At 40.6% G+C, this 144179-nt stretch overlaps 4 protein-coding genes across 12 annotated transcripts in view; 3 read left to right on the top strand and 1 right to left on the bottom strand.

Moving 5' to 3' along the window:
* The window catches only part of rufy3 (RUN and FYVE domain containing 3), a 30633-nt gene extending 164 nt beyond the window's left edge, over positions 1-30469 (top strand). Inside the window, exons 1-18 of one of the 5 annotated variants that reach the window (XM_012865303.3) lie at positions 1-370; positions 12737-12910; positions 13122-13239; positions 13328-13429; positions 14638-14761; positions 18182-18246; positions 21285-21350; positions 21463-21532; positions 21622-21711; positions 23002-23073; positions 23259-23426; positions 24482-24579; positions 25443-25562; positions 26273-26384; positions 26469-26539; positions 27551-27578; positions 29837-29914; positions 29988-30469. The exon at positions 1-370 is cut by the window's left edge and continues 164 nt beyond it. In XM_012865303.3, the coding sequence (XP_012720757.2) occupies positions 118-370; positions 12737-12910; positions 13122-13239; positions 13328-13429; positions 14638-14761; positions 18182-18246; positions 21285-21350; positions 21463-21532; positions 21622-21711; positions 23002-23073; positions 23259-23426; positions 24482-24579; positions 25443-25562; positions 26273-26384; positions 26469-26539; positions 27551-27578; positions 29837-29914; positions 29988-30131 (1953 nt within the window). In that variant the 5' untranslated portion in view covers positions 1-117 and the 3' untranslated portion in view covers positions 30132-30469. Of the gene's footprint in view, positions 371-4689; positions 5415-12736; positions 12911-13121; positions 13240-13327; positions 13430-14637; positions 14762-18181; positions 18247-21284; positions 21351-21462; positions 21533-21621; positions 21712-23001; positions 23074-23258; positions 23427-24481; positions 24580-24735; positions 25258-25442; positions 25563-26272; positions 26385-26468; positions 26540-27550; positions 27579-29581; positions 29810-29836; positions 29915-29987 lie in introns of those variants that run through there. The other 4 variants (XM_012865304.3, XM_036144371.1, XM_036144372.1 and 1 more) reach the window with 4 other exon arrangements.
* Positions 30470-32189: 1720 nt separating this feature from the next.
* grsf1 (G-rich RNA sequence binding factor 1) lies at positions 32190-45620 on the bottom strand. Its single transcript, XM_036144370.1, has 9 exons — positions 45230-45620; positions 43670-43811; positions 41575-41730; positions 39983-40111; positions 39540-39678; positions 38118-38245; positions 34268-34353; positions 34053-34188; positions 32190-32855 (listed from the first exon to the last, which is right to left on the bottom strand). Exons 1-9 carry the CDS (start codon positions 45467-45469, stop codon positions 32800-32802), a joined length of 1212 nt encoding a protein of 403 aa, XP_036000263.1. The 5' UTR covers positions 45470-45620; the 3' UTR covers positions 32190-32799.
* Positions 45621-52857: 7237 nt separating this feature from the next.
* Positions 52858-93728, top strand: mapk1 (mitogen-activated protein kinase 1). Of its 2 annotated transcripts, none has more exons than XM_012865311.3 (9): positions 52858-53294; positions 81297-81479; positions 84963-85152; positions 87069-87185; positions 87604-87718; positions 90031-90162; positions 90634-90743; positions 90828-90956; positions 92791-93728. In XM_012865311.3, exons 1-8 carry the CDS (start codon positions 53149-53151, stop codon positions 90942-90944), a joined length of 1110 nt encoding a protein of 369 aa, XP_012720765.1. In that variant the 5' UTR covers positions 52858-53148; the 3' UTR covers positions 90945-90956; positions 92791-93728. The 2 variants fall into 2 exon arrangements, with proteins under 2 accessions (XP_012720765.1, XP_021173615.1); XM_021317940.2 differs by having other exon boundaries at positions 90828-90966.
* An 8247-nt stretch (positions 93729-101975) lies between these two features.
* ypel1 (yippee-like 1) lies at positions 101976-133779 on the top strand. Of its 4 annotated transcripts, none has more exons than XM_036144366.1 (5): positions 101976-102712; positions 112434-112718; positions 128283-128326; positions 131208-131316; positions 133388-133779. In XM_036144366.1, exons 2-5 carry the CDS (start codon positions 112602-112604, stop codon positions 133475-133477), a joined length of 360 nt encoding a protein of 119 aa, XP_036000259.1. In that variant the 5' UTR covers positions 101976-102712; positions 112434-112601; the 3' UTR covers positions 133478-133779. The 4 variants fall into 4 exon arrangements, with proteins under 4 accessions (XP_036000259.1, XP_036000260.1, XP_036000262.1 ...); XM_036144367.1 differs by lacking the exon at positions 101976-102712 and adding an exon at positions 103242-103462; XM_036144369.1 differs by lacking the exon at positions 101976-102712 and adding an exon at positions 105556-105741.
* The last annotated feature ends 10400 nt before the right edge of the window (positions 133780-144179 follow it).

The following is a 144179-nucleotide window of genomic DNA, read 5'->3' as shown; positions in this document are numbered from 1 at the left end:
TGGACCGATAGGGCTGTGGGTGGTTTAGCGGAACGCCACGGGTGAACGAGTCCCCGCTGACCGCGGACAGGAGGCCAGCCGGCGGTCACATGAGGACGGTCTGACCGCGCGGAGAGGATGGCGGAGCGGGATCAGCCGGCGGAGGGTCTGCCTCCGCAGCCAGGCTCCGGGACGAACAGCCAGAACTCCTCGGATGAAAACGGACATGTTGACAGTCCCGACGACGACACGCTGTCCCCGACCTCCGTGATCTACTTCAAGGAAGCGCTGAGCTCCGCCACCGTGAAGGCGGGGAAGGCGGCAGCCGCGGCCGCGTCGCCGCTCCGACAGTTTGACTTCAGGATCGAGAGAATCGATTCAAAGCGAAGAAGTAAGTGCAGAGAAAGTTTACTAATACTTCACAGCGGGGCTGGTGGTAATCTGGGCTCCTCTACACGGGAATAATCTGCAATAATCTGCTGTTTGCTGGTCCCAAAATAAATAAAAATGACTCAACAACGCTCCTAAAACTGGAGATGAGTCACGAGGGGAAATCACGTCCAGTGAATTATTTATAGTGGATCCAAAACTGGACACGTTTCTGCAAAAAATGTCAACTGTTGAGAAAATGATGGCCATGATAAATCAATTTTAAGCCTTAATCCTCCTTTAATGTGACAAATATGTACGATTCAAATGAAAAGCTGTACTTACAACCCGTTCAAATTAATGGAGTAAAACATATACTAATAATAATAAATCGTAATCGCTCTTAAACTAACCCTGTGCTCGCCCACCTTGACAAAAAGGTTCATCCACAGAGCATGATGCTGCCACCACCATGTTTTCCAGGTCGGTGCTACTTCTGTAGCCTCGTGAGACCATCCTGATCTCGCGAGCTTTCAAGGTTTCACTCGCAGATCAGTCTGGATACTCTCCGTTAAAGAAGCCGTTCACCAAACGAACGTCCAATCAGCGGCGGGTTGAGGTGTGACGCAACGGGAAGCGCGTCAGTTCAGTCTAAACAACATGGCGGCTTCAGCCGATGAAACTAGCGTTAGCGTGGCTATCGAGCAAGTTTTATCGGAATTACAGAGTATTTCTTTGCTGAGCTAACGAGCCTTTACCTGCAGCAGCAAGAGTAGCTTGGCTTGTGGTTGTGTTTTCGTCGTCGCTCGTAACAGAGCGACGACGAATCTGATTGGTTTATTTGGCCCGTCTATCACCAACATAGGCCAATCAGCTAACCAGTATTTTCGCCCCTTCCTAAAATTACCTCAACGGAAGGTTTCCAGATGGATATGCGGAGCAAATCTATCTGGCGGAGTCAGGTAACTACTTCTGGGTCAAGCATGGCGATTAATGTTAATGCGGCTTAAATGTGATGCCTCATTTTATGTTTTTATTATATTATGTTTTTATGTTGTTACCTGTTTTTAAAATTGCATTGTTTTAATTCTTGTATGGCCTAGTGTTCAGCAATTTATTTGAAAGTGCTTTATAAATAAAGCTGTTATTATTAGTATTATTATTATTATTTGGAATCATGACTTAGGGCTGGACGATAATTCAATAACAAAATATATCGATCAATAGAAAAAAAAAGGGTCAATAAAGAGTTCAATAGAATTAGCGTTTTCCGTTTTGCATTCTAGCCTATCATAATATATTTAGGCTATAATGCAATATATAAGGTATATGAAATGTAAGTTAATATTGCAGTCATTACTTCCTCCCAACCTCTCCCTATGGGCGATGGGGCATTTTGTGCTGCTGCCCCACATCTGTGGAACGCCCTCCCTGACACCTTGAGGGCACCTCAATCCACTGAGTGTTTTTAAAAAAAAAAGCCTTAAAACATTTAGCAAAGCTTTTGGTCCCCTTTAGATGATTTTTTTTCTGTCTTCTAAAATAGCTTTTTAATTTTTTTGTTTTTCTTTTCTTTTTTACCTGTAGTACTTTGAGATCTTTTGATGGAAAGTGCAGTATAAATTAAATGTATTATTATTATTATTATTATTATTATTATTATTATTATTATTAATATTAATATTAATCAATCACAAACTCAAACCCAGGAACCAAGCTCCGCCCCTTTAAAGAGCACAAAGAGCGCGCTTTCTTTCATAAAAACTTGCAGTTTTGGTAAAAAGTTGGTTGAATAAAGGGTTGAATTCAGTGTTTGTCTGTATCTAAAAATAAGTCGCTAAACAACAGCGTACAATGTCCATGGCTGCACTTAAAATATATGATTTGAATTTGTTGATAATTATCGATAGCGATCAGTATTATTTGTTTTATCTATGTGTTTGTTTCCTATATTGTCCAGCCCTAGCGTGAATCAAAAGTTCCGCTTTAATTCTATTTTTTGGGGAGAGCTTTTAGTTAGATCTTGATGTTTTCTTGCAAAGAAAACATATTGTATTGCATATTGTAACCACGCTCCAGGCACACGGAGAAAGCAGCAGATTGCTGTCACATGTGGAACATAACGGGAACTTATTGGAGATCGCTGCATTCCCTCTGTGTTACCGTAGCCTTGGTCTTTAAAAAGGGTAACAAGGGAATCTTGTTTTTGGCATCGAGTCTGGATTTACTAACGATTGTCGTTCGTGCCGTAACAATAGACATAACACGCTGTTATGTGATCTTAACGTATCATTACCAGAGTTTTCAAATGATCACTTGCACACATTTTCCTACGCTTTGAGGTAGGGCTGTACTATTTTTTTTCCAAAAATCAAAATTGCGATTTAATTTGGACTTTTCTCTGCATTAAAAACAAGCAGCAAACGTGGCCTGTAGATAAAGATGTTTGTAAACAAGGACTGTTTAAAACAAGAGATTTGACTGTTTTTATTAATCAGAATATTAATATTCAAGAGCTTGTCGAGTTGAACATCAATCCTTGTTGAACATAAAGTGCAACCAACAAACAGGTCTATGTAATAAACTGATTGACCAGAACTTAATGCTGTGGTGAGATTCCTGAAAGCTTCTGGTAAAAAGTATGATTATATAAACTCTAAAGCAATTAATAAAACTAGATTATCTCACTGCTGCAACTGTCTTCCCTTCCATGTGGAGCAAACCCACTTTAAACATTTTACCGACACCTAAAAGTTTTATTCCATGAATTGTTAGAGATGCAGTTTTTCTCTGATCCAGTCTGATACCGATACCATGAGTCGATAACCGATACGCTCCGATACTTCAGCTGAACGAATAAGTGTGAAGTTATCAGGCTTGGAATAAACATTGTTAAAAAAATGTTTTTTTTTTTGTTTTTAAACCAGATAAATTCTGTTAATTTTTTACCTGCTCTACATTCATACGATTAACATTTTAAATTATTAGTCAGATTATTCGAAGGAAATTAATGTGAAACTCATTGTAGATCCAGAATTAAAAAAAGAGTTTTGCTTATTTGTCATATTAAAAGATGGTCTTCCAGTTTGCAAATTATTCTGAATAATTAAATTTGACTCTTTAACAATAATAACTGAACTGTTTTTGGTCTAGCAATATAAGAACAGTATTTGGGTCAGTTGTTCTTTGAAAACACTCGCTGTAATTAGCCAGTTTTCATAATTTCATAAAAGAAGTCTGAGTAATTAAATATCATCGGATAGATGTTACTATGAAGTTAAAGAGAATGTCAAAAGTGTGTTTATTAAAAGATGAATACTTGTTGTATGTAACATTTTCAATGTACGTTGTGTCAAACTCGAGGCCCGCGGGCCAAATCCGGCCCGTCAAGGCAATTTATAACGGCCCTCAAGAGCCAAAAACGGGCATATCATGTGTCATAAAGTGGAGGCATATATTAAAGTGATTTGTAGTAACAGCTAGGGCTGAACGATTTTGGAAAATAATCTAATTGCAATTTTTTATCTTAATATTGCGATTTAATGCGAAAACAAGTAAAACTAGATTATCTCACTGCTGCAGATCTCTTCCCTTCCATGTGGAGGCAAACCCACTTTAAACATTTTACCGACACCTAAAGGACGCGTCTGATTCCCTAATTGTTACAGAGCCAAAAATTGCAGACATCTGCAATTAGGAAATTACGTTTTTTAAAATCGCCATTATATTGAAAATGCGATTAATTGCTCAGCCCTAGTAACAGCATCCTGCCACTAATGTCGGTTTTCCCACAACACATTAAAACAACCCAGAAATGTAGAAAAAGAGAAAAAGTGATGCAGAATTTAAAGTGAAATTTGCCCTAATATCACCTTTTTTTGCAGATAAACTGTTCAAATGGGCCTAAGGTGCTACTTCTATGTTACTGTGAAATTTTCTCCATTTTTTTTTTATGTGAACTGGAATGACATTATACCAAAAGTGTCATCTATACAGGAGCAACCGTCCCTGTTTGATGATGTCATGATGTCACAGTGGCCCAATAAAGTCTTTAAGACGGACCGTCCTCTCATGGTAAAATCCAGACCGTGGTCACAGAGGAATCTGAAGCCGTCCTGATTTTACTCTTGTTGTAGAAACCTTCCATTAAAGCTGCCCCCCCCCGCCCTGCAGCCGGTCTCAGATAACGGGCGTCTGTTTCAGCTCAGAGGGATGCTGCTGCTGATGCTCGGCTGAATCATTAGCACTGCTTTGTTACTCCAGAGACCCCCCCCCCCCCTCCTCGTCTGCACGCATGCACCGTCTGCTCACGTGACGAGCGCGTCGCCGTTCCCAGCACCGCCGTCGGCCATCTTGGTCGACACCCACCTCGGTGGATTCACTGCGGAGCTCCGGCGGCCCAATCAGAGCGGGCCGGGCTGAGCGGACCGGAGGAGGCTGGGGTTTATTTCTCCTGGTGCCTTTTCACAGCATCGTGCTCCGCTGCGTTTTAAAGCCCCCGTCTGCACAGAAAGGCCGAGGAAGAGGAGGAGGAGGAGGAGGAGGAGGAGAGGGGAGCCCCGCGCTCACAACAGCAGCTCATTTCCTTCAGCCGAGTCAAGGAGGAGAGGAGGATGCAGACGTAAGGAGGAAGAGGAGCAGCACTCCCCCCCCACCTCCTCGACACCTGCTCACACCAGACCTCCTCGTGTTTTTTTGTCTCCTCTCTCTTGTGATTCGTTCTTCATCCTCTGATCTCCCGTTTCTCTCCTCCATCTTCAGCGCCTGGAACAAAAGGCCGCTTCGCCTCCTTTCTTTCTTTTCTTTTTCTTTTTTTTTTTTTGTTCTTGTTTTCTCCTCGGCGCTGTGGGCTTTTTTATTTGTCTTGCCTGCTGAAAGCTGAGTCATCATGTCTGATCTGACGCCTCAGAGCGAGACGCCCACCCCCACCACCGACAAGATCACCCAGGCCGCCCGCGAGACCATCTATCTCTGCAACTTTCGCGTCTCCGTCGACGGCGAGTGGCTCTGCCTGCGGGAGCTCAACGACATCTCGCTCACGCCGGACCCCGAGCCGGCCCACGAAGGTAAAGAGCCGTGGATGTTTGCGCCCCCCCCCCCCCCCATCAGGGCGTGGTGTTTGACAAAGAGCGGGGGCGCTGCGTGTTTTGTGCAGTTGGTGTCATGCTGTGTCATGCTGGGCTTCCTGAGCGTTACACAGCAGGATGACGCCACCTGTAAATATAAGCCAGCGACCGCCAACCAGGAAGTGAAGCTTTAGTCCCCAGACTTCATTATCCAGCATGAAAACAAAGCAGGATTAACGCCCTTAGGGGCCCTTAGGGGCCCATGGGCACCAAAGCTTACAGAGCCCCTGGCTTTAAAGGCAAACCTTTAATGTAAAATCTCCTACATGAAGATAAACGTCACCTTCATGAAGGACCAGAAAGCCGTACTGTCTGGTCTGATGCTCCTTAAAGTATTTAAGTCTCCATGAGAAATTGACCAATCAGGCTTTGACTGGCCAGTACCGATTTTTCTCTTTATTTTTTTCTTTTTTACAGGTTTTAAACGTTTCTTTCTGACCACTTCTGTGTACATTTTGTTTAAATTAAAAACACATTTTTAACAGCGATAATCAGGGCTGGACGATAATTCAATAACTATATATATCGATCGATAGACGTATATTGATGATAGAAAAAAAAGTTCAATAGAACAGTTTTCCTGCCTTTTACATTCTACCCTATCATATAGGTTAATATTACAGTCATCACATCCTCCCAACCAATCACAAACGCAGACCCAGAAGCTCCGCCCCCTTCATAGAGTTCAGAGAGCATGCATTCATTTTTTCTTTTTTAAAAACTTATAGTTTTGGTCAAAAGTTGGTTGAATAAAGAGCTGAGTTTGAATTCAGTGTTTGTGTTCTGTATCAGGTAGCCAGGGCTGCACTTAAAATACATGCTATCAATTTGTTGATAATTATTTATATCGATCAATATGATTTCTATTATATCGATATGTTTTATTTCTATATCGTCCAGCCCTAGTATCGATCGATAGACGTGTGGTTCAGTGGAAAATAAGGGTCAATAAAAAGTTCAATAGGACAGTTTTCCTTCTTTTAGCATTTTAGCCGATCATGTATGCTAATATTCATTACATCCTCCCAGCCAATCACAACGAAGACTCAGGAACGCTGCGCCAACAATCTCCGCCCCCTTCCAACAGTTCAGACAGCACACATTTTTATTTTTTTAAGACTTACAGTTTCGGTGAAAAGTTGTTAGACTAAAGAGTTTAGTTTGAATTCAGTGTCTTTTATTTAAAAAATAGGTCGCTAAGCAACAGCATAAAAAGGCCTGGGCTGCACTTAAAAATATATGTTTTGACCTTTTAAGAGGTCGATTAATATGATTTCTATTTTATCGACACGTTTGTTTTCTACATCCTCCAGGCCTAGAGATAATAAAACTGTTATTTTGAATCAAACAGGAAACAAAGGGAAGTTTATCCTCCCTTATGCGTCTTCAAAAGTCATCTAAATCTTTTCCCTCTAAACTCCAAATTAAAACGTGCATCAAAGAAAATGGTTAGTAATTTGCAGATTTTTCACTATTTGACTGGGCAGTAACAGTTCAGAGCCAATCAAGTTGGTCTGTTTTGATAAGTGGCCGATTGATTGGTGGACCAACATCAATAATTCACGCGTTTCTCTTAACGGGGGCGGTTCATTGGATGGCTTCAAGCACAGCTGTCCTCATTGGCGTCATCATTCAGCCTAAATGATCAGATCATTGTAACCTGATACAACAAACATGCCACAGAATGGGCCGTAAAATCACCAATAAATAAGATTAACTGAACTGTAATATTCAGAAACTGATACAGTTTAGATTCAACAGAGGTGCATTTTTTATGCTTTTATTTGGGATAGAAATTCTTAATACACTCAACAATACTATAACGTTACAGAGAAAAGGTGGGATAAAAAGACAATTTATGGGTTCTTGGTGTCAGCACAAAGACGGATGATTTTAAGTTGTAAAACTTCCAAACGCCTGTCTGTTTTTGTACAGAATCTGACTCTTCACACATCGTTAGCACAGTGTAAAAAAAAAAAAAAAACAGTGATTAACACGCAGTTCTTTTGTCCACGTGGGACATTTTACCGTACGGTGAGAAAAGTGGTCAAAAGTCAGGTCCTGTTTTATAACGAACAATACTAAGTAGGTCTGGGCGAAATAGCTTGAAAATAAAATCTACTTTTTTATTATACCAATTTTTTTTAAAACTTGCTTTTATGTCAAGCATATTGCAAGCTGTGAAACAACATGGCGGGTGCCATTGGAAAAAATGAAGAGGTTTGCTCTTTACAGTGAGCTTAGAACAGGCTTCACTTCACTTGTATAACTCAAAAATAACTTAAAAAGGTAAACGAATAACTTAAAAGTGCCTCGTATTATTGGTTAAAAAGTTAACTCTTTACAATATTTTGACGATATATTTTATTAAACATATATTCAGCATTGCTGCTGTTGTCTTTGTGGAAGCACAGTGAGTGCATTGGGAAAAGAAAATCCTGATTTTCCAAAAATTAAATCTTAAAAAATTGGATTATAAGGCACTTTAAATATATTTAAATATTTTCCCCATGTGTGTAATATCACTCCACGAACACAGTTGGGAGGACAGAGTAGCTGGACTACACTGCCCTGTTTCTAACATAAGGCCAAAATAAACTTTTATATTTAATTAACTTACTAGGTTTATTGTTGCTAGCGCGTACTCCAGGCTGCCTTTCATGAATGCACTTCTAGTTTAGACATTACAGTCAGGCAGTCTGGTAGACAGCTCAGGGGTCCTATCAGGTAATAACACAGTTTACCGTAATGCTCCTAATATCCATTAAGTGGAGCGGCTTTGTTGCTAACCAAAGTCATACTTACACATTTTAAAGTTTTCATCATCAGAAAAGAGAACTTAAATTGCTACTTTCCTTTTAGACTATATTTGTAGTTAAGGTCACTTTTAACCCGCCTGTTGCCATCAAATCATTGCAGATGGGATTTACTACTTTATTTTTCTCTTTAAACCGTTATTGTGCAGTGGAAAACCCACGGTAACACTGCATAGCTGCTAATTACTGCATTGTACAAACGCACTAAATCCTGGCACGTTTTTCTGATTACGCTAAAGCCATAAAATAGAAATAAATGGAGGGTGCCTATTAGACTTTTCAACATAATCAACATTTCTACATAATCGATGCTAGAAAAACTATTTAAGTATGTAACGCATATATAAGACACTCATTTGCCTCAAAATGTATCTAAATACATTTGTCCAAAGCTTCGCACTTCTTCCAGCATCAGCGCTGCAATGACAGACGCTCAGCCTCTCCACTCTGCCTCGGCTAATCCGTTTAAACATCACAGGCACGGATGTGGTCGACTTTTTAGCTTTAAAGGCATCAGAGGCTAATGTGGCCAATGATGGGACAAGTTCTGGTGGAACCGGGCCGAAACTGACAGAGCAGAAAAACATAGGAACCCGTAGGAACCTCAACAGAACCTGCTGCTGCTGATCACTGAAGAAAATATGATGCAACGTTACCAGAAAGACAGAAATAGTACAGGACTGCTGCTTATTACATCTGCAAGGATCAGATCCTTTTTTTAATGCGCCAGATCCATGTTTTGTTTTAAAACTAAATGTATTTTATTATAGAGTAGGGCCGTACGATAACAATAGAATAGATATCAATTGATAGACATGAGGTGTGATAGAAAAAAAAGTTCAATAGAAGATGACTTCCTTCTTTTTGCTTCTAGCCAATCATGTAGGTTAAAACTAGTCATTATATCCTCCCAGCCAATCACAAATCCAGACCCAGGAACGCTCCGTCATCAAGCTCCGCCCCCTTCATTGAGCACGCCTTTTTTCTTTCTTTTTTTAAAAACTTGCAGTTTTGGTATAAAGTAGGTTGAATAAAGGGTTGAGATAGGTAATGAAGCAATAGCATAAAAATAGCAGGGCTGCACTTAAAATATATGTTTTGAATTACTTGATAATTATCAATATCGATCAATAACATTTCTATTTTATCAATGTACTTTTTCTCTATATCGTCCAGCCCTGTTAATGAGTGATCCCTTATTTGTCCCTCAGTAGCAACATTTATTTATATCAGTAATATTTTTGCAGGTAAATAAAAACGCACCGTGGCACATTAAATATACGCAATTATAATAGAATAAATAAAATAACTATTACTAAACCAAAGGTACATGCTTCCATTATGCATATTAACGCTTAACTTATTAATGTTATCTGGGCTGTTTTTTCTTAAAAAAGTACACTTAAATTATATGAATTGTCCCTGTACTAATTGGTTTTGCCTCAATAAAAGAAGTCATCATCATCAGTCAATAAGATAATCATATTATTTAGCTTTTAATCAGAGTTCTGACTCTGTATTGGTCTTTTTTTTAACATTACTTGCATTTTTGTGGTGATTGTTGTTGTTTTTTCTCTCCTGAATACTTTTCAGGTAAGTGTAGGTAAGGTGTTTATTAATTCAGAGTCAGACGGTTGAAATCTGGAGAGATGTCACTTTCCTTGCTCCTGGATATTAAATCTGTGCCTTAAAACTTATTTAAAAGTCTGTTTTGCAGGTTTTTGTTTGGGGGGAAGGAGATTTTTAGATGTTTTAGTCCAAAGTAAATGAAATAACAAAGACAACCTTTAAATATTTGATTACACAAACAATTGTGACAGGACTGAATAACAATAAAATAGCACTAAAAGTCTTTTAGAGGAAAGTGCTGACATGAATAATTGATTCACAAAGGATGAAACCAGACAGAGGAACTCTGGCCAAACTGGTTTCCCTGTAATAAAGCTAAAGGTTGAAGCAGAAATGTATGCAGTCAAGTTAAAAACAAAAGAGTTACAGCCATTATTAATGCTGCTACAGTGGCAAATATTAATTATATTAAAGCTAAAAGAAAAGTGATCATATGTATTTATAGGTATTTAGATTTTGATGCCCAGTGATGGGCGTATGAAGGTCAGTGGGTTCTGAATCTGAATTTAAAATTATTCTCAGCTATAAACTATAGCTTTTTTAATTTTAACCAGAATCCTTACCTAGTCTCAATTATTTGGATGAAATGGTCAGTGTCTGCTAAAAATCAACTAAATGTTTATTATTGGACACCTAAACTTACAAATAGAACAGTTGCACAAATTTACTCATGTTTTAAGAAATAAAGAAAGATGGTTGGTGTGCAGAATAAAACGCCTCGTCATTGTGGCTTACAGACGTTTGCTAAACTTATAGCAAACGTCTCTAAGCCCCAGTGGGTGGAGGCAGATGAGCGTTCACACTGAGCCTGGTTCTGGTTCTGCTGGAGGTTCTCCTCCCTGTTAAAGGGGAGTTTTCCTCTCCACTGTCGCTTCATGCATGCTCAGTATGAGGGATTGCTGCAAAGCCATCAACAATGCAGACGACTGTCCACTGTGGCTCTACGCTCTTTCAGGAGGAGTGAATGCTGCTTGGAGAGACTTGATGCAACCTGCTGGGTTTCCTTAGAGAGGAAACTTTCTCACCAACCTGGAGGATCTGATGGAAGCTGACTTTGGAAAGAACCTTGAGATCATATGATGTTAATTGGTGCTATATAAATACAATTTTATTGAATCTCTGGAAGAATCTTTGTAAAGTAATCTTTGCTGCTCTTAAAGTTCAGCTAGCAAATCTTCTGTCAAATTACTCTGATAATGGCGTTTCAAACTGTAATCCTCAAACGTCTCTTTATGTTAACCGCACACTAAGGAAACAGCTTCGTGGTCGATTTCAGCAAATATTTGAAGGTCTGAGCCTTGTTAATTTCTTGAAATCTGTTCAATGATGTTTAGAATGCAGTATTTAGTCCACCTGTAACAAAGCGATATGATTTAAACTTGTAATACAAACTGAAGTAGGCCGGTCAAAGGTAGTCAGTGGGCCAGATGTGGCCCGCGGGCCGTAATGCCCGGTTTGCTCTGGTTATTTGTGCATTAAGAGCGTAGCTTATCTCTAGAAATATGTTTTGACTCTGGAGCCGTAGTCAGAGGCAGCATGAAATATTGTTAGTGACTCAGAACAGAGTAAACTGACTAGATTTAGTTTAGAAAGTAAGGACTAATGTATTTTTTTTTGTTTTTACAATGCTTCTTGATCTTTGGAACGCCCGTTTTTCCGTTTAATATGCGCCACATTTGCAAAGTTAAGCACTTGTGAGTTCAGCTACCGACTTGAACGAGTATTTGTGTCCATTAAAAACTCCATAAACCCTCTGGGCTTTTATTCATTTAGTCGTTTCTGACAAACCAAACATGTTATTCTGCTGTTTGTTGTTGTTTGGTTTTCTTCCTTGGAATTACACAATTGCTTGGTCCTCACAAACGAGGCACCTTTTAATGGAAACAAACGTTGGTTTCTGCACAATCTCAACTCATTTGTTATAAGATATTAAATAGATTCTACTGGACCTCTTCCAAAAACTGGCGAGACTAAAACTCAGAAATAGTGAAATATGTTGGAGATGTAATGGAAAGGTTGGAACTCTGGTGCTTATGCTATGTGAGTGTGAAAAAGCTAAAGACGTTTGGAACGCAATCATTTTATTTGTGAATAAGGTGCCCGGCACACATTTGGTCAAAAACTCGCTTTATGTTTGTTGGGATTACCATAAATAGTTTGGGGACGCCATAAATCTTGGTGTGACAACAGGGTGCAGGATAACTTTACGCCACTGGAAATCTCCCACTCAGTCCACTGTTAAGGAGTGGAAACAGGTTTTAAGTTGGATGGCTGAGTGGGTCACCTGTAGGGCGGCTGGGAGGGAAGATTTATTCAGTGAGGCTAATTTCTAGTTAAAATGCTGGACATGTAAGGATGTCTCCTCCTACCTTTATTTTTATTAGATACAGCTGCAGCATTGGTATAAAATGTAGACTTTCTAGGGTGTTTTTTTTGTTTTTTTGGCTTGTATTGTTTTGTGATCTATGTTATATGTTGTAGATCTGGCTTGTTCTCTGCATTGTTGCTGGATTGGATTTTTATTTTTTTTGTTTTTGTTTTCATGGTTATTTGTTTAAAAAAAAAACACAAGATGTATTTCTGATTGACGTAATTGTAACAAATTAATGTGTTCTTGTTTGTGTATGTCTGGCAAAAAACATCAATAAAAAATAAAGAAACGTTGGTTTCCAATGGTTTAAGGTTTTCTTGTCAAGAACTATTGATACAACAAAATAAGTAATCAACCAGAGGCAAGCCTGCTTACGCTTTGTGCTGAGTTTTTATCCTGTGTAATGTTATTAAAGAACAAATGTGTTGTTTCTTCCTCTCTTTAAGATCCCAAAGACCCGATCGCCATCGAAAGGCTCAACCTGATGAACATGGCCAAGCTGAGCATCAAAGGTCTGATCGAGTCGGCGCTCAACCTGGGACGCACGCTGGACTCCGACTACGCGCCGCTCCAGCAGTTCTTTGTTGTCATGGAGCACTGTCTTAAGCACGGACTAAAATGTAGGTGTCATCACATTTTCTGTATTCATGGGTATTCATCATAAGTCAGTCTGAAAATATAAAGCATGTAAAAATGTAGACTAGAGGTAGTTCTGATAAATGTTTCAAGCTTAGAACATTCTAGCGTTGTCGCCTTCATTGAGCTGCAGTTGCTATGACGAGGTTAATGGATGAAAAAACGACGTTCAATATTCCCCAAATCCATCCTCAGCTAAGAAGACGTTCCTGGGACAGAACAAGTCGTTCTGGGGGCCGCTGGAGCTCGTGGAGAAGTTGACTCCTGAGGCTGGAGAGATCACTGCCAGTGTGAAGGACCTGCCTGGGTTAAGGTGCGTTTCCTCACAGCTTCATCCAGGAAGACGTGATAAACGTGTTAAACGTCGGCGTTAAATCCTCCGTCTTTGTGTTCGACACCAGAACTCCTTTAGGGAGAGGCCGGGCCTGGTTACGCCTGGCCTTGATGCAGAAGAAGCTCTCTGACTACATGAAGACCATCATCAATAGAAAGGACCTGCTCAGGTACGTCTATATTCTCACACGCTGTGGACCTCTATCAGGAAATATGGCTACAATTAAAAAAATGGATTCATCGTTTAATCTTTGTTTTCCTTCACAACATGCAGACTTTCTGGTAACTGTGATCTTGATGACTTCTGGCCTTTTGAAGAACTTTTAGGACTTTTTTGTTTTAAGAGCTGATGAGAAGATTTCTGTTTTTGTTCCTATTTGGACCTTCCACCTACGTTTTTCTAGTTTATTAAATTTCTATTTTAAATCAGTGCATGTCTTTATTTCTCCTTTTTCATTCTCTTTGCTTGAAATTAGAGATTATCTGCTTAGCTGTGTTTCTTTCCTAGATGGAGCCACTAATGGAGCTACTGCTGCCATTACCCTTTTCCTTTATTATGTAGAAAGTACTCCTGGGTCAATGTGAGCTTCTGTGCTTTCTGTGTCTCTGCTCTGTCTTCTCTAAGCCCCAGTGGGTGGAGGCAGATGAGCGTTCACACTGAGCCTGGTTCTGGTTCTGCTGGAGGTTCTCCTCCCTGTTAAAGGGGAGTTTTCCTCTCCACTGTCGCTTCATGCATGCTCAGTATGAGGGATTGCTGCAAAGCCATCAACAATGCAGACGACTGTCCACTGTGGCTCTACGCTCTTTCAGGAGGAGTGAATGCTGCTTGGAGAGACTTGATGCAACCTGCTGGGTTTCCTTAGAGAGGAAACATTCAGGTGTTGTGTGAAAAATAAATTTAATAGAATTATTTTCTTAGACACTGTTTTGATTTTTTTGCTTACCTTTTATAAATAACGAGTTAATGAGTCAAGACCTCTCATCACCTCCACTTTCTGCGTCGATTTTCTTTAACTCCAGCTTGCATTTTCTTCTGCTGTTGCATTTGGGGCTAAAATTTAAATAAACTCTAAATTTTTCTCACACTGTTGAAATGAACAAAGATGAGAAATAAATGTTTGTTTGTCATCTTTTCCCGGTTTCCCCCTGCTGTTTGTTGGGTTCAGTAATTTTTGTCCTTCCTACCCCTGCCCTCTTGTCATGTTAGCAGTTTCTACCTCAACAGCAGTGAAATAAATCATTTTGGCTGTAAATGGAGGAATTATAGGGATAAAGCCTCCCCTGATAAAGCAGGTCTGTCTGGAAAAAGAAGAAGAAGAAGAAGAAGAAGAAGAAAATAAACCGTTCTTGAACCTGAGTTCTCTCTCCTCCCTTGCAGTGAGTTTTATGAGCCGAACGCTCTGATGATGGAGGAGGAGGGCGCCGTCATCGCCGGGCTGCTGGTCGGGCTCAACGTCATCGACGCCAATCTGTGCATGAAGGGCGAGGACTTGGACTCGCAGGTCGACGCGCTTTTCCACTTCGCCTTAAACTCAGTTAGAGTAAAACTGCTAAGGTTTAAACTCAAAATAACGCAGCAGGAGCTTTATTAAAGCTGATTGCCTCACGGTGGAGCTTCTAAAACACAACAAATGCTTTTTTATTTTATTTTTTTTATACTTTATCACTGGAGCTGCAGGTTTGAACCCTACAGCTGCTGAAGAAACTTATGAGCCGGCGTCACTTTTCACATTCAACACCTGATTGAGTTCTGGAGCCGGTTTCACTTCAGATTTCTGCAGAAACATTTCGTACAGTGAAGTGAAACTTTCTCCGGTATAAAGCTGTGGTTATTCTGGGGGCAATGCTGGCCGCAAAAACATAAAAAAAATGTTCACGCTTCCTCCCATCGTAGCTCTGGTTTCTGTCAACGTGTTTTTGGTGGAACGGCTCGTCGTCCAGGAGGACGGCAGGCTTTCCATGGCCTTCATGTAGTCTAGTGACTGTGTGGCCGGTGTAGGTACCAGATCGACTCGGGTCCTGCGTCTTCTGATGACGTCACTATACATTGTTGGTTTAACGTTTGCTCAATTGCGCAAAATATTGTAATTGGTCTGGACAACTTACTAAAGTAATTATAGCGGGGTGTAGGTTTTATTCGAGAGCGGGATTGCGGTTTGTAAACGGACAATTTTACGAAGAAAATCGCCATGGTCCCTGCGCCTCCTGATGACGTCACATTATGGCAACGCCACTCAAACAAACTACATTGAGCCGCGGTCTGCATTTGTAACGAATCAATTTTATTAAGTTAATTTAGCGGTTTCTTTTTTCTCAAAAGCTTGAACAAATATTCAAGCCAATTTACAAATAATTAATTAACAATTAACAAATATTTGACAATTGGCTCAATGTTTGGAAGAATATTGTTAACAAAAATGGAAGGGCTAGCCAGACTAATTTATCCAGCATATATCTTAAATGTACCAAATACCACAATAAAAATATAATCAAATTCATCACAATTTCATCTGGAATAATAAAAAAACATGTGATCAGAAAGAACAACATCAGTACAAAAAGGAGGAATGAACGTTATTGATTTTAAAGTGATGAATGCCATGATAAAATTAAATTTGGCTGCTGACTTTTATTAAAAATGAAATGAGTTTATGGTTTAGTTTCCCTTCAAAACTTAAAAAAAATTGGAGGAATTAAATTCCTCTAAGGTTGTAACTTTGATCCTGCAAAATTACCGATTAAATTGTCAGACTACCACACAAGTATTCCAAAATGATGTTAAAAGTTTTCATGCCTCGACTAATTTACAGGAAAATAACCGTAAATTAACAAAATAAAATTGATTTGTAACAAATGGAGACCGCGGGCGCATAATCTAGTTTGTTTGAGTTGAGTTGCCATATGTAGACGTCATCGGGAAGCACCCGAGCCAATCTGGCAGCCCGAGTCAATCTGGTACCTACACCGGTGGTGTCACCATCTAATGGAGTTAGCTTGGATTCCCATTAGCTGCCAAATTAATGACTGCTAGTCTTCCTAGGGTCCACACATCCAAGTCAAATATAAAACATGACAATTTAAAACAACGTTAACAATAAAGTAAATCCTAGGAGGTGGAAAATATGCAACTCAACGGTATCAGAAATAAAATACGGCTCAGTCAGTGAAGTCCCTCTGCAGTAGCTCTGTGGATTATATCTTCTTGAATTCTCCTCATGGTTCCAGTGAATTATTATATCCCTGTAACTCACTGTGGACTTCAGCTGGTTGCTTCTGGGTCGAGTGAGTTTCAATTCCTTTACCCATTTTAACCACAATATCTTCTATATGAGCTGCCCAAAACAAGTGAGTCTAAAATACCAACCTGTAATTAGATTAGCTTCAGTTGCACCTCGTTAACAGACGCTTAGTTAAGGTTTCATGTTTATTTTAGTTTCTTCCATGTATTTAATGCCAGTTTATTGGCCTTTAAAGGTACATAGCAACATTTGATCATGATGAAATAAAGTTATGGACACCAAGCCTCCATTCTGATAATGTTTTTAGGGTCCTTTTTGAGGCTAAATAGAACCTAGCGCCGGGCGCGATTAGCAGATATAAACGGATGTGGCGCCATCTAGCAACAGTATCGCAGGACTGTCACAATAATAAAATTAAATAATGACGGACCGAGCTTGACCCTCTGCAACGCCTCGCAGTAAAGCAGCAGCTCGGCGTGATGAAGACCAACGTTATTAATTAAATAAACCGATCTACAGCAGCTTTAAGAGCCTCATATCAGAACATTTACTCAGTCAGTCATCTCTGCGTCACATCTGAGCCTCGGCAGGTTTAGCGTCCGCTTCAGTGAACACCAACGATCAGACTGGATTCCCAGAGACATTCCAGGCTTTTCCCTTTTTGAATCATATATTTTTCTACGCTTGTTTCGCTGGATCTGGGACCTTTCTTCATTGTTTCGCCTGGAGATGCTAATAGCCGTTAGCCGCTTCCTAATTTAACACTTGCACGAGAATTTAACATTCATGTGCCACGGTTTGTTTAGCATCGTTTCCCTGCATTGTCGGCGCTGTTGTGAGTCTCTGTCTCTCTCCATCACACACAGACACATTGCAGCTAGCCGTAATAAAAGCTCCACGGTTGCAGTCAGAGCAAAACGAACAGAGCAGAGAGAACCCCGGTAAAAAGGAACAGCATTTACCGACTGCACTGCAGACAAGTTCCTGCTGGAATCGTCCCTTTCTCCAAACGCTGGCTTCTTCTTCCTCTGGTTTTGTCCCAAGTTAACGAAACACTGGAGCAAAATGTGACGTCCATACAAACAGTTGCAGGGGAGATTCGGTTGACGAGAGGCGGGCGTGGCTGACGTTAGCTTCCTTTCCACGACTGACTTAAATCAAGGAGGAGCACCAAAGTCTCGCGTGGTGGAGAGCGCCCTCTTGTGGGTTTTGCTGGTTTGTACCAAGAGCTCACACAAAATAACCAAGTCACTTTCACAGAGGCTCGTTTTAGCATTTAAAAAAGTCTGATTTCCAGGTAATGACTCCTTTTAATCCTGGAGTGAATTGGTCTGATGACAGATTCAGCTCAGATTTGTGAAACCCTTTACTGCAATAGTTAAAACAGAACCGAGGGCCCAAAAGGAGAACATCGTTCCTGCAGAGGCCATCACCATCCATTGATGATTATTTCCTGTTTTATTTTATTATCGACTCCAAATAAGATGTTGACTGTTGGAAAAAAACACTATATGTATGTTTAATTTGAGGGTTTAAAGCCAAAATCTTCCTTTTGATGAAATATAAACCTTGAGATAGTGAATGACGAAACTTAGAAAGAGAAGAGAAACTTTTTTGGTATCTGTTAATTGCTTCTTCTTCTTTAGATTTAGGAACTGAGGCTTATTTTCTTTACATGCACAGGTGGGCGTCATAGACTTCTCGATGTACCTGAAAGACGGAGGACACAGCAGCAAGAGTGCAGAGGGGTGAGTGATGCAACCTGACCCCAGGAATATAAGGGTTCTCCATGTGCGAGAACCTTTAGTACAAATTACCACCGTTTTCCTCTGTTGATGCAATAATAACACCAGAATTCAAAACTGAATTATTGTCATTTAAAACCGAAAAGCTACAATTATTCCTGCTGCTAATAAAGGGATTTATAGAACAGGAAGATTTTTGTTTTTTGGAGATATGTCTGATTTTGGTGGTTCTGTGTCCATATTATCCTGATAAAATTATAAACCAGTGACAAGTTTGTCTTCATTTAAAAAAAAAAAAAAAAAAGAGTCATATGATTGAGATCCTGGTCCTGTTTGAGCACCTGACCAGGTCCAAGTTTCAACGCTTTGACCCAAACTCTTACCCATGGATGAAATGTACTTGTTTAAATCTTTAGGAACCGCCAAACTGATTATAAAGTAGAAACACAGCAACGCCTCATCAACATGTACTGAGACGATGGAGGAACCCTCTGCTCCAACTCCTTCAGACTCCAGATTCCTTAGCCGCCCAGACTGTAAAAAGGGAACTCAAAGTTAGTCAAATGTTCTTGAAATGAGTGTATTTTCCCTTGATTTGAGCAGGTAAATAAGACTATTTCCCCATGGAATAAGATTTTTGCACCTAAAATTAGGACAACTCATCTCCGTCTTCTTATTTTAAGTGCAGTATATCTTATTTTAGGGGTAAAAATACTCATTCCATTAGTGGATCTTATTTACCTGCTAAAATCAAGGAAAAATGTACTAATTTCAAGAAATACTTTCTTACTTTTAGTTCCCTTTTTGCAGTGCAAACAGACAAGCCAAAGGTTTTATGATCAGAGGAGAGAAAGTCGTAATGGGGAATTCGTTAAACTGGTTTTAGCTTTCGCTCATCTGGCAGCAGAATCTAAACGTTCCCTCCAGGAGAGACAGGCCGACAAGCACATCCCCATTTACGTAACTTAACACAACAGGCAAGTTTTACAAGTAATGTGCACGGATAGATATTACCACAGCAGGAAACATTTATTACAAGATGTTGCATTAATATAGAAAAAACATTTAACAGCAACCCTCATAATGCCAAACTGATCAAGAGCTTCTGTTTCTGCAACTGCTGTGTTTTTCAGACTTTAAGTCGCACCAACACATGTCCTTTCAAGGTTCTTTCCAAAGTCAGCTTCCATCAGATCCTCCAGGTTGGTGAGAAAGTTTCCTCTCTAAGGAAACCCAGCAGGTTGCATCAAGTCTCTCCAAGCAGCATTCACTCCTCCTGAAAGAGCGTAGAGCCACAGTGGACAGTCGTCTGCATTGTTGATGGCTTTGCAGCAATCCCTCATACTGAGCATGCATGAAGCGACAGATGAGAGGAAAACTCCCCTTTAACAGGGAGGAGAACCTCCAGCAGAACCAGAACCAGGCTCAGTGTGAACGCTCATCTGCCTCCACCCACTGGGGCTTAGAGAAGACAGAGCAGAGACACAGAAAGCTCAGAAGCTCACATTGACCCAGGAGTACTTTCTATGTTAGAGAAGACAGAGCAGAGACACAGAAAGCACAGAAGCTCACATTGACCCAGGGGTACTTTCTATGGTAGATGGTAATAGAGGATGATCTGCCTCCCCTGATGATGTCACAGCTAACAGAATGCCAGACCAGGTGTACCTTCTAAGGAGAGAAAATGACAGAGAACAAAAAGTTAAAAGCTGAAATAACAACAAACAATGCAGATTGGAGAGCAGTAGGAGAACTCAGCAGAGAGAGAGAAATAGACCCTGATATCCTCCAGCAGCCTAAGCCTATAGCATCATAACTATAGAGGTAGCTCAGGGTAACATGAGCCACTCTGACTAGAAGCTTTGTCACAAAGGAAAGTTTTAAGATTAGTCTTAAAAGTAGACAGGTAGGCGCGTTTAACTCAGCCCGTCCGCTACGTCGGGACAGCAGCCACACCGAAGTGCTACAGGAGCCAACTGGTTTTCACTAACTTAGTGAGCCCTGTTGTGGCTGTAGACAGTGATGTTTACTCCTTGATTCATGCTGGTCAAGATGAATTACAATTTAAATTTGATATATAAGTTGCAGGATCGGCCAAACTATGGGGAAAAAGTGCGACTTATAGTCAGAGAAATACGGTCCTTGTTTAGCAGAGGCAGATTTCCTCTGTTTGCTGCTTAAAAGGAGATCCACAGGTCCACACAACTGTGTGAAAGGCAACATGCGCCGAAGGGGCGACACAAAAAGCATACCTCAGCCTTTAGGCATTCAAACTAAAGAACACCGTACCGACGGTCATGCACGGTGGGGGCAGCATCATGCTGAGGGTCCACTTCGCTGCCAGTTCGTTAGAAGACAACCTCCAAATTACTCAGCTTCAGCTTAAATCAGCAGCTGAATGGTTGAAACCTGGACTCAGCTGGTTATTCCTACAGGACGATGATCCCAAAACACATCAGAACGGGTTTAGGGAAGAAGAAAGTGGGATAACGGCTGGGATGTCCTTCCCAATGCCACAACTTTATCCCTGTCGGACATCCATGTACTAAAGAAACCTGCTAATTCAGAGGAGATCTACTAATTCTGCCAGGGGGATAGAGGCCAAAGCTGTTGGCTCCAAAAATATGTTGGAAATTAGACCAAATGTTAATTAGGTTGTGTGTACAAATATCTGGGCATGCATGTATAATGTAGGCCCTTTGTAGATGTGGGAAAACCCACAATAAATACTTTTTACAATTCATTGTTATTGTCAAAAGCCCATCATGAAGTATGTTAACTTCTGACCTTTACTGTAAATTTGTATTATCATAACCAGAATAATCATAACACTGATTCAGCACGTAAATTTAAACTCTTCTTATTTGTCTTAAAGGGACAGCGCAGAATTTATTTTAACAGGGTTCTGTTGTGAGGTTATGAGCAATCAATATCTAACTAGAAGATGCTAACTCTCTTAGCATTTTTTACTTTCATGACACCTACAGAAACCTTTTGATCAGTGTGAGGATAAATAAGTTTTTTTGTTGACTTCCTTCCAGCGACGGTCAGATCACCGCGATCCTCGATCAGAAGAATTACGTGGAGGAACTGAACAGACACTTGAGGTTCGCCTGGACGTCTCGTTGCTTCGCTCTAATGTCTAATTACTATTATTATTATTATATTATTACTGTCTGCCGAGCTTCACGACTCACACAGCTCTGTGTTTGTTTCCAGTGCATCAGTAAATAACCTCCAGGCCAAAGTAGACGCTTTGGAAAAGTCCAACACGAAGCTGACAGAAGAGGTGAGTCTTCTGCCTTCAGCTCCTGAGTGAAAGAAAAATCCGATGCTCTTCGTTTTTACGAACTTTCCGGTCCGTGTCTGTCGTTTCAGCTCGCTGTGGCGAACAACAGGATCATCACTTTACAAGAAGACGTGGAAAGAGTTAAAGAGGAGAGCTCGTATCAGCTGGACTCCAGGAAGGTGCACGATTCTTTTCCTCATAACCATAACGTTATTATTAGTGACGCGCCGGTCAGTCGGCCATTTTTCTTTGATCGGCTCTGATCCGATCAGATGTAGGACAAGTTCTAAAAAACTTTCTAGAACTCGTTATTAAATTCCTTCAAACTGCAAAATCCTTTTTATGTTGTTTTTTTCAATCTGCAAGCACGTCAACACAGCCTGCCCTTTGAATCGTTTACGTTTATTAAAGGTACATAGCCACGTAATATGCTTACAAAACAGACCGAAAACCGAAAAATAAAGTTATATCCACCAAGCCTCCATCCTGATAGTCTTTGTTTAGGCTAAATAGAATCCAGCGCCGGGCATCATTAAATATAAACAGACATGGCAACTTCTTCCGGCAGTATCGCAGAACTATCATTTGCTTAATTAATAAACCAGTATTAATAATTAATACCGGACAGAGTCTGATCCTCTGCAATGCCTCGCAGTAAAGCAGCAGCTCGGTGTGATCAATTAACCGTTATTAATTAAATAAACCGATCTAAGAGCCTGACATCAGAACATTTACTCACGTCAGTCAACTCTGCGTCACATCTGAGCCTCGGCAGGTTTAGCGTCTGCTTCAGTGAACACCAACGTTCAGACTGGATTCCCAGAGACATTCCAGACTTTTCTTCTTGGAATCATATATTTTTGCTTTTTTTTCACTAGATCTTGGACCTTTCTTCATAATTTTGCTGGGAGATGCTAATAGCCGTTAGCCGCTTCCTTGTTTTATCCCCTGCTGTGCATGCGCAGTGACGTACTTCTGTTTAAATCATAAATAAACATTAAAGGCTTTATTTACTAACAAGTTGAGCAACAACAAAGCATAAAACACCAAAATAACAACTAATACACCAGCAGGGCGTAATAATCTTTCATAAAAACTTTGTATGCAACCAGAGTGAGCTGCTGATGTATAAATAAATAAACGTGAAATAACGTGACTACGCACCTTTAAAGTCAGATGAAGGCTCGGCAGACATATAGGGAATAATCTCATAATGGCTAAATTTTTCATTAGATTAAAAACTGCGGGGGGGGGGGGGTAGTTTTAGCTTTCTATCACACTTAGCATCTTGCATTAAGTCTTAAAAGGAAAATAGGCCTTGATTTCTAAAAGCTCCTCCTGCTGCACTAGCCTGTTTTTAGCATTTATTGTCCTTCTGATTTGATTAATTTTAACTCCTGAATGCGTGAATTTATAAAGATTTTACGTCACAACACCTGGAAACTTAAACCGGTTCCCGTTTGCTCCAGGCGTCATCAGCGGACGGACAGGTGCTGGGTGAGACCCGGAAGCAGCTCAAAGAGGAAACTCAGCTTCGACTGGTGAGCGTCCGTTCGTCCTGCAGGATTTATTCCTCTGTAAACCTAAACCCAGCTTATATTTTATTCCTCTCTAATCCTGGACCCTGCTTATAAATCTTTTTCACCGTAACCTGCTCCTGGTGTTGGTCTCACGGCATAAACCTGCAGAAAATAGGGTTTCAGGGTGAAAGCTGGTCTGTGTGCAGGACGTGGAGCGAGAGCTGGAGGTGCAGATCGGGATGAAGCAGGAGATGGAGCTGTCCATGAAGATGCTGGAGAAGGACATCTGTGAGAAGCAGGACGCCCTGGTGGAGCTGCGGCAGCAGCTGGAAGACCTCCGTGCCATCAACCAACAGCTCAGCCACAAGTCACAGGTGAGCCGCCGCCGGGTTCTCCCACATGCACGGCAAAAGGGGAACTAACAGGAAGTACAATTTTCTTAAAATATGCGTATTTTTACTTGATTTAAGCAGCTAAATAAGACTATTTGCCAATGGAATGAGAATTTCTACCCCTAAGATGAGATAATTAGACTTCCTGCACTTGAAATCAGACGATGGAGATGACTGTTTGGCAAATAGTCTGATTTACCAGCTCAAATCAAAGAAAAAAGGATTTTACCTACTTTTAGTTCCCTTTTTGCAGTTTGTTACAGCTGCAGATCAGATCTGTGCAACAATCCGTCTTTATCTCAGCTTCACAATCACCGTCGGTCTGATGACCGTTCCTTTCCAAACAGCCATCACACAAAGGTCTGTGTATAATCCTCCAAATTCAGAATTAAATAAAAACCATGCAGATTAATATATTGATTAAAACGTAAAGATTGACCCCCTATAACCAATAAAATCTGCCATAAAATGCGACCTGGGGGCCTTTTGCAGCTCCTGCGCTGATTTTTGTCCAGACCTCAAATACAAAACCATTTTATTTATAAAGCACACTTAAAAAAATGTTTTTTAAATCCACGATGCTGTACAGTATTAAAACAGATTAAACCAAGACACAAAAAATGATAATAAAATAGAGCTTAAAACAACAAAAGCAGAATGTGTTTCATAACAGGGATTAAACTTGGTCATCCAAACTAAATGTGGATTTTTTTTTTTATAAACACAGATCAGGCATAACATTATGACCAGGCTAAGTTTGCAGGTCGGACGCTTTGTTTGAAGTAAAAAACATGGAATAAAAGTTTTGAAACGAATCTGAAAACGCTCAAACAGCGAAAGCAAGACGATCTGGGTCAGAACATCTCGTTGGACCTGCAGAGGTGAGAATGTGTTTCAAACGGTCCTGATGAGGAAACGGGGGGGGGGGGGAACAGGGAGGAAGTAGGCGTGGTTCGACCCGACAGCCGAGCTTTGAGATTAAAGGTTGTCCATCAGAGGAGGAAGAGGAGCTCATCTGACTGTCGGTTCTTCCTCAGAGCGCAGACGCCAGCTCCAAACAGAAGAGCGAGGCCATCGCTCGGCTGGAGGAGAAGATCAACCAGATGTCTGGGACCATAAAGCAGCTGGAGAACAGGTGAGGACGCTGTGGACGCGCACACCTGGATGCCTCAGAGATCGTTTACCTACTCAAGCGTCTTACTTCTCTCTCTCCATCTCCATTGTGTCTGTGTTTTTTATTTGAACTTATTTGTTTTATCCATTTCGTGCTGCTTTTCTGCCCCCGGCTCAGTGATAAAGGCTTGGTGAAGCAGGCCAGAACCCTGAGCGCCACGGCGGGGAAGCTGCTGCAGCAGTAGCTCCGCCCACAAACACGCAAGCCTGCCTAACATAGACATAACCAAACTAGGATGTTCCCTTTTCTGTACGACGCTCCGTTTGTTGTCGACCACTTAAAGCCCCGCGCCTTTCCTGCAGCGGCTCTCCCGCTTTGTTTTCTGGGACTGAACCGGCCCTCTTAGCCCCCCCCCCCCCCCGATTAGAAGCCTGGCTCCAGCAGGCGCGTATGCAGCGGTGATGATTTAGATCTGATGGACTGACGAGGAGAGCGTTGATCGTGGGGGGGGGGGCTGTTCTGGTATCCAGCAGGGTTGCTTTCATTCGACGAGCTGCATGCAAAGGGTCAAGGGTCAGCACAGGAGCGAGATGCCGTTAGAAAAAAGGCCGACATTGATTAATTTTGAACTGTGTGTGAACATTAACATTGCTGTAAACTGTAGTAATCACTAGGAAATAAAACTGTGAACAAAACGCAGCCTGCTTCATCCTCTTTGTTTTCCTCGTCTCCAGACCTTAGTTCTCTTCTTCCTGTCTGTCTGTCTGTCTGTCTGTCTGTCTGTCTCTCTTTTAATTTTAGCCTTAGTTTGCATCCACTCCTCGTTTTTTTTTTTTTTTCGTTTCACCGTGAGTTTGTTTTAACCCCGCTCACCCCACATCCAGATGCAAACAGGCCGAGAGGGAGCGGGATCTGGCTTTAGAGGCCAACCGGCTCTTCAAGCAGGACTTTGGGGACAAAATTGAGAGTCTGCAGGTGGAGGTGGAGCAGCTGCGCAGACAAAGGTGAATATCAGAGATTTAGGAATGCAAATTCAGTCGAGCATGAAGGTGTTGATTTTTTTTTTGTTTTTTGTTTTTTTGGAGCCTTTTTCCTCTGTCAGCATCAAACCCACACTGCAAAAACTGACCTAAAAATAAGTAAAATGTTCTTAAAATTAGTATTTGTGTCCTAGATTTGAGCAGGTAAATAATATTATCTGCCAATGGAGCAAGTATTTTGACCCCTAAAATAAGATAATTAGACTTCCTGCTCTTGAAATAAGATAATGGAGATGAATTGTTCCTATTTTAAGTGCAAAAATCTTATTCCATTGGCAGATCATCTTATTTACCAGCTCAAATCAAGGACAAATACACTAATTTTAAGAAAATTTTACCTATTTTTAGTTCTGTTTTTACAGTGCATATTAGAGAAACCCCTGAAAAAAATCTAACTTGTGCTCCCAGCTGTTCAGATAAATGCTAAAGAGTCCCAAATTACACATACATTTATGAGGCAATGTAAACATCTGACTGAAACAGTGTAAAGTTTACCGGTCTGAGCACTGGACCCTGAGGAAAACGTCCTTTAGATCTGAAGCTAAGCTAAGCTGCTCCCTTCAGGCTCCACAAACACAGTTTACTGGACTAAAATCTTTAAATTCTACATTCCTGTCATTAATAAACAAACGAATCAGTTTTTGCCTGTAGGCTGATCCTGTTTTCTGTTGCAGATCTGCTCTTGAGCAGGAGCTGAGGAGAGAACGGGAGCTGAAGCATCATGTCAGCGCCACAGCTTCTGCTTCTGCTCCGAGGAGGATCAAACATTCAGAGAGTCCTCCAAAGGTCGGCCTTAAACGCTAAGACCCCAGCAGGTGAGGCCAGACACCTGAGCTTTGTGTTTAGATCTGTTCTTCCCCCCAAAAACAGCGACTTTCAGAATCCACACCGACGGGAAGGGAGACGGACCAGGAGGAGAAAACCACTGCGAGCTCCAGTCTGTGAGTCTGATGCTGCTGGAGAGAAATTTGTTCCGTTATTGTTGCAGAAACACGCTTTTGTAAATGGAAATCCAGGAATTACATTTTCCTGACCAGAAAAAAAGGTTTTGAGTGTAACATCACATTTTATTTTCTAATTTAAATGTTTTCAAATTTCTCTTTTTCAGATTGAATTTTACGAGTTGCATTCTTTCCACATTTCGCCTTACAGAACACGTTCTCTGTAATTCTTGCTCTTGACGTGTCTTGGCTCCTCACGCCTCCAGGAGTGAAGAGAACGGCTCCATCCAGATACATTTTAATTATCTTTAATTATAGCTCCTGTTCCTTCATCTTTCATGGGATCAACAGTTAGAACTCTATCCTGGGGAGGAAAGGAGCTTTCTGACAGCCTTTAACGCCGCCGTCATTACGTGCAACGCTGCCAGTCAGATCCTCGACAGCCTTCTGAAAATGAACTGCAAAGGACGCAATCTCTTCTCTCCAGACATTTTCGTTGATTTCCATGAGGGGCTGTGCTGATATGTCATGTTACGCAAAGGATTGTGGGATACCTTAAGGGTTGTTGCACGGTTTCTAGGCTAAACTGGCCGTGAGAGGAAGCTTACAGGCTCCTTTTCCTACCTCCTTCCTTTTCCTACCTCCTTCCTTACTATTGGGACATCACTTATCATGGCGGCCGCTGACGCATTTCTGCTGTGACTAGAGACTCCTCGCTTTATGAGGATATTTAGATTGAGCCTCAATAATCTGGTAAACACAATTTGAAAAGAAATTGCAAAAAAACATTTAGAAAAAAAATCATCTGGGAGAAAAAAGTCTTTCTTTTTAAATAAAATCTGAGAAAACACCAAACCATTTTTTTATTAAGAAGTTTTCAAATTTCCATTTACAAAAAAGTGTTATTTGCAACAATAATGGAGCAAAATTCACTCCACATTATGTACAGACTTTGTTTTTAATATTGATTGAATGTATGATGACTTTCTCTGATATTTTGTTTTTTTTAAGGTCCTTGTCACATACTGAGGATGAGCAGGTGAGACGTTTATGAAATCTCCAGGAATCTAGTCAGGCCTGGTCCACGTAGCAGCACATCTGGGAAAAACAGACATTTTCAGCCTCACATAAACGCCGTTATACGTCCCTTAAAACAAAACAATCCTAAAAACTCCGGACCAACGTGGAGTTTTATAAACGCTCCGGTTTTGAGCCTGCGTGCGTACATGAAAAAACGGATATTAACGTCCAGCAGGATGAATATTGCTTCGCTGCATCACACGTGTGACCATTGTTCATACACTCAGCCATACGGTGGAGTTAAAAATTAATTTCGTCAGAGAGGTGTTAATTTTTTACGCTCCTTCAGACACTTTTTGTTTGTATTTTTTTTACAAGCCCAACTGCTGCAACATCGCCACGGAGGCACAATGCTGCCGCCGGTTTGACGCGATTCCCAAACGTCATTGTCTTGAGTTTTATTAACTTTACATTCTAAAATGGCATTTAAAAGAAGAAAAAAAAGAAAAAAAAAAAAAAAAAGAAGCTCGACTTCTTTATCTGTTCACAAGATGGACCCCCCCAGCCGTAGACATTATAAACGTAGACGCATCGTCAGGTGGGTTCTGCCTCTGCTGTGGGTGCGTCAGAGCATCGGCCATGTTGAATGTGGCAAAACTGCAGTTAGTCTGAGTCACTTAAACAGTATCAGAGGGAGTTTAATATTAGAATATACTTCATATTGGTAATATTTTTATTTTTGCAATATTACAAGTTTATTTTCATTCTGGCTTCATTCTCCTGACTTTATTCTCGTAAAGAATAAAAATAATTCTAAGAATCTAAACTGGCGCTATTACTGCAAGAGTAATACTACTAAGATAGTTCTGCAAACTGTGACTATTCTGGAAATGTTCCCCCTTAATTCTCATAATATGACATTTTTCTCACAATATTACCACTTTTTTCTCATATTAGTAATTTTATCTCCTTAATACTCCCCCAAAAGGTCTGTTGCTAATCCGTGTCTATACCAGATCTTAAAACATTCACATTTGACACGGTTTTATGAAATAATGAAGACCTCAATGTTTCCATTTTCATTTGTAACATAAATCTGGACATATAGTTATATATAAACACACACCTATTTATAATACTTCAAAATCTATATATGCACATCTATATCTAAAAACATCGATCAACAGCTCTCTGTCCTGCCAAACTCTATCAATTAAAAAAAAAAAAAAAAAAAAAAATATATATATATATATATATATCTTTCTATCTAAATACTAAAAACATACACAGGGAACATAAACGTTCACTACTGTCTGCCACGTACAATATGGCGGTGAGGTCGACCTGCGCCCAATGAGGCGTCTACGTATATGATGTCTATGCACTGAGCTATATAATACACTGGAGTGCTGATTTTGCTGAAAAACTGAAGTCACTGGCCGCCATCTTGCTACTCCCTACTCTCACAGAATCCCACAGGATTTGGTTGCAACAACAAGCAGTTTTCTGGCTGTGTGAAAACGTTTCACAGGTAATTCTACAGTCAGTGGATGTACTAACACTATCAACTACTAGGAAACTAGGTGCTGAAATATTTTACATGTTATTCATATTAAATATATATATATGTATATATAAGTATGTGTATATGTATATATGTATATATATGTATACACATATGTAAAAATATGTTTTTGTATATTGTTATTTATATATTTAAATGAATAAAATGCAAAATATATCAGCACATGACTTTCTCAGTACTTGATATTTTTAGAACATAACATAAAAGTATATGGCATTTGACATTTTAAAAGTCTTAAGCACCCCCTGAACATGAGAAAATCCTCGTTATTCAATGCTGTAGCGCACATATTCCCTAGTTACTGGGGGGAAATAGGGAGTACCAATATGGCGGCTGGTGGCTTCAAAGCGACTCGTTCAAACAGACGGTGATTAGCACTCCAGTGTATTATACAGCTCAGTGGGTCTATGCCCAGCGCCATGATTCATTCCTAACAGGAAGTCGTGGTTGTTTTTGAAGGATTCTGATTGGCTGACATATAAGTTTTAGTTTTGCGGTACACTGCCCCCTATGTGCCTGGCGTGTTCCTGCAGGTTGGTGTGGAGGAAAACTCCCGTGTGCATGGTGTTAAAAACCGGTGTAGGGGAGATATTATTATTAAAACCCCGCTACGTGTGAACTAGGCCTCAGTTTTAACACCAAAACACTCAGACATTTGTCAAAGGACACGTTTCTGTTTGATTTAACTTCAGGAAGTCGTGCGCCCTGAGACCACGCCGCCATGCGTGTGCACCATGTGTAAACAGGACGACTCCCTCCTGAGGACAAAGGTACAAACTGCAGTTAAACCCCACGTCAACAAAGATGGCATAAAGGCTGACGTTCTCTTCCTTTCTCTCCCAGAAACAATGCAAGAACTGCTTGAACTCTTTCTGTGAGAGCTGCGTGTCCCACCAGCTGCCGCTGCCTTCCTCCATTCTGCCGGAGACGGTGTGCGCCGCCTGCTACTCGCAGCTGCTGCAGCAGTACGCGTCCACGCCAACATGAGCGTCACCAGAGGCTTTAAAACCGGCACTGCTACAAGCACTTTTTCACCTCATCGGCCCCGAAATGTCATGAGAGATACTTTAGGGACGTTTTTAAACGTTTGCCGGCGACAGCTGTGCAGAAGTGTGGCCATTTTATCCTGCTTTGGTGTTTTGGCTGCAGCGATTCCACTTTAGAGAACATTTATTTGCTGATTAAGGCGCCAGGCTGGACTCAAAAGCATGTAAATTTAAATGATCTCATTCATTGCTGCTTAAGATAAAGATGTGATCCTCCATGTCCACCGAATGGGCGATTTCAACACCTTTTAACGAATAAAACTGGATCTTATGCTTGTATTTTGAGCTTCTGCGTTGCTTCATATGTTGATGTAGAGTTGATGTAATGGATGCTGGAGATTGCGTTCCTTTGTAGCTTCACACAGCAGCAGTTTAGCTCTCTGCATCGGATTTTACTCCTTGCCTTTCAGCGCGTTTAACCGTATGGTTGCATCCAAACCGGACCCTCAAGTCTAAGTTAAGTCCAGCTTTAAACCTGAAAGCTTTATCCTCTCACTGCACGTGTAAATTGGTTTATTTATGGGAAAATTGGGATTATAATATAAACATATCAGCTATATCAGCCTTAGTCTTAGAAATTACATTAGCCACGTAGGTGTTCTTGTCCCATTTTTCAGCACCTGTTGGCTAAATTATTTTATAAAGCTGTGAAATGTTTTTGATTTTAGGTTTAAACTTAATCCCAGTAAAGCTTTGCATAGAGGAGGTAGCTGCTGGTTAAATTCCAGTTAAATACCTCGTTAGCTGTATCACCAAAACACAGAAGCTGACTCGTCCATATCCTTCATATTTATTTTAATGTCAATAGGTTTTCTCTGGACAAAATTTGTAACTAATAACCTGAGGTAATATTCACAGATGGGGCCCATATGGAAACAAATGGTTAAATGGACCCCATTCTATGCTATGGTAAATTACCTAAATAGTGTTGATGTAGGACAACACTGGGTAAAAAGTAGGACCCATGAGGGCCCTTGATGTCTCAGTTTGAACTGTCCAGGTACTAAATTGAGACCCAAACAAGGCCCTCACAGGGTGCACCATCTGGTTTTGCCAATATAAGCCTCACTAACTCGGTTTCACATTGGGGCCGGTTGTAAACCCAAGTTTGGCCCGAAAAACTGAAGTCACTGGCCGCCATCTTGCTCCTCCCTACTCTCTCAGAACCCCATAGGATTTGGCTGCAACAACAAGCAGTTTTCTGGCTGTAGGAAAACGTTTCACAGGTAATTTTACAGTCAGTGGATGTACTAACAGTATATATCTATATATACAGTATATATCATGCAAAATATTTCAGCACACGACTCTCAGTACTTGATACTGTTGGTACATAACATAAAAGTATATGGCATTTGACATTTTAAAAGTCTTAACCCCCCCTGAACATGAGAAAATCCTCGTTATTCGATGCTATAGCGCACATATTCCCTGGTTACTGGAGGAAAAAAGGGAGTACCAATATGGCGGCTGGTGGCTTCACAGAGACGTGTTCTACCAACGGCCAATCAGTGGCTAGTTTAGGCGTCTGTTAGCTTACATTGCTAATGGTAGCTAGCCTGGCTGTGCCAAGGACAGGTGGGCGGGACCAGGTGGATCATTTCCAACATTACATTGTTTTGTTTTTTTAATCTGGATTTCCAACTAGCTCCTTATTTCAGCTGTCACCAAACCAAAGTGCACAGACAGAGCATAAAATGATTACAGACATTTTATGTTTATTAGGATCAGTCTAAATTAGCCACCATAAATTTTTCTTCCACTGATCTCTTTTCCTTTGTCGGCCATGTCTATGCAGCTTTGCGTTTATAGAGCGGAGTGGTTTACATTAGTGCTGTTGGCTGTTCTGCACAAACAATGAGTGGCATTAACTTCTAAAAATACTAAGAGTCGTCCTGCTGACATGTGGTTTATTCAAAGAAGCGTGCAGATACCCCTGGGTTTGTCCCGGCTGAAATGCTTTGCTGACTGTTTAGAGTAAAACTAGCAAACATTTGGTTTGTGTTTAATTTACACGTGAGATGGAAATGCTTTTAAGATTAATAAACAGGTCTGCAACTATCACTGTACTGCTGCATTGTTCTTCACCTTTTACAACGTATGAAGTCAGATCTAATTTCACTCAACCTGAGACCTTCAAAGCTGTGTCCATAAACAAGAATAAAAATGAAAATATTTTAACCAAGACATGAAAACTAGCCAAAAACACAACTTACATATATTTTTTAAAAAGTGTAATTGGAAATGTTTCTCAATACAATAAAAAACAAAGATGCTCACATTTCATTGACACCAATAATGTTTATTGTTTCATATTTTACTAAAGAATAAATATGATCTTGATTATTAACTCAGAGTTTCTGTGTCGACATTCACTTGAAAATAAAAATAAATGTTCAGCACAGAGATCAATTTACATTTCTACTGTTCCCAAAGGGAAGCAAACAGGATTTAGGCGTTATTGTTGTTCATGTGCAGCAGAACTGAATCCAGAATTGTTTACAAAGGCCTTCCAGAAAAGTACATTATTGAACTTTAAACGGCTGAAACGTTTGTTTTCATACAGAGAAAAGAAATCCTCAGAGCTTCTGGATGACGGTGGGATTTTCTCACAGTGAGTCGGATTCTGGCACAGAGTTCAGGAACAACTCGATGTATCTGTGTCCTGGAAACCAAAGCACACAAAGACAGAAAATTAACACTGCAGTGTTAACGTTGATCCTGAAAAATAAACATAAATCTATTGGATGTATGAAAAGTACTGAGATTGAAAGAAGGGAACTAAAAGTAAGAACATTTTTCTTAAAAAGAGTGAATTTGTCGGTTTGTGCAGGAAAGTTTAAATGATCTGCCAATAGAAGAAGATTTTTGCACTTAAAATAGGAACTGTTATTTCAAGTGCAGTATATCTTATTTTAGGGGTGAAAATACTCATTCTATCAATTTATTTACTTTAAGTTACCTTTTTTCTATTACAATAAATAAGGTTTGCTATATAATAAGGATCCCTCAATGGATATGAAGAGTTCAGATCAACTTTTGCCGATTGATTTGGAGGCTATCAGAATGGAGGCTTGGCTGCTTCTGCTGTGATAAAAGGTTGAATTTTGCTACATTAAATTAAAATGAATTAGATTAAGTTTTTTATATTTTTGACTATACCACATAAAATTCAATATTCAAACATTTTTCCACCAATGAAAACATGGCCATAGGTTCTATTTACAGGATTTTCTCTGGTTAAACAGTTGAATATAAAAGGAGTTAAATATAAAATTAGCATTTTAATTATTTTTTTTTGGAGGAGGTAGGAATGAAAACAGCTAGCAGCTATTAATATTACAAATACAAATGGCCCCTTCTGGGACTGCTGTAGCATTACAATGAGTCAACCCCTTCATGACAAGCATCTTTACTGCGTTGTGGAGCCACGTAAACCACGTTGATTCTGTTCATTGGTGGGATGTGAACGGACCAGGAGAACCAAACATGAAAAAAAAAATGCTGCGTTCTGAGTCAGTAATAATATTATTAGTGTTTCTGGTCTCGATACAGTCCATTGGGCCCGATTCTAGTCCGGCTGCTGCGTTCAAAGGAACCGCACCAAGCGGGTAAGCAAACCAGAAGTTGGTTTAAACAGAATAACTGACCACATCCAAGAACATTTATTTGTGGGGTTGAATAATTTTCAGACTGCAGTAGTAATTGGAAGTAGGATTTCCTGTTGGATTTGGATCAAACTGATGTCACTCTAGTTTTATTTAACACCCTAAAGAGTTCCTGTGCAACACGTTTATAGCGAACAGTTCAAAATGTTTCTGTTTTGCCAATAAACCCAATCCGTCCCTGACGAGCTTCCTACCCATGCTCATGCGGTCCCTGGACATGGCGTCCACTGCGTCCTGGTGGCGGCGGAAGAAGACGTCGGCCTCGCCGCTCGGCCTCCCGTCCGGTCCGAACTCGACCCGGATCTTGGCCACGGCGAGAGGAGAGAAGAACTGCCGGAGGAGGAAGAGAAAGGCTGCGGTTCTGCCGTGTTCAGCGTTTAAAGTCAGAACGTGTTTTTCTTTGCCGTACCTTCGCGATGTCTTCTCCAGTGACCTGGAAGGGAAGTCCTCTCATGTGGATGTAATGGGTCGGCACATCCGAGACCTGTTGGGAAACTGGAGCGGGAAAGATTGATTTAAAATAACTTTGCTTTATTATTTGGCAACATTTCTCAGTTCATAACAGTAATCCCAAATATCCCATGTAGACAGACTAAAGCTTGACGCTCCTGTGAGGTCCCTGCAGCCATATTACCACCGCGCCCCTCCGCTCCTTCTAACGGAGGTTAGTAAATATTATAATTATAATTCAGTCCATAAAAACCACCGTGATCAATAAATGAACAATTCCAGGACAGAAATCGCTGCCACTCTTAGAAGAAAGTAAGAGGCTTAGATGTTAGAAACAACTGCGTTTTCTACAGTATTTCTCTGACTATAAGGCGCACTTAAAATCCTTAAATTTTCCCAAAACTTTATGGTGCGCCTTATATCTGATCACGGTTGTGTTTACTGACTGGTTTTATGTGGTACAATGTGCTCATTAATTTGTTAAAATGTGTAAATATGACTTTGGTTAGCAACGAAGTCGCTCGGCTCAATGGATATTAGGAGCATTACGGTACACTGTGTCACTACCTGATAGGACCCCTGAGCTGTCTACCAGACTGCCTGACTGTAATGTCTAAACTAGAAGTGCATTCATGTAAGGCAGCCTGGAGTACGCGCTAGCAACAATAAACCTAGTAAGTTAATTCAATATAAAAGTTATGTTTATTTTGGCCTTATGTTATAAACAGGGCAGTGTAGTCCAGCTACTCTGTCCTCCTGAGACGGATAGAGAGCTGTGGACGTGGAGGAGAGATATTACACACCTGGGAAGAATATTTAATGCGCCTTATAATGTGGTGAGTATGATGGTGAGCCTTATGGTCTAAAAAATACGGTACTTCTATGTGTAGTAAGGTGAGGTATGCTTGGCATAAGAGCGCAACGCTGCCCTCTAGAGTCTAAACCAGGGGTCTGCAACCTGTGGCAACAAAGGCTCTTAATAACTTTGGCTACAAATTATATTGTTATTATGGTATTTAGATGTAATAATGATAATAAATGCAGATTTAAGCTGTTTTTTTTTTCTTGGAATAATTGCTTTTAATTTTCACAACAGAATTATGCTAAAAGTGCCAGTAATATTTAATTTTAAATCATTTTTTTTTATTATGTTGGAAACTGATTTCGTTTTACATCATTTTCCATAATTATCAACATCCTGTCCATCCTCTTTCTTTAAACCTCAAATTAGACATAAAAGGATGTTCCTTTAACGGTGAACACATTTTTCCTACAGTAGATCTTTATCAAAAATTATAACTTGTCTTTTTTTCAAAAGGCCAGACAACAAGCTCCATCATATATCAGAGCTCTGATTACCCCGTATGTTCCTAACAGAGCACTTCGCTCTCAGACTGCAGGTCTGCTGGTGGTTCCTAGAGTCTCTAAAAGTAGAATGGGAGGCAGATCCTTTAGCTATCAGGCTCCTCTCCTGTGGAACCAACTCCCAGTTTTGGTCCGTGAGGCAGACACCCCGTCTACTTTTAAGACTAATCTTAAAACTTTCCTTTGTGACAAAGCTTCTAGTCAGAGTGGCTCATGTTACTCTGAGCTACCTCTATAGTTATGCTGCTATAGGCTTAGGCTGCTGGAGGACATCAGGGTCTATTTCTCTCTCTCTGCTGAGTTCTCCTACTGCTCTCCATTTTTGCATTGCATTGAAATGACTGTTGTCATTTCAGCTTTTAACTTTTTGCTCTCTCTTTTTTCTCTTCATAGTAGGTACACCTGGTCTGGCGTTCTGTTAGCTGTGACATCATCAGGGGAGGCAGATCATCCTCTATTACCATCTAACATAGAAAGTACTCCTGGGTCAATGTGAGCTTCTGAGCTTTCTGTGTCTCTGCTCTGTCTTCTCTAACATAGAAAGTACTCCTGGGTCAATGTGAGCTTCTGAGCTTTCTGTGTCTCTGCTCTGTCTTCTCTAACATAGAAAGTACTCCTGGGTCAATGTGAGCTTCTGAGCTTTCTGTGTCTCTGCTCTGTCTTCTCTAAGCCCCAGTGGGTGGAGGCAGATGAGCGTTCACACTGAGCCTGGTTCTGGTTCTGCTGGAGGTTCTCCTCCCTGTTAAAGGGGAGTTTTCCTCTCCACTGTCGCCATGTACAATGCAGATGACTCTCCCTGTAGCTCTACGGTTCTCCAGGAGTGAATGCTGCTTGTCGGGACTTTGAAGCAATCAACTGGTTTCCTTATATAGGAAATTTTCAGTAAGGAGTAACTGCAGAGCTGTGGGGGCGTTCCGACTGGGCGGTCCTTCTGCGCACAGACGTGTATACGTAGACGCCGCGTTGTCGGGTGGGAGGCGTGCCGACAGAGCGGCCATCTTAGGTCAGACCAAGGTGCAGTCAGACACAATACTTTATGTTTTCAGACACTGAATCCGGTGAATTCTCACCCGTTTTCCAGATAAATCAACTGACTGAAAACGTCACCCCTTTAGGGGCTACATAGGACCAATTGATTGAATTCAATTATTGTCGAACTTAATAAATTATTTCGAATTTGTATTGAAAGTAAGCAAACTTCCAGAGCTCCGTCCGAGGATGCCCGATTTTTGCTCCGCTTATGGGTGCGCAAATAAAAGGACACTTGTTTTTTATTAAACAAACCATACATTGAAAAATATTGCAGAGTTACACAAAAGCATCCGAACCTTTCGTCCGTTGTAAGGCAGGTGACAGTCCGGATTTTGAATGCCCCACACGCATATTTGTCCTTCTTTTTCAGGCTTTATGCTAGGAAGCGGATTTTTTTTTCCAACTTTGCCTGGCTCCACGCAGCAAAATGTCCAATCACCTGCTCGCTCGGATCTGGTTTTTACCTGGGATTACATGTAATTAATGCAGCTGTGTGACAGAAGCAGCGCTGTCAACTCTGCCTCTGTATGCTTTCTTTGTTTTTCTACAGTCGCTGGTAAATTTCGTGAGTTGTGTTTTGTTTTTTTTGTTTTTTTTTTTAGCTTTATTTTTGAACGTGCAGTCGCATATTTGGGGTGTTTCTCCAGTAGAAGCCCTTATCCTGACAGGACAGAATTCTATCATAGGCTACTACATATAATAGTCATAATAGTCCTTGCGCTGTTGCTTTCTCCTGACACCGCGAGCCGGTTAATATCTGTCTGCATACAACGCCGTTATTATTACAAATCACATTTGGTCCCTAGGTAAAACTAATACCCTGCGATAGGGATTTTTTTCGTCGGGACGGATTTTTTCAGCGGGACGGACATTTTTCGTCCGTCCCGCTGAATGAAGGAGATGGAGGGAAAAAATATATGTATTGAAGTGGGCAAATCAACGAACCAATCAGCGTTTGCGTTGGCGTGTGGGCGTTCCGACAGTGGGGGCGTTCTTACGCTCTGCAGTTATACCCTTCTCGAATTTTTTGACCAATCTGTATAATTTGATTGAATTTGATTTAGTAAAGAGCCTTGAGATGACATGTTTCATGAATTGGCGCTATATAAATAAAATTGAATTGAATTTGCAGCTCTGAACGAGTTTAATAAAGTGGACTGTAGGCAAAATGGCTCTTCAGACTGTGAAGGTTGCAGGTCTCTGGTCTAGGAGAATAGTGCTACTTCAGAGGAAGAGCTGCACGGAGCATAAATGCTGCAGACGTTGTGTCTGCATGTCAAGCATAAAGCAACCTTAAATGTCAGGGTTCATAGATGTAGTCACTGCATAATTAGATTGGATAAAAGCTTTAACGACACACTGACAGGTTTAAAATCTAAGTCCAGATTCAGTGAGTAAATGAACTGCCTTACCTGCTCTCTGGTTGCTCTGGTATTCAGGAACCGGTCTCCTGCTCGCCGGCTGGGACGGATTCCAACTCGTCAGTCTCCTCCGGGCCGACTGGACGTCAGCTCTGCTGCTGGGAAACACCTCGATGTATCTGGCCAGAGCGAGCAGAGACCGTCACGTCACACCCGACACAGTCACACCTGACACAGTCCCACCTGACACAGTCACACCTGACACAGTCCCACCTGACACAGTCACACCTGACACAGTCCCACCTGACACAGTCCCACCTGACACAGTCACACCTTACTGTTGGCATGTGCCGGTTTTCTCTGGGTTATACAGGACCTCCCAAAAGTATTCACACCCACTGACGTCCCAACCAGAACCGTGAAAGCATTTTGTGAGATTCTTGTGAATTTAACAATTGTAAAAGTAGACAGGGTTGTTAAAAAATTAAAATTAAACTAAGTTTAAAGCGTGTCTAAAAGCGCGTTTCTGTGTTCAGTCCCTATGAGGCGGCACCGTGCAGAACCACCTTCTACAGGCAGAGATTTCTACCTGCTGCTACTCCAGTAGCATCGCGTAGAAAGCATCTGTGAACGACGACTTTCAAGTTAAGCTATAAGCTCTTTGTCGATTTAGGTCTGGACTTTGACTAGGCCGTTCCGTCAGATGATTATATTTTAGCTCTTCCCCTGTAGAGGGGAGTGGTGGTCTAGTGGTTGGAGAGCAGGATCCCACAGACTGCAATGCTGAGTCCCTGACCAAGACCCTTAGCACAGAGGACACATGCCAACATTATTATTATTATTATTATTATTATTATTATTATTATTATTAAGGGTCGTTGTTCTGTTGGAAGGGGAACCTCAGTCCCAGTCCCATATATTCTGCCTCTAACAGGTCCAGCTTGGTTCACAGGCTGGGAATTGAACCCAGGACCTTCTTGCTGCAGGGCAACAGGGCGCCGCTGTGCACCTGGTCCTAGTTTTATGGATACCTGCTGTATAAATTATGATTAACGTCGGAAGAAAAGAACAAACATGTCCATCTAGCGTAAAGTTTTAGAAAAAAAACCTTTACAACCAGAAAAAAAAGCTTTTTCTCAAACGAAAAGTTTTACATCTCTGGAAAACGAAGGATTAATGTTTAGTCTGCAGCCGAATGACAAAACAAAAGAACATAAAGAAGTTCCTGGATCATCGGCGTGGTTCTGTTCTAGTAAGTCTAGCTACTTTCTAGCTGTTTCTCTTCGTGTTTAAGGACATTTCTCAGGTCCAGATATCGGACCTAAAACATAAATGTGACTCTGCTGCTGAACGATTTATGGATTCTTTCTGAAAACCGTTGGAAGCGACATCAGAGCTGACTTTTCCAGACACAGCGCAGCCGTATCATTTCTGGGTTCATGGGTGAACTGAACCGCAGCGCCAGCGTCTTACCTGTGTCCCATCAGCTCTCTGTGCTTCTGCAGAGCTCTGTCGGCTTCTTCCTGAGAGGAAAACTGAACGTACGCCTCCCCCGAGTTTCTTCCCCTGGAGTTTGTGACGATGGTGATCCCGTCTTCAGCGATCTTCAAATCTGTGTTAATAATTAAGAAAGAAAAAAAAGAAAGAAAATCACACAAAAAAAATCACTTTTACTGAAAAAAAACAAACAAAAACAGTTAAAAATTACCGTATTGTCACATTTATTCCTCATTTTAATCAGATAATCTTTTCTAAATAAACGTACACTGAATTTTAAGACATTATCCAACATCAGAACTTGTTTTGTTGTTGTTTCTGCAGTAACTTCAGCTCAGAACATCAGATTTTCATAGTTAAACAGCAGACCTGACGTCATTAATGGTGTAACTGTGAGGATGAAACAGAACGGTGTCTACCAGAGAAGAAGCGGACGACGTCGTCCTCGCTGCTGGAGAAGGGGAGTCCTCTGAGCAGCACCACCCCGTCCTCTCCTCGAGCCTCTCTCTTCAGGATCACCTCAGCGTCGGCGTTTGTCACTTCGTACACTGACAGAAACACAGCAGAGACGCCCGTCGTTAAGCCCATCAGCGCCGAGAGGGGGGGGGGGGGGGTCTAGTTGCTTCAGCGCGGGTTGGCGAGGGAAAAGTTATTTAATGAGAACGATCGTTTCAGCAGAAGCTAATATGGTCGCTGCGCTGGAATTAAACATATAGCATTAAAATCACCTTTTCTGGAGGCTTTTTGAAGCTGATTTTGGAGAATTTGGTGATTTTACCACATTTTTTTCCCTTGAGTTCGTCGCCATTTTCAGACAGAGTGTTTTTTGTTTCATTTCTTAAGACAGTTTAACTCAGAACCTGAGGAATAAAACGGAATAAAACGGATACACCGTTCATCGGGTGAAACGGCTGTTGTGACACATTAAAGGTTCCCTCCATCCGTCTGACCCGACAGGGGAACCCAGACGTCCCTCTCCCAGAGACATCCTCCAGTCATCCTGGGGGTTCCCAACACGTTCCCAGGCCAAACAGGATGTAGTCCCCTTTAACAACTTTATGATGTACCGTATTCTTCGGACCATAAGGGGCACTAAATATTCTCCCCAACTGTGTAATATCTCTCCTCCACGTCCACAGCTCTCTATCGTCTCTGTGGGAGGACAGAGTAGCTGGACTACACTGCCCTGTTTCTACCATAAGGCCAAAATAAACTTTATATTTAATTAACTTACTAGGTTTATTGTTGCTACTTCATGCGTGGGCTGCCTAAAGACTCCCACATATTCAGCTGTACTGTGAGCTTAGAGAACTCCACGCTGACTCTCTGTGGATGTTTTACTCTTCATAGTCCAGCGTACTGCTGCCTACATTTCTAGTGGAAAATTCCTACAATTCCCAGACTCCCCGGCAGTGTGATGAAGCGGTGGAACGGATGGTAAAATGTGTGATTAGCTAGCTGAGCATCTAGAGCCGTTTCTTTTCCAGCAGCTCCACCTGTCAGTGAGAACAGAGAGGGACTGATGCTGCGTCCTGGAGAACGCCTGCTGGGAGCAGCTCAGTGGATCAGGATCAGAGGAACATAGAAAACAGTTTGATGTAAAGACTTCCTGCTGCCAAGAAGTTGTAAAAATTTAGCTCTATATGTACTGTACGCATGGACCTCCACGGAGTGAACTACGCTCTAGAATGTGGGGCCTTTACATGAATGCACTTCTAGTTTAGACATTACAGTCAGGCAGTATGGTAGACAGCTCAGGGGTCCTATCAGGTAGTGACACAGTGTACCGTAATGCTCCTAATATCCACTCATACTTTCACCTTTTAACACATTTCTGAGAGGATTTAAGGGTTTTAAGTGCGCCTTATAGTCTGAAACATACAGTAATTCCCACAAAGACTCAACAGACAGATTTTTCAGAACGTCTCGCCGTTTGTGCTGCGGCTCCTTGTTCAAAGTGACATTTGGCTGTTAGTGCAGCTGAAATGAAGGCGTAGTTAGAGCGACCAACCTTCCACGTAGCGCGGACCGAGGTACTGCCTGTGCTTCTCCAGAGCTTTGCGGATGTCGTCCTCGTGCTCCATCTGGATGAAGGCGCGTCCCGACGGTTTCCCCAGCCTGTTCAACGTCAGGTGGATCCCCTTCTCCCCGTCTTGGATCCTGCAATCTGCAGAACACCGGCTCTTTATTTGCAACGCCTTTCTGGACACCGACAAGCCGTTCCCTTTCACGTTTCTTCTGTTTGCTTTGGGTTTTGACACTCGAATGTGTTGTAGTCATCAAAGTTTAATTCAAAGATTACCTACATTTCTAGAAAGGGAAACTGATGATTTAATTTAATAAGGGTTGATGTGAAACAGTAATTGCTCCCTAACCCAGTTTCAGCCTTGGTTATGAGCGTTACACATCACTATTGGGGAACTTTGGCCCACTCCTCATGGCAGAATTGCTTTAATTCAGCCACATTTGACGGTATTCCAGCATGGACGGCCTGTTTAACATCAAGCCAAAGCATCTCAATTAATCACATTTAAGGCCAGACTTTGATTAGGCCACTCCAAAACATTCACCTTGGCATTTTGGAGCCATTTAGAGGTGGACTTGGATCATTGTGCCGCTACAGAACTCTAGTGTTTATCCACCAATTACAGCGAGCCGTCCAGGTCCTGAAACAGTAAAGCAGCCCCAGCCATGACACCTCCACCACCGTGCTTCCATAGTTTTACGTCCGATGGAACGAGGCGCACCCTTTCCAATAAAGTCCAGCTTCCATCTCGTCAGTCCACAGAATATTCTCCCAAAAGTCTCGGTGTTGTTAATGAAACTAAATAAAACTAGAGGTTAATAATGAATTACCAAGCAGTGATTACTTTCTCAGGCTGGCCCAGGTTGGTCTGGTTTTAATAAACAGAATCGTCATTTGAAACCCGCATGTTTTTTTTACCCATGTTAAAAATTTAATTGCAGCATTAGGGTGCGCAATTAGAATTGTTGACCAAGTTTCGCTGTCTGCATCTCAGACTGAACCGTAGGTGGTTCCTGAAATCGCGGAGCTTTCTGGAAATGCGCTCATACTATCGCACCAACACGAGGGTTTCTTTCCCAAGTTGTAACGAAACGTGTTTTACAAATTCTGAGGTTATCCGGGTCATCGGAACAGCAAACAGACGTAAATCGGAGACAACACGTCTGGTTGCTGTGGTTGACCAAGTGTTCTCCAGGAGTAAGCAGTTCATGTTTTGATTGTGCTATTATATAACATCTGGCTAGGGATGCACAATTAATCACATTTACAACATAATCGCAATTTAAAAAAAAACACAATTTCCAAATCGCAGAGGTCTACAATTTTTAGCTCTGTAACAATCAGTGAATCAGACGCTTCCTTTAGGTGTCAGTAATTATGTTTAAAGTGGTTATGCTCCACATGGAGGGGAAGACAGTTGCAGCAGTGAGATAATCTAATTTTATTACTTGTCTTAGAGTTTATATAATCATACTGTTTTACCAGAAACTTTCAGGAATCTCACCACAGCATTAAGTTCTGGTCAATCAGTTTAATACATAGATTTGTTTGTTGGTTGTTCAACAAGGATTGATGTCCAAACCAATAAAAAGATGTTCTCTTGAATAATATTCTGATTAATAAAAACTTTAAAAGTTCTTGTTTTAAATGGTCCTTGTTTACAAACATCTTTATTTAGAGGCTGTTTTTGTTGCTTTTGGTTAATCCAGACAAAAGTCAAAATTATTACGCAATTTTAGTTGAAATATGTTGTCACACCAACAGAACAACGACCCTCATCGTCAGAATGCAATCATTTCTGCTCCGAGTTGAGACGCAGCGGCTCTTTTAGCACCTAATCTGCACAGCGATGAAACGTTTAAAAAGACATGATAAATTAAACTGAAAAAAATAACCGCATTAAATCGCAATATTAATATAAAGAAAAATCCCAATTAGATTATTTTCCAAAATCATTCAGCCCTACATCTGACACAGATGCTAGTGATCAAATATGCAGATTAGAAGAGGAGGAGGGAGGAAAGTGTTGATTTAATCCTAATTTAAGACCAACTATTCATGCACAACACCTGCTGCTCACCTGAGAAGAACTGCAGCAGGTCCTGTGCCGTGCAGGACCAGGGGAGACCCTTCACCTGCACGATGTACACCTCTTTGGTTTCTGGCTGATCCACCTCGTAGTTGGGCAGAGGAGGGTACTCCGCTTCACACGGAGACTCGGCCTGGAAGACAGAAAGACGGTTGTTCAGGTCGGTAGAGCTACTGGAGGCCAGGAAATTAAATTAAACGGATACAAAACTTCACTAAAACCCATGTACTGTATGCCTGAATCTTTTCAGCCATAGTTAGAAATATTGCTTCATTTCGCTTTATTCAATGGGACAGTCTGTAAATTTGAAATTTTCAAACAAGTGGGTTGAAATTAATCCGTTTGAAAAGTAGGGCTGCAAGTAACAATTATTTTTATTGTGGACTTATCTATTGATATTTTTTTCGATTAGTCGAATAATTTATTTTGTATGATCTCCATCATCACTTCAGTTGCTTGTAAGAATATTTTGACGCACCTGTTCTTGTCTACACACCTTTAAACGTCTCTTTAATGCCTCTTATTGTTACTCTCCTTTATTTATTAGCTTTATAAAGGATGCTCCATAAAATATTTTAAATTTGACTGAATTAGTTCAAATTCAAAGTAGATGTTTTTACCATAAAAATGTTTTTAAAACAATCTTTCGACCTTCAATTTTGTAACATTGCAAACTATTTTAGACTATAGCCCAGTGTAGAAAAGGGAAGCATATTACCATGTTTGTAGTCAGGCTTTATTATCTTTAATCAGGCAATATTGCCAGCATCAATATCAAAAACAAGTGAATTATTAACTTCCAAATTAACTCCAGCGTGCTGGTCACACATTTTGATTTTACTGTATTAATAAATATACAAAAGTAACTGGGAGACTTCTTTATATTTGCTATTTTCAATTTTCAATTAAATTTTATTTATATAGCGCCAATTTATGAAACACGTCATCTCAAGGTTCTTTACAAAGTCAGCTTCCATCAGATCCTCCAGGTTGGTGAGAAAGTTTCCTCTCTAAGGAAACCCAGCAGGTTGCATTAATTGTGAATTGGCGCTGTATAAATTGAAAATTGGAATTGAATAGATATATACATTTACGACTCATAGTATGATTTAATGGCTGCTTAAATGTATTTATTTACTGTATTTTTGTGCGTTTATGCTTATGTATTTATTGAGCGTGAATTTATTTATGTATTTATTTTTGATTATGTCAGAGTCAGTCCTCTATATCTCCATAGTTAATGGAAAAAAATACTGAAATATATCACATGATGCCAGTGCATATTATCACAGTCAAGCTTTACTTCAACATCGACCACTGACCTAATAAATAAAAAAGTTCATAAAACTGAGTGAACTGTACATGTAAAACCTAAAATCCAATCAGATGTTAAGAATATCATTTATTTTAATAAAAAACAAAAACAAAGTTGAGACCTGCTGCCTTTTTAGTAAAATATATATAATTCAGGGTGGAAATGACCACCTAATGAATTAAACCGACTCCTCGGCGCGGCTTTCAGTGTTTCCAGGCGGGAGTACCGGGACTGACCTTGGTGCAGAACCGGTGCCGGATGCCTGTCAGCGCGGGCTGCAGCTGACCGAGAGTCCGCAGACCCACGGAGGCTCCACCAGAAGCCCACGCTCGCCGCTGAACGTGGCTCCAGCTGCACGCAGACAGCACGCCGCTTCTTGTTTGGGTCGCAGCCGCCGCTGCCGCCGCTCCAGACAGCCGCAGAACTGCGACACATCGCTGCAGTAGAAACAGCGCAGACCTGCAGCTGCCGGACATCTTTTCCTACCGCAGCTAAAGGCGGATTTATAAAGTCAACAGGACGGTTTCTCCTCCCCGGTACCCCAGTCACCTGGATTAGCCGGCTAGCTGCTAGCTGTTAGCATTGCATGACAGTTGGCCGACAGTCACGTGGGCCGCTGACAGTCAAGGGCAACGCACGAGCGCTTTAATGGTCAAGTGAACTGTAGCGCGCACTCTGCTTCCGGTAATTTTCAAAGTAAAGGTATATCATTCACCCTCACGATATTATCATTTCTTAGTCAAAGTATTATAACTTGTGTTTATTTATGCATCAAAAAACATTAAATTCGTTGTATTCAAATAAGGGACTTTAAGGAGATCTTTACATTTTTCAGGCAAGTAAACTTTATTTACACAACAATTTCAAGATATGAAATCACAAAGTGCTTCACAGTTCAAAAAAACACAAGAGCCAACAGTACATAAAAAGTAGCAAGAGAAATCATATTGAATAAAAAAAAAATAATATATATATATATATATATATATATATATATATATATATATATATATATAATTATTCTAATTATTCATAGTGCAGAACACACTGATACACAGCTGAAGACAGATGTTTACATACACCAGTACTGCATAACTTGTCACATAACTTGTTATTCATCACTGTCAGACTAAAACTTTCCAGTTTTAGATTAGTTAGGATTATTTCATCCATTTATCAGCCTGTCTATTGTCTTCCACTTATTTCAGGATTCAAGATTATTTCATTTTTTTTATGCCAGATTAAATACTAAGAGACAGTTTTTGAGAATCAGTTTTTCACACTTGTTTTATCTTTCTTAAAGCTAAGAGGTTTCTTTAGGGTTTGATAGAATTGACTTTTAAACCATACAACTACGGTCAAACTTTCTTGACATCCCTCCACAAACATTTCACAATAATATGTTGTAATTTAGGCCCATTCATCCTGACAGAACTGGTGTTACAGAATCATATTTGTCGGCCACGTTACTCGCACACATTTTAAACTCTGATCAATCATTTCTTGGGACTGACATCAGGCCCCTCAAAAACACTGACTGTTGTTTTGAAGCTAGTTTGTAACTAACTTGAGGGTATTGCATCTTCAAATTGTATTCTAGCATTTTTCCATTACTGTTGGAGGAATAGATTCCGCCTCACTTTGTGTCTTTTCAGCACATGACAGGGCTGAATTACTCTGTAGATAATATCTCTCTTTTATCAGTTTCAGCCAGATTCTTCTCAATGTATTTTGCTTTTGTTCTGGGATTCATCGGCCCATTTCACAACAAAATTCATTCATATCTGGGACAATATATGATGGTTGGACATTACTATGGCATTTACACCTGCATATAGTTGTTTTGGGGAATGGACTTCTGGGAATTGTTCCCAAGCGTTAGATCTGAAGACAAATTTACAACATTTCAGTGGAAAAATCTAAAAATGTTTCAGTCTTGGAACTCAGAAAACCATTTAACAGATTAAGTTCTGACCATACTGAGCTGAATCTACTTTAAAGGTATGGGACTCAACTTAACTATGTTCAATGAAATTGGTGTTACATTCAGTAAACCTGATAGATTGTTTTTTATTTGTCTCTTCATGCATGCTCAGTATGAGGGATTGCTGCAAAGCCATCAACAATGCAGACGACTGTCCACTGTGGCTCTACGCTCTTTCAGGAGGAGTGAATGCTGCTTGGAGAGACTTGATGCAACCTGCTGGGTTTCCTTAGAGAGGAAACTTTCTCACCAACCTGGAGGATCTGATGGAAGCTGACTTTGGAAAGAGACTTGAGATGACGTGTTTCATGAATTGGCGCTATATAAATGTAATTGAATTGAATTATTTATATCTGACTGCATTGAATACCTACCCATTTAAACAGGTTTAATTTATATCTTATCTATGTACACCATTTATTTACTTTTTGAGTAAAAAAAAAAGTAAGCAATTTGATTTTAATTAAGGATTTGTATATTTTGGTATATAATAAACTGTTTAACATGACACCTTTTAAAAAATAGTTTCCAAAAGTATTTTACTTCAATGTTACCTTCAAAGGAAATGCTGTATGCTCACACCCAGTGTCACTTCACAGCTCACGTCTTCTTCAGCTTGTGCTAGGAAGCGTCTTCTCTCGGCTAATATTATGTGAGTGCTGCCATCTAGCGGTTTGAATGTGAATAAAAATCCCAACGCCTGCCTTTGCATGTAAGCAGGTTGGTACTCTGCAGCCGATCTTTTCTGCTTCTTTAAAAGAGCACCCTGATTACCAAACTGATCACATTATAATGTCTTGAGTTAATAGATAATTACCCAATTAAGTGTTTTTTGTTAGAAAACTATTCAGGCTGTGTTGGGGGTGCTCTCCAGAAGTCCACCTTCATCTCCACAGCCTTGGGTTATGATCCGAGTGGTTGTGACCACACCAGTTGGCCGGTCCATTGGATCAGATCTATCACAGGGGAGTCATCTGCAAACTTCAGACGTTTTACAGACGAGTCGGCTGAGGAACAGTCATTTGTTTAATAAGATAAATGTAGTGGGAAGGGAACACACCCCTGAGGGTCACCTGTGGTGATGGCTCTTATGTGGGTCTCACCTGCTGCCGCCATTTCAAATTCGTCTTTTCATTACTTGGTCATAATGAAGTCATCACATTACTAAAACGTGGACTGAATGAACGGTAACATTTAGGACATGCTTTATTTACTTTTTTGCAGTGATAATAAATTCTGCTCCAATATGGATTTAATCATTGGGGTTTCTGGGGACCCTGTCTTCCAAAGTTTTAATCATGACTTCACGGAGAGCTACAGTTCCTTTTTGTAACTTAGAATTTGGAAATTCTCTGGTGAATAAACCAATGTTTCATAATTAATAGCCATATATCTGTAAGATCAGTCAAGTAAGCATCTGGTTTTCACTTATAAAATAAGTCTACGTGTTGCCATGCATGCACCCGGACGTAACGAATATTTAAAAATATCTGCTTATGAAACCTTTGATAAAGCTGATGAATTAGAATTTGCTTATTCCAGGTGTGTTTATAGGTGTGTTTATAGGTTAATAGGTGTGTTTTATTCAAAATGAGCAGAAATGGGGAATATCAGTCTTTGTCTATCCAATAATTAGGCAAATATCTAATTTCCCATTTTGCTCTGGAGATAAGTAGGTTTGTGAAAGAAACACTATATTGTTTCTTCACATCCAAGGATCAGTTTTCCCCTCCATTGTGTCCTGAACACATCCTAACAATACGGCAATAGACACCTGTCCACTGTGTGTGTGTGTGTGTGTGTGTGTGTGTGTGTGTGTGTGTGTGTGTGTGTGTGTGTGTGTGTGTGTGTGTGTGTGTGTGTGTGTGTGTGTGTGTGTGTGTGTGTGAAATGTGGAATGTTTTAGAGCAGAGGACATATCTCTTTGAACAGAAACATAATCTGGTGACATTCACAGCCATCAGCTACTGAACAGAGGTGTGTGTGGAAGTCAAACGATCAGTTTCAGACTCTAACAAAAACGGTTGGAAACTGTATGCCGGAAATTTTGTCAACGTTGTGTGTAATGAGAGGGTTAGGCCATTGAGCAAGCAGTTCCTATAAAGTACCGTCACGCTGCACTTCTGCACTGCTGCTCTGCTGCTCTGCTGCTCTGCCTTAAGATAGATGCATCACACTTTTTGGCTGGGTTGAATCTTTTCTGGGCTCCAGGAAAACCAGTCCAGTGAAAGTAGTCCTTTTGGAAAAGCATCTGTGTCACATCTATTATTTCTCCTTTGCATCATGTCCGTATGGTGAGCCAAGTGTATTTGAATAACACACTACGCTGCATTTTCCCAGAGTTAGACAGGACATTCTGGCCGCATCATTTTGAATGAGCTGTCGCTGCTTCTGAGATAATTTAAATTTTCTTCCACACAAGAAAATCTGAACAGTGTGTTGGTCATTAGTATAATTACAGACGTTTTAAGCACATTTAGATTATAGAACAATATCCCAACCTCTTCAGAGCGCTGTTTAATTCATCACTTTGTTTGGTTCTATCACGCAATACGCCAATGAAATAAGTTTTTGGTTGTAATTTGACAATAATTAATCATTGAGATGGGAGATAATATGAGATGATATGTTTACTATTTTTAAGCATACCATCAAAGGTAATCTCAATGTAGGGCTTGTATTTCAAAATAAAAGGACCTTTTGAAAAAATGTTTTAGCAGGTATTAAAACATACTTTTTTATTAAGAAAATTAAATGTATTTTTTTATTTTTTATTGATCTGATACAACTGTCTAATCTTAAATACTGTGTTTGTATTAGCTATAATGTGTTTTCCTTAGTTAAGTGAGTAACTGACATTAATTAATTCTTAAATAATTATGCTACTGAAGATGAAAACGGGTAGCAATGAAAGAGCTGTAGGTATTTCTAACAAGTACTGGACTTGTTTAATATTTATTCTTCCTAAGTCTGGAAGCACAGTTGTAGATGGCTGACAGCGACTTCAGATATGAACGATGAGGTGATTTGTAATTTTATAGTACTTTGGGTCATACATTTGTAACTCTGAATTTGCACAAGCAATTTTACATTTTTTATTTGTTCTCCTGGATCAAAAGCCTGACCAGGGCTGAGAATTAGCATTCTGCTAGGAGCTCTAGCTACGCTGCATCAGTTGCCCACCAGTAACAATGTCTTAGTTGTAATCTTCCTGGTAAATTAAATAAAATTAAATTAAATTAAAGATAAAAGTCAGTTTATTCCAAAGAAAACAATCAGACCCAGATAAAATCTCCCAAAACCTTGTGCAACAAGGTCTGGAGTACCCAAACCAGAGCTTTTGGTTTTGTTAGGCCGGGCACAGAACCAGGACCACACATCAACAAAACAACACCATGCTTCCAAAATCAGCCAAAGAATGGCTTCACCACAAAACTGGTGGCCAAACCACAGTCCAGACCTAAATCTGTAGGTGATTGGTCACCTAAAAAGGACTATGGAGAATAAATGTTCTCCAGGCTGATAGATTTGGAGAACTTTTGGGAAGCAGGTTTGGTATATATGACCAATTCAAGATGTGGAATGCAGATAGACTCCTACAAATGATGAATGCATGCTGAAATGTATTCAAAAGATGGCTGATTTCTCACATATATGTTATTTTCCCATTGGATTGCACAGAATATGTTGCACTTATGTGGAAAATCTTTAGAAGTAATTCATCAGGGTTTTATTTTTCTGTCATTGAAACCTGACGGGTGGTTATACTTTATTGTTGCACATACCAGAGCCATGTGTTGAATCATATGGATCTGAATGGGCCTCATTTGTTTTATTAAAAAAAACAAGATTTGTTTTTTTCAAATATTGCATCAGTGCCATAAATGCACGGTTCTGTGAAGACATTAAAAGCAGCCATGAGAAAGACTTCACTTACCTTCACCTTCCTCAACAACTTTGTATCTGCGGTGGATCACTTACAGTTTTAAGAAGCACCTTTTCTGGGTAACTGAGATGGTCCTCACGCTGATAATGTACAGAAAAAGGCCCAGCAGAGACCACATGTCCTGTGGCTACTCAAGAAGCCCAAATTTCAACAGGAGCTGCTGATCATCTTCCACACTGCTGTCATTCAGCACATCCTGTGTGGTTCGGCTTATCCACAAAGCAGGACAGGTCCAAACTACAACAAACAATTAGGTCTGCAGAGAGGACCATCGGGGCAGACCTTCCCTCCATCCAGGATTTATACAGGTGTAGGAAAAGGAAAAGGAGGAGTTAAAACATCTATAAACCCCGCACACACTATATGCTATTTGCTAAAATCAGCCACCACAGAAACAGTTTTTATCTCCCAGCCTGTCAATCAGATGAGTGCCCAGTTCAACACCAGCATATTTGCTCCAGTCCAACCATATCATTTTTTTTTTGCAGAAACATATATGTAGGCATATTTACAAAAACAATATGTATATTTTGCTTTTTTTGTGAAGTTGTACTGAAATGTCTTCACTGAGAGCAAAGCAGGACTGATGTCAGATGCACCAACTTGACCATTTAACTGATTCTAATAAAAAACAAAAAAACTTAAATTGAAATAAAAAATGTTAATCTGGTTTTATTTTTTCTTTATGATTAACATATGGAAAGCACTACCACTTGAGAAAAGAAAGGAAAAACTTGTGTTGGGATCACATCTGTGGGGGACAGCCAGCTAATTCTTCGGCAATGGCATCATGTGACCACCGGGGGCGCTGTTTTCCATTGTCGCCTCGAAGGTGTTTTAACATGGCGTTTATACTTGATCAAGTCTAAAATGTACAAAGATATATTAGTGTCACTTGGAAGAAACAAACGTATAAACATTTTAAGAATAAAGTCAAAATTCTGTTTCGAGATTAAGGCCAGAACATTGTGAACAAAGTGTAAATAATATGGTTTGCTGAAACTGCTTTGTTCTTCCCAGACTAGTTTGATATCTGCTGCATATCAAGTGTACCTCCACGGATTTATTTGCTAAGAGAGAAATAATTGTGTTGCTGCACTGTTAAAGTATACAATTTAAAGCTATTTTACACAAGCTTGGCTGCTTCACAACCATTGCGTCAGTTTTGACGTTATTGTTGATTATTTTCCAACTTTTTGGACGTCATTTCGTCTTTATTCTGAAAGCAAACTGTTATGTTTGCAAGCAAGCAAAATAAAATAAAATAAAACACTTCACCGTAAAATTGTCCTATTAATGTCTGAGCCCTATGTTTAAAACATTCATCTTTGCTAGTAAGGAGAAGTGACGTCACTTGGAGAAATATAAATTTTGCTAGCACAAGCTTGGAAAGTAAGTTTCAAAATATGCAAAAAAAAAAAAAAAATGCCTTTTTTGTTTTTGTTTATTTGTGAGTTTATCTGTTCATTGTTGTGTACATGAAAACGAACTAAAAGATCATTAAAATGTTTAAGTTGTTTTATCAAAGAAAAAACAGGGCTTTTTTGTATTAATTTAATGTTTGTAATTTTAATGTAATAAGAAGAAGAACAGACATGCACTTGTTTTTTTGTTTTTTTATTGTTTTTTTTTTATTTATTGTTGGTTTCTGATTGGAACAACCAATTATTGAAAACGTGCGAAAAGCCAGAATCGAGCGAGAATGATGTGCGGTTATAAATAATGTGTGATTTGATGTCTTTGTTATTAATGTGTTGCTTTTTTTTATATATATATATATATATATATATATATATATATATATATATATATATATATATATATATATATATCGTGGATGAATCCTAAAGGAAAGCTGAAGTTATATAAAATGAAACGTGTTCCTCTCAGCATGGAGGGAGGGAGAAGCGCGTCACGTGACCGTCCTCCATTATTTCCTGCAGCAGCCTCTCCTCCTCTCCTCTCCTCCTCGGCCGCTCGCTCCTGCCTCCCCGCCCGCGACAGCTCAGCAGCGGTGTGGTCGCCCCGGACGAGCGCTAACGGAAACTCTCCGCACCGACAGGCCTCCTCCTCCCTGCTAGAGTCACTGCGGCGGCGGCGGATACTCAGCTTACACACGCAGAGAGGAGCCTTACGTCTCGACTTTAAATTTGCTCTTTTATCTGAACGCCTCGGTAGAAAGCAAAGAAGAAAAGGAAAGAAAAAAGAACCAGCCAGTCTTGATAATGGCGACAGCTGCCGTGTCTGCCCCCGCTGGCTGCGGCCCCAGCCCCGGACCGGGAACCGAGCTGGTCCGCGGACAGGCCTTCGACGTCGGGCCTCGGTACAGCAACCTCTCCTACATCGGGGAGGGCGCCTACGGGATGGTGTGGTGAGTTTTACTCCTTTAAGTCGCCGTTTTACCGTCGAAGTGTTGTTATTTTTTTTATTTATTGTTATTATTTTATGATTTAAAAAAAAAAATCTGTTGCACACAACTTGGCCCGTCGCGCCTCGGCTAGCGAGCGGCGGAGTCAACCGCCAGTTGGGAGCCGTTTGTTCGGCAAACGGATTAAATCACGGCGCGAGACCCACCGGGGAGAGGCCCGGGCGTGTTCGGCGTGTCCGCCAACACGCGTGAAATATTTTTATTTTTTATTGATTTCCAGTCCGTGTGCATAAAGCCCAGAACCGTAACCTTCACACCTTTATCCTAATGGAGCGATCTGTGCAGGAGCCGCCGCTCTTCTGCCGTTAGCCTCTTTTAAATGCGGTTATTTGGCTTTAATGCTGGAATAATGTGCATTTCTACCACATTCGCTCCGGTTGAACATGTTCCCACTCACGCTACCTGTGCACCGTTTAGATCCGGTTGCATAATCTGCCTGAAAATGTGTTGTGGGAGGATCTCAGAGGGGGGGGGGGGGCATTTTCTTGTAGCAGCAGAATTTTCAAAAGGGTTAAAATGCTTCAATACCAGCTAAAAGCATAGCAGTGGTGGGGTAAAGCTATTTAAATAAAACATTATGAATCAACATTGATTCTGCATGTATTGGTTTTATCATATCTGAATAGCTGTATCACGATACGATGTTTTATCAGTTTGGATGTCGATACGATACGGCCAAAACTTTTAGAACAATATAGTTCTTGATTTTGGTCGATTCCACATGACTTACAATATCGATATAAAAAAAATAAAAGCCTGAGAAAGACTGCAAAGAATACCCAAGATATATGCTTGCACAAACTTTATTCCAATTATTGGACCATGTTTATAAAACTCCTCCAAAATAACGTCTTAGAAATGTTTGCTTTAAAAAACAAAACACATTAAACTACATAAAAACCCAGAATGTCGGTGACAAATGCTGTAATCATAGACTGTAATGTATATTGGAAATGCCATATCACCTTTATTGAGTAAAGTTATATTGTGATATATATCGAATTATTGTTCACCCCTATATTATATCTGCTGATATAACAAAGTCTGATAGTTCTGATGGATGAGATATAATCTGGCCATCTAACACTATTATTCAGATTCATATTAACTCACAAAAAAATATGATTTTATTTCTAAGCGGGCATTTAAATCCAAACATTATTCTAATTTTATAACAGATCACCTGTTCACCTTAGTCTAATGCCATGTGAATTTCAAAATAAAAGGTAAATCTTAAAGATGACGATATGGATTGATATCTTCATTTTGCGTTGATGTAATTGGATCGTTAATCAATATATGGATGTATTGTTACGCCCTTACCATTATGCAGAAATATTAAAGTGTCATGATTAGGTCTGTGTGGGATTTATGGAGCACACCAACACTCTTGTTTTAAAACCACAAATGTTAATAGTTGGGGATCTGGTTAAAAATAGATCATCACAAATCAAGTTTAAAGCATGAAAGAAATGCCTTCAGGTAAGATTCAAAGGTTTTTTTTTTTACCTTTTTGAATATTACAGTCTGCCAGGAGCCTGTGTGTGAGCTGAGTTGGTAGAATAAACTTATCAGTTGAATCAAAGCATAAATATGTTAATTTTAAGGAAAAAAGATAGAAACAGACATTCATGGAGTGTACGTTGTGTAAATAATCTCTTATATGGATATTGTCTCTGCACACATTAGGTATTAAGCAAATAATGGCGATGATTTTGGACTTGTACTGTAAACGTGTAAGACCTGAAAAGTTAATTTGAATTGAATGAATCTGGTTTAATATCAGCAGGGACAAGTTTACATTTAACATCTGCAAACAAAAACAAAAAAAAAACTCATTCATTTCAAAAATATTTCTTAAAACATAGAACAAGTGATAAATGCTCTGCTTTTATTATTGATCAAAATAGATGTCAGTTGTCTTGTACAAGCCCCTGTTTTCAGCCTCCAAATAGATTTTTCCTGCTATACAATATATTTCCATCATTTATAGAGTGACAATTATTATTTTCTTCCTTTGAAACCAAACAAATGGCGGTTAGTATTCTTAAAAATGTAAACCATATTTACTCCTCAAATGAAGATATACATAAATTTTATTATTTAATCTGCCCATATTGGGGGTTAATTAACCACATGCTTGCATATCTTATTAGTTTATTTATAAAAAAATGTAGCCTCCAAAAGCAAAATCAGATTATTTACATGATTTTGAAAGGTTTCACTGATCCCAGGTAAATTAGGCTTCCAATTGAACCTTCAGCAATACGCTCTAAATATGTCACCAACAGGTATTAAATGTTTATATTATAATATTTATCATCTTTATTTGTCTGTACAATAAACATTAACATGACATTTAAGCTATCCTGCCACTGAGCGCTGCCGGGGAGCATTCTGGGTAAGGGTCTTGCTCAGGGACTCGGGGTGACAGTCTGTGGGTTTCAAACCGAGGAACTTGCAGACTTCTCAGGGTGCACGCCTCTCCACATTACCCAATGTGGCGAATAAAACAGGGGGGGGGGGGGGTGACTGAATCACCAATTAACTGGTGATTTTAACATACCAGTCTAAAAGAGTAGTTAAATACCCAAGATTTTGACTTTTATTTAATAATCTTTCATTAAAATGTGAAAGGATGATAAACTCTTCTATCAACTCAAGGCTTAGATGCAATCAGACAGTTTGTGCTGTCGTATATTTTTTAGATTTATTCTTTTTGGGCTGCATTTAAACCTTAAACTGAATAAACTATTGGATTAAATCACAGATCTGTTTCAAAAAGCAGCCAAGTTTTTCTTTTTTTCTTGTCTGCCTTTGTTGCAAAGTGAGCTCTGCTTTCTTTGAACGGCTCCCACTGCGATGGCTGTACAGCAAATGGATGAGGGTCATTTTGTTTTTGGTGGAGGGGCGGGGGACGCGGCGCACAGGTCGCCGTCCATCACGGAGACGGACAAACATTCACATTCTCACACACTTAAACCTGAGGCTATTTCAGAGAAGCCAGCTTGGCCAACATGTGTTTCTGGACTGGGGGGTCAGGGTCCTCAGCAGGATTTTATTTCTTTTATATTTTTCAGCGTAGCGGTGACCGGCTGGTGTGGCAGCACGCTGCTTTTCTAGATGCGTTCCCAAAGCTGAGCGCTGAGTAGTGCAGCTCCAAAGGGGCCGAGCGTCACGCTAATGAAAGCTAGCGCTAATGAAAGCTAGCGCTAATGAAAGCTAGCGCTAATAAAAGCTAGCGCTAATGAAAGCTAGCGCTAATGAAAGCTAGCGCTAGCTAATGTGCTTCTGTGGGTTTATAGCTGCACTGATGAGAGTTCAACAGCCTCTACTGGCTTTTCTAAGCTGCTCTCAAGCATCACGCTCATTTTTAGGGCCGTGACGGTCTAAACGGTCCTTTATGCTGAAATGTGCTGCTGAGAACCCTGAAGAGGAACCCAGAGAACCAAAGGGAGAACATGCAACTCCATGCAGAAAGACCCCAGGCCGGGATTCGAACCCGGGGGTTTCTAGCTGCGCAGCAACAGTGCTACCACCTGTTTTTTTTTGTTTTTTTTTTGTTTTTTTGTTTTTTTATTATTATTATTTAACTTTGCAAAAAAAGCAACATTATGTTTTAAAATCTAGACATCTAATTGTCAGGAAGGAATTAGTTATTAGTGAATACCCAGGTTTCTTTTAGGGGACCTAACAAACATCCAGCCTTTTTATGGCGATAAGTAAATGTTTTGTTGGTGTCTGTCTGGAAAATGAGCAAATTTTAAAAAAATCGTCAGATTATTACATGACAGTCAGAAGGCACCGCCCCTCACCTCGCTTCATCCGCTGGTTTTATCGCTGCATGCTCTGTTTGCTCATGGGCATGATTTGCCATTTAGCACAAGCTAACACTGACAATAGGCTACTGATGGCCGCCTGTGCATTTAGAAACGTATTATTCAAAAAGCTGCTTGTTGGTTGTAAAGGAGGTTCATCTACTTCTGGGTCTGAGTCAGAGGTGTACGATTGGACCATTGTGCATCTGGCAGCCATTTTCCTGTGTATGAAGTGTGAGCTTAACTGTTGGGGGGGCGGCTATGTTTTGTGTAACTCATAGACCTATTTTAACTTGTTTAAAGGAAGCATATTAGATCCCTTTAAGAGATCTGGTTTAACGAGCTCCCTGATCGCTACTCTGGAGCTGGACATGCTTAAGTGTTAGCAGGTTCAGCCGAGTGAAGTTTGAATCAGATAATCAAATTAAGCAAAAAAAAAGACTATTCAAAGATAAAAAGGACAATAAACATTTATAAAAAATTGTACTACCACACTATCATTAAAGATGCAGTGTTTATTCTTAATGGATAATGGATGTTTCTGTTGAATTTGCATGTTATCTAAGCCATTACAGGCCTTTGTTTGGCAGTAGTATAAAGCTTGTTACTCATCATTACTCCAGACTTTTTGAATTAAGAAAGCTTCCTGGAGAGGAAGCGAAACGTCTTCAACTACGGAAAACAAGTCCAGTTGCTTTGTTTTTTACCTTTTTTTTGGAATTCTAAATGGATATTTGTGTGGATGTTGAGCTGGATGGTGGTGGGGAATACGACCCGGTGGGCAGCAGGTGGTTCTGACACTGCCGTTTGTTCCTGGGAATCTCTCTCCTCCCAAATCTCCTGAATATCCAATCCTGGTTTAAAACGCTTTTTCCATCTTTCCTCTGAACCTGCAGAGAGGCGGCACACCTCCAGCATGGGCTGGTTACTGGTGACCGAAGTTTTAATAAGTAAACCTCCAGGGCGAACTTGGAAAAAACTTCCAGTTGTGAAAAAGGCAGTGATGAGGAAACTAAACGGGCGCCGTCCTTCACTTTTATTTGAATAAGATTGTTTTAAGACGGCAGCTGTTGACATGTGACCAACACGTCTGTTTAGTAGCTGACTGCCTGGAGCAGATAGCCTGAATAACTAACCAGTTTATGTTCCAGCAAAACATGAATTTCAGAATGAAATCTGTCGTGCTGCACAGGAGTCTCCTTCTGAATAATATTCATCACCGTTTCATGGAAAGCCTTGACTTAATAAATAAATAAGGAACGGTGGTTTAAATGTGTAGAAAATGGAAGGAGTAAATTAACTAAATGACGGTGAGTGGATACGGACGGATGAAGGAGCAAACTGACCTGCAGCTGAAGTTTTTTGTTTAATAACCAAAGTTACGGACGCGTTTTCTCATTTGTTTTAAACCTTCAGCTTCAGAAATGCTCCACATGTATGGTCTGCATGTTCTCAGCTAAACATCCTCTGTTCACACATAAACAGACAGGCGTGTGGTTTTCTCTGTTCACATCTGAATCCTCTCCTAGTTCACCTTTTTTATGCTAAACTTTGACATTTCAAAGCTCCTTTTGATGAAGTTTGTTTGTGTCCACCTTTAATTATCACTTCAGTTTTACAGAATTACCTTTTTAACCATTTCAGCGGCTAACAGACGGATCTTCTTGTTTTACGTTGATAAAGTTACCGTGACCAAAGTACAGCGTGATTGTATTTTCTGTAACTGGAAGCAGTTTTGGGTCATACTTAAATATTTCTTGTTTAAAAACGGCCTTTGTCTTTAAGCCTGGGCGTGTTGCGGCCACTCTTTGAATCTCTGGAATGTTTTAATCCAGTGGATCTCGTCTGGGCACGTGTGAGCGAAGGACGCCTTGCAACCCGTACATAAACTTTTTAAAAGAAAGATTTGACAATCTCCCAAAATAAATGACTTGTAGGCCATACTTCCTGAAAACCTGAATAACCTGAATAATTTTATTTATGTTAAAATTCCTGCTGCTGCCATAATGTGGTAGAAACGTTGAGTCTGAGCTAAGGTTGCCTCTGCTGGCAGACGAGCTCCTTTCTGTCGGCTCGTTCCCTGAAGAGAGAAGGCTGGATCTGGGTTTAGAGTCGTGAAGCTTGACCAGCTTTTAGAAATGTTCTGTAATGATTCATGTTGGGGAGAACCACTCCTTAGCGTACTCTGGCGCTGTTTCTGTTCAGCCGGGACGCGTCGGCGTGCTCTGAGGTCTCAGAGAGTGAGAGTGCGTCTGCCTCGGCCTCCTCGCACTTTTCTCACTGTTCTTTTTGAAACCTGTGGTTTTCAAGCACTTGGACATTTTTCTTTGTGCAGCGCCCTGCAAAAGTGGTGCAGCGCGTATTTCACTCAGGTCCCCTGGCTACGTTCGGAAATTTTCTTTTCTTTTTTTAAAAACCATTCTTTCTATTCTCTCGGGTTTCACCCGTTGCATTTCCATTAAGCCACCTTAGTCGGTTTGGAGACGTGGAAACTTTGTCGTTAAAGGGCGCAGTGGAAAAATCACAAGTAAATTATGTGCAGAAATAAATAAAAAAAACAGACATGTAATGATTGTCTAAGTATTGCAGATTAATAGACTAAAGAGTCTCACTTTTCCTCAACTTTCTTATATTTGCTTTTATTGCAACAGTGCTTTCTGCTGGGAGCCGCATGCAGCAACGCAGCAACTTGCCGTGGCTTGCATGCTGTCTTGCAAAATCTGCAGCAAAGCCTCTTTGTTTCAGACCAAGTGGATTCAGATCCAGAATGGGTTATAAACTGTTGTAAAGAAAAAAGGGGGGGGGGGTGTAATTGTGTTGCTTGGAGACAAATGTGTCTTTGATGACATGAAGATGTTGAGCAACTTGTAGAAATTGTTTAATTTTGCCTGACTTCAATGGGTTTTTACTACAGCTTCAACTGGTAGGTGACATTAAGTCCCAACATTCATATAAATATATTTCATTCAACATTCATATGTGGGATATTTATGTAGAGATATTTACAGGTTAGCAAAGGAGATAACAGGGAAAGTAGTGGGATAACTTTCTCTGGTCAAGACTGATTTATTTCCTTTTTTCTGTGGCTGTTATGAGGTCTGACCCGCTGTTTCCACTTCTGATGTTATTTTTCTCCCCTGTGGACTAAAGGAAGAAAAATGAAGTGATTTTTTTTTTTTTTTTAAGATCCTTCCCATTTGTCTCAAAGCACATGTTCCTGGTTGGTGGTGCGTGGTTTCAGAAATGTTCTGTATCTAAACGGGTCTCTGTTGGAAAGTGAGATCTTAGATCTGAATGAGACAAAGGTTGGACAAATGAATAAACCCAAGGGTGATATTATTGAGTGTTACAATGACTATCAGTCACAATAAATACCCACCCCCCCCCCTCCCTCTTTTTCATCTCTGCATTTTGTCAGAGGCGGCTGCCATCAGCATTGAGACTCGAGTCAGACGGCTGTAAATGTTTTTTGTCAAGCAAAGATGAAAATTGTTAGAATTAAGTGGCCAACAAATAATCAATCTAAAAAAAGTCCCGTTTTTTTTAATATACTTTTATGTTAAGCATAAGACGAATTTCAGGGTAAATGTTGTAGGGTGACGTTTTTGTTTTGCAGTAACTGAAAGAAAGTTTGGGTTTCTACGAACAATTCCTTGTTTGTAGACTCAGTGAATAAAGTTGGTTCTGATTTGTCCCCCTTGAATTATGCTGCATTTATATTGACTGTTAAACTGATTAAAGTTACTAAAAAACTAGCAAATGTTGAGGGGGGGCTGTCGGGGTTGGAAACAGTTTTCTTATCATTAATTAATATCTATATTTCTGTCAATCTTTCTATTTCCATCTGTATCTTTCCATCGTTGTTTATCTCCATACTTCTATTTTAGTCTTTCTGACCGTTTCCTTCCATCTATATGTCAGGGTTTCCTCTACATGTAATTGATCATGCCAAGGCAAAGTAAAGCTGTGTGTGTAAATCTCATTAAATGTTGCATTTACCTTTATTTTGAAAACCCAGTGTCCGCCGGCTCTTTCCTGCCTGGCTGCAAAGCTAGCTATGGTCTACTGTACTCTGCTGTTCTCAGGAAGGACCGAAAACTAGAGAACACGGTCCAGTGTCCATTTAGGCAAGGCAAATTAATTTGTATAGCACATTTCAGTACAAAGACAATGCAAAGTGCTTTACATGATTAAAATATACAAAATAAAACACAGGAAAGTGGAAACTCAAAGAATATTAAACAGTTGGACTACAAACATGAACTAATGTTTCAGTAAAACCAAATCCTAAACAAACGTGTTTTTTATTCTTGATTCAAAAGAACTTGCTTTCAGCACTTCTACAGTTATCTGGAAATTTGAATTTGTTAATTTAGAATCGCTGTTGCTACATTTAGCGACTTTCCTGCAAAAAGCGAGCAACTAGCAACAAGTCTGGAGACTTTTTCTGTGATAATGGCGACTTTACATTAAAAGCACCAATCGTTCTGGAGTCGGTGGCAGCAGTGAGAGTTTCTTATCCCTCAGCGCTGTCTCACAGGCACAGCTGCTGCCCTAACCCACTGTAGAAAATGGCTTCAGGCCACGCCCCTTACACGGATACTATCGTCTCTCCTTATTGTTCTTAGAAAGCTGTTGAGCAACTGGAGCCGACAATATTAACAACGCATCATAGCAGACGGATGTATTTCCCTGCTCTGTGAACGTAGCCTTAGTGATTGAAGGTGTGTGAGAAACAAATTCAGGGATTTTCTTTTTAGCACAACAGTTTAAGAGACAAAATCTATATGTTTACTATACTATATGAAAAAAACTACATGTCCGTCATGTTTATTTCCTGCTTAGCAATCCAGGGCGGGATCATCAGCACTTGGTGCACGTATGATTCAGCTGGAAATAAAGTGGGATGGGGGGGGGGGGGGGGGCCCTGACAGTTTATTTTTAAATCATGTTTCCTCAATTATGATGCATCCTTTATGGATTCCTCTATCTGCTGATCAGTGGAGATCACAGATGAGCTGGGATTGCTGAAACCAGCAGCAGTTGTTCATTGGTCAACAGCTCAGACATTAGCTCTGCTCCTTCTTACTCAGATTTATTCAGGGCTTCAAATACAAGCAGGGTTGTCGTCCTCCCCACCCCATCTGCCCCGGGTTCTGCTGAGCAAGGCATCTCTCAGATTACAAGGACACTTGAAGATCAGTGGTTCTGCTTGGCTTGCAACCTGCAGACAGAGATGCAGCTGCTATGTGTCCAGTTGGCAAAAATAAAACCAATAATCTCATGATAAATCTTTAAATGAGCGCCATAATATCCATTTGGATCTTTGGTTTCTTTGCGTCTCTTTCTACCAAGACTGGATGACAGAAGGTTTCTCTCTGGTGCATCGGTCTCCTCTCACCCCTCCTCTGCTTGCTTCCTTAGCGTGGGGGGGAGGGGGGGGGTAACTCTTGGGTCGGGGACTTGCCAGGCGAATGGTCTCGTTGCGTAGCTCAGACTGAAGGATGAGAGCACAGTGGGGGGGTAGCAAGGCAGTGAAAAGGTAGTTGAGATTTGGGAAAATGCATATATTGGTTTCTGAACCGAACGCGGCGGCGGATTTAAACCAAAGAACCTGGGTAAACCATCTCACCTGGACGAGCTGGTATGTCTCACCTGATCCACAGCAGCAGCAACAAAATGCTGCAGTACAACAAACTTGCAGCTGCTCCTAAAACACGATCAGCCAATGCAGTTTTCCCAGCTAGGGGAGAAAAACAAGCAACCAGTGGGCCGTCTCCGTCCTCTGTCCACCTGTTCAGCTCGGCAGCTTTAACTTTGGAGCCTCTTCCTCGACGTCCCATGAAGACGGCGTCGCACCTGAACCAAAAGTCGCCTCTAACACTCTGGTGCGCAGTTTCCATTCGTCATTGATGTGATGTAGAGTCAGATCAACGTACGGGTTCATCGTGTGACCGAACCACAGATCAGATGTTGCTGCAACGTCCTTAACAGCTGCTCCTCTTCCTCATCGACCAGCTCTATCGCCACCGCTGCTAAAATATTAGACTTTTTTCTCAACTAGGGCTGGACGATAATACCAGATTATATCGATTGATAAGAAAAGAAGGGTCAATAGATCAATAGAATAAGTTTTTTTTTCCTCCCTTATGTATTCTTGCCATGTAGGTTATTATTACAATCATTACATCCTCCCAACCAATCACAACGCAGACCCAGGAACCAAGCTCCGCCCCCTTCAAAGAGTTCAGAGGGCACATGTTTTTCTTTTTTAAAAACTTGCAATTTTGGTAAAAACTTGGTTGAATTAAGGTTGAGTTTGAATTCTTTAATTCTGCATCTAAAAACAGGTTAAACAGCATAAACTGTCCAGGGCTGCACTTAAAATCTGTGTTTTGATAATTATTGTTATCGATCAGTATAATTTCTAGTGTATCGATATGCTGTTTTCTATATCGTCTCTTTCACTCCTTGTTTCAGACAGAATGGCCCGGAGTCATGTGACCACAGACTGTACAGCGTCGCGTCTTAAAGGGACATGACCATAGCCTACAAATAGAAACCACTTTTTAGGAATTTTATTTATTTTTTATAAAAGTACAATACAACGTCAGTTATTGTCATAAATGTCAGTGTTGGTATATTTTATGTTTATCGCCCAGTGCTAATTTTCACTATATTGGTTAAAATGGTCCTAAACAGCGGTATTATTGTTTATCTTAATAATTTCTGGTAGAGTTTGTCATGCAGATGCAGGGCGTCTGTGTGACCGCCCATCGTGGCGGGTCACCAGGCCTGATGGCCGGGTCCGTGTCGGCGTCCTCAGCGCCACGCCAAGCTGAGCAGAACGCGTGTAACAGACTGAAAGAGAACATGAACACGTACAACCAGGACGGGTGTTCATGTTACACGTTCTTATGAATGCCCGTGTTTTTATCCTTCAGATCTACCCACAGGATGAATAGCGCCTTTCATTTGGGTTGGCCTTTCAAAGCACAGCAGCAACCCTGATTTGTTTTGTCCCCGTAAACCCATTGAGTGTTTTTTCCTGGAAAATCTCACAACGGTTCAGTCAGGTGTTGGATGTGCTGCCCCCCCCCCCCCCATCTCTTTGTTGATAACTAATAATTAGACTAGAAATGGTTACCACAGCCATCCATCCATTTTCCAAACCGCTTCTCCCTCATGGGGTCGCGGGGGTAACAAGGAAAATGGGACCAAAACTTCAGTTCTCACCTTGTCTGTTTTATTCTGCTTTTTTGTTTTTTTCTCAGACAGATGTGGTCAGAAATGGTTCACACTCTGGTTAGCAGAGCTTACACAGACGCTCTGCAGAACATTTTTTATTTTTTTTCTCCCCAATGCATGTTTGGTTTTTGAGAATGTCTTTCCTCTCCTGGGGCCCTGGAACTTGTTTGTGTGTTTTTCTTTATTTTAGTTTTGCTTGACTGGCTGTGTTGATGTAAATAGAATATGATTAGGTCAAGCTGCACATTTTTGGGGGGGGGGAAATTCATATGCTTTTAAAGTTGAATTAAGGAATATCCCAGTAATTTTCTTTATTTTTGCACAGGAATTATGGGTGCTCTATATCTACCAGTGATCTGGGAAATATTTGTTTTTGTTGCTATTTTCCCCTCAAGCGTTTCAGATTATCTCAGTATTAGAAAAATGATAACCTGAGCAGTTTTCAAATGATAATTTACACTTAAAGTAAATCTCTGCTGATCCTCCAGCCTCTGCGTGAAAACAAATCCTTCCCTGAGTCGTTTACATGGCAGTGGAGGAAATGTGGCCTGCTCTTCTTTGCAGAAGTTTTTTTTTATTTTTCTTTTTTTTTTTTTTTTTTTTTTTAAGCCTTGGCCACATTGAAGGTATTTTAATCATCAGCGACTTCTTTTAGGTCCAAAAAGAGTAAATAAAGTTCAATTAACCACAGCTTTTCATTGTCCTGCTGAATAACAGAAGTGCTCTTGAGCCTTAAGGCCACAATCTGATGGAGGGACACGCTCATCACAGTTCATGGTCAGTTACGGCAGATTGTCCTGAAGAAGTCAGGCCCAGACCGTCACGCTACCGCCACTGTGTTTAAATGTCTCTTTATAATTTAGCTTTATGCCAGATGTAACAGGACCTTCCAACATGTCCACTTTTGTCTTGTTGGTCCTCGGGATATTTTCCCAAAAGTCTTTGGGATATTTTCTTTTTGGCAATAGATATGGGGCATTCTCTTAATTGATAATTAATGAACTCTGACCTTAGCTGAGGCAGCTCAGGCTTTCAGTGCTTAAAATGTTTTTCTTCTGTGACCTCCTGGATGAATTGTTGGGTCAGCTGACTTCTAATGGTTCACCATAGTGCCAAGTTTTCTCCTTTTCTGAATGATTTCTCGCCCTTTGGTTCACTGTATACCAACCCTAAGAAACTACTCCGGAACTCTTTCCAGACCGATGGATGGAAATTAATATTATGTCTTTTTTTTTAATTGAATTAGTCCGGACATGATTTGTTGCCCCTACTTGATTTAGTCAGACAGCTTCTGTTTCAGTGGTTTCTTGTTTCTTTAGGTCTGGCAGTAATCAACGTTGGGCGTGTTCAGTGCTCAGGTGTCAGACTTCAGTCTTTGAGGGCTGAAAGTGTTTCTAAATCACCTGAATGCAGTAGCTGGGTCAGTAGCAGAACATGTCCGTTTGTGGATAACATGTCTGTTTGCATTTCAGCCGCTGGATTCAAGCATGTTGGACCGGTTAGGGACATGAGAAGGCCTGTCTCGATAATCAATTAATCAATTAATCGCACAATCAATTTTGCGAAACAGGGAAGTGGAAGCGCGAGGTGTGTGCAGCAAGCTAATGACAGCTAGCGCGTTAGCTTAGTTGACCTGGAGGTTTTCTTCCAGGCGGGAACTTTACTGACCGTTTTATGTTCCCCTCAAACAACGACACAATTAAAATAAAAGACGCTCAGCCTGGCGGGTCAAAGTTAACATGAGAGCCAGAGACGCACTAGTTTGAAAAGAAATGGAACTGGTATCAAAGTCCAACACGGCCGATTTAAATCTGATTAGGCTACTCGCTTAATTTGTCTGAGCTGCTAGGTGAAGAGGATATACTTGAATTATTATGCTATTATCATATTAATTGAAATTTTCCAGAGCAACTTATGTTTTTTTTCCCCTCCTTATGATGCCTTTTTTGACTGAAGAAGAATTATAGTCTGAAAAATACGGTATGTTGATTTTATGAATTTGTTTTCATTATGGCTTTAATCGGATGTCTAGCACATTTAAGTAGACACTTTAATTTTAGAACCAACACCACCACTTTGTTTAGTCAGCAAAATATATCTTCAAAGTTTCTTTCTAAGCTTCTAATAAATTGCATGGATGTTTTCTTTTTCACTTTAATCAATGTTATATATGGCAAATTGAGTATGCTAAAATATTAGTCACAAATGTTAAATGCTGTCTTTTGAGCCAGAGAGAGAACCCTGAGAACTGGATATAAATCTTTATTATAAAACACAAATACGAGAGAGACACACACAACAACTTTGATTCCAATCAGTTCTTATTGTTTGTGCAGTTTCTTTTTAATGTATTGGATGGGGGAAAAATAAATTTTAATTGCTCAATCTTTATAGAAGTGTTTTTTATTTAGTCTTCTTGTGATACAGGTGGTTATTCTGCCTATGGCAGAATGCATGGACTTAAATAACCAGCAGACTCTCAGTGACCGTAGGCAGTTAGTTCTGATATGCATGTTGCGTATAGTCATAGTGATATTATCAGAATCATAAATGGGTTTTTATATGTTGTGCATTCCTACTTCTGAATTAGGTAAAGTAACAAGCAGCTCGTTCTCAATTCAACTATTGTTTGGAATCGACTCTTTTCAAGGATTGCTGCTCAATGCCATTTAAAAAAAATATATTTTTCATCAATAAGATCAAGAAATGCTGTTTGTTTGTAGTTGGTCTGTTGACATATCAACCATCATTTTGTACTTTGATGCACTTTTTAAAATTCTTTAAGAATTGTATCACAGTTATGGACACGTTTTGATGAATAAATGGATGTGGTAATTTAAAAATGTTTATATTTGTCAAAGAGCTGGTATATTGTTTTTTTAATTTGTACTGATTTGTTTAAAAGTAAAAAAAGAACAAATCATGGGTCAGACTTCACAGAAAACCATGAATCATCATTTTAGTTATCAGTAATGCAACATTCTTCTGCTGATTTAAAAATAATCTTTATTTCGTGGAATCATAAAGCCGTTGGGAAGTGATTTATTCCCCCTTTGAATGTCCAGTAGAACTACCTGATTCTGCTGCAGTATGTGTGTTTTCACTGTGAGCTTCTCACTGCAGGCCTATTTTGGTTCCTAATAGCCTCTTGCTAGCAGTGGAGGATGCTCATGGTGACGTTTCCAGAGGCTGACGCTTCAGATTGGCGGCGCTCTGAGCCTCTTGACAAACGCTCCAGTCCGCACACAATCACAGGACGCCACATCACCTGTGATGTTAGCGAGGAGCCGCCGTAGCTTCGCGCTCTGTTCATCCCGCCCACAGGAACGGTTAGATCACTGGGAGCGCTGCTGAAGAGGCCCTGCTGTGGAAAGCTGTACATCTAAAGCCTTTTCTAGTCAATTCTTTTGTCCATGTATGATCATGAAGTTCATTCTCCGTCATGGAGCTTTTTTTTTTTTTTTCTTTTGATTTGTCACTGAACTTAAACCACTTCTTCCTTTTGGACTAATTTCAAAACCTATCCTACCTAATAAGAGAGCAACAAGTTACATTTTTAGGCAACGTTCTTAAATGACTAATTATTCTGATTATCCAACTTTTTTTAGCAACCACAGAACATTTATAGATTAAAGAATTCAGTTTAGTTTGGTAAGTTAGTAGGTGTTGGGTAACAATATAGTCTATTGTTGTCCACAAAGCAAATAAACACAGCCTCCTAGCAGAAGAGTAATTAAATTATTTACTCAAAAGCATTTGTAATCCAAATGTCCAAATCCAGAGCACCTTTTCCACGGAAAGTCCCGGGCTTTAAATACCTGGGATTCACTTATTGAAAGTTATTGTTGTCAAGATAAACCCCAAATTCTTCTAAGAAAATGTTCACGATAAGGATAAATCGATACCACAGTAAAACCTGAAACACTGGAATAAACACATGAACTGTTCAAGCTCATCTGACTGCTTACATCTCTGCTTAGCTTTAACTCAGTAAGTGGAAGTTAATGAGGCAGCAGGAGTTAGAAAACGATGTGCTGGGAATCGGCCGTTCTTTTGGATTATAGCGAGCCTGGACCTCTCACTGGGCTAGCAGCGCTAGCTAGCTGTTAGGGCGGCTACAAGAGAACCGACGATTTATCGCTCCTGCAGCGAATGACGTCATTTTGATCTCTCTCCTTTCTTGGAGGGTCTCCCTGCTTTTGTCTCTACACGTCTGAACGTTTATTTCCCCCAATGGGTGTCCGGCTGCTGTACTGTGATTGGCCAAGATTTGGATGAGTGGGTTTAGATTGGAGGAGCAGAAATGTGGAGCTGCAGTCGCTCATATCAGTTCACGTCTGGTGGTTTAAGTGATCTGAACGTGCTGCTGCGAGCTTTTCCGATCGATCTTCAGTGAGAATGAATAGACGGAGCCAAAGCAAACTTTTCCCCGTGTTTTAGCAGCCCGACTACGAGACACAAACTTTGTTCTCATGGAGAACGTAACAAGCGTTAGCGCAACGGGAACAAACGTCTCTGAAAATCAAGCACTTGTGCAATTAAGCAATTTCTTCATAAACCGAGCAGCCATTTCAGTTTTAAACAGCTACATTCTTCCTGAAAAACACAGCATCACGAACTAAATGTGTAGACCATTAGTTGCTTCTGTCTTGTTACATCAACACATGACCGCTCTAAAATAAAGTTAGATGTTGCTTGCAGGTAAGAAACGTTCTGGCTCATCCCACCACCAAACTCCACTTATACTTCACTGTCCATTTTAAAAAAAAAAAAAAAAACTTTGTCACCTTCTGCCCTGGTAATGGGATTTGTCCGTGGTTCCTGCAATGGAAGCGACGGATTTTCTGTGAACTAATCCTCAGCAGAAACGTGCTTTTAGTAAAGATTTGTTGTGGCCGTAAACCTTTACGATACAAAAGACTAAAGCTGGTAAACGTTGTTATAGAGGGTTTGTAAAACACAGTGGCAGAGAGGAGAGGACGGTCCACAGACTCTGGGGAACAATGTTTGGATTTTAAGTCCATATTGTTGCACCGTACCATCCCTGGACTGTTCTTTAGTGATAAACACGTTCTTTGATTTCAAGTTTTTAGACATTTGGACGTCTCAAAAACATTAGATCACATTAGCCTTAATTAAAAGTAAAACAGCGTTGCAGAAAATGAACCCAAATTTAAGCGCTTTATCATAGAAACATTTCTCAGACGACGCGTTTACTTTGTAAAACATGGAATGCAGAAAAATTTAAATTGGGGGGGGGGGGGGGTAAATTTTTGAAAATGCTGCATTTATTTAATTTTTTTATAGAATTTATGGGAAGGGACCAAAATTTTTCTTTAAGGAACAAATTTACTTGTATCCTTGGCATGTTTTTCTTGTAACAAAAACAGATATTATGCAACAATATGTTTGTAGAACAGATTTGACCCGTAGCGCGGTCATAGTGACTGTATTTTAAGGTTTATGTTAGAAATGACAGTGAGGCAAAGCTTTGTCCTCAAACAGTAAATGGTTAAATTTAAGGCAAAGCTGAAGGAACTGTAAATATAAAAGGTTTAAAATCTTATCTTCAGTGGGGGAAAAAATTATTTTACTTGTGCTAGCCACATGTTTATCTTTTGATTTAACTTCAGGTATAAAAAGATGCTTTTTGTAAGAAATAAATTTTAATTTTCACCACAGATTTCTTTTTCTTTTGAGTCTAAACCCAGATTATTTTTCCTTGTTCTCCCTCTGATCTGGAGGATAAGTACTTGACCTGCCTATTTATTTATCTTTGCCATGTTGGATGCTCTGGTTCATCCCGCCATCTGATCTGTCCTCTCCAAATGCCGCCGTGGCGCTGGTCTCCATGGCAACCCGTCTCCCTCTGACATCAGTACCAGCACCTCGCAGCCAATGAGGGCGGCAGGCAGAGAACAGGAGCCTCGGCGCTGTGAAATCCTGTTGTGTGATTCAGGAGAAGATGTAATTTGGCCGCTCACAGCTGCCGGGACGAGCCCGCTGGTTGCGAGTTAAACGCTCGAAACAATCGAGTGCTCGGCTGCTTTGGTGGCAGTCTGAGCGCGCTCCGTCACCACGGTCTGACGGAGAGATTTAAACGGTGGTGTTTAAAGAGTTAAAAGAAAATGAAGGCTAAGGTGGTTGTCTGTCCTGTGCTTTTCGTCAGGGGGAATAAACCAAACCGTCAGCTGGTGCTGAGGAAAATTTGCACATTGGTCCATCAGCTTTGATGGGCTTGGCTGTCGTTGTGCAGATGTTTGCAGAAGCTGCAGTTTCCTTAAAGTCTGCTCATGTGTATATTCTCCTGAGGACCTCCTCATTTGACTCGACTTTACTCGTTTGTTTGTTTTTTTTTTAAGCCAAAAATGGTCCAACAGATTTTACTTTCACAAGCGGAGCCGTACTGCTTTCACCATAGTACTCCGCTTGATTTATACATGCAAGTAGCTTTACTATAATTAATGCAGGGAATATTTCATGTTATATGGACACTAAAACAAGAAAGAGGAGAGAACGATAAAACATCCTCAGGCTGATCTTTACCTGCAGGGAGAGACGTAAAAAGAACGGCACAACCAGCCGATAAAGTATTACAGCTACAATCAGCGCCTTGATTCCTTAACTGAAGAATATACAGTATTAATGCTGTGCTGTTGAGTGTCAGGTTCATAAATCTTTTAATCTTCCCACGTTTTCTGTTTTTGGGCCTAAACTTAATACAGTTGTGTTGAGTTGCTGAAGCAAGAAGAAACCCAGATTTTCGTCTAACAACAAAGTTCTGCACATTTAGACGCTGCAGAACTTTAGTTCCTACAATCCTTTTACACCGGCGTTCTTAATTGTTGCATAAATAAAAATCACTTTGGGTTGATGAGCAGGCTATTTGTTCATTTGGAAAGTAGACAAATTGATTTATTAGTTTGTTTTTTTTCCACTATTTTATTCTAGTGCCCTGGAACTATTGGGTAAAAAATGATCGTTATCAAACAACAAACAAAATGTAAAATGCTCACAGTTGAGGCGATTTTTAGCTCTTTTGTTGACTTGTTTACTTCGTGTTCATCTTTGTACCAATGAATTCGGCTTTCTGGGGTTCAGCCGAGTCTTGCTAAAAAATGACCTGATTTACTCTCTGGTTTGTATAAATAGGTTCTCTTTGCTGCCTTTTTTTTTTTTTAGAAATATTAAAGGTTTGTCTTGTAAATGTGCCACATCAACACCATCCGGGTGGAGCACAGATGTTGCTCATGCTGGAATCTGTAAATGTTAGAAGATCCAGATGAGCAGCTGCATACGGGGAACATGGAAACTGACAGAAATGCTTATAAATAAGCAGTTTATAGAAACATGGCCGTATTTAAACAGTTTGTGCCTCTGAGGCTTGTCCTGCTGTGGAGTTAAAGTGCAAATGTGTTCCTACAGTAGATGTTTGCTGCTTTTTATTTATCTTTTCATCTTTTTGCTGCTCAGATCAGACCGTTTCCAGGTGTTGTTCTGATTTTACTCTTTAGAGTCTCATTTTCTAACCAAGTCAACGTTTCAGATTAATGACCTACGTGCTCGCTGTGAGAAATGAGTCAAAATGAAGCAAGTCCAGGTTAAACGCTGCAGCTATTAGATTTCCCCTCTTCTTTATTTACACTCATATCTCAACTGGAAAGATTTGCACAGGCAGGCACAGACTTACAAACACCTTCACAACGCAGCACTGAACACCTCTGGTTTCAAGTTCATCTAAAACAGGACAAGCATGTATTTATGAACCGTTACACATTTAAAAGGAAGATTAATCTGAGGCTGATTCTCATCTTTTTTACAGTGGACAGATTTTCTGTCACTAAAAACAACAACAACAACAAAAAGAGTAATTAAGAATATATTAAAGCTCTATTGTGATTGCAGCTTTAGCCTTCTAGTAAAACTGTTTTCACTGTGGATGGGAGTTAAGAGTCCATGCATTTTCATTCAGTATGAAGTTTTAGGTGAGATGCTTAACATGAGAATGTATTTTTGTCCTAACACTATATTTGCTGTATTTTGTAGATTTTAGTTTTAAAGTGGTCTCACAATCTAATGCCAAGCTTCTGATGCAGTAAATGACAAGTGACATTGATTCCTATGGTTAATTTTAACATAAAGTTGTTGATGGAAAAGTTGAAAGGCTTTCAAAGTACATAAAGTTGGTGAGATTCTTTATTTCTCCGTCACTGCATGGTTGATCAGGCTGAAAAGTCACTGCAGCTTTTTACACGTTGGTGCAGATAACCAGCCCCTAAACATTTACCTGCGTCGCTTATGAGCATTGGTAGATTGATTAACGAGTGGTCAATTAAAGCTACAGTTGGTAACCCTGTTCAGAACCACTTTTTGTTATCCTGGGTAAAATTATCCTTCCATCCTGACAGTAGTCAATACTTTGTGTTCAAAAGGAGGAGGTTAAAAGATCTGTGGGAGCTGCAGGTCTGTAAAAACTTTAACCAATCCCTGCTGTCGGTCCAAAGGGCAGGGATTGGTCAGTTTTGTTCCTGCTCTCGTTCTCCTCTGTCCCTGGAATCTGACTTATTAAAGAAGTTACCTTTTTAATATATCAACTTTAGAGGAGCAGTATGTTTTTATCATGATTTGTTTTGAGTTTAACCAAGTAGACTAAGAAGCAAAGTAACTTTTTAATTGCTACAAATCCATGGATCTACAAAATGCATCTCTAAAAAAACACCAGCATCTTTGCCTTATTTGTGTAAAAATGAAGTAGCATCACCTCCTCTGCTCTTTATTTTCTCAATAAATCTTTTAAATAGTAGAGTTGTGCAGCTTTTGTTATTTCTAATGCGGTTAATGTTGAGGTGTTATCTGTAAATACTCTCTGACCGTGATATAAAGGCAGACTTTGACCTGTTACAGAATCGTTGCACCACAATCAGGCGATAAACGAGTGAATGCGACAGCTCGGTGTCTGCCGTGTGCGCGGCGCAAGCAGGGAAAGTTTCATCATTTAAGTCACTTCCTCTGAAGTTTCTTCACAGCTTTTTTTTTTTCTTTCAGCACAACTTGATTTCTTTCACATCAATGAAATTAAAATCTTTGGATTATGCGTTGTGAGGTGTTCGTCTCTCCCTAGCTCAGTGTTATCTTTATTTATTTACTTTAAGTTGACGTCAGTAGTTGTAGAAGGTTGCATTTTACTACGGTTAAGACAACAAGCTTTCCGGTGCATGCTTGGTTATCATGCGTTGTCTTAGTCTTCAGCTGTGCAGATCAAAGTGAGAGGAAAAACCTTTTTTGTGCGAGATCGCACCTTGCCAGTAACATTGTCAGAAAGAAATTAAAGGACTTATTGTTTTATTCATAGTAAACTTGGATCACTTTCCTCACACAGCACACCACCCATAATGGCCCCGTTTCCATTGCAGAGACTATTACAGTGGATTTCAGTGCAAATTTACCGACTAATTTCCATTTCCCGGGTCCTCGCTTTCAGATTTCAAAGGGTCTTCTGAGCAACAGTGATTGGTGGATTCTTTGTTGCAATGCTTTGACTTCTGCTCAGCAGCCATATTTAGCTGCATGTTTTTGTGTTCTACTTTGAGATTCATATTTAAGCGTACTTCTTATATTCTAAACCAAAGATAGAAGGCGATATGCCAGTTGTGCGTTCTCTCTTGTTTAGTGAAAAATGACGGAATACCGCATTCTCAGTCCGGCGATGCTTGGTGTTTGGTTCTATTATTAGATAATTCAATATCAATATATATTGATCGATAGACTTATATCGATGATAGGGAAAAAAAACGGTCAATAAAAAGTTAAATAGAACAACAGTTTTCCTTCATTCCTTCATCAATTTCCTGCATTTTAGGTTATTAGTCATTACATCCTCCCAACCAATCACATACACTGACCAAGGAAGCCCCGCCCCCTTTAAAGAGTTCAGAGAGCACACGTTTTATTTTTGTTTTTCAAAAACTTGTAGTTTGGTAAAAAGTCGGTTAAATCAAGTGTAAATTCAGTGTTTGTGTGTTCTGTATCTAAAAATAAGTCGCTAAACAGCATAAAATGACCAGGGTGGCGCTTAAAATATGCTTTGAATTTATTGATAATCGATACTGATCAATATTATTTCTATTTAATCTATATGCTTTTTTTCTATATCGTCCAGCCCTAGATTGTATTGCTGCCACTCGCTGGACTGGAGGTGTAGCGCAGTTTCTTCACAACTTCCACAATACCAAATTATGGTGTTTCTTTGTTGTTGTTTTTTATTTAAATTTAACGTGGCTTTCAGACACAAGTCAAGGGAAACGGCACAAAAGATTTCAGGTATTTCAGCCTTTTGGTGGAAAGGGGGGCCGATGTGTTATCTGAATCCAGCCTTTAAAGCCGAGCGTTCATATCTGCACCCATGCGTACGCCATGAGCTTCACTAACCCTGCCTCTTTAACATCATCCTTGTTGCTGTCCTGTTGCATAACGCCGCTGCAGCAGCAGAGGAGAAAGCCTTGCATTCTTATTGCCATAGAAACGCCCCCCCCCCCCTCCTCCCCTCACCCAGGGCTCGTCTCTAAACACTAAGCATGCTCAGAAAAAAATAGACGAAAAGACGAAAAGCATCCAAATATAATCTCTTTAAACTGTACATCTTGTCACAATTAAGAGTTTTTGGGGGTTTTTTTCTTTAAAGATGGAATGGGTGTGAATCGACACAAGAATAAGCAGCTGTTTGTTTATTAAATGTGCTTTAAAGATTTTCACAGTACAGTCTGATCTGCACGATCCTACCCAGACTGACGATGACGCCAGATTTCATGTTGGCATGCATAGATGTGAGTTTCTACGCGGTAACAAAGAAACCGAGCATAGAGATGGATTAAAATTTGATTAAAAATGTCTTCATTGGTTCACACAGGCAGAGACAATTAAGATTAACAAATATCAATATGGTCGGTTTTGCTGCTTTTTCTGCATGTAGACGGGTTGTTGTTTTTTTTAACCAAATTTCTAGAAGATTTAGATTGGATATGTAGGAGCCCTGGTTTTTAAACATGATAAAAGGCAAATAAAAATGTTTTCTTTCGATTCTTTTCCATTCACCATTGGATTGCTTGTAGCTCTGTCAGCCACCATCTTGATGCATTTAGGATGAAAGCGAAGGACGGGGGGTTTATTTGCATCTCTGTCAAACAGGTTGCACCACTGTGGAGCATTACGCTGCTTCAGTCCACTTCCTGTCGTTAATCAGGGGAATTTAAATCCATAACCTCGGCTGTGGCCTAAGGTGCAAAAGTCGAGTTCTGTCGAGACTTTGCTGATAAGGCTGAGCCGTTCAGACCATTCAGCCAACCCACGCTGTCGTAAAACACACTCACCTCTTTGTACTTTTGCACTTCCTCAAGAAATACCCTCTGCTTTACTGTTGGACAAATTGACAGTAAACTAAATAAACTGACCTCAGTAACTGTCATAACGTGTCTTCTGCTGTTTCTGCAGGGCAGAAATGGCCTAATTTACTATGATATCGCCAATGAAAGCAAATGATTCGGTCCAAGAACTCTGTTCTCCTCAGCTATATTTCTCTTTTTCTCTTTGGGATCCTTGGCTCATCACACATCCACCGGTTTGTTTACAACTGCGACCCGCCTGGTGCTACACCGAGCTGCAAGAAACATGCGCCGCACCTTATGACGCAAATCTCCGTTGACAGATATTTTGAAATGTAATATGTATTCTACACATTTTTCATCATTGGAAAACATTGAGAATGTTTGTCTCGGGGTTTCCTCTGCTACAGAAAACACGCTAAAATGGAAAATATATTTTCCTTCTCATCTTTTTCCATTTTCACACATTTTTAAAAAAGCTCCACGGAGCCACAAGGGGGGCGCTAAAGAGCCGCATCGGCTCTAGAGCCGTGGGTTGCCGACCCCCCCCCCCCCCTCCTGGACTATAGGGGGCAGCGTTGTGCTCCTAAGCCCCGCCCACCACAAGTTTTTAAATTAGAAAACAAATTTGTTTCCAACATTTTTAAAGCCTCTTCCTTCCAAGAGTGAGGGCTATATCTGACCTGGAAATAACGATTTGTTGATCACGGTGCTCCGTGGTTTCCTGCACTAAACTGTCCGCGTAGTTAGGAATTTCCCCAGCTGCACGGAGCAGAAACGTTTAGCCAAGCGGAGGAACACGGAGCATAAACCAGATGTTAGTGATGGGGCGAGGAGCTCCGTTACCCAGGCGGAGCTCAAAGAAGAGCCGCTGATTCTCTGCATTAAAGGCAGTCAGTTGAGATGGTTTGGACATCTGATCCAGACGGCCTCCCGTTGGGGGTTCTCTGGCCACGCCCTGCTAGGGTCAGATATCCCGCCTGGCACCAGGACCCCCAACCATGAGCTGGACAGTGTTACTGGGGAGAGGGTTTAAAGATATTCTCAGAATATCATGTTACTAAGACAAAGATTTAAAACCCAAACGTATACCATGAGCTGAGTGTTTGGTTTGATCTTTCCTCCTTCTTTTAGCCAGCTGACCGTCAGTGCACAGCAGCAGGTGGGGGAGGTACGGCGAGGCATTGTTCTCTAATTCTGGTCACTGCAGTACTTTCTCTGGGCTCTTATTGAAAAGACATTAAATGTGATGTAACTCCTTCGTATTACTTGCTACCAATAAACGCACCATTTCTGTTTTAGTTTCAACAGGAAATTACAATTAAGCTAAACGATAAAGTGCCTGAAAGAAAATGCAGGTTGGTCATCCACAAACCAGGTTTTCAATTCGGATGCATTTAATAAATGTGGGGAAAAGCCCAAGTTTCTCCATATTTGATGTTGATTACCAGTCAAACCTAATTTAAAAAAAAAAAGTCAGATTATTGATCAAAGGCAAATCAATCGGTGCATTACCAGTGTTTTATTCTGCTCTTGCCTTTAATTCCTACGAGTTGTTTAACCATGCCAAGTACCATGCTCATTTTGGATCATTTGATTACTTTAAAGAAACGTTTAATATCAACTAATCAGGTTTTTTTCTTTTCAGTGCTTTTTTTTTTCCTAACCAGCACAGATTAGTTCCCACATTCACCCAATTTCAGTAAACGAGCAGCTTTCTTATGCAGATTGTGCTTATATCACTACCAAACTGCGCTTCTGACCACTTCTGAATTATAATAATCAGCGAGCTGAACTGACCGTCTTCCGATCCAGATTTCAGCTGCGGCCTGCACACGAGGGCATCTGCTCGAGTAGAAGAGTTACATGGAAAACTATTTACTTTCCTCCCACACACAGTAACACACACACACACAGTAACACACACACACACACAGTAACACACACACACAGTAACACACACACACACACAGTAACACACACACACACACACACACACAGTAACACACACACACACACACACACATTCCTCTGGAGCGAGTAGAAAGGAAGGCCGCTCATATTTCCCTTGCAGCAGGCTGGCACACTGTTTACATTTTCGTCCTTACACCCCCATCGCTATAGCAACTCGTTTCTTATTTTGTCCTATTGTGTGGGTGTTTTTTTACAGACATTAGCGTTGCTTGTAACATGCAGAAATAAAACCGTGCTTGGCTGGGTGTAAAGGATGAAGCTCTGGGATGTTGGGAAACCATAAACATTGCAACCTCTCCATGTCTGTTATGTTGAAGTGCTGCAGCGTTGCACAATCTTCTCTCTGGTAGAGCGACTGCAACAGACGGCTGCAGGTCTGCAGAAGGCGTTTACATGCAGTGGTTGTAGGTCAGCAGCCAGTTTGGCCACATAACCCTAGAACCTTATAACTGCACGTATACATAATGGAAAATATCAGCAAGTGCATCTCAATAAATGCAAAATAATCAGGAAGTTAATTTATTTCACTAATTCAATTTATTAAGTGAAAGTCATCGGTTCCAAACACACAATGATACATTTTGTTTTTATTATTTCTGTTCATTTTCATCATGGCTGATAACAAAAACTTAAAATTTAGCTTATTGTAAAATTGACATCTTTACATAAAAGAAGTAAAGGATTTTATGATATCATGATGCAAATCATTGAGCTGACTGCTGACCTGATGGTTGTCCCAGAAAAAAGGAATGGATGAGCCACAAATACTGCCTGAATATCAATGGAAAGTTGAGTGGAAGGAAAAAGTACTGGCAGGGTTAAGATAAACTGGGTTAACTGCAAATTTGCGAAGTTTGTGAGGCAAAGCCCATTAAAGAGATTTATAATTTATAATTTAAGTACAACTCCAAGTGTCGATGCAGTAAAGCATGCAAACATGGCCCAACGACATATAAAGTACATTATATGAAAATAATTCTCAGTAAGCTGATAGCTGCACATTAGAAATTAGTTATTAGCCTTAAGATACATTTTAATGTTCTTAAAAAACAGGATTTTAAAATGTATAACTGTGTAATCTGTCTATAAAATTAATTTCAACTTAAAGGACTTCATTGCTAAAATGTCTTTTTTTTTTTTTTTTTGAGATTCTAATTTTAGATGTAACTGAGTTTGCTTTTGGGGTTTGTGTGGAGCTCGTTGGACCTTTTTGTTTAAACAATAGCGTGGGAATTTAAAAGTAGTTTAAAATGAGAAAGTATCTGAGTGCAAACCACCGAGGTTCAGCGTGAGATAAAAGTTTCGGTTCCTGAATCAAACCTTTCTCTCCTCGGCCCATTGTACACACGGAAAAATAAACCATTATTGTTTTGTGGTGTTTAGCTTGGCTGAAGGTGTACGACACTTTAAGTCATTTAAAAACAAGCTGGGCTCGTTTTGGGGAAGAAAAATCTGCTGTTGCTGCAGTTTTGCAACAAAAAGCCGGCGCATGCAGAGTCAGCAGAAATCACAGATCTCCCAGAGGATAAAGCTGAACTCAGAATGGCTGCTAAAGAATACAAACTCTTTCTTTCTTCTCTGGTGTTTGACCTCCCTCGCCCTCCCAGCTCTCTTTCACTGTTAAATTATTAGTTTAATTCCCCTGCAGATTTTTGTTGTGTTTTTTATTTAATTTTTTTAGGGGGGTGATTAAAGTTTATGCTGTAAAAGCAAAACAAACGTGTTGCTGTACTTATTCAGGCATTTGGTCAGTATTGTTAAAAACTAGTTACCAGTACCTTAGTAGTTTGTGTGCGAAGGCGCTGCAGATTGAAACCTGACGTTTCCTGTTGATATAGTTTTTACATTAAAGCTTTCCAGCAGCAAACCACAGGAAGGAAGTTTGTCACCGAGCTCAGCGACTGACGGCCTCTTCAGAAACTCGTCTCCTTAGAAATAACTTTAGTTATTTTTTGTTTTATTTTTCTGTTTAGAAACGTATATTCAAATGTACCTTTTTACTTTTTAAAAACAATATGTGCAGGAAATAAACTGTAGTTGGCTACAGGAAAGCTAAGTAAAGCTACTATGTAATTGCGTGTTTTGCATATTTTCTGCACAACTAAACACGGTGAAAGTGTGCTGTATAAAGGGAACTAAAAGTAAAACTTTCTGGAAATGAGTGTATCTGTCATTGATTTGAGCAGCTAAATAAGATTATCTGCCAATAAAAAAAAAGTATTTTGATCCCTAAAATGAGATAATTAGATATACTGCACTTGTAATAAGATGATGGAGATGAATTAATCCTATTTTAAGTGCAAAAAATGTTATTCCATTGTCAGATAATTTAAACTTAAATGCTCAAATAACGGACAAGTATACTAGTTAAAGAAAATGTTACTCTTGGTTCCCTTTTTGCAGTGTAATATTGATAAGCATGATAAGTTTGTACCCAGCCATAAAATCAACTATTTGTTTTTGTTGCTAAATCTGTTAATGTCAACTTTATTTATATAGCACATTTAATACAGATGCCTCTGTCCAGAGTGCTGTACACAGCAACAACAAAACGTATATAAATATGTATATACATACAAAATGACGACAAATTTTACTCTAACTAGAATCTGGCTTTGTTCTAGAGCTGAACGATTTTTTTTTCTATATCTTAAGATTGCGATTTAATGCGTTTTTTTTGTGGGGGGGGGGGGCAGTTAAATTTATTATGTCTTTTTAAACATATACAAACAACAAATCAGTCTTTCATCGCTGTGCAGATCAGGGGCTAAAAGAGCCGCTGCGTCTGAACTCGGAGCAGAAATGATTGTGTTCTGACTACGATATATTTCAACCATAACTGCGATTAGATTTAAACTTTTCTCTGCATTAACCACAGGCCACAAAAATGGCCTCTAGATAAAGATGTTGTTTTAAATAGTCCATGTTTACAAATAACTTTTTTAATGTTTTTACTAATCAGAATATTATTCAAGAGAACATCTTTTTTATTGGTTTGGACATCAAACCTTGTTGAACATAAAGTGTAACCAACAAACAGGTCTATGTATTAAACTGATTAACCAGAACTTAATGCTGTGGTGAGATTCCTGAAAGTTTCTGGTAAAACAGTATGATTATATAAACTCTAAAACAAGTAATAAAATTAGATTATCTCTCTGCTGCAACTGTCTTCCCCTCCATGTGGAGCAAACCCACTTTAAACATTTTACTGACACCTAAAGGACGCGTCTGATTCACTGATTGTTACAGAGCTAAAAACTGCTGAACTCTGCAATTTTTTATTTTTTGTTTTGAATTGTGATTATATTGCAAAAGCGATTAATTGTGCAGCCCTAGTTTGTTCTGACACTCAATCCCATGTTTTAATGGGCATCTGCTCAGATTACAGTCCAGGAGTCATCCCAGAGGAATGAGAAACCTCACACAGCTTCATGCATCAACTATTGTTATTAAAGATGCTGTTAAATTTGTAGCAGTCCTTCTTAATCTAACTTGTGGCTTTTCTGCGTCCTTTTATCTTCCAGCTCTGCTTATGATCGTGACAACAAGACACGCGTGGCCATCAAGAAGATCAGCCCCTTCGAGCACCAGACCTACTGCCAACGCACCCTGAGGGAAATCAAGATCCTGCTGCGCTTCAAGCACGAGAACATCATCGGGATCAATGACATCATCCGGGCGCCCGTCATCGACCACATGAAGGACGTGTATCCTAGCGCTCGGTTTGATGGTGGCGTTCTCACATTTTGAAGATGTTTATCTGGGTAATATTTGCATTGGGTGCTTTTTATCTCAGGCACCATCCAGACTTTCTACGCTCACACAGCGTTCTGTTTGAGCAGCGATGTTCATTTGTGTTTTATTGCATAATGGCCACCTGTCACCGTGTATCTGCCTCAGACGCTCTTCACTGTTTCCCAACAACGCCGCATCGAGACTTTGGGTGATTCTGCATCAATGTGATGAGAAGAAGCAAATCTAGTCCACTATTACAGCTGAATTATTGGATTAAGGGGAAGTTTTTTAACCTCAGAAAGTGTCGCACACTTGGTTCTGTACTCTAAATTTAAAAGCTGTTTTGAAAAATGAAATATGACGAACCTGGAAAAAAATCCAACATGTGCTGACCCTACGCTAACAAGGAGGGAAAGATGCAGTGGTGCTGTGCAGGGATTAAAGAAATACGCACATTTTTACAGCTACAGTCTAAAGTTTGCCTCACAAACATAAATTACCTTTTTAAGTTAACGCTCCAGTTTAGTTTTCACCCAAACTGACGTGTGAAACGTCTAGAGACGCACGACGAGAGACTTCACCAAGCCGATAATTTTCTGGGTTGGATGAAATAATCCTGTGCTAATCATAGCGGCGCTCTTTAAGTTATCCTACAGAGGGTTCTCCCCAGAAATAGAGTATATAGTGGAGGGGCTGGAGGATGTTGCTCTAGTATTTTATCTGTTTCAAGTACAAATGGAGGCCATTTCCTGTTAAGCTTAAGCTTTCAGTCCGCTCTAAATGTTTAACCTAAGATGCATAAGAAGATATCCAACACCAAGTTCCTCCTGAGGCCAAATGAAATGTTCTTTACTGCTGACAAGATGTACAAATACTGGTAGAAACTGTAACATTTCCAAGTGAATGCACAAAGTTTACCTTCATGTGGTCGAGCCTAACAAACTACAGCTCTGCTTATGAAACTCAGTCGTATCCATCAGGTGTGACCAGGTCTGCCAGTGGCGATCGGCGCCTCAGCTTCACGGGCGGTGGTCGCCGCCAAGGACGCGTAGAAAATGCAGAAATCTCCGTCTGATCGTTAAGCTTCATGTAGCGACTGGCGTTTTGTCGTGATTCGTCTCGTTTCCTTCTTCAGAAAAGTTGTTAAAGGAAAAAGTCTCTTTGAAGGTTTGCGTGCGATCAGGTTTCCACCAATGACGGCGCTTAATTACAACGCGTCACAGAACAGTCGACCAATGAGAAGCAAGTCTCGCTCCAAAATATCGCGGGATGACAGTACTCAGAGATTTCGCTGTGGAAATGAGGAATTTCGATAAATTTGAGGGAAACGATCGGGGGGGCAGGAAAGGCCTTAGATTTGAAGTTCAGTGTAGCGGCGCTGCGCCTTTATTCCATCCTCTGGGGAGAAGCTCGCTACGTGTGACGTAGATCAGAGAAAGGCGTTTATGGTCGGTACTCCAGCAGCTCGTTAGCTGTGAGTCGCGTTTAATGGACTTCCCTGATAACTGAAGCTTCACTGAAGGCAGGGAGCGTTTTATAATATTAACAGCAGCTGGAAACAGTTGAGGCATTAGATTATGACCACTGACAGATAAATTGATTGAAAATCTCCTCCTCGTGTTAATTGTTTGGCAGCAGGAGAGCATTTTAGCATTTTGAGGTGAAACGTGAAGTTGACGGCAGGAAAAAACGTGGAAGCGTAACGAAGTGAGCAGCTGTGACGGCGGCCATATTGCGATGGTCAGGTGGGGCGTCTCCAAACATGTTTGCTATTATAGGGCTGCACAATGATGAGTTTTCATTGCAGCATCCATGCATAACATTTCTCATATGCTAAAGCTCACAGAAAACGTTGAAGTTGCAATGATGGCAAACATTGGGGGATTTTATCGTACCAAAACATTCAGCAGCGGTATTACATTTAGATGCTTTGCTGATATGAGGAGCTTCTGCTAAGGCACCCATGCTCCATTAGTCAAGGTAGAGATGCTAATGATGCTACAGATGCTGGTTCTGATATAAAGGTTTAAAAGCACAGTGTGTCACAGTTTTGTGTTAATTTGCTGCCAGTATGGGTTCCCCTGCTGCCTGTCGGCTGGAAGCGGCTCTGATTGGTCGCCTTTTATCGTCGCATAGACGGCCGTCTGCAGGCATTGCTCATAAATCGTCTTCGCTCGCCCGTGACGGAACTGAACTACAAAATAAAATAAAAACAAGACCTAACATTACAATAAAAACACGTTTACAATAAGAGGAAAAAATTATTTATTTTATTTATTTTGAAAAGAGGAAACTGGGAAACACTTTCTGGAGTTTAGAAGCTCAAACTGAACAGAAGTGGGAGTGAAGATATTTCTGGCTCTTTCTCATCCCGTCTCAGACGCTTTGGTGATTTTCCTGCAGTTTAACCAGCTTATATTTATTATAACTTATAACTTATATCCATTCCTCCGTCTCCTCCTGTCCAGAAGTCTTTTTGTGCTCGAGCGAGGTGGGAAGTTATGGCTGTCCCTGCTTACAGTGAAACTGATTTGTGCATCCTGATTAGAATTAATTAACAACATCTATACGACGAATACTGAATATGTTCAATACGTCGTACTTTCCATAAACTGAGGTTCCACCGCTCCCGGGTGTTTAAGACAATTTAGACCTGATGTTTTAACCCTTTGAAATCATAAGGTACAGCATAGAAGGTATTGCTGAAAACTGATGACTTGGCAGCTTTTTCTAGTCTCTAACCACTTCCTCATACCGACACGAACTGCAGAACCAAATCTCAGAAAGTCAGGGCGGTGGAAACGCTTTGAACGGGTCTCAGCTGTGTCCCTCCTGATGCACCGGGTTTTACCAGAAACCTTTTAGAGGCAAAGATCTGGTAAAAGTGAGGATTTCAACTTTGTTCATGTTTTAGCTTCAGATGGCGAAGGTCAAGTGGCGAAATGTGTCGATCTGTTAATAAAGCTGATTTCTCTGTTTGAGCTAAAGTTTCACTCAAAGATGCAGAGATTTGGTCAAGTTCAAAATTTAAATAATCCAGTTCATGAATTCTTCTTGTGGCTCTTTTCTCAGAGTGAGAGTCAGAAAAAGGATGCAGGCAGTTTGTTTTCTCAGCCATTGGGTAATGCCCTCTACTTATCTTTATTATCTTTATCCTTGTGCCAGGAAAACCTACGCTGCTCAGCTTAATACTCGTTAGCAGCGCTTCCTCCTTTTTGCCCAGCTGATTTTTTTAAATTTTTTATTTGTTGCACAAAAACACAATTGCTGGTTTATTAAATGCATTTTGTGCCAATAGCAACCATCTTTTTGTGAAGGTTTAACTACCAGGTTTAATTACCATTTCCAGTATCGGCACGACTTGACCTGTATTTTTCACAGCCTCACCGACACCAACACGGGTTTCTAGTTTCCACAACCAAAACGTAGAAGGCCTTTAACCTTGATGGGTGCAGATACATCGTCCAGGATCTCATGGAGACGGATCTCTACAAGCTCCTGAAGACCCAACACCTGAGCAACGACCACATCTGCTACTTCCTCTACCAGATCCTACGAGGACTCAAGTACATCCATTCTGCCAACGTCCTGCACCGCGACCTGAAGCCCTCCAACCTTCTCCTCAACACCACCTGTGATCTCAAGGTAACGTCTGACGTGTTCTCACCACATAAACCGCCAACCCTCAGATTTCTTTTTGTCTGATGCAACTTGCAGGTAATCGCTGAGTAAGCAGATTACAGGCTTCCCTCGGCTTTTTGCCCTAAACGCCGGTCCTCAGGAATCCCCTTCCTGCGTGCGTTCACCTGTGTCACTGTGTCGATGCACAAACACCTGAATTACCTTTAAAAGCTTAACCATCCGTTCTTCAGAAGCTCCTCTGTGATCCACTTATTTTAATCTGATGTGTTTAATTAAGGAAATGTCTGCGATGGGCTGGAGCCGCTGCTTTAAACGGTTCAGGGTTCAGATCTGAAGGAGAACGGCTAGTTGGAGAATCCAGTCTGAGCCAAAGTTTTATAAACTAAAAAACTACGGTCATAGTTAGAAGTTTCCTGTCTCCATGTCCATAAATGCCAGTGGAATGACACAGTTCCTTAATGGAACTCGTTTTTATTAAACTCAAAGAACTTGTAAAGTCTAAGAGATTAAGTGAAGAGATAAGGATGATGACTATAGTTTTATGCAAGTTAGGAAAGTCTTTTCTAAACCACACAATTTTTTTTTTTTTCTTACCTAAAGTTGTTTCTTAATACCATCTAACAACTCTTTAATGTTCCCGTTTTACCGTCCTGCTGCTGGATGATGCAATCTGTTGGTTTAGACGACTGGATGGCATCAATTACACCGCTCCAAAAATAAATAAACACTTAGAAAACAAATCAGTTCTCCAGTGGGAAACCAATTTCTGCTGTTTATCCATCCTGATATAGAATGATAATGAGGGGGGGGGGGGTTATGCCACGTCATGTAGATAAAATGATCAGCCCACTGAGGGCCTCATGGTTCGTCACAGAGAAAGTGAAACTGATTCAGCAGGCTGGTCCGGTTTTCTGAAATGTTATTGCAGCACTAAATGCTACTCTGTCAGGCATAAATGAAAACTACTGGAATTTCCTGACAAGATATTTAACTTTTTCACAACATTCAGATTTTTTTTTATACGTACCTGTTTGGAAGGAAATTTGTAGGTTTAGATGAGTCTGGAACTGGAAAATCTGTTGGTGTCTTTCCTAAAAAAAATAAAAAAAAATAAAAAAAAAACTGCAGGTTCCAAGATTGTCACAATAGTTTCTGCTGGATTAAAGAAAAGGATTGAAATGATGGGCACCTTCAAACAACGTGTAGATGGTAGAAACTTCCAGCGCAACAGTGAACCAATCGAAATGAAGTTTGCAATGGATAAAGTAGCTAACATTTAACTTCATCATTAAAACTGAGTTACAGCATTTAATTTCCCTTTTTAATTTATTAAAACGTGTTTTATTAATCCCAAATGTTATTATTCAATTACCACAGCTTGTTGGGTGTGATAATTTAACAGGGAAACCTTTGTATGCAACCTGTGTGGTCATAGTACATGACAAGGCCCCTTTAAAGTGGGTCATTGGCTAGAAACCCACATGTTGTAGATTAATTTGACCTATTCTGGTAAGAAATATCAAATATCCAACCTGACAGCGTGTGTTTGGAACACAACTTGCTAAAGGTCTTAAAATATCAAGATGGTTCATAACTAAAGCTGTATGTATACATTTGACAGGGTAGAATGCAGAAAAGAAACCAATTGTTCAAACAAAAAAATATGTAAGAAATTTGTAATTATGATTCTACATCAGAAAATAACCCAAAGAGTGGCTGTATGTAAACTTCTGGTCTGGATATAAGACACAAAAGAGCCGCGGCTCATTTACCAGCCAAGATATGAAAGACGGAGCCGTTTGCGTAAAAAAAGATGAATAAAATCCTCTAAACTGAACCAAGACATGGCTGTATATGCTGCCGTTTTGTTTCCTTTTGTTTGTTTGTTTTAATTCTCATTTATTTGTGTTTTTCTCCAGATCTGTGACTTTGGTCTGGCCCGTGTGGCTGACCCTGACCACGACCACACTGGCTTCCTAACAGAGTATGTCGCCACGCGTTGGTACAGAGCTCCAGAGATCATGCTCAACTCCAAGGTGAGGCTCTGCCTTTCTTCTTCTACACGCAGAGAGGCAGCGCATTGGCCTTGTTCTTTAGAAAGCATGTAGTGGTTTTAGTTTTTAGGTTCACATTTATGCTGCTTATTCAGGTTTAGCTGCTTATTCAGGTTTAGCTGTGGACGGTGCACTGGCTGTTACGTCACCCTGGTCTGTGGTCACTCTTTATTTCTCAACACTGTTGTAGAAGTATGGAGAAATAAAGTGCTTCCTCAGTTCAGCTGCTCTGAAAACATCCCTTACAAAGAAAACCTTTAAAACATTTGTTCTAAGGTTAATTCAAACAAATTGAGCTATTTTTCTTGATTAGCAGGAGGATTCTTAGACATTTTCCTTTTTAGATCTAATTCTTTAATCCCCGTATTAATGATCAAAACTGTTTTGGGTTCACTTTCAGGGCTATACCAAGTCCATAGACATCTGGTCGGTGGGTTGCATCCTGGCTGAGATGCTGTCAAACAGGCCCATCTTCCCTGGGAAGCACTACCTGGATCAGCTCAACCACATTTTGGGTAAATATGGTGCCTTGCTTTGTAAAACATGTAAACCTCTTATGAGGAGGGTTATGATGACTTTGTCAGCTTATTCTCCAGAAAAGGATGAAGCGGTGTCTGCCAGGAAAAGCTGCTCCTCTCTGAGCCCAGAGGAGAGTCTCTCTGTTCCCTCATTGCAAACGTAACCCGCCCTGATTTAAAACCAGGATAAAACCTTTTTAATATTTTTTTTTCTATGAAACTGTTGCTCTAAAACAATTCCCTGAATTTCATTCCCACGCAGCTTTAAACTCATATTAACCTCGTTCCCTCTGGGCCTCTGATAACTGTTGTTTTGGTAAATATGTGTTTTATGTGCTGTATATTAAAATTAATAAATTATTTCACAAGGTTCATTTTTAGATCCATAGTTTATATACTGAGAAATACATGTTAAATTGAAAAAAATGTGAGATTTTATTAATAAATTAACATCATTAACATTACTACATAAACACACAAAAGTACTGTGAAGTACCGGTATTGATTCCTGGGTACCGGGTGTTGGGTTCAGATGTGAAAGTTACACATCAGCCATGTTTTACTGAAAGCATTCACATGCAGGGCAAATCCAGCTGGACTAGGATGCATGAAGAATATTATTTTTCATATTGTTAATTAGAGCTGTGCATAAAAATCGATACAAAGATTAATATCGATTTTTTTTTTAAATGATTTAAAACCGATATTCTGGCTTTCAATATCGATATACCTCCCAACACCTAGGGGGCGCTATTGCAGCCTAACCTTCATCCCTAAAATCAGACGTTTGGGCACGTTTTTGGTTTCTGTGATACATTAAATGCATTGAACCAAATGCACTTTGTTTTCCTGTTAATATATCAGTGTTCAATAAATTGAACATAAATATAATATTTGGCTGGTTTTGTTGATTAAATGACTTTGAGCATTTGAAAGTAATAAATATCGATATTGGAGTCAAATCAAATCAAGGTGAGCTATATCGAGAATCGTATTGTATCGTGAGCTATGTATCGAAAATCGTATCGAATCGGCTCATCCTAGATGATACCCAGCCCTATTGTTAATGTAGTTCTAAAATGTTATTCATAATTCACCTTAAAGGGTTTAATAAGTCTGATATTTAACTTACTGAGACATGCAGAAAACCCTGTTCTGGAGCAGCGATCCATTACCTGTTAAATCTGTTTATGTGGTACCAGAAGCTCGGATGTTTCAGGTCTGAAGTCAGATTTCTCTGCTGCGTTGCTGCAGTGGAGGCTCATACCTGCTGTAGATGCTGAGAGTCACAGTGTGCGCTCAGAGCTTCTTAATAAATGAGGAGGAGAGGAAAAACCTGGATCTGACTCAAATATCAGCTACAGGAGTTTCTAATATCAGGCGGCGCTAATTTGCAGTTGTGTAGCCGACTTTTGAGGAACCAAAACAAATTTTCTGTGATCTCCTCAAGGTTCACTGTGAGGAAATGTTTCTGTGGCTCCAGGAAATATCCACCGTCAGGAGCTGGCGTACAGTTTTCATTTGACCGAGAAAGACGTTTTCTCAAACATCACACATAAAACTAAGTTAGGTTTAAACAAAGGAGGTTTGATTTTATGTTATTCTATTTGCAAATCTCTAATATTTATAAAAAATTATGTCTACAGAGTAGGGCTGAACGATCATTCAATAACGATCTAGATTTATAAATAGACTTTTTATCTATGATAGAAAAAAGGGTCAATAAAAAGTTCAATAGGATAAAGTTTTAATTTGTTTTGCATTCTTGCCATATAGGTTAATATTACAGTCATTACATCCTCCCAACCAATCACAACGCAGACCCAGGAACCAAGCTCCGCCCCCTTTAAAGAGTTCATAGATCAAGCGTTCTTTATTCTAAAAATAGGTCGCTAAAAGACGGCATAAAATGTCCAGGGCTGCACTTAAAAAATATGTTTTCACTTTGATGATCATGAATATCGATCAGTAAGATTTCTATTTTATATATTAGTTTTTTTCTCTATTGTCCAGCCCTGCTACACAGAATAAAGCGTCACACGGAGGTCTGAGGGCTGCTGTTGTACGTTTTGCTGCGTCTCAGGTCTGTCAGAGATTTCTCTGCCACCAGCAGCAGCTGCTCCTCCTCCACAGACAACGCTGCCCTCTTCAAGTCAGACTCTTGTCTTGGTGCTAGACCAAACATTGCTTCACCCATCTGCCTGCGTGGCGTCTTCATGTTTCTGTCTTAGGAAGCTGCTTGTATAAGTGAGAAGTTTGTGATTGGTCCACCTTTTAGAAACAGGTCCTGACTTATTCTCCTCCCTCAGGGATCCTGGGCTCTCCCTCCCAGGAAGATCTCAACTGCATCATCAACATCAAGGCCAGGAACTACCTGCTGTCGCTGCCGGTGCGCTGCAAAGTGCCCTGGAACCGCCTCTTCCCCAACGCCGATCCAAAAGGTCAGAGGACACTTTTATAGCCGAGCTTTTCAGGAAACGCGTCCTCCTTCCTCAGAAAGGTCTGAGAATAAACGAGGCAGAAAGCTCCCGCTCAGACGGCGAGGAAACGCCCTTAAGATAACAAATTAAAGCGAGTCCCATGTAAGATTTAGAGTAAACTGTCTACAAAAGGGTTTAGCCAGAAACTGATTGTTTACAGCCTGACGTTGTAGTCGGTGCGGTCCTTCAGCCGATACGTCGGTCTGAAGTCATGCAGACGAGTTTTCACTGAAGCTCTTCCTGCCAGATACGCAGATCAGCTGATCAGGAGGAAAATCCTCTGGTCTTATCGGCTTCCTGAGCAGGTTAGCAGCCTAGATCAGAGAACGCTGTGAAATCCTGTTAGAAAGGCTTTGCTGTGTGGAGGGTGCGATGGCGCCCCCTAGTGTCGGCCCACATGTACTGGTTCTGATCCGTGTTGCTGTGCCGCAGCTCTGGACCTGCTGGACAAGATGCTCACCTTTAACCCCCACAAGAGGATCGAGGTGGAGGAGGCGCTGGCCCACCCCTACCTGGAGCAGTACTACGACCCCACAGACGAGGTGAGACCCGCCCCCCCGCCTGTTTCCATGGTTACCTGGTTGTCGGTCGGTGTGAGCTAACCGTCTCCTGTCTGTGCCGTGAAGCCCGTGGCCGAGGCCCCGTTCAAATTCGACATGGAGCTGGACGACTTGCCCAAAGAGACGCTGAAGGAGCTCATCTTTGAAGAAACGGCTCGCTTCCAGCCCGGCTTCAGGTCCTAACGGCCCCCACAGGTACGCACAGGTACGCACGGGTACGCACGGGTACGCACAGGTACGCACAGGTACGCACAGGTACGCACAGGTCGGCTCCGCCCCACAGGTTAACCCACTGAGAGCCACTCTGGACAAAGGCTCACCTAAAACTTCAAACCTTCCTTAAAGTGTCCTTAAAAATCTGCTAAAATCTATTTAAGTGGAAAACTTTGAGTCATAAAGGCTCTTAAACATTTTAATCATAATTTTAGACCTTAAGAGTCAGTAATACAACCAGGTTATCAACCTCGGTCTTAAATAGGGCTGGGCGATAAATCGATTTAATCGATTAATTCGAATTTACAGTTCTTTAAGATTTCATTTTTGGAAAATCTGGATTTTATTTTGTCAATACACTCATTGGGTTTCCATGAAGAGAACAGCATGTGATGCTGAATATATGTTTAGGCAAATGTATTGTCAAAATATTAAGTGGAAACTTTTTTTTTACCATAATACGAGGTACTTCATTTACTTATTTACTTTTTTTTTTTTTTTACTTAGAAGTTCATAAGTGCAGTGAAGCCTGTTCTTAGCTCAATGTGTAATACCACTAGCAGCAAATGTTTTGTTATATTTTCATTGTTTATAATGACACGGCTGCCATCTTGTTTCACAAGCATGTTTCACAGCTTGTTTTTAGTTGCACTTTGAATTCAGGTCAACTCCCTGATGAAATACTTGACATAAAAGCAAGGTTTTAAAATAATTTCTTTAATTTCTTTTTATGAAACAAAAAGGAGGAAAAATTTGATTAATCGGATTTGGTATGATAAAATCTGAGATTTATTTTTTAATCCATATCGCCCAGCCCTAGTCTTAAATATATATATATTTATATATATTTAAGAAATATAATTTTTCTTTCCTTCATCAATTTAACTGTTTAGCAAATTATGTTGCCAGGATTTTATTTTATTTTGTTTATTTACTTATTTTTTTGTGATTTGTAGTTTTGTTTGTAGTTTTCTTAAAGCGCAAACAAACCCCAGCGCACCCGCTGCACCTTTTTGTTCCTGAAAGTGTTTAATTTTCCTTTTCACAATAAAAACAATCCATCCAATAACCGCGCATCCATAGCTGCGACGGCCTAGTCAAAGTCCAGCCCCAAGCCTGATGGGAATGGATTCAAAGTGAGCTCCACCCAGCGCCATCTTCTTCCTATAATAATTATCCTCTGCTGTTTGCTTTGTGTTTGACCTGCTGGATGAAATTATTGTGTCTTCAGCTGCATTTCACAGCGTAGCAAAAAAAAGAGGAAGATGTATTACTGTATGTTTCAGACTATAAGGTGCATTTAAAATCCTTACATTTTCCCAAAAATTTATGGTGTGCCTTATAAATGATCACAGTTGTGTTTACTGACTGATTTTATGCGGTACAATGCGCTCATAAATCTGTTAAAATGTGTAAATACGGATTTGGTTAGCAATGAAGTCGCTCCGCTCAGTGGATATTAGGAGCATTACGGTACACTGTGTCACTACCTGAGGACCCCTGAGCTGTCTACCAGACTGCCTGACTGTAATGTCTAAACTAGAAGTGCATTCATGTAAGGCAGCCTGGAGTAGCGCTAGCAACAATAAACCTAGTAAGTTAATTAAATATAAAAGTTTATTTTGGCCTGATGTTAGAAACAGGGCAGTGTAGTCCAGCTACTCTGTCCTCCTGACAGACGATAGAGAGCTGTAGACGTGGAGGAGAGATATTACACGGTTGGAAAGAATATTTAATGCTCCTTATGGTCTGAAAACGTCATTACTGTTCGGTAAATTAAAATTTAAACCCAACTGTTTGATTTTTGTCCCTCCAGGAGATTCTGCGGACGGGTTCTGCGTCGCCACTGCTCCTCCCCGCCTCCACTCTGTTGCTGTGATTTTGTTTTTTTTGGGTTATTTTTGGGGTTTTGCTTTGTTTTTATTTCTCCTCCCCTGATGTTCGCACCGCCTGGATTCCTCCGGTCTCTTATTTTCTCTCGGCAAGTCCACTTTGCTCAGGAACGGCGTCAGGAATCAATCAGTCATCCTGTCTCTCAGCAGAGAGGTGAGGTGGGGGGGGGGGGGTCACACGTCACAGCTTATGGTTTGGGGGGAAACTGTGTTTTTTGAAGCCAAGATAAACAACTTTTTTTTGTGTTTATGTGCGTGTCTCAAAAGGCATTTGGCTCTTATGATTTAAAACTTTTTTTTTTATGATAAATTTGTTTTTTTGTTTTGTTTATTGGGGTTTTTTTTGTTTTTTGGTGCAACTTCTTTGCACCAAAAAAAAAAATCAATCATTAAAACAAAACAAGTTTTCATACCTTTTGTTGCACTGTTACAAAAGGATGCAGTGATCTGTCTTTTTTTCTTTCTCTCATTATGGAAAAAAAATTTAATTAATTCACCTGATTTATGCAATTATGACAGAATTCGCCAGACTATCCTGGCCTGAAGCCATCACTTGGTGTTGATGAGGATGTATATTTTATCAAACCTTGTATTTTAATCTCAAACATACTCACACAAAAGGCCCAGATATGAGGACCTCATATAACTATAAATATATATATATATATATATATGAAGCCTGAAGAGTCTTAAGATGTTTTATTGTTTAGGGTGAAGATAAGTGAATCTGATGAGTTTTCCCAGGAAAAAAGGCCCTTTTTTTTCTTATTGGCATTAAAACATGTAGATATGTACCGAACGAGTTCATTGGAAGTTTCTGCCTTAGCCACGAGGAAATAAAGGAAAAGTTGATTTCACACAAGTTTGTATGATATTTTCATATTTTGCGGGGGGAGGGCGGGATGTGTAGACCCGGTCGCCGTGCCCCCCCCCCCCCCCCCCCTCAGTTCTCCCGTTATTCTCGGTTGTCCTCTCTGGTGTTTGTGGACCTCTCTCGCCTCGTTAGAATAATACTGTGCCCTTTGCATGACTGTTATAAGCTCCGTATACAAAGACGGCAACGTTAAAAGTGCCACACAAGCCGGCCGGGTCCGCTGGGGCGGCGCTCCGGCTCCTTTCCCCGCTCATCATCTCGCTTCACAACACTCGGTGCTTTCTGTCCCTCCCTGGTTGCCGTCACCGTGACCCATGACCCCGTCAGGCCTCTCCGTTAAGCAGACTTTAATATGCATTTTGATTTTCCTCTCTGTCCAAGTCCGTCTGCACACCCAGACGCAGTTCAATGACGATAAACGCTCCGTCTTTAACAAATCACCCCAAGAAACGCGTTGGGGGGGGGGGGGGTGCTCAAAGCACAGGGTCTCAGTAGATAATCCTCATTTCACAAAAGGTTTTGCTTTAAATTTCACGTCTTAGTTCTCACACCAGCTGGCAGAATGTGGACCAGCGTAGACGTGCAGAAATGCAGCGCAGGTCAACAACTTCTCATGTCAATCTGAAGAAGACTGTTAGATTAAATACTTTTATTTCAAAGAAGTGAGAAAATGCTTTTTAAAGAGGGGGGGGGGGGTGAATAGGGCAGCGCTGCAGCATCTGAAGGCCGAGTGAATCTCTGCAAAACTTCAGGGCATCTATGGAAACATTCACCTTTTAATGTCCTAATCCAAATAATCTAGATTTTAAATGCATCTCCAAGTTGCTCTTATTGAGAAGTGAGACACTATGGAGCCAAAGGTTGGATGTTTGAAGTTTTGCTCTGACTGGGAGTAAATCCTGAGGAGGAGGAGGAAGAGGAGGAGGAGGAGGAGGAGGAAGGTAAAAAGGAGCCGTCACAGCTTTGATTCTCTCAGACGTGACGGATAATTTTCTGCTTCCCGGCTCCTCAACTTCAAACTGGACCAACATGGAGATTTCTCTCTATTATAAACATTAACTCAGTCTGGGGAAAAAAGAGAAAACCAACGCGGCCGTGCTGCTCCGTTTAGTTTAAAGTTGGAGTAAAATGCATTATGGGAGAAATTCTCAGACGAAGAGCTCGGCCCATTTTAAGCTGCAGAGCGCAGGAAGTTTCCCTCGGCTTGTAACGACAGAACGGTGAACGTTTATCTTCACCAGAGGACATGAAGGCGCCGCTCAGACGCACTCAAGCCATAACTGGTCAGCCGCACCTCTGACCACACCCAGCTGTGATGTCATGGCGCCCTGCTGACATCACAGCAGCCACGTTAGATGTTGAACCGCCGCAGGTCACCGACCAGAGGCTGACTTCAGGAAGGTGTGGGAGCCCATTTATGCTCCTGTGGGTGGGGGGGGGGGGGGGGGATCGGATACTACTGGCGCTATAATTAGTCAAAATTTAGATTTAAGCGTTACAAGTGGCATAAATGGGCTTCTGTACTGGTTTTAAAAAAGACATGTACATCGAGTCCAACATGATCATGTTCCTTTACATCAGTTTAAATCAAATATAACAATTAATAAAACACAACCTGACACGTTTATCCAAAATATCCTTTTTGTTTCCACTATAATCGATTCAAATTTTAAATCTTAAAGGTGGCATTTTTTTTTATCTCCCGCTTCACTCCCATTTAATAAAAACAAAATAAAACTAAATAAAAACTATTGCTTTGGTTCCATCCACAGATTTAACTGGACGGTGGACGACACGACGGCCCAGCGTGGCTTTTCGCTGTCGTTTGTCACTTTGTCGTTCCTTTGCACTTGCAGATGTAACCGTTGCTCCTCGCGCTCGCTGCACTCACTCGTCCGTCTCCGTTCATGAAATGCACTTGCTTCTCCGCTAGTTGGGATGGGACTAGTAATCCAAGGTGCCTGCCAGGACTTGACATGCCTGTAGATAGATTCTTCTTTTTCTTTGAGAAGCAGGAGGGGGGGGGGGGTAGATGAGAACTTTTAAGGGCACTGGAAACCTTCGTGGGATTAGTTGTATAAAAAGAGGACAAATTTAAAAAATAAATAAAAAAAAAAAAGCTTCAGCTGAGCTCTTTGTGCAACCTTGTCTGTTTGTGCCTTTTTTGATAGTCTCGATATCCAAGATTTTGATGTGCAGCTTTTGTTTAGTGGGGAATCCGTTGTGATCGCAGTAAACGCTCTTAAAGATGAACACAATCAACTGTGGGGGGTGGGGGCGACCTTATCCTTCATTTCTGTACATTTTAAAGAGATCTGTTGCAACAGCTGTGTGATGTGACTGTAATAAAAGACAAAAAAAATTCAATATATTTTTGCGTTACCCTTATTTTCCTTTTTAAATACATTTTTTTTTTCTTTTGGGATGTTTTTGTGCAGATATTTTTATTGTAAAATTAATGTTGTTTCTATCAGACACTAATCTTGTTTGAGTTGTCTCCAGTGGAACTACTTCACTCTGTATGTTTTGATCAGTATAAATCTTTAATTGTGTAGTTTAAAAAAAAAAGAGAGAAAAGAAAAACTAAAAAAAAAAGAGAACCATTGGTTGTATTTTAAGGGTTTGTTTAAGCTGCCATTAAATCGTTTGGAATTGATTGGTCAGTTTTATTTCGCTGTCGTGTGAAGGATTTGACTTGAACGAAGCATTTGCTATTATTTACAGACTGACCTGCTTCTTATGAGGAAAAAAAAATAAACTTTTTTTTGGGGTCTTTTTGCAACTTTGCCATGACATTTCAATAGACGTTCATTAAAAATACTATACCTTCATTAGCTTGTCTGAGTCTTCATTCATGATAGGTTAGCTTAGAAATCCGTCCCTACATTTTAAAGGACTTTGGGGAGCATCTGGTCTTTTTTCAGTTATTTATATATATAAATATATATATTATACTGTTCCCCTGTGTTGCTCTTAAGCTTCCCCAACCTTGCATTCAAGCTAAATTCTCGCGGTATTTGTGCGTTCGCAACACACGAGAATCCATCTTGTCACTCTCCAGTCTCGATCGTTCAGACCCGAACCAAAAAACGATTTGGGCCAATCACGTTGCAGCATTATGGTTTAAGGCGGGACATACCAGCTGTGATGAAAGCAGAGCAGACGAGCCCACAGCTGATCCAACACAAACGTGGCGGTGCAGGAGGACAGATGTGTAGCTGCTGCTTTCACATCTGGTTCGTCAGAATCCAGAACAGCAGGAAGTGCCTTGATCAGCCTAAATTGTTGCGGTTTCTCATGGCGTCTGCTCCTTTTGCTTTCATTTCATACCGTGATTGGCTAGAACCAGCCTTTGGTAGGCGGGCGCTATGTGTTGCTTCCCCCAATCAGCTCAGAGTTCTCCTGAATGTCCCTCCTTTCCCCAAATGGGAGCCGTCCCAGATGATAACGTGCAGAACGGAGAGTGCTACACGTTATAATCTGGCTGGCCGGGTTAAAGCTTCCCAATGACTCTGATCCATAGAGAACAGCTGTTTCCATCCACTACACAGGTGAGCTGCCACTTTCAGCAGCTGGTATGTGATGCTTCATGGCTAAAAAAAAAAAAAAATCTGGCTGCTCACAATTCTGGGAAAGGCCCACAAAGTTGTTTCTAAATGTCTTCAAGTTCCAGTGGATCACCTCCAGAAGAATTGGGGGACTTGCTGGTGGAAAAAATCTCAAGGAAGAAGCAACATTCTGCTGGATTTGATGGATGCAGAACAAGGAAGGCAGAGAGAGAAAGAGACTTGTCTAAAATTAAGCAAAAATAATCAGGCCTATTGAGGTGTTTATTCCCATTAATGGTTGTGGGAACATTATGATTTGAGTTTCTTTTTTTCAGCCAATCAAGAAAAGACTCTGAGGATGTTATATTGCTCTCACTTTCCTCTTTTCACCTTTTCTCCCTTTTAGCATTTTCTCTCATCCGTTTCTCTCCTTTTTTATTACCTTCCTGTTTGTGTCGTTGGTCCCAGCATAAAATCTAATAAACCTTCTTGCATATAGAAATCAAGCGGAGCACTATGGTGAAAACAGTAATTTTCCACTTGTGAAAGTAAAATCTGTTGAGCTTTATTTGGCATTAAGACAATTCTTATTGCTACGCTGCCAGACGAGACACACAAGGAAAAAAATGTGAGTATTAACATCTGATGGTCTGCGTAGAAACCTGGTCCTGGAGAATATTGGCTGTTTGAACTTGACAAAGACCTAAAAACGGCTAAAGTGAAGAGATGGTTGGCCGACAACAATATGAACTTTTTGGAGCCCGATTCCTGTCATGAAGCCGGTAGAGAAAACGTGGAGGGAGGAATGGTGGATTTTAAATGACTTCAAAATCCTTCTGTTAGTCTATAAATCCCTGAATTAGCACCTAAATCCATCACAGACTTGTTATCAGGGCATCAACCCTCCAGACCACTCAGGTCTTCTGGCTCCAGCCTGCTCTGCAGAACCAGAACCAGAACCAGACATGGAGAAGCAGCATTTAGTTCCTATGCTCCACTGATCTGGAACAAACTCCCAGAAAACTGTAAAAGTGCTGAAAGCCTGAGTTCCTTTATATCAAGATTAAAAACACGTTTGTTTAGATCTCCCTGTGACTGATCTAATTTAACTATGAACTGAAACATTGAATTCTGTTTTTTTTTTTTTTTTATGACGTCACTCCAATTACCTTTTTAATATGATTACTTACGCTTTCATAAGGTTAAGTACCTTGAATTGTTTTGTTTTTTTATATAAACTTGCCTGGCCTTGTTTAATCTCTCCAAGTTAAACCACTAAACACTGACTGGGCCTGTTCATAATTTTTTTTATGACAAAATATCATTGATCAAAATGCATTTCCCTTTAAAGCTGGCAACTCTGCACTGTCAGATGCTTCAGCAACTGCCACCACCCACGTCCCCTGTAGTTGCTCCTCTGTGATCCCAGTCATTCCTACTCCCACCACTGTCTGCGTGCCCCCAAAGGACCAATCCTTCTGCTGTTTGTTCAAGTGAATATTTGCATCAATATTTAGAAAAATGCAGGTGTCAGATAAACCTTTAATTTCACATTTATACTTTATTTTTTAAATTATGCACTGTACTTTTAGGATTTACTCTTGCTCTGAGACAGAAGCCTCTCTTCCACTAAAACACAAGCGATGCAACATTTAAACCCCGTGGGTTACTAGAGAGGAAAAGGTTGTGATGATTTATTTCTAAAGACAGATTTAATATTGCACAGATTCCATATTTGCATAAATTACACTCGTCCTTGAAGATAACATGTACAAAATGAGTTAACCCTGCCCCCACAAATATTGCTTCTGCAGATTAAAATTATTTTAAGACCTCTATTGTTTATTACAAATTTGGAGAAAAAAAGTGTTCCTTAATAAAACTGTTCCCTTAAAATAAAGCATCATAAACCCGGATTGGAGCTGCTGCTATGACTGCACTGGATTATGTAATTTGCAGTCTGTTACCATCGTGTCCGCTAGGGGTCGCTGCGGTACAGGTTAAAATCCCTCTGCGGTCTTGTCCTGCGCCTCATGAGCAATTACATAAGGTTTGATTCATAAAATTTAAATGTAGTTTGCTTGAGCGTCACAGGCTGCACCACAGAGGGAAGATGTTTTATCTTTAATTTTACAAAACAGGTTCAAAATTCTACATTTGTAATGTTACAGTTACTTTGCTTTTCATGAGTGAAAATTATATGCATTTACATTTATTCTGCTAAAAGATAAGCACATTATCACGCCTTTATGTTTTAGTTAATTATCTTTAATTAAAGATGAAGTACAGACGAACAGTGACGTTAACGTAGAAGAGAAAACAAACCAATCAATCCTATTGATTACCCGCGAGTTTGTTTACTTGTTCTGGCTCCACCACGTGCTTGCAATGCGGCCACGCATGCGCTCCCAACAGTTACGTTTACATTTGGCACGCGTCAGGTGGCTGCGCGCGGTGCCAAAAAAAAAAGAAAAAAAAAAAGAAACATTCGTCCGCGGACGCGCGCAAAAAACAGCCTGCCCTCGCGCTGATTGGTCGCATTTAGCTTGCCCCACCCACTCCGGCAACGGATTGGTCGGCTGGAAGGTGTTCTTCGTTTTCATTGGACGCTATTTGTGGCTGGATCTGTGTAACTGGGCTACTGTGCTGCTCCTGCCGCCTTCACGGAACGCTCCCTGGGTGGGAACTAACAGTTTTTTAAAGAGAAAGACGTTGTTTTGGTGGAAATAGTAGCAGCAAAACGTCATCCTTTGAGACTCATGGTAAACCTTTTTTTTCAAAGGGTGTATTTAATAAAGACAGGCCGAATTACTATCATTTTCATGTAATTTTGCTCTGCTCGGGTTTTTAAAAGACTGCTTCTTTTAAGGAAAACTATTAAATATGCAGTTTATTCAAAATAAACATCCATATAATTATTATGATTTAATTATACTTTAATAAACAAAATAGTCAACAAAATATACTAAAGACGTTTCTAGCTGAGGAAATATCACAAATCCCTCCAACTACTGTATTCCATCGCCATTGTACCATATCTGGAGGACTGTGTAGAAGTTTGGGGGTAATACCACTAAAACCGTTATGGAGAGTATCGAAAAGACGGATAAAAATGGTTAACAATGCTGTTGTGAATGTACTAATATGCTATTTTCCATTTTTGTTTTATTTAAACTGGCTTAGGTTACCCTGAGCTATCTATTTAGTTATGCTGCTATAGGCTTAGGCTGCTGGAGGACATTAATTATTTCTCTCCCACTTTGCTGAGTTCTCCTACTGTTCTCCAATTTGCATGATTTGTTGTTTCAACTTTTTGTTCTCGCTGTCTTTTTCTGTTCATAGAAGGTACACCTGGTCAGGCGTTCTGTTAGCTGTGACATCATCAGGGGGGCAGACAATGCAGACGTCCACTTTGGCCCTGTGCTCTTTCAGGGGGAGTGAATGCTGCCACAACCTGCTGCCTGTCAATCTAGACAATGAGATGAAGGCCATGATTTCTGAAGAAAATATAATCTTAAACTTCTCAGCATTTTTTGTGTATCAATCTGTGGGTGGGGGGAGGGTACTGTGGAATGGTCTCAGTGTTGAAATACAGGAATGTCCAAACATCTTCCAGATTAAAAAAAAAACCAAAAAAACATTTAAAGATATTTCAGCATTTTGCTGACATTCTGTTTTGCTGGGCATGCATCAAAATAATGCCAATTGTAACTTCATAATGAATCAATCGTAAGTTATTGGCAATGCTGAGGGTTTAAACATGTAAAATGCCCGATGGCTGCCGATGGATCCATCAACATGGTGAGATGAGGGCAGTTTTCATTTTGAGGTACAGGGCCAGGATTCAATATGTTTATGCTACTTTAGTGGTGACCAAGTGGTTAGGGAGCCCCAAAGGTCGCTGGTTATAAAATCTGTCTGTCACTCTGGGTCAGACAACCAACTATGTGAATCTCTTCGGGCTAATCCATCTTTAAAAAAAAAAAGCAGCGATATCAGCCATCTTCGGTAAGTTTGAATGTAAGGCATCTGCATTCATTTACCCCCAAGAATTGGTGTTAAAGTGTTATATTTTACAGAAAAGGTTAAGCACAAGCAGGAGACTGCTGCAAAGTAATTTTTTTCTGATGTATCATTCTTCCCCTGTCATGTGGAAAATCCTCTGGCTGGCAAAGATGAGTCAGATCTACCCTGAGTCCTGCACCGTGTCCACAGCGAAGCGTCCTGATGCGGTGGAGGGCGGTTTGCTCTCCATTCATGGCCGCGGGAAACCTCCCAATCTCCTCAACAACAAAATGGTACCAAGATGTGCTGCTGCAACACAAAGCTCTTCCAGCAACCATGTGGTGATCTGTGGATTTACCAGCATGACGAGGAACCGTGTCACAAGGTAAACATGGCTGCAAAGTGCCTGAAAAGGTCAGAACACTAAGTTTTGGACCTGTGGTCAGTCCACAAACAGAACCCACCACATTGTGATCAACTCCAAGATCTAATAAGAAAGGAACGGATCGCCATCAGCCAGGATTCTGTCCTGAGTTAAATATCTGCCATGTTAGAGGGAATTACAGCATTAATAAACAAGAATCAGATCCTTTTTTTTCTCTGTGCTCTCAGTGTTCACAATATGATTTTTCATTTGATATTTTTTATATATTTAATTTTATATTCATCTTTTAATATTCAGTATACCACTAAAACATTAAAACGAAGCACAAAAAACTGGCACGTCTGGGATTCCGTACTTTTTCAGCTTGTTTTTCTTTTATCGGTGGTTCTCGTAAACCATATTCCCTGCAGCACTTGAACGCCGCATCAGTTGATGAAATAAAACGCAGTTTTTCTTGCACTTTTCAGACAAGTTTGGCTCCGCAGTCAGCTCACACGCAGTCTCCAGCCAGACCCGGGCAGCTCCGTCAGGTAGTTGGATTCCTGGTCGTGCGTATGTTTGCGTTTGGCGCACAGCGCGCCGCGCTGCAGAGATTATTGGGATTTTCGCTATAAATAAGGCCTCAGACGGAACCGCTCGGCCTGTCAACCCACTGCTGCTGCTGCTTTCGGACGACTAGAAGTATACTGAGGATTAAAAACAGGAACAATAAGACATGAGCCCACTCTGACGGATGGGTCTCCACTCTTCAGCCGGGACACTCGCCAGGAGAAGGTTCCCGCAGATCTCCGCGGATCGCCCTGAAGCGCGCAGAGGGGGTTCTGGACGGGACGCGCTGATGTTTGTGGAGACTTTTTAACTGATCCGATTCCGACCCGACCGGTGCTGCAGCCGCTTGCAGCTGGATTTATGCACCCGTGAAAAGCTGCCCGTGTTCCAGACTCCCGCAGCAGCTCCAGCCGAGAGACGCGTCTCCTCCGCCGGGTTGTTTTGGTCTCCGCAGGAAGGGGGGAGAAGGCGAAGCGTCTTTGGGGGTGAGTGCAAAGCCAGGGTGACCTACTGGAGGACGCGGTGTTGTTTTGCAGCGAGCCATCATCAGCATTTAAATGTGCAGCTTTAACGTCGCATTACATCTTAAAGGATGCGCGCAGCCAAATATTTATAAGGTTGCTATTTTTGCAGACTTCTTTCTGCAAACTGCACGGTTAGAGGCATTAAAAGACTTTTAACGTGCTCTGCTCATGTCTATGCACCATGCAAGATTTTTTATTATTGTCTTAATGGATGTTGTTTTTTTAACCTTTTGAGAACTGATGCGGTTACAGCATCTTTCTTTGAGCCAGGTTTTGTAATTTGATGTCAGAGTTGCAGATCTTAGCTCAGGTTTTAGTGCGTGCGTGTGCGTGTGCGTGTGTGCATACGTGTGTTTGTGTTGTCATGGGGGGGGGGGGGGGTTAAAAAGCCACGTGAACAGGCGACAAAAACACAAAGAAACGTCGGATTTCGTGACGCGCACGCGCACAGCGGAGTGCAACCCTGGAAGCTGCAGCAAATGTTGTGTTTACATCCATCCATCGTGGGTTTTTCTCGAGCTTCCGAGTGCTTACAACCTTTTTTTACACATTCATTGAAACAAAAGGCAGTCCTAATAAACAAATAAGTTATTTAAAAATATATATATAAATATCTCATCAGTTGTTGGTTGTTGTTTTGGCTGACGCGCGTCCTCGACGTCAGGGCTGCAGGAGGAAATAGGACGCGGAGGAGAGGCTCTTAGTGCGCGGGTAGGTCGGCTGTCACGTTCGTGCTTCTTTATTTATTCATTTATGTCTGTTTGCGTGTGTTTATCCCGCATGGATTGTTTTTTAACACATACGCGCATCTGTGTCACGGCAGGAGGATGATGATCTGAGGATGTAAACAGAGAGGCTGCAGTAAAAAAAGGATCAAGCTGCTCTTTTTGATTCGATCCTAACTAAATTGAAATAAAATACAGCATTTTTATCAGATGTTTGGATTAGAATCTCGACCTTTCTGATGTTTTAACTTGTATCTGATGTTTGTCTGGTTTATTATTTTTTGCATTTTCCTAGAAGACGTGACTTATATTATCTCGTCATTAATGCATTTAGCTCCTCATCAGTTAAAAATACAGGAAGTTCTGTTTGAACGACTTTTAATCACGAGAAGCAAAACAATAAGGAAGGACGTGCATATTTATTAACAACCCCCACCCGTCATTGAAATGATGAGGAACTTGTATTTATTTACACATCCTGGTATCTGCACGCTACCGCCTCCCGCGAGTGGCGCGTTCACGCCGCATGGGAAATAATTTCCACTGCAATAACAACATCCTTTCATTTATTTATATATTTTCATCCCTTGTACTTTGAACGTGTTAAAGGATCTCGGTATTTCTTGTGACGATGTGGTTCTGACTCAGGTTGATGCTCTGATGTTTAATCTTGTTTTGTGCAACATATTTGGTCTGTAGGTGAACAGAAACTTGATGTTGGGGAGGAAGTCAGTCACCTGACGGTTAAAGATTACAGCTTCATTAAGACAATGTTATGTATTTCATTATTCAATTGACCAACACTAAACTAATCAACATTCATGCAATGGTATTCATGAAATGGTAACAAAAATATTCAAACCACACAGATAATCCAAATAAATAGCATTTTATTTTCTGAAGGCTTTGTCACATATCATGTTTCCATTTATTTTGGTTCTGATCCATGTCAGCTCAGTCAGCTCCTGTGATTAATGACAGATTATGACCCCTGATCAAACCAAAATAACTCAAAGTTATCTCCTGCTGGTAGATATTATTCAAACAGAAGAATATGGGTGTATTATAGAAAACTGCTTTAAATAATTGGTTGTCAAAGCAAGTATAACTGGTCCCTGAGGCAGGTAAAAGTTGAGGCGTGATTGGTACTAAATGTCCCAGAACAAACGGCTCCATTTCACAACACAAGAATGTTGGTTACAAAATGACTAAAACTTGAAAAAGGTAAAAAATTAAAGCTCCCAATCTTAAAAGTCTGGAGAAATGTGACAATTCATGCCACAACATGCAGAATTTGAGCATGAACAAAAACAATATGTTCACTCAAGTTTTTGTTGTTGTTCTCTTTCATGTGTTCGATTCTTCTGGTATATAAAAATGTAGATGATATCAGCGGTGACTTTGAAATGAATAGTGCTCTGGGCACCAAACATATTCTCTACCGTTATCTGTCCACCAGTTGTAAGAATCTAGCAACAAAACTGGTAATTATTATTTATTTATTTTTATTTATGCTTGGCGCCCCTCAGGCTTTGGTGCCTTGTGCAGTGAGCCATATCAACAGAGAAACTGATTTTAAAGACCTTTACAAAAAACATTAAATTAATCTGAATGAAAATCAGGTCACTTTTTCTGTATGAACTGTTGATACTGCATTTATTAATGATATAGATACTGTTTTCTTTGGGTTAAAGGGTACATTTTGTAAATAAATTCTATGTAACAACAACAAAAAATCATATTTGGGAATAATAATAATAATAATTAGGACATTCCATTGGGTCTCATAGGTTGCAGCATCTCACTGAAGTACTCTCTAGTTTAACTGTAATTTTAAAGTTTGTGTTATTTTGCCAAAAAATGACATGCTAGTTTATTTATTTATTTATTTAAAATAAAAGCCATTTGTAGTGCTTGACTACTGTGAACAAACTTCATAAATGGGATTAGCTCATCACAGTTGTTCCCAACCTTATGTAGCATTTTTTTTCTTCTTTAGATAGGTTGCCTTTTGACCCACGGGTCCCTGAAGGCAACACGACTGCCCATTGGTCGATTCGGCTGTCAGTCGGAGCGTCCTTCTCCTCCCACGTGGTGACGTCCCCCCTCTCCAAAGTAACCAGGCTAGTCTATTACGCACACAAAAGACACAACAAAAGCCAGTGCTGGGAAAATGAGAGCCGTCAGCACCCAAAGGACGCAACAATAAGTTCCCAGCTGGCAGCGTCACACGTGGACCAGAACCTGGACGGAGACAATCTCTGGGTCAGCTCTTTTAAAATCAGCACAAAATACCAACAACAACAACAACAACAGCGTCCCTCTGGCTGCAGTTTGTCCCTCACCGAGCTGCGCGCTTTGCTCGGGTCTGACTCAGGTGGTGAGTAGATCCAGCTCCGGCACCACAGGGTTTTCATTGTCAGTGGGTGGGAAAGGTTCGGTTCTGGTGCCGTGTTGGGTTCACTGTCGGAACGAGGGTCGGTCAAAGCAAGCAAGCAAACAAGGAGAGCGGCTCGGTCACGCTGTTGCGCTTCTGCTGGCGTCGAGTTCTTTTGTTGGAGGATAAACAGGTTTGGAAGCGGCGGAAAACCAACAACCGGGGAAATACGCACACTGGCAGCGGCTGGGAGGCCGAGATTAAAGCGTTTAGACGCGGCGAAAGGTGCGCGCTTTGTCTCCTGGCGGTTCACCAGTGGAGGACAGCGAGTCTTTTGTCTGGACACATCTTCCTGTTCTCTGTGACCAGAGACGCACAGCGCGCTGCGTCTTTGGTTTCACTTAGAACATCAGCTGATCCTGCTCGGATCCCTGGCCTCAGCGACGCTCATCTCACCAAAACTCTTTTTTATTTTAAATCATCCTTCAGAAGAAAAGACACAGCTGCACAGAAATAAGGCGAAAAAATCATTTTAGCTGCAGATAAATAGTTTGCTGGACTTTAATTGTCTTTGATCCTTTGTCTATGTTCATTGTTGGATATGGACAACAACAACAAAGAGGAGCCTGTTGTCAGATGTGTAAAAAGTCTTCTAAACAAAAAGGACCGTTTACTTGTCCATTTTGGGTATTATTGAATAAATAGTTGAGAGTCTGCAGCTGTCAGTGGGAAAAAAACAATATTCTACCGTTTGCACCGATCAGCCGTCCAGAGGTCGGAATTGGCTGATAATTTTCTGTCTGGTGATGCGTATCTATTAAATACACACACAAACTAAGAACTTCTGCAAGTTCTGGTCTATAAATGCGTCAACAACAAGCTTCGATAAACCTTTTTATAAGAATTTATAATCAGTGATGTGACATGCTGTCTTGCATTCCGTCCTCTATTAAGGATTTTTTTTAATTAGTTATTGCCACCAGCAAAAGAAAAGAAAAAGGAAAATTCTAATTGGTCAAAAGAGAATCGTCATGTTAGCAAACAGAGAGACCAGGAAGTGTCTGATCGGCGCCTCTCCACTTACTCATGACATTTGTTGTTTGCCATTTTACATTTTGAGGCACATCAGACCTGAGGGGAGACATTTACAGTGAAATTTCTCTTGTAAGCGATGGAAAAAACTTTGTAGTTTCTCCTCCTGCAGGCTGCTTAGTGGTGCACAGCAACAGGTGGGACAGGAGCCGTGCTTTGTTACTCTCTTCTCCATGTGCTCGCTAAAATAAACCCTTCTGGCACTTCCTCAGGCATCTCACTTGAATTACTTTAAACCGTAGGAATGGCATGACGGTAAACCTTCGCAGCTTTAAAAAAAACGTTTTAAAACCTTGAAACTGATAACTGACTCATGTCTGTGTAGAAGAAGGAAAAAGTAGGGGAGAGAACCAGGAGCTGGTCGCTAGCTGCTCAGAAGTCAGCCGCAGTCTTTCCCGTAAGCGTGGTGCTGAATATAGAAGCGCTGTTTAAGCCAGCTGATGGGCAATGCGCAGCACGTTGAGGGGGGAGGGGCGTTGATGTGTGCACGTTGTGAACCCTAGAAGGAAACCAAATGAGAATCAGCAGTTCAGAACTGAAAGAAAACCAGGAACTGAATTTAGTTGCAAGCAAGGGAAAAGTGGAGGAACCCTCTGAGCCTGCAAGCAGAGCAACGGGTGGGGGAGGGGCAGGCCCGGTTCAGGCTGGAGAAACTGCTCTGGTACTTCCTCTGGCATCTCGTTAAAAGGACTTTAACTGTGGAGCGCGGTGTAAAGTAGGTTTTAAGAGGCTTTGAGGAGACTGGCGTACCTTGATACCAGTTAGGAGCAGCGGCAGCACAATGGACACGAAAACACAGAGAGTTGTTGTTAAGTCGGGGGAAGAAACCAAAACAAACAGAGGAAGAAGCTCTGTGTGTTCAGTATTCGGTCTAATCGAATAAATGTTTGCGGGTTTGCGTCATGTGGAGCCGTCAGTCGGGGGAAAACAAGCCGCTATTGTTGGCCCTTCCTTTCTCAATGTGAATGATGTTGATGATGCTGAGGTGTGACATTTCTAAAGCTCTGTGTCAGCGCCCCCCCCCCCCCCCCCCCCCATGCACACCTGCACGTGCCACTGGGTTTAAACTGGGCTAATTCACAGAAGGGATTTTGTCCTTTTCATGCAGGGATTATGCCTCCAGCACCTGTGCAGATTATGCAGCGCGTATGTAAATATGGCCGCTCTGCAGCCCCGCTGGCCTTCAAGGCCGGCTCTGTGTTTATGTGTTTATCCAGACGCGTGTTTGCAGAGCAGCCATGCCCCACGTCACGGCCCGCTTCCTGTTCACTTGCGGAAGCTCCTTTTTGTTTTTCTCGTCTGGCCGCTGACTTCTGTCTCGACAGCGGTCTTCCTGTCGAAGCACACCGAGCCCGTTTGGAAACTTCCAGAGTCGCTCAAGCCTTTAAAGTTCTTCCCTTTCACATTTGTTCAACCCCTGTCATGCACAAAATGTACCTTTTCACAATAAGCAGCTTTTAAGGACAAAAGGCATTTCACGGTTCATCCTAACTCTCTCTTTTTTCTTTTTTTTTCTTTTTTGCAAGGATGAAAATGAAACCTTGACAACTTCTACTTTCGATTTGTGCTCACAGATGAAAGCATAAATATTTTTGTGAAAAATGGAACTGAAATTTGTTATTTTGTGCTACATAAAAAAAAGTGCTTTTAAAGGTTTGACTGGTCTTTACGAGGGAAAGTAAGATCCAAATTTACGCATACATGGCGCCACCCAGGTGTGAATAAACAGCTGCCTGCCTAGAGATGTACCTGCAGGAGTTTCACACAAACTTGATAAGTAATTAATTATTGCAACCGACTGGGATCAGTTTTGCATAAAATGTTGTTATAAACTCCAGAAACAGCAGGTTCAGCCTGTTCCGTCACTGTTTCCCACCTTTTCTGCCTCTGTCATCTGTCAGAAGTTTGATTCATTTCAAAAAGTTTCAGTGAGCAGAGCTTAAAGATGTTGATACCGTTTAATAATGGATTTAATTTACTGTTTTGGATAAACATTAACAGATGCACAGACGCCCTGTTTGCTGCCCATGGCAGCTGACTGTGTGATCCAGGCTCTGAGGCTCATTTGCATTTAAAGTGGAGGGAGTGACACGGGATCACTGGAGGCGACTGTGGAGACGAACACCAGGTGTAAAGTGATGCCTTCAAGATGAACATTATCACCAGCAGCATTCACTTAAAGCTGCAAGCACCGCTAAATAAAAAACTAATGTATAGATTTCAAATAAATAAGATCCCCATCAAGTGTCAACAATAATTTATAAAACATTTTATTGAAACTTGATAGCTACAACAAACTCCATATTTAGTTTGGTAGGGCACAACAGTGCTAAATGAATAATAAACAGATCTAGAACAACTTAATGTTTTATATGTTTGATTTATTTATACTAAAATGCTTCATTAACTGAACTTTACTTTCTTTAAAAAAAAAAAAAAAAAAAAAGAAGCAAATGTTTTTCCCAGTCGATTTATCTAAGCATGGATGTAAAAATGACCAGAAACAGAACTGGTTAATTACGTTTCCAATTTCTGTATTATATAAAAGCAGCAATAGCTTACTGGATGTAAATATCCCTAATATCTATCTAATTTAACGTAAGCTAACGTTTAGCCGTCATACGGTGGATGTAAATATAGGATTATGGTGAGAACTGCAGGCCTGCACTACTTACAGTGACCACCAGGAGGCGACTCCTTTGACTGGAAGGGGAAAAAACGGAGACGACGATGATACGTAAACCGTTGATATTCTGTGAAGGAGTAACTTATCTCTTTTTTTTTGTGATCAGACAAGTACAAACCAGCGCGTTTTAGCCACACTCACCAAAGTACACAAATACCGATGTGTAGACCAGTGGAGCTAAGTACAGGCTGGAATCGAACCAGCAACTTTCTGATTGCAAGATAATTCCTCTACAAGTATATGGTAGGGAAATATGCAATATCAGTAAATATAGGTTACAGGCCATAACAGCAATATTATTATGGGAAATTGACCCCTAGTTGCCACACAACAAAAAGAAAACAATCCGTATTTGAATTATGTTTGAAGGAATGGCTCATGGGAGTTTTAGATCTCCTCCTTATTTTCTAACTTCCTGTGGAACGTCGCTGTGCTGCAGCGGTAATGCTAACCAATACACAAACAAAACGTTGTGATTTGGCTTTAGAAGTGATATGTTCATGTTTTTTATCCTTCATAGCAACACAACAGCAAACAGGATTTTATTGATGCCCATTTCTGGGCCGTAATTTGTTTTATGTGGAAAGTTACCGTTGGGTCAAGACGCAGTAACTGCCAGCTTCCATCAAATCGACCAAAAGTCTAATACTGGATCTTTTTAAAAAGCACAAATGCCCATTTCTAAGTCATTTAGATACAAAGTTAAGTTCTAATATTTAAATAGACTCATGGCTAATAAATGTATCGTTTTTATTTCTGTTGCCGTAGTTCAGATTCATCCTTCACATAAAAGTTGCAGATATCTTAAATTTGAATCATGCTAACATTTGGAAATAAACAGAAAGCCTCGTGTAAACCATCTTCATATCATATCGACTCGAGTATCTAATCTGTTAATTGTCCATTGGCATCATTTCCAGGCGGTACAGAAATTACCAGACCCTTACACATTTTAATAACTTGTTAGGTACTACTGCAATATTTGCAATGCTAATTATTCAACGTTGGTAAATATTTGCTACGCTTTTTAGGGAAACTCTTTGGTCTGTTGTGTGAAACCTCAGCCTCCACCAGCGGACCCGGAGCAGCCACAGTCCGCCTGCTCGCAGACAGCAATGTTTACAGAAAGGAAAAGTATTTTCTTTGACAGCCGAGCCTTTTAGCAGAGGCTGGCTGCAAACCACTGACACATGCGCAACAATTAATGAAGAGAATTGCATCCCCAAGATGAATGAGAGGGTCATAAAAGGCAGGAGACCAGAGTGTAAAATGGATTGAACCTTTCCAGCATTATTTAGGGAGGACTGATGCATTTTTCTGAAGGCATTAATGTCTTCTGTAATTTGCAGAGCAGCGCAGCAGGAGGCCAAGCACATCTTCATTTGTGTGAATATTTGGCACCATTACACACCAGCAGACTTGTTTCTCTCTAGTTATGCCATCATCTGTTGTGAAATTGCTTCTCTAGTGCTGCAAACCTAAAAATAGGAAAGAGGTTAATTTTTAAAGAAGTTTATTTTTTTTTAAGTATGTGGCTTTTTTAAGTAGAACTGCGCAACATGCTTGGATGCATACAGGTGCGTCTGGATTTAGTAGAATATCATAAAAAAGTTCATTTATTTCATGAATTCATTCCTTCCGGTCATTACTAACGGATATAACGTTATTGTTGTGGTTGATTCTTCACATTCATACCACGGTCATCAAAGCAGGTGCTGGTACCGTTAGCAGTCACGCCAGCATCTCCGTATGACAAGCAGGAAGTCATCTTAAAACAGCTGCTCTGACTTTGGTAAAACACAGCAGATGACACGGCTTCCCAGGTCAGCGCTGAAGAAGCTCTGACTCAAGCAACAGTCCACGCCCTGTGAATCTCTCACAAACTCTTGAATGGGTCCCAAAATCCTCCCAAGGCTGCAGTTCTTCTTTTTGACTCTGCCCACTTTTTCCTTCCACTCAACTTTCCATTAATATTCTGAATATCTGAACAGACGTTAGCGGTTTTGCAAATTAAGAGCATAAACTCCTTATTGATCTGATGTCAAATTTACATTTTTAAAGAAACTGAATTTTGGGGTTTTGTAACCTTTAAACCACAATAAAAGGCTGAAATATATTGCTGTGTTATATATGTATATTAATTTCACTTTCTTCATCTGAATTTCTGAAATTTACTTTTCAGCTACATTTTTATTTAAGATGTTTAGTTTTAGATTCACACAACTGAATAATTGGTAGGCTATTAACCTTTTTTTTATTAATCCTACAATGTCGCTCCTTTCAATAACATTTAGACTAATTTTAAAGAATGATTTTAGTATTATTGTCTAACAGTGCTGATTGTTTTAGATAGTTAAGAGACAAAAGTTAGCAGATTATTGTCCACATTTCAAGTATTATTTCTCAGTTTGGTTTTTATCTTCAGAACAACCTCCCTCTTGCAAAAAGCAGCCATCTCAACAATTGTATCTGTTTTGCTCTTTTACAAGAATTTATTGGGCAACTATTCGTCTGTTGTGGCAAAACATTCATAGATGAGGAAAAAGTAAGTTTGTAACCAAGTGAGTCACATTATAAGGCACCTTTGATTGTCTGGATATTTAGTTACGTCACCACACGTCCGCATTAGTTGTGCATAACAGGCGATCGTAATCGTGTAATAGACGATTGTAATCAAATGATTGCTCCAGCAAACGAGCTGCGTTCGTACTGGAAACATAATCAGGATCGTATTTGCTAAAAATAGCAGGTGTAGACCAATGCCTCTAACCAGATCACCTCTGTGGCTTCTCCTCTCTGCAGGCGCGATTTTCTCCTGTGGTGTCCGTGTGGAGCGTGCCACACACCCACTCCACAACAACGACGGCTTTTGCTTGCATCTTCCAGTGTTTCTTCTGTCAGCAAGTCCAGCAGAGCTGCAACTCTTCCAGTGCCAGCCCTGACACCAGCGAGGAGCCCTGCCCCACTGACATGGTAAAGATGACCAAGTCGAAGACCTTCCAGGCCTACCTGCCGTCCTGCCACCGCACATACAGCTGCATCCACTGCCGAGCACATCTGGCCAACCACGACGAGCTCATCTCAAAGGTACGGCCGCTCTCTTTTAGTTGGCGCCTCGTCTTCGGCTCTTCATCTGCAGCCCACTCTCCAGGACTTCACAGGACTTCCACTGCTCTGTCAATGTTTATACAGATGGAAAATAGCTTGAGGGGATTTGCAGTTGTCCGTCACGTCTCACCACAGCCGCATTTGGTGCCGCCGAGGCCACAGCTGGAGAAGAATGACAATGCATGCGTTTATGTGACACACTTGAAATACACGCATCAGCTGCTGGTGCTGGCACGTCACTCAGAGCTAAAAATAAGAGTAGAAAGTGTGATGTAGCAGAATTAGGAGATGTAGGTTACTGTGACACAACTAACCTGTTTTTGTTTTTATCTGTGCTGAAATGTAAAAAATGTGGTGATGTGAGGACAGGTGAGTTAACCTGAGCAAGTAGAGTCCAGTAAAGCCCAGCAGACTGCTCCATAAGGCAACAGGGGCTGTAATTTAACGATATTCAACATGTGCATTTTGCTGCTGGCTTCCCCTCACCTGTCCCTCTTTTGTTTAATTCTAATTTTAGTTGCATTTAGTGTTCGAAAAAGTCAAAGCGATGCACATCCTTAAATATCATCTTGCCTATTCCAGCGCAAACGTTTGAGACACCAGACCTTTTGATATTTTCATATTGTTCCAAACATGAACGGTTTTAATACTTTTACATTTCCAGCAGCACACATTGGTAGAGATTCTTCAATTATGCGTCTAGAAATGTAAAAACGACATTTTCTGGATCGGCTCTGATCCATGACCAGCAGGCCAAACATTTAAAAATATTTTTTCCCCCCTAAGTTATAATGTGTATGAAAATCAAAAATTCCCTATTTTCTATCAAACGTATCAGCTAAATGTTTGTACTTTGAATTTTGTTTGATGATTAACAAAGGTTATGGTCGTATGCTTTGCAAATAATTGGGTAGAATCTTGTAATGTGTTCACTTTCTGCTGGGATCAAAATCAACAGGGACCAGCGGCGCATTTTTTCACTTTTGTCATTTCAGACCTCACAGAGAAACCAAAATAGTTAATAGTCAGGAAAACCCGATCAGTTTCTCTCAATTACATCTAAAAAAACTTGCTGGAAATTTTGCAAGTGATTCTTTAGTTAGTTAGCTGGATAGCTTATTGATTGTCACACTCAACATGGCGGTGTTCATTTACAAGTTAGAAGACCAATAAGATTAGTTATTTGCTTTGCTCAATGACCAGGTTAACTGCTGTTAGCAAAACTATTTAATAACAATGCATTACTAAACATTTAAAGCAACATTAAAGAGACATGCTAACTAATAGTTGCTAATAAATGATGTAGGGCACTAAAAAAGGGCATGGACCCACAAAAATGGCAACAGTTTAAAGTTTAAATAATTATATTATCACTGCAACCTTACCCACTTTGTGTTTGCTAGCAGCCATATTGGATTTTGCTGTCAGGATTGATACTGGTTAGTCTGTGTTGTAGCACTTTCTGTTCTTTTTAAGATATGTTTTTATATGCAAGCTAAGATTTACTTTTATAAAAGAAAATGTGGGATATTTCCTTTTAGGCAGAAGACCAAGTAAATTGGTACAGTTTTCAGGTTGGCAAATAAATAAATAAATAAATAACAATGACTGGAAACAAAGCTAGCTGTCTTGCTAATGAATTGCTTACTGATAAGAGATAGTTTAAACTTTACTTTTATAAAAGAAAATGTAGAAAATGCATTTTTCAGGTATGTTGCCAGACTGAACACTTTTAGTGTCTGGCAGGCAACAAAGCTAGCTGGTTAGCTAACTGGTTAGCTCATGGTTATCAAGTAATGACATGAAGATTTCTGATAAATGTTCTTTTAAGAAAATATTGTTGGATTTATCTGTAAATCAAGTCATATAGAATTAAGCTTATCTTTCATAAAAGAGAATGTAGAATATTTACATTTTGTCATTTACAAGTTTAAAGAAATTGATCCAATCTGGTAACTAATGTCGGCTACAAACGTGGCTAGCTAGCTAGCGCTTTATTCAAATAACGTCGGGGTTGATTTTTGTTTGTGTAAAAAATGTTTTATCCTAAATAAAAACTTAGAGTTCAAACTTAGCTTTTATTAAGTTTTAGCTAGTTACACGACAAAATAAAATGTTACACAATTCTTTTATATTGGACAACAAAGATAGCTAACAGCTTGCCGGTAAACTGTTAGCAATTAGGTCTTCAGGGATAACTTTTAATTTACAATATTCTGACAGCAATTTCTAAAGGTAGTTACTTCTGTAACAAACTTTTTTATATTTTATTTTATGGTTAAAAATAATGTAAATGATTTTAAACAGGTCTTGTCTCCATGTTGCACGTCTTGAATTGTAGACTTGATCAAAACTGTTGTATTACAAGTTGCTTTTATAAACAAGCTGTTGGTAAATGTAGTTTTTTTCTGCAGATTCTTCCAGGATCAAAACAACCATCTGAATCTCCTTATTTATCTTTTTGGTGCCATGATGACAAAGCCTGACACAGGTGAAATGTATAAATCTGTGCTCAGAAAAACTTTAAAGTTTCACCCAGCAGTTGTCATCTGGTATTGGTTTTATATTTTATCTGGACACACATTTATCTGAATTGTGTGCCCACCTAATTTATGACATCTCTAGCTTTTGTGCCTGTTGGTGTTTGCTTCTGTTTTTTTTTTTTTTTTTTTTGAAACCATTACATCTAATGTGGTGGCTCACTGCTATTTCTTCTTATGTTGAGGTCCACAAATGATCTGACAAGCCATTTAAAATGGCTATTTGTGTGCATATTTAATAACATCGAGGAATTGAGAACTTTGTTCACTAGTTCCTCCTTTTCTTTAATCTGAGGCAGTTCTCTGTATCTCTTTGTTGTGCAAAGAATGCAGCTATACTCAACACTGTTAAGCACGCTGGTAATCCACCATAAGCTTGTTTTTTTTATACAAAACAAATAAAAAATTTGTATTTATTCGAGATGCATTTATAGTAGAAAAGAAAAGCCATAAAATGGGCTGTCATAGGATCAACAAAAAAGTGAAAATGCTTCCTTAAAATCCTTAAAATGCTTTGAGTATTTTCCAGTTAAGTAACTTTTCTTTAACGTTTGCATCAGATTGGGACGTGCTATCTAAATGTCACTTCTGAAATTGAGACTCTTCAGACCAGACAATGCCTTTGCAGTGGTCTAGTTTTGGGGGTGCAGTTCTGCACACCTTGGGTTTATTGCCCAGTTTAAACTGCAGCAATACGTCTTCACCACGTCTAGATGCTTAAATACAATGAGTCGCTGTCATGTGATTGGCTGATTCACTATTTGTGTTAACAGGACATTTAACAGGCTCACCTAATAAAGAGGCTGGCTAGTCTATACACGATTAAGTAATTGGGCTTAGGGGGGGATTTGTTTCCGTCTAGAACTAGCTTGAAGTGAATTTAATCGTTTTATATTGCCTCCAATCTTCATTGTGAACAGATTTGATTTGAACACTTAAGTTTGTTTGATGACAATCACACAAACTGCTGTCTGTAATCACTTTACGCCCATTCACTGCTACGGTTAAAAGTTTCCGCAGACTTCTCACCAAATGTCGGCCCCAGGAGAAAAAAAACCCCAAAACCCCAAAGAACTCATTAACTTCCAGTTCCATCGTTAATGGCTCTATTTTATAAGTGATCAGCTCTAGCCAAGAGAAAATAAACCAAACAAATTAAACATTCAGATCACGCAGCGGCAGGATGCAGAAGATTCAGTGCATCTCTGTGCAGAGCTGAAATGGTCCCATCAGACCCGGTCATCAATCAGCCTGCGGAGAAGCACATATCGGGGGGGGCTGTTGCATCTTTAGGCTCCTTTTGCTTTGATCCGTGTCCCGGCGTATTAAAGAAGTTTGAGCTATTGGATTTGCCATTGACCAAACGATGATGGTCTCTCACTGACATTTAGAGCTCCAAACTCAGAAGCTGCAGCAGATGTTGATCCTTGCATCAGCAGCCGGGGAGGAGAAGTGTGAGTAACGTCTATAATCGATAAGATTAAAGCAGAACTGCAGCGCTGACCTTTACGTGTTGTTATAGGAAACTGACAGCACCCCCCACCCCCGCTCTCTCAACACGTACTAAGCTGATTATTCAAATGACAAAGATGATCAATGTGCGCACTCGCCGTCTCCGTGTGGAAATCCATTTCCCTCCTGTAACTCAGAGGCTCTGCTGGAGCTCGCAGGGAGACGCGCTCCTGTAAACGCCGCCAAAAGCCAACGGTGCCTCCCCCCTCAGCAGGATCAGAGGTCTTATCACTCTAAGTTTAGATTCCTTTGAGTTTTAATCTCTAAAGTCTGTTGTTTGTCATAAATGTGACGTGTGTTTGCCCAAAGCAAGGCACCACGCTTGTTTATCGGCACCTCAGTTAACCTGTCCAGGGCCGTGTCAGATGTATGTGGATTTATTGTTGCTTTACAAGCCGAGGCAGGGCGGGCTGGAGGATGCTTTATGCTGGGGGCTGTTTTATTGCATCCTCTGAGGGTAAATCAATTGTTGCTGCACAAAATCTGAACAAAATGATGCCGCTGTACCTAAAGTTCAAGCCTGGGCTGAGAAAAGGCATCGTTTGTCTGTGGAGCGTTGTTAAAATGGAAGTGAAGAAGAAGCTGCTGTTGTGATGATTCTGTTTGTTTTGTTTCCTCTTCATCTCCTCTGCTGACGGAAGTTTAGCTGTTTGAGGTTGCACAAATGGGGAAAAAAACACAACTAATAGCAATAATTAATCTTTATTTATGCAACTGAGCATTTTATGAATACTTTTCTTCTAAAACAGTTTTTCTCCGAAAAATGCACACAGGAAGAACTGGGGGAAAAATACCCGTTTTTAGGACCTATTGGACATTTAAGTGCAAAGTTTTCCACACTACTAGCAGATTTAGATGCAAAACTTGTTCATTTAACCCATAAGTTTGTTCCTTTTCTGAAATGTGAATCTCTTAAAAGATAATGCTGCTCAGCGTAGAAATATAATGATGATCCACAGCTTCGCCTGCACAAAACCAGCTGGTTGGCTTGTAAATCAGGTTCTTCTGGAAGATCTGCAAACCAGCTGCGTGCTGCAGAGAGGCTGAAGGGACGCCATCAGCGTCTGGATATATTTTGGGAATGCAGAAAAACTTTCTGCTCCTTTTAATAAACTTTCTGATGCTGTCAGTCCTGATTACGGGGCGGGAACGGTTTCACTAAGCATTTCCACTGCTGTTAGTAGCTCAAACTGCCTCCACAAGACCTTTTCTTTCTACTTTAAAAACATCTGATGATGTTCATTTACAGGTTGATAAAATCCTGACTTTTGGGACGTGATGGCTGAGGCACAAATCCTTCCTTTATTCAAAGCTTTATCTCATTGCAGTAACATCCTAATGTCCCCATTGAATTATTAACATTTGATAAATTATGAGTAATTAGAAGAAAACATGATACTTAAGAGCTGTTGAGGCAGAGCCGGCCCAACACATAAGTGAACCAGGCTGCTAAAACAAGCAGAGGTCAGACCTGTGCTGAGGCCTGCAGGGGAGAAGTGAAAGCCTAACAAGGTGTTACTCGTGTCTTTGGTGTTTTTTAAGGACACACCACATAGTTTATGCAGGGAATGCTGGGAAACCAGTAGCACCAGCTGCCATGATGTGACTAAAAATAGTAAATGAACTGGACTGGAATGCAGTCTGTTCGACTGGGTAGAAAACTAGTTTCTTCTAGGGTTGTGGCCAAAACTAAAGTTTCTTAATAAAGCAAAGTTCATACCAGCTAAAATTAAAATGTCTTCTGGTAAACATCATAGGTAGGTCCTGTTTTTTGTTTTTCTAGGAGGAGGAGGGTGGGGTGTTTACTGTATTTTATTTTTGGTGATTTATTCATTTTCAATCACAGTAAACATTTCTGGACTTTATCTAACTTCAGAAGCATAAAAATAGACCCACGAGAATGTTGCTGCAGCAGAGGATAAATAGAACCGCGCTGCATGATAATATTTCACGGTATTTGTGCGTTCACAAACACACGAGAATCCATCATGTACCGCTCCGGCTCCAACCATCAACGGTTCAGGCCGATCACGCACACATAGCTGCTGCTGTTACATCTGTTTTGTAAGAATTTATTTATTTATTCTATGATTGTAGAACAGTAAAAAGTGCCTTGGCTAGCTCACCTTGTTGTGGTTTCTCATGGTGCCTGCAGCTTACGTTGTAATTTGATGCCGTGATTGGCTAAAACCAACTTATGGTAGGCGGGCACTTGGTGTCGTTTCGCCCAATCAGCTTGGCGACTTCTGCTAAACGACCATCCTGTCCCCAAACGGATTCAAATGGATCAGTCCCAGATTGATAATGTGCATTAGTGTAGAGTGCTCTGAGTGGTCAGTGTGACTGTAAAAGCAACAGTTCAGTCCATTTGCTATTTACCAAAGTATAATGCTGTCAGTGCGAGACATTGTCAAGAGAGAATCCAAATCCAGCCATTTTTCAAAATAAAACATTGCAGATAAATCATAAAACAGAAATATTGTAAGTTTTTTTTACCCTTTTTGGGCAGCCCAGTACCAGTGACCACTGGACTTAAGAAAACTAAAAGAAACCAAAACTGGTAATATTGGTATATTGGTCACTGTTTGGTCCCTGAGTGAGAAATAGAGGCCCCCTGTTAAGACCAGAAAAGGCGGGAATCACCATAGCAACCAGTGACTCAGCTATTTTTACTTGTTACATAGTCCTTTTAATTTTTCCCCCTGTATTAATCCACCAGTAAGTTCAAACTTTCTAATGAGGCTAATAAAAGAAAATGGGATTTTTGATCAGTAACCTCAATGGCACCAAAAAAGGTTAAAAAAATAAAACAATTGAACTTTTATTCTGAAGCTGAGGACGTTTCACTTAACCATCCAGGAAGCAAAATGTCTTCAGCTTCTGAATAGAAGTCCAGTTGTTTTTTTTAAACCTTTTGTGGATTGATCCTGACCTGGATGACTGAGAATCTTCAACCATTTGAATTTTCTAGCTACGTTTCTACACAGTTTGTCTGTAAGGTCCCGATGTGAAAGGATAATCAGGCTCATCCGGATCACTTGTAAAAATCACCAAAGTGAAGAGTGAACTATTGACTGTGTCGTCTTGTTTACCGGGCTAAAGTGACTGCTGACGAGTGACCTCATTAGTCTAAACTATCCACTTTACTAATAATTGGATTTCAGGAAGACCTCTTCCTTGGACAGTCTGTCTTTCTCCTTTCGGTTTCAAACTGACGATATGTTGCCAGAAAAAAAAAATAGCTATAGTTAGTTATAAGAAAAATGGCACAAAAAAGCCAAACGGATCAAAAGATATGAAATCTCTACCGACTTAAATATATGCATTAAAATTTGGTTTAATTTTCGTTAATTATGCACAAACCAATAAAGGACTTCATTATGCATTAAACATTCGTGTGATTACTTAAGATGTTTTTGCACACCTTGTCCAGAAGTGTTTCCAGCTTGATTCTGGGAAAAGGAGAAAGTAAATGTCCATATAACTCCTTATAAGCAATCAGGAGTGAGAGAACATTTTTGATGTTACAGCAAAGGGTGACCAAAGTTATTTTGTGTGGCGCCAAAGCTCAATTCAAGGATGGTACAAATTTGATCTGCCAGCCCAAAAAATTGATGCAGATGAACACTTTAAAGCAAAAATGTTAACCTAGAAAATCTTTTGCTATCATTTCAGTTTCTTAGAAGTGGGGCCACAAACATCCAGCAACAGGACAATATAAAGACCCTGTTATCTTCTGAGACTGAAGGAAACACAGTTCCAGGCCAAAAAATAGAAAACAATCCAAAAATTTAAGAAAGTTAGTTCCTTTTGTTTTTATGTCTCAGATTTTTGGTATTTATAGGCCCCATCCTACAGATATCAGACTACCTTCTCTGTTACAGTTTGTGTGTTTAGTTTGTTTTGAGTAAATATGTAATGTCTCACATTTAAACTGAAGGTTTTTAATCAATTTTATTTAAAAAAGAGTGAATTCTGCCAACTTGGCAATTTTAGCCCACAAACAGAGGTTAGACACTGCTGCTCTGTAGCATCTCTGGCTGTTGAGTTGTCAATGTTGTGGATCCTTCCAAGGAAAAAAATCAAAGTTAAATAAACCCTTCCTGGAATGCTCTATCCTCTGCGATCTGTGGGGTTTAAACAAAATGCAGGAATTGCAATAGTTTGCTCCAGATTCTCCAGTTGTGGGACTCTAACCACAACAAAGAAACTCTGAAAGTGAAGTGGTGACATGAACAGCATCTGCAGAGAAATGACTTGCCACATTTTCCATAAAACTTTAGTATTGTCTTTATTTCAGACCCACATTTCTTTTCCACAATCCACCCTCTACATATTCAAATGGTTAAAAAAATGTCCATATCTCAGTATAAATAGTTTTTTTTAAAATGTGCGGTTTGCTACCGTACAAAACAGAGAAACACCCAGTTTAGAAAAAGCTGCAATCATAATGTAAAAGTAGTAATAATATGTCATAATCTTGTATAATTTTAATGCAAAATGTACTTTTCTATTAAAATGCTCTATGCTCTACCTGTAGTACCGTAATCTTGATTCCTAGCTACGTTTCAGCTTTATTGTCGGTGTCCCAGCTCGCCAGCATTAGTGCATTCACTGGTCCAAGGCAGCATCTTCAGTCCTTTGCATCAAGCCTTCTAAGCTGATTATGTTACTTAAGAGAAGACGACACCGTTGTCTGGCGTTTTCCACTCCCTGCTGCCAACAGACACTCGCCTCATTTGGTTTGAAGGCACCGTGCTGCACTTATTAGGGTTGCTATTACTTGTAAGATGCTCGTTAGGTCCTCATGGTGACAGTAAAAGAAATGGGCGGGGGGGGCATCGCTGAAGGATCTGACTGATCTCTCTATGGATCGAGTGCACGAGTTAAAAAAGATGGTTCCCCCTCCCTGAGGTACTTCAAGGCCTGCCGGCTCTCAGGCAAAGATGCAGATGGAGCGGCCCAGAGCAGAGATTAACCTGAGCGCTGGGTCAGAGGAAGCCTGGCAGCCCCTCCTCCCCTCACATGTTAAACTAAATATGGACACGCTTGTTATTGTTGTTTTATTTTAAAGAAGTTTCACAGGAGCACAGATGTGGAGATGTTCCCTCAGAGGAACCGAGGAGTCGCAAAACGTGCATCAGTGCCGCTTTAATTAGCAAAGCAGCGTTTTGCTCTTCCTGACCCCTGAAGAGAAAATGCTGATTCTCAGTTTACGAGCAGTAGATTCTTTTACTGGCCGGCTTTGGAATTTTAAGGTTGATTTGCCTTCAAAATCTGAATAAAAGTTGAATAAAGGTGGTGAAATCCGGCACTACTGCGCTCATATAAGTTTTACGACTAAATAAAGACTGCAGTACTCTATTATAGGATGTAAATAAAACCTTACAAGATTTTCCAATAACTCTTCCTCTCTACAAACTACACTCTGTGTGATGAAACATAATAAGAATCAACCTACTTTATTTAACATTTATTTGCACATACAGCCTAGTTTTTAATTCATCTTCATGCTTTTGGACAGTTTATTCTTGAACTGAAAATCAGAAGATTTACCTTTTTGAAAATAATGTTAATCATTTTTGATGCATTCAATGATCAGGGAAACAAAATGTGATTTCTCTTTTTTTCTGGTGGCAGTTAGAGCCAATAAAGAAAAAACCTGATCTCTGGCTTATTGGTGCATCTCTAATTATTATAGTAGGAAGGAACTAATGTATTGATCATTGTATGCACGTCTAACAGCAACATAACTCACATTAATAATAAAGTGCAACAAGCTAAATCTTCCCACAGTGAATTTAAAAAATAACTAAAGATAAAATTAAAGTTGTATGCAATTTTTTGTCTGTTTTTTTTTCCAGACGATTGGAGAGAGATTTATGCAAACTGCTTGACCTGGCAAAGTTTTAGAAAGTTACCCGACTCCCCAATTTTTTACTAATTTATTTATTTATTTTCTTAGATGTCATTTGATCCACCCGACATCCTTCTGGATGAAGTTATCACGAGGTTTTAAACTGTTCCATCATATGGTGGCCACGCTTTAAAGTCATTTTTATTAGACTGCAGAAAATGTTGGAATGCATAGAGCAGACGTGTCCAGATCATGTCCTCATGGTCTGACGTCCTGCAGGTTTTAGGTGCGCCTTCGCTGGTAAATTATAAGGTGGTCCAAATTATGTATAAAAAAAAACCCTCCCTGTCGGATAATATCCAGAATTTATTTCACGTCACAGATGCTCATCATGAATACAATCTGCCAAAAGTAAGGACAACATTAAAGAGATAAAACGTGCAGAAGAGATAAAAAAAACTTTCCCAATTTAAAGCAAGACCTAAAAGCTATGCAGTGAATAGGCACTGGAGAAATGTGGCTGATTTTACGTTGGATTAATACGTTAATATTGAAATTGCTGTTTCATATGAACTTTAAAGGGAGAAGCTGCAGAGTTTGCTTTTCTGGCTGACTCCCTTTTAGTTTTAGTTTGCTTGCTGGGCTTTATGTTCTGGTGGGGGGGGGGGGGGGATCAGAGTGTGTTTGGGCCCGTTATTGTTTGGTCTGTCTTTGGTTGTGTTGATTGTCAGTGTGAATACCTGCAGTGTTGTATAGATTTTTGCCTAGATGGTGAGTAGTGTGGAGTACGTCCTCTTTTTAAATCATGCCTCTTTTTTTCTTTGGATTATAAACATGAATTCTTGCAGGTTTGAAACAAACAAACAAACAAACCAACCAGTCACAGCTGATTCAAACGGCCGTATTACTTCCTTTGTATGTCACTGAGTGCTGACCTGAGACTGACTCAATTCATTTGATTCAGGTGTGTTGAATCCAGGAAACATATCAAACATGACTCCCCTCCCACACCTGTTGCTGTGACCTGCCATAAAGCAGGCTGATAGAGGGCGTGGAAGAGGGCATCATCACGTTGAGTCGATGCTGCTTTAAACTGCAGCCGGTTAGCGAGGAGCGAGAAAAAACCGAATAGCAACCAAAACAAGTGTACTGCAGTTGAATTTAGCGGGGAATTGTCAGCGATCCAAATAAACAGGGGTGTCCAAAGTGTGGCCTGGGGGCCGTTTGTGGCCCCTGGACAGATTCTGCGCGGCCCCCAATGGCAATTCAAGAAAGGTTTGGCCCCGATGGTTGATGCAGATAAGAGCATTTCTGGTGTCAGCTGCAGGTTATTTTCCCGTTATTTTTGTTTAATGATGGCCTGCAGTGATCTTATAACCCAGGATGCGTGTTAGCGCCACGTTGGAGTGAGGCTTTCCTCTCAAAGCTATCAGCTGTATAACGGGACAAAACATAACCACTCAGCAACTTTTACTTTTCAAGGCTGCATGTTTGGGCCGCTAAACTTTCTGAAAACAGTCCGATCTGACGAGAGTCACCCTGCGCATGTTGGACCTTCACCACGGGGCCGCCGGCTCGTGTTTTCCCATCGGAGACGCGTTGCGTCATGCAGCCGATCCGAGCGCGGTCGTGAAATCGGAGCAGCGGTTGTCAGCAGAGCGTGAAGGCCCGCAGTGCAAACGTTGTTCTGGCTCGGGACGACGCGGTCTGAATACTGACGAGCCGGCGGACCGTTTTTATTCAGCGCCTCGGCTTCGTTCCACCCATCTGCCTGATGGAAGCCCATTTGTGGGATGATCACACTCTTCATTTCTGCCCAATAATGGATGCAGCTCCTCGTGAGGCTCTCGCCTCTCTGGATGTTTTCCAAAACGTTGACCGTGACCGAAAAAGTCAATATAGCACTGCTGCCCTCCTCTCTGTTCTTAATGTCTTAATTAAACCAAGTGAATTCAAAACTTAAGTCGTTTAGCCCGGTTACCAGAGATGTAGTATGCATCTAAGCACTAAAGATTTGGAAGTATCTGTAATTTAAATGTAATTAAAATGCTATCTGGGTCTCTGATTACTCAGACAGGACAATTTGCAGAACCTGGCGAGGGAATTTTAATATTAAGATCTTTAGTGATCATTTATTGCCCATTGAGACTGATTCTGTATGTTTTTGGAGCTACTCTGGAGGATCTGACTATCATTTCTCACTTTGCTCATAATAAAGCAGTGTACTGTCAAACATCTGTGTACAAACTTTCATCAGAGCAATCAGATGCATTAGAAGGGTAAAAGTTAAGAAACATAATACTGAAATAAAATGATCCGTTTAGATACATTTTTACTGGGTGAAGATGAAGCTATGGCTAAATACTAAATGATAAATTGGGTTTAGTTTAACCCAATTTTGACATTGCTTCTTAGCTTAAATCTGAAACAGGACAAAGTCTAAAGCACACTTTATATTTCTGTCATTATTAACAACTTTTGGAGGGGGTGGAGGCATCAACTAAGCATCTCAGAGGTTTTTACCAACGCTGCAGCATTGTTAAAAACACTGAAATGTTTGAGGTGTTGATGACAACTTGTTAAAGAGTTGCAGGACAACTTCTTACTGAAGGCGTCAAGAATTATAGTTTTTATCTTTATAAGGTCACTCATTTGTTTTTACCGACAATAAAAGTATGGTTTAAAGAATATGTTGCAAATTTAGTTAAATTTAAGTTATTTTTCTTACTCAGTTTGGAGTAAAATGTTTGTTTTCCATAACGGTGACGGGGTTAATGAGCCTGGTATCTCAGTTTCCTTAAACAGAGACACAGTAGACGAAGGTTTTTATGAAATTACAGACATGCAAATCTTTAAAATGCCGTCTTTAAAATGAATTAAATCAAAGCTTCAGGGTTTAAGTTGCAGGAGAGGATGAACCGTCGCCTACTGCAGCCGACATCTGTTGAGACAGATGGTAAAAGTCAACCTCAGCAGGTTTCTTAATAGCTTTGGCTTAAGCTTTCTTTAAATAAATAAATAAAAAATCAGCTTTTAATATGTTTAATTACACAGTTTAACAAAAAATAAAGTGAGAGGCAGAAGCTTCATCACGGCGTGTGGTTTTTCTCAGAGTGACATATTTTTCCTACAGTTTAGTCAAGACGATTCAGGGATCTTGAGATTTGCTTTGTTGGATTCATTTCTCAGGGAACAAGCCGTTTTTAAAACAAGCGCCGTTCCAGCAGCTTAAGATGAGCTCAGGAACTCTGCAGCAGTTCTAACCAAGCAATGGAGAAAAAAAAAAGGAAAAAGCTGCAAGATTTTTTTATCTGGTGTCCTGTCCGTCTGATGAGTTGCATGTTAGGGAAAACAATCCCTGCAGGATGCCTCTAATAGGATTGTTGGCTGTAATGCTGCCCAGAAGAGCGCGGCTGCTTTCTAAGGATCGCGTCGTTCTGGTTTTCTGCTTTTTCTGCTTCTTCTGTTCTACGCAGAGCGTTGCTCCAGCGAGGGTCGCAGCAGTGCGGTTAGACGCGGTGGAAAAATGCTGCCAAAGTAAAAATAGAACATGGGAAACAGATAAGGCCAGCTAGAGACGGAGCCGTCTCCTCTTTTTTTTTTTTATGCTTATGAGCGAGCGGCGGTGAAAGACAGACACGGCGCCCGGCTCTGGTCACATGGACCCGCCGCCAACCCTCATTGGCCCGAACGCTGCTGAGGTCTTGTTGTCGACTCGGCGGGGACTGACCCAGTTCCCCCGTGCTGCTGAAAGGTCACGTGTGTGTGTGTGTGTGTGTGGCCAGATCACATTTAAAAACACAAACACCGAACTGCAGGACGTGACAGGTAGGACACGAACACCTGTGGTGCACAGGGAGGAAAAGAGAAAGAAACGACGACACGGCTTTCCCCTGAAAACAAGAGAGAGTCGTTTAAGAGCGCCGCCTGACAAAGTTAAATGATTCAGGGGATCAGAGTTTCATTTCAGACACACATGATTATGATCAACCATTTTTTTTCTTCAGTTTCACCAGTCACAGCCATGCTTGATCACTTTTAATTCTGCAGAATCAGGAAATAGCTCAGAGCCTGTCTGACAGCAGGAAGTAGGCCGAGACAAATCAGAGCAGCACATCCTGCCTGAACCTGAAGAAAATCCTTTTCTACGTTCAGAAATCTACAACAAAGACTAAACATGATGGGTCAGATTTATATCTTCTTTCCAAATTGTCCCAGTACTTATACAGTGATGCCTTGACTTATGAGTTTAATTCCTTCGGTGTCGGAACTCATAATTCAAATTACTATTATGTCAAATCAACATTCTCCATTAAATAAAAAAGAAATCCCATTAATCTGTTCCAGATGTGTCAGTTGCATCTTTTTTTCTGAGTGTTTCTTTTGAATAAAGTCTGAAAGTTTCTCCCACATTCCCAACATTTCCTTTATCTGTTTTGCACAGATAACCGCGTCACCCAGCGTGCTGCAGTTTCTCTGGCTGCTCTGTAGCTGCGTTTGCTGCGGCGTTCCCTACATCTGGCTCCTTTAGCTGAATTTTAGCTCTGAAATCTGAGGAAAAACCGTCCTGAGAGACGGCTCGCATCTCGAGGTGGAGGGTATTCACCGTTTACCTCGAATCAGATGTGAGACGGTTCATTTCTCGATGTTAGAGCTGGAGCGTCGGACGTGGGACAGAATATTACACCTTATAGCCTCAGTGCTTCTTATAGGAAAATCCACTTGTAGCTCACAAATGTAGATTTAAAGTCAATGACTTGATGCAATCTGCTGGGTTTCTTATGATGGAAAACTTTAAATCAATCTACATGTGTCTGGATGTTTAGATATAACTGACTTTATAAAGGGCCATAAGATGACGTGTTGTGAATTGTTGCTTTAGAAATGAACAGAATTTAATTAAATCAGCATTCCTTTACTGCTATGCGTAAAAAGGTTTCCACACCATCACTGTCTGTGTTTGTCGGAGCTGGAAATCCTTTAAAAACAACAGAATTCAGCTTATGGCCCATTTTTTCCCCAAAGCAATACGTGGGGGAGGGGCAGCACTGACATTAATCCATGCTCCAAACAGACTCCATTTATCTAATTAAAATGACTTTAAACCACAGGCTCCTGAAACGTCTGGTTTGCAGCTCTAGATTTTAAAGTTGCTGAAGGAAATTGTGACTTTATTAGAGTTTTATCGCGGCTTTGTTCACTCAGAAGGGTTCTTGCCGAGTCACTTTATTCAAAACAGACGTACAGCTGTTTCCTCATCGCTCATGAATGGTCTGCCTGTACCACCCTCTTCTTTAAACACTTGGCAGAATAACAAAAAAAAGAAAAAAAGAAAGTAATGTGTTGGGTTTTAAAGGTTGGATTTGTTTTTCTGCTCTGATGTAACAGCTTGTACGACAATAAAACAGACGCGGCGCTAAGAAAGCTGGCAGCCTTGTCCTCTGATGTGTTGGAGCTCGTCCTCCAGCTTCTCTGAGCTTTAATCTCTCATCTGCCGCCAACTTTCTGTGTGCAAACCTTGACGAGGTGGAAGGAGAAGGAGGCACAGCAGTGACGGGGAGAGAAAAGCCCCCCGGGGCGTCGTTGCTCCGTAATGTCTGCTAACTTTCCCCTTTTCCTTTCTGTGTGTTTCAGTCATTTCAAGGAAGTCAAGGAAGAGCCTATCTGTTTAATTCAGTGTAAGTATCACTCTTTTCTTTGAAAACGTTACTTCAGTCGCCTTTTTATGTCCGTTTGATCCATTTCCAGTTCAGTTAAAGTTGGAAAACCTCACAGAAAGTGTATTTAGAGCCAAAGTTTGCTTGTTTCTGGGCTCTGAGTTCCCTGATTGGTTTGTGATTCAGGAAAAGTTCAAAGAGCTCGAACCACGTACCCGTTTAAACAGATCTTTATGGTTCTTTCTTAACAACAAGCAATTAAGTTATTTTTCAATGCATTTTAGACTTAGACAAACTTTATTGTCATTTTGTTTGTACAGAATGCAACAAAATGACATTTTGTTGCATACAGTTTCCGACAATGTAATGGGATTACAGTTGAAATAAGATAACATTACAATATAAAGTGATAAGAATGTTACAGTGCAGGAGAAAACAGTCTTCTAAAAAAGTGTGCAGAAGATAATTTTACGTATTTTACACTTTTTATTTAGGTATTAGATTTATTTTAAAAGGGAAGACACACAATAACAGAGACAGACTGAGTAAAACAGCAGACCCTGTATCGTGGTGCTGATTTGCAGCACTTGTGCCTAGATGGACTTTTTTTAGACAGTCTATGTAAAAACTATTAAGAAGCAAAATGTAATAATAATGTAGAAATAATAAAACATATGGAAAATCAAATATACAAAGCAAATAAAATAAGCATGACAATAAAAAGGATACATTAGGTACTCGTTTATGTGACATGTTCATTATTAAAACCAGACATTTACATGCACTCTACATAAAGGCAGAAATAATAGCAACGATTTGTGATGATAGATATTATATATATATATATATATATATATATATATATATATATTATATATATATATATATTCTTATATATATATAAATTAGATTATATATAATAGATGTAATTAGATTTATATATATATAGATAATTAGATTTATATATTTCTCTCGTATATATCTCTGATATAGATATATATATATACTATATATATATATTAGACTATATTAGATTTTTATATCTATATATATATATATATATTAGATTTATCTGTGCGGTCTGTTGGGGGATTATCCGTCCTATCTGCAGAAACTAGATCCATCTCTTTTAAACCCAATAACAACCTGTGGTGGTTTTATGGACCTGGTTTTACCGCTCCTCAGGCGGTTCGGATCTTATATGAACACACAGACGTCCATCCCCAAAGGCCAAAGGCATTTTTAGGTGTCACCATGCAACAGCTTTGTGCCGCGGAGTCTGAGTTTCATTGTTCTCACCTGCCTCAGCGACGGGTTGGATGAAAGAAGCGCTCCCCAGGCTGGACAGGATGAATAGCTGAAAGTCAAACATTCCCTCTGTTAAAGCTACGGGACGCCATGAGAACAATGTGAGCCGCCTTCATGAGGGCTTTGAAGGGTAACCCCAGTTTATCTGCCATAAAATGTTTTTGGGGCGACACTAGAGGTCCAAGATGGACACACAATAAATTCATTATAAATAAATCCATTCATGGCCGCCAGCAACCCCCGCGACCCCATTAGAGGTCAGAAGATGGATGGGTGGATGGATGGATGGATGGATGCAACAAATTTTGCTTCATGAAATTATTATTTTGTGAATAAATGCACGGTTCTCTCCTGCCAGACTCGTTGCTTAGCATCATGTCAGAGTGACATTCACACAACTAAGCTGCCAGGGTGTGACTTTGATTGACGTGTCTCATTAATGAATCTGATTGGCTGAAGAACGACAGAAAAGATGCTGATTGGCCACAGGTGCAGATGGCCTGAGGAGAATCATTGAGCATTTTTTTTTACTAAGTTCTTTAAGGAAAGATAAGCAGTTAGATGAGGTTTCGTATCGACCGTCTTCAGGCATCGTTGCAGCGGCTTTGAGAGACGAATATTTAAAGGCATTTTCTGGCCGTTGATGGCCAAAGAAATAAATAACAAAAAACTGCAGAAATAAAATTAATTGTTATGATGCAAACAGCATTTTATAATGTTATAAGGGATGCACGATATATCGGTATTAACATCGGTATCGGGCGATGTTAGTCATTTTTATCATATCGGTAAGATAAGTGAAACTGGGCCGACATTAACGATGTTTATTTCCATCTAGTCGCCCTTTGTGCCTGTGTTTCCGGGGGGGGGGGGGTCATGCAGATTTTGTGCAGATTTTGTTCGGTTGTAAGAAAGTGACAGTGATGCATCACAGCCAGGACTGTATATAGACGCACACATTGGTAAATATCGGTAATCATGCATAACTGCAATATCTGATATTGATATCGGCCAACGTTTTCACATCAGTGCATCCCTAAATGTTACACAAAATCTTTCAAATCAAACTACTCATGGGATTTTAGAATTTTTTCTTATTGTTTTATGTCCATAATTCATTAAATGGCTTAACCACTGCACATGAATTCATTCCTCTCGTCAGTTAACCACATTAGTAGGAAATGGTTTGTTTATTGGCGCAAAATTAAAGTAGTTTTGGATGAAATGGCAACCGCCGAGTGTGAAATGAGGTTAAAGCGTTTCTGCTGTAGAGCGGTTTGTGATGGACCCAGGGTGCATGAAAAGGGCTCTGTAGATTAAAACAGCGGTTGGTTAATCAAACCTTTATTCACCGGCTATCAGGATCGCCTGTGCTTTAATAAAAATATCTGCCTTTGATTTTAATGTTTCTCTGCAAATTCTTTAATATCTGGTTTTAAATCCTCTAACTAAACGGATGTAACATACATTGTTGAATTAATTGGCAACTAATTAAGATACTTTTAGAACTGTTAATATCTTTCACACATTCATTTTTTTTAAATGGTTTTTATTTAATAAAATTCCTAATTGAATTTTCTGCTCTGGCTTTCAGGGTGAATGTGGGCTGCGGGCCGGCTGAGGAGCGGGTTCTCCTCACGGGTTTACACGCTGTGGCTGATATCTACTGTGAAAACTGTAAAACCACCCTGGGCTGGAAATACGTAAGTCACTCACTCTGCCGGCCGCCGCCGTGTTTTTGTGCAACAACGTGTTTTTTCTGGATGCCAGGAGGGGGAAACAATGTCGTTACAGGTCAAAGGTGCAAAGCAGCGCTCGTTATGCTGCGCTGACACTTTTGGTCCGGGTGGCGTTAAGGCGCCGCCATTGAGCCCTACGTGGTTTCCCAGCATGCAACATAATTACAGCGGCAAAAGGTTGGCTGCAGACAGCCAGACCGGTTCCTCAGAGACGCTACAGTGATTAAATGTCACCGTTTTGAAGAGGCTTGTTCCGGTAATTGTCTGAAAAGACTAGAGAGGAGTGTAAAATAACCCAGCAAAGTGGAGGACAGGGACTCCTTCGGTGACGGAGACAGCCGGATCACGGCGGGGGGGGGGCTGGTTCGCCAGGAGAAACGGGACGAGGAGAAAAGACGCTGACGCACGAGATCCTGCTGACGGCGAGCGGGACCGGCCGGAAATCACTCAGCCCTAATGAGATGTGAGGCTGAATCTGAGTTAGATGATTTATTTTGTTTGGTGAGCATCGTGAAAAAAAAAAAAGCTCCCTCACTGTTCCCTGATAAAAACGAGGCCGTGTTAAAATGTGAGCCGCCCTGTCCTGCTGTCTTTTTGTGCCGGTGACTAAAAATATGGAGAGACGCTCGTCTTTGTCCTGACGTCCGTCTTCCCTGGTTTTATCTTTTTAATCTAGTTAAAAGCATCAGAAATGACTTCCTGGCCTCTAAACGTTTCCATTTTTCAGAACGTCCCACATCAGTTTCTCTCACGTGGGGAAAATGATGTAAAACTAACTTATCAGCTGTTTTTGCCTTTCATTTATGTCTGAGGTGAAATAGAATCCTATTTCCCATAAGACCCATAAAGCGACAATAAAAGGACGTTGAGTTGAATTATTTATTTTCTTTTGTCACAATTTAACTGGTTGTAAACCTTTTATGAAGAGCTGGCGGTCTTGGATTAATTATATATATATATATATATATATATATATATATATATATATATATATATATATATATATATGCCATGATAATGTAGTTTTATTTGGTCAATTTAATTAATCAACTTAATTTACAACAGAGGTTGTACAGAATAGGCTAATAGGACCAATTCAAATCCATCAACATGTAAATGTAGTTCAATCCAGTTACGATTGAGGCCGTTGGTCAGATTCAGAATTAAATCCAATTACAAACCCTGTTTTAGAGATGCAGCAGTTGCTTCCCTGGCAACTAGCGATCCTGCCCAGATTTACTAATCACTCGCTCATCTGAAAGTCAAAAATTAAATTTTGTTAATATACAAACACAACATCATTAACAATTCCAAAATACAATCGTAAGAAATTTCTTCTGTTCATTTTATATGTCCAATTTTCATTGAAAACAGCTTTAAATGAATTTCTTTGTTGTGCACACCGACCAGTTTAGAGTTAAGTACCTGGAAGGAAACCCTTCAGTTTGCTTAATTTATACTTTGGCACCAAAGGGCGTCACAGGGTGGTGGTAGTGTGAGTGGCCTAGTCAAAGTCCGGAATCAAATCTGATTGAGATGCTGTGGCATGACGTCAAACAGGCCATTCCTGCTTAAAAACATCCAATGTGGCAGAATTAATCATTCTGCAAATAAAAGTGGGACAAAGTTCCTTCACAGCGATGTAAAAAAAAATAATTATTTCAAACTCTTGATGCCAGTTGCTGCAGCTGAAGGCGACACCACTAGTTATTAAGTTTAGGGGGAAGTTACTTTTTCATATGGGCCCAGGTTTGATCTGAAACATTTAAGTATGACAACTAAAGCAAAACAATAGAGATCTATAAGAGGGGAAAACTACTTCTTCACACCATTGTAGACTCTAAGCGCCGGTTTGGATATAATTTGGGTTTCCTGGGCTACTTTTTATTGCTGAGTGTGTAAATTTTGTTAATCCGGCCTGTAACGTGATGCATAAGTAAAAAAAAAATGTTCTTGTTGTTTTTAAATGGCTCTGTTTGGTTTGGTTTGGAGATCTGGGCTCCTGTAACAGAGGTTTTTGCTGCTTTTTTCACAGGAACATGCGTTTGAGAGCAGTCAAAAGTACAAAGAGGGAAAGTTCATCATCGAGCTGGCTCACATGATCAAGGACAACGGATGGGAGTGACGGCGAGGCCACGTCCCGTCTCTTTAAATCCGTTTTCCTGACCTTAGAATGCTCTTTATTGAACTGAGTGGAGCGACAACCATTGACCACCCCCCCCCCCCCCCCCCATTCGCACCGTTTCCCCTTTAAGAGAAAACACCTCCACTCACCGGCCTCCGTCACGTGCACACGCCCACCTGCTCATCGTGAAAACGGACAAAACGAATGCTTTAGGAAGTGGACTTAAAACCCCCACACCACCTTGAAGATTGTGTGCTCTGCTGAGCGTCTGGGTCCCCCCCCCCTCCTCACCCCCCCCCCCCCCCTCCTCACCGCCCCCCCTCACGCCTCGGCTCCACCTAAACACGCTTACAGTGATTGTGGTGATGTGGCGACCGCTGCGTGAACGGAGAGACTTCACTGAAAAAAGACATCTTGTTATTTTCTGTATTCCGCTCGTCTTTTATGACTTTATTATTGTTATTTTTAATGTTATTTGCCATAGTTTTAACTTTCGGGTTTTGGTGAAGCTTTGGTTTGATGGCGGATGGATGTTACTGGTTAGCATTTTATTTCCATGACTTTCATTTGGTTTATTTGTTGTTGTTGTTGTTTTTAAATGTGCTTTTTTTTTTTTCCTCTTCGCTATTGTCCAAATGAGCAATCAGGGATGGGTTGAGAAGAAACGGGCAAAGGGAGTTTATTATAGTTACAAACATGTAGCAGCTTTTATTTCCTTTTTTTTTATTGAGATTCCATTAATGTTGGATTTTGATGACGTTTCCTCTCGTGTGGATTTTCTTTAATTCTCCCTTTCTGGTACTTTTCAGCACCCAAAAAGCGTCGAAAGCAGCACCTAGTATTTTGTTTGACATAAAAAGGTATAACTATATATAAATACACATATATATGAACATATAGATATATGAATATTTGTAGCGTATGGCTAAATGCGATTGTGGCTGGTCCCATTTTTGCAGCAGCACCATGAATGAAAGAGACACGAAAAAGGAGCAGAAATAATTTTTGGAGTGAGGAAGCTGACGTCGGTGTCTACTCTGTATTATCCCATCGTCTAGTAATGAAACAGCGAAGGTCACTGCTACATATTAATATAAATACACATACTATGATTACATATCCGTCAATTCTATGATATTGTTCGTAGTATGTAGAGATTGATCGGAACATGGTTTTGATATATATGTATTTGCTGTCATGCACATATGTGTATATGCATAATCCTGTGTGTGTATATGCATAGTGTGTGTGTGTGTGTGTGTGTGTGTGTGTGGTCACGCATTACACAGCGGCATACTTGATCGATGCTACTTCGTTTGCACGTTGCTGAGGCAGGTGCTTCGTCTCGGTTTGGAGGCGAAATTTTTTTTTTTTTTTACGGCATCCAAAGACGTGAAAGTTTTGCTTTGATTTCTCCAGATTTCGTTTTCCTCTCAGCTTTTGGACCGATCTTTGAATGCAAGGCGGTCTCAGATTCCTCGCTGCTATCCACAAGCTCCCGCTCTTGTCCTGACGTGTGTCTGAACCGTGTTGGATTTACTTTTTTTTGCCTCTAAACCGAATGAATTTCGTGCCTCTTCAAAACATGAACGCCCCCCCCCCCTTTATTTTCTTTCTGTTGTGCAGTGCATAACTTGGAAAACCTTCGTGTGAACCGATGCGTCTTCCCTTGTTCCGGTTCAACGCGGCCCTCAAAATCCTCAGACAACTCTGCCCTTTTTTTTTGTCTATATATACATATATATATATTTTCTACAATAACATTTAGAGGTGCACAAATAAACGGATATTGAAGATATTATTTCTCAAAGTAAACATAGAGGAAAAGGCTGTAACATTGTGAGATGCCCGGGGCTTTTCTGTTTTTTTGTTTTTCTTTTTACCCGCTGAGAACTGGCCGCACGTTGTTGGTTTAAACTTTAAAGGATGGCAGTTTAAAAAATCAGCAGTGATTGATTACTTTGCCGGCAAGGTCAGTCAGATCACACCGACCTTTTACTCAAAGAAAAATACAAAAAAAAACACAAAAAAAAAACAAAGCCGCTGACAATGCAAACCCTTAATAGATAGCAATGATACCTACTTGAAAATTTAAATACAGAAACCGCTGAGATATTGGCCCGTGCTAGTTTTTGTACATAAAGTAACATATTTAAGGTTTTATACGTATTTCTACTGGGTTAGTTCTTTTACTTCCCCAACTTGAAGCACTTTTGTTCACTGTACCTCTGTCTGAGAGTGTGTGAATGTGAATGTGTGTGTGCACACCTGCATGGGTTTCAGCCCACATGCATGGCTGCACAAGAAAGTGAATGTTTACTTTCTCTCCTGTTTTTTTTCTTTCCTCCTCTATTTCTGTTTGTTCCTGTTAAAGTTTTTTTTTTTCTGCAGCTCTCTGGTTTCACTGCTGCTTCTTCTCCTGCCGGTTTTGGTTTTTTGGAAGTGATCTATCCCCATTTTTTTTTGTTTTTCTCTCCTGTTAGCTTGTTTAATTAGCCTGTGTGGTGAGGGCCCGTTTAGAGGGCCGGTGTTTAGGTCTCTGCTGAGCCGTGTAGACGTCGAGGGCGAGCTGGAATCTCCCACCGTGTCGCAGGGAAAGCCTTTATCGAGACCCGTTCACCACCACAGCTAGTGTCTCCTTTCAGGCGGCGGACATGTTGGAGGTCCTTCGCAGCAACGCTGGCTGTGTTTATCTGATTGTACTTCACAAACATGTTTACTTTTGTTCATAAATGACCTGTTAACTTCTGTCTTCTATTTAATGTGATGTGTTGGGTTGATGTTCCTTTTTGTTTTTGTATTGCCGTTTCCCCTCAAAAAAACCTTCCTACAGCCAGTTGTTTGGCTTGGTCTTTTTTTTTTTAGCAGCTCTGTGCAGTTTAGTCTCTGGGGTGAAGAAATGTTCTACAAAAGGTGACACGTAAATCCACGCAAGCATAGTTTAACAGTTGTGTTCCTCCTTCAAGGTGCATTTAAGCAGTCTTTACCGAATTCAGGTGTTCCAATACGATGTGGCCTAATTTACTTAAAGTCTGTGATTTCTCTGGGAAACATTTAAGATAATATTCTGATCTGGTCTGTTTTGGTAGCTGTCACAGGGGCTCCATGGACGTATAAATCTACATTCATGCCATGAATTTATCTTTTTCATGAGGAAAAAAGAAAAGTCGACAGTAGAAGCGGTTATGCTGAGTTGGAGAAGTTAAATGCACCGATGAAGGAGGAGGTGCAGCCGTCCTGTTGAATGTAGCAGCACTCACAGTATGAGACCAGTATCTTCAAAATTTAGTCTCCAACACAACTGTTTAAGTTTGGAAGATGATTTGCTTCTTCCCACTATTCATACCAGCTTAAATTGGAACCAGCTTAATCCCCCCCCCCCCCTTGTATCTCTTAAGCAGCCAGTTTGTCCGAAGGGTCCTCCGGGATGCCCCCAGCAGTTGTCGATCTAACCGAAGAGCTCGGAGGAGTGGAGCCAAACAAAAAGCAGCTGCCAGCGTCACCACTGTGTACCAAATGAGAACCAGGTTCTGTTGAGCGTGTTGGCTCCAGGAGATTCATCGTCTATACCAAATTTAAAGGCTGGAAAGCGTGTCGCTTGTAGCGCCGCCGTCCTGCAGAATGTTTAGACTCCTAACGGTTGAAGGTCGTAGGTATTTGCTGCTGAAAACTGTTTACTTTTCATCGTTTTTCTGTTTTTCTGTGACGCTGGCCGCCCGCTTTTTGTTTTTAGCTCCGTCACCTGAAAGGATGTCGATGAAAGGCGGGGATGTGTGTAGCGGGGAAACGACTGCACACGATCTTTTCTTAGGACTGTTAAAACTCCAGTTTAAGGTCTACAGCATGTTGTATTTATAATGGCTTTATGTCGTGCCTGTTTTTATTATTTGTTTTCCCCTCTAAATTTAAAGACAAGTATATGCTTTTATTTGACTACATTGCTTTGCATTCTGTCTTAGTGAAGCCATTTCACGTCTGTTTTCACTCTAATGTAAACTATCAGATATCACAATAAATTTTCAATGGCATTAAATGGTGGATGTTCAGTGGGCTTTTCTTCATTATTTTTTTTTTTTAAGTTTCAGTTCAATTTCACTTCATATACAAACGTGTTATTAAATGTTTCCTTTGACAACTTCCGCCTCAGGGCAGCTGTGGCTACAGTGTAGCTCACCACCGTCAGCCTGTGAGCGTGTGCATGAATGAATAAATGAATGAATGAATGAATGAATTAATTAATGTAGTGTGAAGCGGTCCTCGGGACATGATAATGCGCCATTTTCTTTGCTCTACACTCTGAATGGCAATAATCAGGGGAAACAAAAACATGTACAGAGAAAAGAAGTGACAGGAAATCTGATGGCACACCAGTGATGCACACATATCTGAAATATCTCCCTCCATTCTCCCCTTAGCTGGTTTTACTCCTACGTTTCTGGCCACGCTTGGTTTGTGTAACTTAAGTCCTTCAGGTCAATCTGAGGCACATCCGGTGTGCCTCAGGGCTCTGTCCTAGGAATTGTACTCTTCATCGTTTACCTCCTTCCTGTTGGCCATATTTTCTGTAAGTCTCACATTAATTTCCACTGCCATGTGAATGACACCATACTCTACTTATCCAGTGAACCCAGTTCTATATTTCCATCCTCTGCCCTCACCTCCCTTATCTAAAATAAAATCTTGGTTCATGTTTCTTAAAATCACCCATTATCTATTCAGGGGGTTCAATTTACCCAGACCCAGGCTTTGTCTTTCACCTCTCGCATAAATAACATCTAGTGGTCTGAATATTACCATCTACACAGCATTAATCATCTCTGTCCCTCACGCCACCACAGTTCTAGTTTACAGCCTCATCACCTGCCGATTTGATCATTGCAACGTTCTTCTTTTTGGTCTCGCTCAAAAGTCCCACCATAAGCTCTAAACTGTCCAGAACTTCATTATGACACATCTGCCCAGATCTACAGCGGCTCTGCTAGCTCCCAGTCAAATTTAGAACCAAATTCAAAATCCTTATTTTGAATCTTTATCCATTATCTCCTACTTTTCAAAGCATTATACAAGCTCTAAACTGACTACTTTACAGTGTATCAAAGTGTCATATTTTCAGGGTTGTCCCATGAAAAGATAAAATATATTTACAAATATCTGAGGGGTGTACTTTCTGCTGGAAGGATCCTTGGCCTGCATGCCACAGCGGGTTTGACATGACAGCATTTGATAAAAGTACATGTCGTACATTGGTTGTACAGCCTAGAGTTGCTGTGGTAGTGCATTTCCAGATAAACATTCTCTGCACAGCCTTCTCTTTTCCATCTTTCTTGTGACGCTGATTCCCACACAGCCTCATGTTTTGATGTCCTTGAGGTGGCTGGCTTTACTTCAAGTACAAAAACAGTCTGCCAGCTTCCAGTTTATCTCACGCTCTCTGCCTTTTTTTTCCCCCTGCAACATTTTTCACATACAGGTGATGAAGTCCCACATTTTCAATCCATCACTGCTACCTTGACAAAATATCTGGTGACGAAATCTGGACAGAAACGGTCTCATCGATGCTAAAAGCAGCTTTTTAATCATTCACTCCTGTTATTGTGTTTTTTGGAACTCCTCAGATGGAGAACCAAGTATCTTGGTTTCTTCATTAGGCGTACATTAAAGCTAAGGTTGAAACCGGAAGTTTATCAAGTCCCTTTTTCAATCACTATGCATGCACAGAGCTGTCTTGATCTGCTCTTCCACTCTTCAGGGGGATTGCTTGGAAAAAAAATCTCCTAAATCCACTCTGGTCTTATTTCTTTCCACTGATTCCCTCCTCTTCTTCTCATAAACATGAATGAGGTTCGCTTCTTGTGACTCTCAGCCATGGTCAAAGTCTACGATGAGAGCAGCGGGGCTACAATGAACGGCTAGCACCAATGCTAACAGCTAAGCTAAGCGCTAAGCTAACTGATACATAAACACTAGAAGTGCGCATGCAGAGCCAGGAAGCAGAAACTAGGAAGGAACGAGCACGGACACTGGTGTTATGTGAGCGTGTCAGAATGATGGCATGTGGAACAACCAATACATAAGATAATAACCCCAGAACTTTAGGGACAGAGGAGAGCAGGAACAAAACTCTGACAAATCCCTGCCATTCGGACCGAACGGCAGGGAATGGTTTTTACTGGCCTGCAGCTCCCACAGAGATGCATTTTATTCATCCTACTTTTTCTGAATTCATAATGTATTGACTACTTTCAGGATGCAAGGACCCCGTATGATAAAAAAGTGTTTCTGAACAGGATTACCAACTATAGCTTTAAACTGACAGGAGATGACAGGAAGTGTGTTGTGATTAAAAGTAAGAGTGGAGCCAAGCATCAAAGCTCCCAATTTCCACATCCACCATACGTTCTGACCCTCACTTACGGTCCTGAGTAATGGATCGTGTTCAAAAGAATAAGATCGTGGATTCAACCGGCTGAGCCGAGCTGGCTGAGCATCCTCCACAGAGCGTCTGGACTCGACCTCGCAGACGAGGTGAGGGACTCGGTCATTAAGGGGCAGCTTGGAGTTGACCAGCTGCTTCTCCACGCTGAAAGGAGTCAGCTGAGGTGGTTTGGGAATCTAATCAGATTCTAGCTGCCTTCCTTTGGAGGTTTTCTTTTCTTTTTCTTCCTCTTGGCAGGAGATACTGACTCAGGAGTCAATAGAGAGATTATAGAAGTCTTCTGGGATGGTAACTCCCATTGATCCTGGAAAAACTAAATATTTTGAAGGTTTTTTTTTGTGTCATTAGAGGTCCTCATCTGCCAGGAGGAGGACCAGCATCTAATATCCCAGTCTGGGAGTCTGACCCTGCAGCTGCATGGAGGTCTGTCAGGCTCTGATACACGGGGCACCTGCTCCACCCACACAGCGTCTCAAATTAAATCACATTTGTCAGATGAACAACAGCGTGTGTGCTGGCAACGGTTGCTCACAGGTTTGTCATCATGTTCCCTTTGTCAGCTCATTCTGAAACTAAAATAAGATACAAACTGATCAGGTAATGGCGTCATTAAAGCAGGAAAACGTCACATTTTAAACTTTTTCAGTTACTGGAGCGAATCAAACAAAATGCAATGAGTCCTAAATCTGATTTACTGGGAAATTAGAAAAGAAGGTTTGTGTGGCGGCATTCTGGGATTTTTGTATCTATAAAGATACCACAGAAATAAAGTTTTACTTACTTACTGCCTGTATAACATTGCAGCCTGCAAAGACGGATTTGATGTGTAGGACCGATAGAGGCCACGGCAGTCTGAGAGCAGAGTGGGTGCTTTTTACTTTTGCTGCATGCATATTTCAGCGTGTCGGGGCCAGTGTGGAGAAGATCTAACCTTTACTCTGTGAGGGCCCGTGTGCAGAGAGGGGATAAGTTAGTTGCTGGTGTTGTATAGACAGGAAGCAGTTATTCTCACAGTCCTGCTGACCTACTTCTGTGATGATGCTCCTCAGTGAAAGGGGCTCTCAGCTCCTGCGGTGGTGGGTTCGGTTCGGTTCGGTTCGGTTCGGTTTGGCTCGGCTCTGGTCGGCCCGTACTGTCTAATTTCTTTAGCTCACACACTATTGACACAGACAGCTTCACAGCATGAGGCAGGAAGCAGGCCGACAGGGAGAAGTGTTGGAGTGTGAGCGAGGCACGAGGAGTGTGCGGTAAACTGAGAAACCGACGAGGGCTTCCGTACAAACTGGCCTCGTTGCAGGAATTATCCGCAGCAACTCGTCTCACACCTTCAGTATATTCCTCTTTAAACGTAATAATTCAATTCAATTTTATTTATATAGCACAAATTAACGCCACATGTCATCTCAAGGCACTTTACAAAGTTAAATTCAATCAAATCACACAGATTGGTAAAAAAGTTTCCTAAGGAAACCCATAGCACGATCGATCATGGGAAAAATAAGCACAACAAAAAATTATAATAGCAATTGATAAATAAGGGGAAGAAACATGTAAGAAAATATTCCATGTTTCATTTGTGCAATAATTTCTGATGTTGCTTGCATGTTGGGAAAACTTTAAGATATGATTAACTTGTGACAGTTACAATTTTAACAAATAAAATTGCATCATTTGTCATTTGTTGCTTTTTTTTAAGTTGATCCAAATATTTCTGTTTAAAGTTAATTTTTTAAATACATTTTTCTTACTAAATTACATGGTTGCTTTCCTATAATTGAGAATGTGAACGCTTTTATTGTCATCACACAAGTGGACGATGAAGTTATGGCAGCTGCTACTGCTAGCTGCATCTAAAGAGAATATAGAAGAAACAAATATGGAAAAATTATAAAAGCTACAAAATCTATAAATATTGCACAAAGGAGAAAAAAATATTTCACATACATCTAAACAGAGTTTGGGGGGGGGGGGAGGGTTCTGCCAACCCACGGATAAAAACTGTTCTTCTGTTGATTGGTCCGACGATTGAGTGACAAGTCTCGTTTCCTCATAGGAGCAAAGAGCGAAATTTCATTATTTTAGATTAAAAAAAATAGTTTTGTGAAGAACTAAATGCATCTTTTTAGATGGACCACGCTGTGTCAAACACGTTGTGTCAAACGGTGTTGTTCTCCAGGCTGTTGTTTATGTAGCCGGGCTGGTCATGCGTGCACGTACGTGCATGTGAACAGCTGCCACTCAGGGCTTAGCCACACCCTCCCCTTAAAATGCTACTGCAGCCTCCGCATTCACCTGCAGACGATCAGGATCCATTATTACCACAAAAAGCAACGGTCTTTGGCAAAGAAGTTGTGAGATAAGAAAAGACACAAAACGAGGATTAACATTGGCCTCGTGTTTCCAAGGTGGAGAACATTTTAAGAGCAGAAGCAGCTCCAGTTTGGCTCAGGGCTAACTTTTGAAGTCAAATGCTGGTTTTTGTTGGAGTCACAGTCTTGTTAGACTTGTGTTGCTATGGTGATTTGATTTAAAGTTATGGTAATATTGTGTCATGTGGGTTAATTCTTGGGAATTTGACCAGCATTGGGCCGGGCATTATTGTTGTGAGGCGACTAGCCGGTAGCCCAGCTAACACAGTTAGCATTGTTTAATGGAGCCCGGGGGTGGCCACCATGACCCTCACGTACATTCAGGGCATTCTCTTTTTGACAAAATTTTATAAAACTGAAGCAGGTAAATGCTCCGGTGCTTAGGGTTTGGAGGTAGAGAGAGGCGTGGCCTGCCACACATCTTGTTTTGGTCTAGCGCCGTTGCACTCAACGGCGCACCTAGTGGTGAAATTTCACTGGCTGCTCCTTTAAGGGGAGCGGGCTGAATAGTGATCAGAGTGGCCTTGCTGATCTCAGAGCGGTTGTGCAGCTCAGTCAGGGAGGTTTGGAGGAGAACCAATTATTTTTGCTGGCCTGGTTTGTGACCCGGGACGGTTTGGAAAGAAAGTTGTACCACAATAAAATGCTGAAAGTGATGACAGATTCAACGGGTTATTACCAAACTTATGTTTATAACATGTTCATGATACTGAATCATAGTTTTCCCAGCAGGTGGAGATATTAATGGAGTCTGTGTATCTTAAAGACTCCACCTGCTGGGCCTGGATGCTGAGGGGCTGAAAGAGAGATGACCCGGCATCTTTAGCTTTGCTCCTGCAGCACAACTTTTTAGTTTTTGTGACATGTAATTCCATGAAACTGCCACAAAAACCTTTGGCCAAATTGTCAACGGCCTGATGGTACCGGGACAAAAGATGAGAGCCGGTCCTGTGAGCTGCCAGGAGCGTGTAGTCTGCGTACGTGTAGCAAAGTGAGATTTTCAGCTGCTTCCCTTCACTCCCATTAGTTGTTTGTACAACACTATGAATTCAAATGGGAGAATTGGGAGCGCTGAAACACAGCTGTGCACATCAGAGTAACATTGTTGATCAGAAGTTATGTTCTTTTGTTCAGATTTCTTTTTTTTTTTTTAAAAAAAAGCTAAATTATGAAGCAGTTTTCCATCCCTGGGGACGGTGTTGCTCTGTTGGACCCTCTCAGACAACATTTCTCCTCGTCGGACAAATCGTCGTATAAACGTCGGGTTCTTGCTGTCACCACTTTCTTCACAGGTGGACACGGCGTTAGGCAGCCATGCTCAGGTTCGGTGTTCAGCATGTAGCGATATTTCTCTTCCCTTCAGAGCCACAAACCCAAACACGACTGAAAGAGAAAAAGCAGTTAAACAATTTAAATCTTTGAAATAACAACAGGTTTGTAACGCGGGTAAATTAACGGGCAGAAATAGATTCAGAGTAAGCAGTTGGAAAGAAGATTCTAATCTGGATGTAATTTGGTGCTCAGAGTGTTTTGAGGCGTGAGGCTTTTTTGCACCTATTCTGCAGGAGATCCTGTAGCCTCGGACTTGTTGCTCGCCTTACTCCGTCATGCCCTCCACCTTTTCTGGCCTTTCCTCCATGCCGCCCCCCCCAGGTTGAAGTGGCCGCCCGGGGTTGCAGGCCTCTCAGCAGGCTCCCTTTAAGGCCGCTGCTATTTCCAGCCCCATGATGTCATCTGAGGGAGGGGCGGCCCTCATGCCCAGAGCGGTGAGTCACAACCAGCGAGACGCTGAGTGAGGCAGAGCATCCAAACATCCATGGCACAGTGCTGACTGCCACCAGAGAGATGGTTAAAAAGGGAAGTGTCCACCGACATAACCGCCTAACTGGGCTTTTAT

The sequence above is a fragment of the Fundulus heteroclitus genome, chromosome 12, assembly GCF_011125445.2.
Source record: "Fundulus heteroclitus isolate FHET01 chromosome 12, MU-UCD_Fhet_4.1, whole genome shotgun sequence".
In the NCBI taxonomy this organism is placed as follows: domain Eukaryota; kingdom Metazoa; phylum Chordata; class Actinopteri; order Cyprinodontiformes; family Fundulidae; genus Fundulus; species Fundulus heteroclitus.
Note: the sequence above shows the minus strand (reverse complement) of the source record. Positions and strands in the feature narration are given on the sequence as shown.

Bases quoted from the DNA above. Each gene is read 5' to 3' on its own strand.
- mapk1 (XM_012865311.3), top strand. From the start codon at position 53,149: ATGGCGACAGCTGCCGTGTCTGCCCCCGCTGGCTGCGGCCCCAGCCCC. The intron at 85,153-87,068 runs GTAACGTCTGAC...GTTTTTCTCCAG, and splicing joins ACACCACCTGTGATCTCAAG to ATCTGTGACTTTGGTCTGGC. The intron at 90,163-90,633 runs GTCAGAGGACAC...GCTGTGCCGCAG, and splicing joins CCCCAACGCCGATCCAAAAG to CTCTGGACCTGCTGGACAAG.
- grsf1 (XM_036144370.1), bottom strand. From the start codon at position 45,469: ATGTCCGGCAGCTGCAGGTCTGCGCTGTTTCTACTGCAGCGATGTGTC. The intron at 39,679-39,982 runs GTAGACACCGTT...TTATTAACACAG, and splicing joins CGTCGTCCGCTTCTTCTCTG to ATTTGAAGATCGCTGAAGAC. The intron at 34,354-38,117 runs GTAAGGCAGTTC...TTCCCGCTCCAG, and splicing joins CCAGAGCAACCAGAGAGCAG to TTTCCCAACAGGTCTCGGAT.
- ypel1 (XM_036144366.1), top strand. From the start codon at position 112,602: ATGGTAAAGATGACCAAGTCGAAGACCTTCCAGGCCTACCTGCCGTCC. The intron at 128,327-131,207 runs GTAAGTATCACT...TCTGGCTTTCAG, and splicing joins GCCTATCTGTTTAATTCAGT to GGTGAATGTGGGCTGCGGGC. The intron at 131,317-133,387 runs GTAAGTCACTCA...CTTTTTTCACAG, and splicing joins CCACCCTGGGCTGGAAATAC to GAACATGCGTTTGAGAGCAG.